The sequence below is a fragment of the Lissotriton vulgaris genome, chromosome 4_1 (genome assembly GCF_964263255.1).
Source record: "Lissotriton vulgaris chromosome 4_1, aLisVul1.2, whole genome shotgun sequence".
Classification (NCBI taxonomy): Eukaryota; Metazoa; Chordata; class Amphibia; order Caudata; family Salamandridae; genus Lissotriton; species Lissotriton vulgaris.
In genome coordinates this window covers 2,066,990,032-2,067,134,210 of record NC_141691.1, presented here as the reverse complement: position 1 = coordinate 2,067,134,210, position 144,179 = coordinate 2,066,990,032, and the positions used below count along the sequence as shown (strand labels likewise).

Sequence of the window (144,179 nt, the reverse complement as noted above, 5' to 3'; positions counted from 1 at the left end):
CATTAAAGGTTTAATAATTAATATAACTAAAATCAATTGTATGGCCCTGAACCCCCACAAATCCTATCATGGGTTGCCCAAGGCTTGGAGGCATACAGCTTGAGAGGGTCAGCGCCTTTAACTGTCTAGGCTTAATGCTGCAGATAATTTGTCATGGAAACCTCATATTAATAAGATGGTCCTGAAGCACAAACAGTTGGCTGGGGCTTTAGGGAGAGAGCATCGATCATCGTACACCAAACCTGTTGGGCCAGCCATGCAGGCTTATGATGCTAAAGTGATGAGCTCTACAATGTATGGTGCATAATTGTGGGGCTTGGAACACGTAGAGGAGCTCAGTAGCCTAGACTTAAAAATGTTAAGCCTAGGGATGCTACCCCCTTTTTTTTGTTTAAGAAATGTTTATTTAGATTTTCAAATACAAAACAAGGCCATCATAAAACGTATTTAACACAAGTAAAATAAGCAATCAGGCATATAACATAAAAGTGACTTGTAATTAGAAAGAAATAAAAGAGGAAAGACAGCAGGAAAGAAAAAGAGAAAGAAGGAAGAAAAGGAAAGGAAAGAAGGAGAAAGGACGATAAGAAATAAAGAATCAAAATGATGAAGGACAATATTATGGAAAAAGAGAGAAGAAGAGTTAACGTATAGGAGGATTGGAAGAAAGGTAAGTAGTAAAGGGAAGCCAAAGGAGATCAGATTTGATTTTTTGAGAAACAGAGGAAGAGAAAACAGTAGCGATCCTGTGTTCTTCACAAATAAAATTCCACCAAGTAAGTAACGATAATTTGGAGTTGTCTTTCCAGGATGATAAAATTACTTTAAAAGCTAAATCAATAAAAAGATCAAACAGTCTTGAAACAGAGGATACAATATCTACATCAGGTGATACAGATCCTAAAAAAACATGCAGTAGTGATACAGTAGTATTGAAGTGAAATATTGACATGCAAACATTTCAAACTGAAGTCCAAAAAGAGAAAACGGAAGAACACTCATACAGTTGATGTTTTAACGTGCCTGTTTCACTAGAACATGACCAACAAAGTGGAGAGGAAGTTGGTGAAAACTTACAAATACTAACAGGAGTAATAATAGCTCTATGATAAATAAAATACAAATATTGAGTTATACGTGCAGCAGCAGAAACTCTGAGCAACTTGGTCCACAGTTTCTCCCAGGTTATAACAGGGAGAGAGATGGATAAATCATTTTCCCATGCAATCTCAATAGTGGACTTAGGACGATCAACAACATTAGATAACAATAACTTATATACAAAAGCAGCTTTAGGTCTGTGGGTAGAAAATAATGGCTATAGAGGAGTAGAAGGGGTTAAAGATGGGGAGTCAGGTGGGAGTGAAAAAGTGACTAAATGAGATTGTATGGCATTAACAATTATATTCATTAATACAGGAGTCAGGTAATTGATAGAGTATTTGAAGTTCATGAAAAGGGATAAGAGAATATTTGTGGAGAAATTGATAAACAGAAGTGATATCCTTCTCCTTCCAATATTTGTAGTAAAAAGATTTGCCTTTGTATTTAAGAAATGTATTATACCATACAATAGAGGATAAAAAACATTGTAGAGGAGTCATATCCTTAGAAAATTTATTATAGGGTAAAGTTTGGGAGTATTTCAAAACAGAGTTTTTGGACAAAAAGGTGCAATTAGACATAAAAATAACGTGTTGAAAAGAATTTTTTTTTAATAATGAACGTTCAAAAAGAATCCATCTGGGGACAGGAATATCCAAAAAATCATAAGCTAATGAAAAAGACTGTTTAATCAAAAAAGCTGAGTGATAGGCTTTAAAGTGAGGAAAACGATCCCCACCTTCACTTTTAGGTCGAATAAGTTTGTTTAGAGCAATACGTGGGTGTTTATTATTCCACAAGAACTTTATACAAATAGAGTTTAATCGAGAGAAATACACATTAGGGATTTTAATAGGAAGCATAGACACTATGTACAACACATGAGGAGCAATCATCATTTTGATAGTATCCAATCTGCCCCACCATGAAAGATATAAGGGAGACTGTTGGACCTGGGAAACCAGTCCACATAGGGTAGCCTGGCACCGAGTAGGTAAGACTAAACTCAGAGGCAAATTGTGTTACACCCGCATCACACCTCGCTCAGTAACTTGGCGCCCATCCACAAAAAGAATGATACTACACCGGTTTAGAAAAATACGGTCTGTTTTATAAAATCTCTTTGTAGTTTCTCTTTGTCTCTCAGCAGGGTTTAGGTTACATTCACTAAATAGCTCTACATTTGATCAACAGCATATGCACATTTCCACATAGTATTAACTACACATTACCCCCTCACACAATTGTGGCTCAGCCTTATCTCCGGCCCCTTTTGTGAGCAGTTTACGTTTCACAGTTTTGGACAAGATTATTTGCACAGGTAGAACTTCTTACAGTTGGACACAGCTGTACTCCATTCTTGAAGACTTAATATTTCTACTGAACTGAGGGTATATGATAAGTAACAGTGCCCCTTATAGCCCACTAGGATCTTTAATCAACAATCGGTTATCACCGTAACGACCATCAGCATATTTTGATCACTTCTTTCAGTCATATAGATTGCTCGGGATTAACATCAGATTGACAGGTTGGCCCAGTGACTTCTCAGGCCCTGAATAACTCTACATTCAAGAAATACCCCCCTTTAGAAGTCGCTATTCCACCAACGACCTTAATTAAACAGGGTCAGCGCTGCGCTCAGGAAGCCTCGCTATACAGAGTTACTGTTCGTGGCGTAAATGCACAAATGGAAGTTGTCTCGAGTCTGTGCTTTACTTTCTAGAGCCACTGTTTACTGTCAGATCTTCCGTACGTTACTGGTCAGTTGAATAGTCCCGCTTTTCCCCTCCTGCCACCACTTCCTGAGGCAACTGCGAGGCCCTCTCAGCCCCTGGGGCCCCGCGCTTCACTTTACAGCCTTACCGGGATTAGACAGTTACGTCCCAGGCAGCTCACTCGGCCACGCTACCTCTTTCAGGCTTGCTGCAACTGCGCCGTGGCGTTTCCGACCCCAGCGCTGCACTTCACTCAGCAGTTGACTGGATCGGAACCCCACCGCGTCTCCCTCAGTGCTTCTATCGGCTCTGCTCTCACTCTCTCCTCAGTCGTCACGTGCAATCGTCCTTCTTCTCTGGCTTCCGCGGCTCGGCCCCCTTCCAGTCCCACTACTCTGCCGATGAAACCCAGGCCCTCCCCGCAGATTCTCCTCAGCAGGGGCCCGTATTCAAGGAGCGGCAGCTAGCGGTAGGAATCTTAGATGCCAGCCGCAACCGGGTAATGTTGTTATCACAGTCTCTTGGGTATAGAACCGCTCGGGGGTTGTAGCGGTGACACTTCAGACGTCCCCCTCTCACAAACTCACAGGAAGCGGTTCAGTTTGGATCACGATGATGGGGAAACCAGGTAGTCTCGACTCTGATAGGATCAGTTATTCTCCCTACAGTATTCCCAGGTTAGACTCTCACAGTTCTTCTCCTAAAACCTAGGACACCTTTCCCAGGGCACTGACAGAAAAGGAGAACTAAGGGCGATGAAACCAGGTCAAGGCTCAGTCGTTAGGTAAAGGGTCACATCAGCAGGAAGGGCAGCCGGCCTAAGGGTCGATCTATCCCCTCACAGTGCGCCTTCCTCCCTACACTATCGCTTCACTCCTCACCAGGTTCCCCTCTAGCTCACTGGTCATTCTACAAAATGGCCGCTCTAGTTCTGCCCTTTTATAGACTGGGACCTGGCTACTGGAATCAGCTGGAAGGTTCTAGAGCCTTCCCAGTGTAGTCCTATGGCACAGGTCCCTAAGGTAAAAAAATGTGGCAGTTACAAGCCACCATTTTGTGTGTCTATGTATACACCAAGTCAAGAGAGCACCTAGGCCTCAAAAAGGTATAGGGGTAAGGTAGCACCTAACCCCAAGGACAACACCAAAAAAATTCTAGTGGACATAAAAATGAAAACAGTTAGGAGGCAGAAAGAGGACAAAAATAAATAAATAATTAGGAGGGACCACCTTAAAGGGCTGACAGGTCTAACACACGTCCCCCCCAGCTGAAAGTGGGGAGAGCCTACCCAACCCCTTGGGAGTTCTCATCACTAAGGCGGAAATACCTAGAGAGTGTCTGCATTGGCGTGGTCCACTCCAGGCCGATGTTCCACCCGGAAGTCCATTCCCTGTAGGGAGATAGACCATCTCAACAGCTTGGGATTCTCCCCCTTCATTTGCATCAGCCAACGAAGAGGTCGGTGGCCGGTCTGCACTAGGAAGTGCTAGCCAAACAGGTATGGCCGCAGCTTCTTCAGAGCCCATACCACTGCAAAGGCTTCCCGCTCAATTGCACTCCACCTCTGTTCCCGGGGAAGCAGTCTCCTGGACAAGAAGACAACAGGTTGATCCAAACCCTCTTCATTGAGTTGCGATAACACTGCCCCAATGCCATGCTCTGATGCGTCCGTTTGGACAATGAATTCTTTAGAAAAATCAGGAGCTCTGATGACTGGAGCTGCACACATTGCTTGCTTCAAGGTGTCAAAGGCTTGCTGACAAGCCTCCGTCCAGACTACCCGTCGGGGTTGCTTCTTGGATGTGAGTTCCGTTAGAGGTGCCCCAATTGTGCCATACCCCTTTACAAAGCGACGGTAATAGCCTGTGAGGCCCAGGAAAGCTTGGACCTCAGTTTGGGTCTTGGGAGGCTCCCAGGCCATGATAGCCTCAATCTTTGCCTGGAGGGGCTGCACCGTTCCCCTGCCCACCAAGTGGCCTAGGTACACCACCGACCCCTGCCCGATCTGACATTTGCTGGCTTTGATTGCCAGGCCAGCCTGTTTTAGGGCTTGGAGAACAGCCTGTAGGTGACACAGGTGGTCCTCCCAGCTGCTGCTGAAGACGGCAATGTCACCTAGATAAGCAGCAGAGAAGGCCTCCATCCCGGAGAGGACCTTGTTCACCAGCCGCTGAAAAGTGGCAGGAGCGTTCTTGAGCCCAAAGGGCATCACACAGAACTGATAGTGGCCCTCAGGAGTGGAGGAGGCTGACCTTTCCCTTGCTCCATCTGTAAGGGAGATCTGCCAGTACCCTGAGGTGAGGTCAAAAGTACTCAAGTATTGGGCAGCTCCCAGCCGCTCAATGAGTTATTCCGCCCTGGGGATCGGATGAGCATCAGTTTTAGTCACTGAATTCAGTCCCCGGTAATCCACACAGAACCTGAGTTGTGCCCAGCGGGGCAGCTTTTGGTACCTGAACCACGGGACTGGACCAGGGGCTACTTGAAGGTTCAACTACTCCTAGCTTCAGCATCTTAGTGACTTCACTGTGGATGCTGGCCTTCACCTTATCTGACAGCCGGTAGGTCTTAGACTTCACAGGTGGGCTGTCTCCTGTGTCCACATCATGGGTACACAGGTGGGTCCTTCCCGGGATAAGGGAGAAAAGCGAGGGAAACTGCTCCAGGACTTAGCGGCAGTCCCTACGCTGTTCAGGAGTTAGGGATGGAGATAGAATCACTCCCTCCACTGACCCATCCTTTTCCTGAGATGAAAATAGATCAGGGAGAGGCTCACTTTCCTCTTCCTCTGCTCCATCAGTTACCATCATCAAGATGACCTCGGGCCTCTCATGGTGGGGTTTAAGGCGATTAGCATGGAGCACCTGATGGGGCTGCCGGGAAGTCTTAAGGTCCACTACGTAAGTGGCCTTGCCCTTCTTCTCAATCACCTCAAAGGGGCCTGTCCAGCGATCCTGGAGGGCACTCAACTCTCCAGGTTCCATCACCCACACTTTCTGGCCAGGCTCCAACTCCACAGGGTGAACATTGTGGTCATATCACTCTTTCATCACTGCCTGGCTGGCTTCCAAGTTGTTAGAAGCTTGCTTCCACAACTTAGCCATTTGGCTTCGGAAGGCCAGCATGTAGCTCACCACATCCTGGGGAAGCTTCCTGGGAGTCTTTTCCCATCCGTCTTTCACCAGGCTGAGAGGTCCACGAACAGGGTGCCCATACAGAAGTTCGAAGGGGCTGAAGCCCACTCCCTTTTGCGGCACTTCCCTGTATGAAAACAGCAGACAGGGTAGGAGGACGTCCCATTTCCTCCTCAGGCTCTCAGGCAGACTTCTGATCATGCCTTTCAAGGTTTTATTGAACCTTTCCACCAGACCATTGGTCTGTGGGTGATAAGGGGTAGAGAACCGGTAGGTAACCCCACACTCCTTCCACATAGCCTGCATGTAGGCTGACATGAAGTTGGTCCCCCTGTCGGACACAACTTCCTTGGGGAAACCCACTCGGGTAAAGATCCCCATCAGGGCCCTAGCCACTACAGGTGCAGTAACAGTCCTCAAAGGAATTGCCTCTGGGTACCGAGTGGCATGATCCACCAGAACCAGGATAAACCTGTGACCAGCTGAAGTTGGTGGATCCAATGGCCCCACAATGTCGAAGGCCCCCCTTTCAAAGGGGGTGTAACGACAGGTAGTGGTTCCAGGGGAGCTTTCAGCTTCACCCCTGTTTTCCCACTGGCTTGGCAAGACACACATGTCCGACAGTAAGTGTCGGACGCCACCCTCATCTGAGGCCAGTAGAAATGAGGAACAAGCCGAGCAAAGGTCTTGTCCTGACCCAAGTGTCCTGCCAAGGGTATTTCGTGAGCCAGTTCTAAAAGAAAGGCTCGTAACGTTGGGGAACAACCAAGGCCTTTGACAAACCTTGCACTGGAGCCTTGGGTTCACTGTAGAGGAGTCCATCCTCCCAGTAAATGTGGTAGTTCCCTGTACTGTTACCTGCTGCCTGGGCTGCGGCCTGACGCCAGAGACCCTCGAGGGTAAGGCACTCCTTCTGGCCCTGACAGAACTCTTCCCTGGTAGGCCCCCCTCCACATGCCACTCGGCAGGGATAGGCAGGTCCTCCAGGGAGACAACATCCCCCTCCGTGGACTCCGGGTCCACCACCACAGGTGGCCTATTCGTCTCACGGCATGGATGCCGAGGCAGGCTCCTCCTGTCCCCGGATTGTTCTCTTTTTGATAGCTGGCTGTGCCTTTGTTCCAGGCTCCTCCTCCGGGTAGTTGCGGACCTTGTACTGGCACAGGCCGAGTCAGATGTACCCAGCATCTCAGAATGAGTCCGGTATTCCACCTCCTTCCAAGCATTGTGCTCCATATCATTCCCCAACAGACAATCGACTGGCACGGCAGGGCTTACAGCAACTCGAAGTGGACCTGCAACCCCTTCCCACTCAAATGGAACCTAGGCCACCGGGTAGTGACCTATTCTGCCGTCAGCCATCATGGCGGGGTGGAGTACATTGGGGATCACCTGCTCTGGGGACACCAGATGACTCCTTACCATAGTCATACTGGCACCTGTGTCCCTCAGAGCTTCCCCTCTTTGGCCATTGATGGTGACCCATTGCCCATACTTGGTAGTATTTGGGGGCACCTGGGTCTTAGGAACCATCTCCCGATCTCCCAGGGACACTAAAGTGACTCCCGCCCACTCCCCTCCCTTATCTAAGGGCAACTCCTCCCGAGCACTACACTAGCTACTCCCGGGGCTTTTCCTCCAGTGGGAGGGGGTGGTTTCTTTGGGCACTTGGCGTCTCCTTTGTAGTGCCCAACTCCACCACATTCATAGCAGCGGACAACCCTTGGCTGCTGACTATGGTCAGGATGAGGGTTTTTTGGCGGGTTGGCCCTAGGAATGAATCCTGAACCCTTTCCCTGGAAACTGTTTTGGGGACCTCTTGAGAACTCCCTCTTTTTATCTCCCCCTCTTTCTTCTGGGGAGCGCCCTGACCAGTCCTTTGAGAATCCCCTCCAGTCCCCTTTGAGGACACCCGGGTACTAGCCCAGATGTCCGCCTCCTCAGCAAGCTTCCGGGGGCTGGTCAGCTTGCTGTCCACCAGGTGTTGTCGCAGCTCGGGAAAACATTTCTCGAGTAGGTGCTCCTTTAGGATTAAATCATACAGCCCCTCGAAGTCCCCCACCTCACTGCCTTGCACCCAACCCTCTAAGGCCTTTTTGGCATAATCTAGGAAATCCACCCAATTCTGTGTAGCCAGTTTGTGGCTGTTCCAGAATTTTTGTCGGTACTTCTCAGGAGTCAGCCCAAACTTTCTTATCAGCGCCACTTTCATGGTGGGGTAGTTAGTCTGCTCCTCCTGCTCTTGGGCCAAAAGTGCATCCCTTCCTGCGGGAGGCATGTATTTATACAGGCCACCCCCCAGTGTCTTTCCAATATCCCATGGGTTCTTAGCGAGACCTCATAGGCAGCCAATCATTTCGCAATATTGTCCCCTGCACTGTAGCTGGCGATTACGTTTTTTGGCAAATAGGGTCTGGGTTCCCTGGCTATCTCTTTGGGTTCGCTGCCACCAACAGGAGTACTAGGAGTCCCTATTTGCAGGACCTTGAGGTCTAACTCCCTGAGACTCAACTCATGAGCCAGCCTCTTTTCCTCCCTCTCCTTCTCCATCCTAGCTAAATCCCACTTCAACTGCCTTTCCTCTCTCCGGTCAGCTAGTTCGGCTTCGGTTAAGCTCCTCACAGAGACACTGCTGCCCTCCCTCGAAAGTGTCCTAGGACCTTGCAATAGGTTCCCCCTTTCGGTTTGGTACAGTTCATCCACTCCGATGACAGTGTCCCTATCCCCCTCTTCCTCCTCCTTCCCCTCCGGGTGAGCTGCCACCCATGCTCTCAAGCTGGTTTGGAGTTCCCCCTTTTTAGCACCACGCTTGAAAAACACCCCCTTACTTTGACAGAATTCCCTGAGTTGGGCCGCAGTGTAGGTCTCCAACCCTTCCAAATCGAATTCCATTTTGCCAACAGGGTCTCTGACAGTCACTAGGAAGAATTCACGAAAGAGCCTTATGTAAGGGCTACCTCCACCCACCACCAGGAAAGAATGTTGAAAAGCAAAACTTTTAATTAGGGAGTCCGCTAGGAGGAAACTCAAGGTGTAGGTCTGTGGAGCACACCAAACTACTGCTAAGTGGATGCAAGCATAAGCTCTAATCCCACCACTGGACACCAATTATGTTGGACCTGGGAAACCAGCCCACATAGGGTAGCCTGGCGCCGAGTAGGTAAGACTAAACTCAGAGGCAAATTGTGTTACACCTGCATCACACCTCGCTCAGTAACTTGGCGCCCATCCACAAAAAGAATAACACTACACCGGTTTAGAAAAATACGGTCTGTTTTATAAAATCTCTTTGTAGTTTCTCTTTGTCTCTCAGCAGGGTTTAGGTTACATTCACTAAATAGCTCTACATTTGATCAACAGCATATGCACATTTCCACATAGTATTAACTACACATTACTCCCTCACACAATTGTGGCTCAGCCTTATCTCCGGCCCCTTTTGTGAGCAGTTTACGTTTCTCAGTTTTGGACAAGATTATTTGCACAGGTAGAACTTCTTACAGTTGGACACAGCTGTACTTCATTCTTGAAGACTTAATATTTCTACTGAACTGAGGGTATATGATAAGTAACAGTGCCCTTTATAGCCCACTAGGATCTTTAATCAACAATCGGTTATCACAGTAACGACCATCAGCATATTTTGGCACTTCTTTCAGTCATATAGATTGCTCGGGATTAACATCAGATTGACAGGTTGGCCCAGTGACTTCTCAGGCCCTAAATAACTACATTCTACATTTGCCCCTAACCTGGCGATACTATATATGGATGACTATGAGAGCAACTTCATCTTCAGCGACACAAACCCATTCGGACACCACATGCTCATGTGGGTCCGCTATATAGATGATGTGCTGTGCATCTGGGATGGCACCAAAGAAGAACTCACATCATTCCATACTTGGCTGAATACACAAAGCACGGATATCCAATTCACTCTGGAAGCAAATAAAGAGAGGATCCCGTTTTTGGATATTACTATCTACGTCAATTCAGAGACTAAATTGTTAGAAACAACTTTATTTCAAAAACCATCTGAGCGGAATTCATTATTAGAATACAATAGCCACCACCCCAGGGGACTGCGTGACAACCTCCCCGTGGGCCAATTCTTCCGAATTCGCCGGAACTGTTCATGTAAAGAGAATTATATGGCAGAATCGCAGGACCTCTCTGAGCGATTAACAGCACGAGGTTATCCCACACGTTTAGTTAAACGTGCTCGCAAAAGAGCCTGGTACAGCCCTCGAGAGAATCTCTTGAATAGCGAAGAAAAAGAGGATTCATCCAGAGATCGTGTTATTTGTGTCACCACTTTTTCCACTCGCAGCAATGACATTAAGAAAATCATTAACCATCATTGGCGCTTAGTAGCAGATGATATTGGACAGAAGGCCTTACCATTGCATTCCTTTAAGAGAGCACGTAACATCAGAGATCAAGTGGTACAATCTTTCCTTCCGATACCTCGGAATCCGACTATCCAATCACTGTGGCATCTCCCTCCCATTGTAGGACACACAAGATGTGGTTCGTGCACAGCATGTGCCACTACAATTCAGACCAAAGATCTTACCTACAAAGGGAAAACCTATGCACTCAAATCCCACACAAATTGCAACTCTTCCAATGTAATTTATTGGATCAAATGTCCATGCAATTTGGCGTATGTAGGCCAAACCCAACAAAAGGTTAAAGCCCGCATCCTACAACATGGGAGTAGAATTAGATGTGGAGTACAGGGGCACCCTTAGTAGATCACTGCACACTGAAAGGCCACAGTCCAGACACTTTACAGTGGCTAGTACTGGAGAAAATAAATTTGGGACCCAGGGGTGGAGATATGGCACGAATTCTAACCCTTAGGGAATCTAAATGGATGACAACCTTGGACACTATTCATAATGGGCTGAATGAGGCAGAAAGCAGTCATGCTCAATTGGCTAGCTTCGGCCGTTGAAATGTTCAACATAGCGATCTTCACCCTCATGTTTGAGAGGTGCATCTGCTAAATAGTTCCTATCTTTGATCTACTGATGTATTTGATTTTCATATGTCTCTCATGAAATGTATAGTATAATGATCAGTTTAGGATGAGAGGTTACTTTTGCTGAAAATGGATTATGCTGTAACACGATTAATTTTGCTTTTGACCCTCCTGTGTGAGAGGTCCTCGGCAACTGATATCGTAAATATGCTGTTTTCATTCATTTGACTGATGAGGTAACCAATACAAGGTTGTAATGTGCAAATAGAGACTTTTTACTCCAGGCGTAGTATATGCGCAGAAATAGACTAGCGTTGTCAGAGCGCGTTGTTTGTTTACTTATGTGGACAACCCGGAAACGCTAATAGAGCTATTGTACAGTTGCCCCGAGCAACGACCCGGACGGGTTTTGAGTCCTCCTACTATTTTTATGATCAGCCTAAACGCCCACTTCGTGGTAGACGGCAGATACGAGGTGGCGGGACTCATACGTTTGGGACTATTCCTCCTAGCAGTGAGTAAGGAACGCTCGAGTTTCATGTATACTCTATGCATATTACTCAAGTAGCAGAGTACTAATTAGCTCTATTACCGCCCACAGGAGCGGAGACTCGGTGCAATCGTAACCGACGCACAGCTTTGATTTATTCTGACGGTACACCCGTTTACTTTTGGCGTCTACAGTGAAGCTCAGATTGAGTCGGAATTCACGCCGGCTTTAGGTAAGACCGGGTTCACGGTTACAGGTTGTGATTCTTCATTACACTCGCTCTAGATTACTGATAGCCGCATTTATTGTCCTCAGATACGACGTTTGGGAGCGCGTAATTAATTGACACGACCCCAGTTTTTCAGCAAGCAGGTACGTGGGCGGATAGTCCATCCGATAACAAACCGTAGGCTTTGTCATGTTTGAAGTCAAATTAATTCACGACGTGTATCTGTTTGACTTTTGCAGATTGCCTTAGAATTATACGACTGAAATGTAATGAATCACCATACTTTTCGTTGCTTTCTGTGGCAGGTAACCTTTTAAGCTTACTATACTAGAGCTTCAACTAATCTAGACGTTGCCATATTTCCTAAGATAAGATTTAGACACCAACTCATGTCCCTCTGGAGCACAAATAGGCTCATGCCCTAATTGTTTATTGGCCAACCTCATTTTCTAGTGCAATTCTAATAGTTATAACATGCTCATGTATATCAACCTGGTTAGTGACACCGATTTGGTTTCTTCTGGTTGAGTCAGGAGTTTTGTGTTTTTGTTTGTTGGTTTTTAATATGGATGAGTTAGGTACCATTCATTGGTCCTCAGCAATTTCTTTTTAGTACCAAATAAGTGCAAAAGACATGATTTCTTCTCTGATAAATGTGTAAATGAATTTAATAATTGCATTGCTTTAAGTAATTTTCCTTTAGCACCATGGTAACATTTCAACTGGTTTGTTTACCGCTCACTACGGTAACTTGACATTCACTGTCTTTTTCCTTATATTTATATTACACTGTTTACATCCTTACAGAAATTGTAGTGCACCCTGTATATATCCTGTCCTGATGAAGACCCCGATGTAAGGCAACAAACACGCCTACAACTGTAGCGTGGGGTCGAAACGTCGACGGCTACTTTTTTACTTTCTTCAGTTGACACCGCCCGCATTAATTTGGATATACCTGTGTCAATATAGACTATTTCGAGTATAATGGGATATGTGATGATCCCTCACTTTGGCTCAGGGATCTGAAGCCTCTGAAATATTACTGTATTTCGAATGAAATTAGATACTTAATAAGTGTCACGAATTCTACCCTTCACTTTCCTTTTCCTTCACAGCATCACGCTACCTCACTTCCTTTCTTTGGGGCACTGTCATTTACCAAGTATATTGGTTTACTCATTGTGATTAATTTACAGTGTGTTGACGTTTTTTACATTCTCTAAATATGTATACACCAAGTCAAGAGAGCACCTAGGCCTCAAAAAGGTATAGGGGTAAGGTAGCACCTAACCCCAAGGACAACACCAAAAAAATTCCAGTGGACATAAAAATGGAAAGAGTTAGGAGGCAGAAAGAGGACAAAAATAAATAAATAATTAGGAGGGACCACCCAAAGGGCTGACAGGTCTAACACGCGTCCCCCCCAGCTGAAAGTGGTGAGAGCTACCCAACCCTTTGGGAGTTCTCATCACTAAGGCGGAAATACCTAGAGAGACCGTCTGCATTGGCGTGGTCCACTCCAGGCCGATGTTCCACCCGGAAGTCCATTCCCTGTAGGGAGATAGACCATCTCAACAGCTTGGGATTCTTCCCCTTCATTTGCATCAGCCAACGAAGAGGTCGGTGGTCGGTCTGCACAAGGATGTGCGAGTTAAACAGGTATGGCAGCAGCTTCTTCAGAGCCCATACCACCGCAAAGGCTTCCCGCTCAATTGCACTCCACCTCTGTTCCCGGGGAAGCAGTCTCCTGGACAAGACGACAACAGGTTGATCCAAGCCCTCTTCATTGAGTTGCGATAACATTGCCTCAATGCCAAGCTCTGATGCGTCCGTTTGGACAATGAATTCTATAGAAAAATCAGGATCTCTGAGGACTGGAGCTGCACACATTGATTGCTTCAAGGTGTCAAAGGCTTGCTGACAAGCCTCCGTCCAGACTACCCGTCGGCGTTGCTTCTTGGATGTGAATTCAGTTAGAGGTGCCACAATTGTGCCATACCCCTTTACAAAGCAACGGTAATAGCCTGTGAGGCCCAGGAAAGCTCGGACCTCAGTTTGGGTCTTGGGAGGCTCCCAGGCCATGATAGCCTCAATCTTTGCCTGGAGGGGCTGCACCGTTCCCCTGCCCACCAAGTGGCCTAGGTATACCACCGACCCCTGCCCGATCTGACATTTGCTGGCTTTGATTGTCAGGCCAGCCTGTTTCAGGGCTTGGAGAACAGCCTGTAGGTGACACAGGTGGTGCTCCAAGCTGCTGCTGAAGACGGCAATGTCATCTAGATAAGCAGCGGAGAAGTCCTCCATCCCGGACCTTGTATACCAGCCACTGAAAAGTGGCAGGAGCGTTCTTGAGCCCAAAGGGCATCACACAGAACTGGTAGTGGCCCTCAGGCGTGGAGAAGGCTGACCTTTCCCTTGCTCCATCTAACCCCAAGGACAACACCAAAAAAATTCCAGTGGACATAAAAATGAAAAGAGTTAGGAGGCAGAAAGAGTACAAAAATAAATAAATAATTAGGAGGGACCACCCAAAGGGCTGACAGGTCTAACAGAGATCATATGAGGAGGAGCCATTGAAGTTTCTCAAGTAACGCGTTGAATGTGAATTTAATAGTATCAGTTAGGGTTGACGGGAACCAAATGCCAAGATATTTTATTTTAGAGGGACACCAAGCAAAATTAGTATCATTAAACATAAATTGATAACAGATAGAGTTTAAGGGTAAAACCTCTGTTTTGGATAAATTAAGCTTATAACCAGAAATAGAGAAATAAAGTCGAACTTCATTCATAAAATGTGGAAGGGACTCAACAGGATACATAAGCAGATATTTTAGTTTCCACAGAGGTAAGTTTAAAACCAGTGTTCTGAGAGTTAGTCCGAATACGCTCTAAGAATGGTTCATGACACAGGATAAATAATAAGGGGGAAAGAGGACATCCTTGTCGTGTACCTCTGGATAAAGAAAAAAACTTCGAAAAATGGTTATTGACAAAAATACTAGCTCGAGGACAAGAATACAAGATTTTAATAAAAGAAATAAAAGAGGGACCAAAACCAAACCATTGGAGAGTATGAAACATGAAGTGCCAATTAATACGGTCAAATGCTTTTTCAGCATCTAAAGAGAAGGCAGCAAGGGGATCTTTACATTTTTTGCCATGGGAAATAATATTAGTAAACATTCGAGCATTATCAGAGGCTAATCTACCTTTCACAAATCCAACTTGATCAGTTTTGATCAAAAGAGGAATGATGTTATCAAGGCGGGACGCAAGAATCTTAGCAAACATTTTACAGTCATAATTAATTAATGATATAGGACGATAATTTTCACAATAAGAATGATCTTTATCAGGTTTAGGAATTATAACTATTAAGGCATCCATAAAAGACCCAGAAGCTCGAGCATCAGCAATAAAGGAGTTAAAAAGCTGTAAGAGTTTGGGGGCAAAAATAGAGTTAAAGGTAGAACAAAATTCCCCAGGTAACCCATCAGGGACTGGTGCCTTCGATTTTTTCAAAGAGTGGATAGCATTGATTACTTCCTGGAGAGTAATATCTTTCTCTAAAGCGTCAAATTCATCAGGAAGAGATGGTGGGGAGGGGAGACCTGAGAAAAAGATGTTTAAATTTTGAGTAGAGGGGAATGTGTCATCAGAATAAAGAGATTGATAATATTCATGAAAGACTTCAGCAATGTCTTCATCTGATGAAACTAGCTTTTTAGTAGACTTGTTGAGAATAGGGCCAACAGTTTTACGTTCAGACTTAACTTTTAAGTAGTTTGCTAACATCTTACCCGCTTTATTTAGACCTCCATGATATTTAGACTTGATCTTAAGCAGAATATTACATGCTTCAGTTGTTGTTAATTTATTAAGTTCAGTTTTTGCTGCTATTAAATCATGAAGGGCATTAGGAGACCTAGAGGTAAAATAGACATTCTCTAATCTTTTAATTGCGCGTAGTTGATCCTCATATTTATTTCTTGTGGCCTTCTTTTTTGAAACGTAAGAAATAGTGAAGGCACGGAGAGCAGCTTTAAAAGCATCCCAGTTATTAGGAACAGAAGTATCTAACAGATTATTGAAAGTAAAGAATTCATTAATAAAAGTAGTGACTTCTTTAATAAAAGCTGAGTCAGATAGTAAAAAAGTATTACATTTCCATCTGCTAAATTTTGAGGAAGTAAGTGAAAGATCTAAAACAGCATAAACGGGTGCAAGGTCTGAAATGAAAATGGATCCGATTTCAGATTGTTGAATAGATGGAAGTAGGGATTTACTAACCAAAATATAATCAATCCTAGAACGAGTATGATGCATATTTGAGAAAAAAGTGTATTCAAGTAAATCAGAATTACAGGTTTTCCAAACATCGTATAAAGGACGAGAGGCAATGGCCGATTGAAAAGATTTATGGGATTTATCCGGTTGAACTTTGCATTTGGACAGTCTATCAGAAAAAGGGTCTAACCATTGGTTAAAGTCACCAGCAACAACAATATTAGGGCAGTCAAGTGAGAAGAGAAGAATTTTAATATCAATCCAAAATTTGGGATCTGGTTTAACAGGACCATAGATATTGAACAAAACTAATGTTTTATTTTGTACCACAATCTTAGCCATTACCCATCGACCATCATCATTGTTCTGAGTAGACACAATTTGAACTGATAAAGCTTTATGAAATAATATAGCAACACCCCCTTTCTTGTTAGATGCAGGAGAAAAACGACTTGGCCCACCCATTGTCTTTTCAATTTTAGCGACTCCACATCTGTACAATGAGTTCCTTGAAGAAAAGCAATTTGAGAATTAAGTTTAGATAAAAGAGACAGTACCTTTTGTCTTTTGATTGGATTTCCAAGACCACGGACGTTCCACGTAACAAAGTTACACATAATGGAAGGTTGGGAGGGTGGAAGACAAGTGGAGTAGATACACTTCAAGGACATGACTTTAAAAAAGAACACACCATACATAAAAATTACATAAAGACAATCCAACAGCAAAACCCACAGTATTAGTATACATTAACCCTAAAGCAATAACAAAGAGCGATGGAAAATTAACAAAAAGACGAGACAAAAAAGAGTATACAATCAAAAATAATGTAGAAGAAGGAAAAGGGAAAGAAAAAAGGGATAGAGCAAGAAGAGAAAGAGAAACAGACAGAACGAAGCACGAAATAAAATGAATAGGAGAACATGAAGAGAAGAAAAGGGAAAGAAAAAGAGAGAAAGGAAAAAGAATGAAATGAACAAACAGATCAGGGCAAAACACCCAGCCCTGTGGCGAGAAGAAAGAACCGTGAGGGGAGAGCATGGTAACGCAGAGCAAAGCGGATCTCATAAAGAAAAATAGAAAAGAGAAAGAGAACAAGAGCCTCAGTACAGAGGGAACCGAGTAAAAGATATATGAAAAAAAAAGGGAGGATAATAGGGAAGCGGAATGAGAAGAAATGACAGTAACACATATCAAAAACAGTAGAGAAAAGAGAAACATATAAATTGAAAAAGTTAAAGCTAATAAGTTAAGTTTAGGAAGATAGAAGGAAAGGAGCAAAGCAACAACACTCAAACATTAATGTCCATTCCAGCGGAAGAAAGGGAGCAAAGAAAATGCTTCAACTTTTCAGGATCATCGAAGGATTGTGAGCTCCCATTATGGGTAATCTTGCAGAGGCAAGGATGAAGTATTCCATATTGAATATTAAGGTGTCTCATCTGAGGTCGGAGAGCTAGAAATTCCTTTCGACGAGCGTTGGTTGCATTGGAGATATCTTGAGAAATGAAGATGTTATGCCCAGACCAAAGAAGACAACTTTTGAGTTTAACAGCCTTCAGGACAGTCATCAATTCAGTAAATTCCAAGAATAACATAATGATTCCACGAGGCCTCGCAGTATTAGAGGTAGGACGGCCTGGGCGATGTGCTCTTTGGATGTTAAGAGAAAGATTTGCAGATGGAAGAGACAGAAGCTCAGGAAGAAATTTTTGAAGAAAGAGTACCATGTCTGGACCTTCAACATTTTCCGGCAGACCATAAAGGCGTAGGTTGTTACGACGGTTACGATTTTCCAAATCCTCAGTGTGAATTTTCAATTCATAAATTTCCTGCTCCAACAATGGGACCTTCGCGGAGATATCCTGTATATCACTAACACGTTGTTCTAAATCCAGGACCTTACTTTCCATAACAATCCACCTCTCTTCAATTTGTCGCAGCTTTTCATTTGTTGCGGTCATAAAAGGCTGGAGACCACGTACTTCACCCAGGATAGAGTCCAGAACAAGATTAGGACAGGAATGAATAGAAGACGGTGAGTCATTTTTATGACGTTTTGGTTTCGTGCCCGTGATAGAGGATATTGCAGAATGTGAGTAGTGAGCCATAATAGCAGAAATGGCAAGAGAGCTCTGTGAAGGACACAGCAGGCTGATCCAACAAAATTGGAGTCGGAGATGAGTGCAAACCGAAAAAAGAACTCAAAGGATGCACACACAATATTCCTCAAGGAGATACAAAAAAAATCTGTGTGACATTTGAAAAAAATATGAAAAAGAATGTGAGCCTAGCGGCTATTGATAGCGGCCGCCCACCTCTTCATCAGGAGAGAAAATGCCAGGATTAGATGCCAGCAAAATTTCAAGTCCTTGCAAAACCAACTTGTTGCTTGAGAACAGTACTTCAAGTGATGTATTCCTTGAATTATGACAATACTCCTCAACGTTGGGGATATTAATGCAAACCAATGAGTAGAAATATCCCAGAGCGCCCCTGAATGGAAGACAGTAAATGAAGTGGCACTAGAAAAAAGCTCTCCAAAAATATAGCAGGATGAAAGAGCAATATCAAAAGTAAGACAGGAGCAGCAAGAGCAAACTAGCAGCCATGTATGTCTCCCTTGAAGGAAAAAATCGTCAAATGTCACCAATTTGAGGAGAAACAGTTCATTTTTGCTAAAAACAGCGCAGAAAACAAAAGAGGAGCAGGTCAAGATACATTAAAACAGGAGGTGCCTCAGAAGAATAGCAGTTGAAGTGAATTACCGAAGTATGAAGAAATCGCGGGTGCGGCGCTTGAAAATGGCGGCCACCCGCGACTTGTGAGGAGAAAGTAGCAAGGATAACAGCAACTCAGGCGTCCCATGCCGAAAAATTCTGCAACCAACACCAAAGCGTTCCGCACATCTTCCGACTGCAAAATCGGCTCCGTCAAGGAAGAAAGGCGACGCAGAAACGGCTCAAAATGGCAAATGAGTCCCGCCGATATGCGGAGCTCACCAGGGATCCGCCATTTTGCTACGGCGTCAAGCCACGCCCCCCCAGAGCACCCCCTTGTTCCGCTTATGCTAGACATCAGCAGACATTCTTCTGCCTCCAAAGCCAGATTGCGCCCCTTGCTGTTCTGGCTGAGGGTTAAGACGACCTCTGAACTTTTGCCATACGTACGTGCTTTGGAGGATGTAAAAAGTAGGGTAGCTGGCTGTGAGATGTTAAGAGCCTGCTTACAGCTATTGGGATGGGTAATATATGGAAGATCAATGATCCCACTTTGTTCCCCTGGAAATGTGATGTGAAGAATGCCTAGTCAGGGTGGGTAACTTAGAAGGAAATGAGTAGGGGGCCTTAGGGGAAGCTCACTGTAGACTTCATGGCCTGTAAACACGACCGTTCTCTGGAAGGATATCTGGATTTCATAGAACACCTGGGGATAAAAAATTGTACATTCAGTTCAGGTTTGGCAGAACGATCTTTCTCATAAATGGACCAGTAGGAATGGGGTTGCTCTCAGCGGTCCTGGGTGTAGACATCATCAGGACACCTTAGTCCACACAATGTTTGCCTGTCCATCGTATGTGACGCCGAGGAAGAATTGGCTTACTCCAATCTGCAAGCTACTGGGAGCTGACAAATACAGAGTTGCACTGAGGATCCAGATGTCAGATGCCAGTCCACTGTTTGCTTGTGCGGTGGCAAAATTCTGGGGCCACAAGTGGGGCATTAGAGGCAGGGTCCAGAACGTGGGGCATTAGAGGCAGGGTCCATAAGACGAACACTAAGTGAAGCTGCATCTCAATTTCTCAGGTTTTAGTCTTCGAAACTTTTAAAGAAGGCAACAATTGTGGTTTCATAAAATGTATTTTGTATCTTCTGTACTCAGACGTTTTTATTATGGGTTTATGAATGCTTTATTGCACCAGATGAATTCTATACACTGATCCACTTTAACCCGTTGCGTGCTCATGACGGCTCCACGCCGTCATGAGTTACGGACGGCATGTGCTCATGATGGAGTGGAGCCGTCATGCCGCTACCGCACCGCCTACGCGGGAGTAATTCCCCGCCTGTGCGCGCGAATTAGTGAGTGGGCGGGGTCAAGATGGCTCCACGCTGTCATGAGCACACGCCGCCCGTGACTCATGATGGCGAGGAGCCGTCATAAGTACGGGAGCGCCACGCCCACCCCCTAGCCCCTCCCGCGCCGCTCCATAATTCGCGGCGCAGGGAAGGGGTTAATACAGTTTTATTATTTCCATATTGTATCTATTATTCTTGCTTTTATAAAGTGAACTACCGGATCGTGCTGGAGATAAAAAGCAAATGCTAACAACCACTGACTGTATTTAAGTGTAAACAATTTTATTGCATGATTGTGCAGTCGACCCAGTGCGGGTTGTCATGTTTGAGACCGATTACTTGGCACGACTACACTGCCACTTAAATTCCAGTTTTTCCTTTTTCAGACGTTATGGTTGTGAATGAAGTATGTGTATGATAGTGGGAGCTTGTGTATGATTGAGTGTTTGATTCCAGGGGTTTATTTATTTAAAGTATTTCGTGTTATTTCTCTGTATTCATGGATTACTGTATTGGATTCTTTCTTCCTTTTTGTGAACTGTATATATCTTTATAAATTTGTATTTGTGATGAAATTACTCTCATAAAAATGAAAGTATAATGAAAATATAAAAGTATTTATAAAATGAAAATAATAAATAAAATAAATTTCTTATCTTTGAAGTATAATCAAAAAGTATGTTGTGTATCTGTCATCTTCTCTAAATTGAATATGTGATATACACCAGTGTTAAAAGATGATGGCCTATGTTGGAACACTTCTTTTCAGTGTTGATTGCGCAGTGTATTCAAGGCTACCAGCCAAATACCATTGTCATTCATTTTATTGGCTTTTAATAGGTTGTTGCACAAATGGTATGGATTTTTAGACTGTCAAGAGAGACTGTAGAAATGGCAGAACCTGAAATATTATTGTTGCACGTTTTCACGATTCTACCAGGCTTCTGATTAAGACTTGCTTTTTATTGCAATATTTTAATGCCATTGGCATATTGTAAGCAAACTGTTATGACTTGATGTCAAAATAAAGTATATGAATTGAATTTAAAATGCTTGCATGGGGGTTTTATTCAGCCAGGGAGCACCACTAATGATCCCCAGTGAGTTGAGGAGTTATGTAAATGCGTGACTAATGCATTTTAGTGCGGTGTTGTGGCCACCAGCATTAAAATGCGTTAGTCTAACTGTTGGTGCGTGGCACTTGGCAGGGCCATCTGCAGCCGCATTTGCCACATAAGCCGTCCTCTGCGGCATAATTTGCAGATTAAAAAAAAAATGTTTCTAGTTCAAACAAATCAAAATGAACTAAAAACGGGGCGATATATGTTCACACACATTAGAGAACCCTTCGCAAAGATTAACTAGTCACCTTTCACTTCTTCACTTGTCCCTTCTATAGCACCGAGTATTAACCTGCTGCCAGCTAGAGAATTGATCTGCCAAACCGTGGATGTTGGTGACTGTGCAGCACTGCTAATGTTGTATCTCAGTGTCACGTTCAACACTGGTCGAAAGACTTTGGAACTGCGGCGTTGGCATAAAGCCCTGATGTGGTTTGCCTCCTTCCTGCAGGAGCACACTTTCCAGGTGTCCCAGAAACCTTTTCAGTCAAAGGTGCTCCCTTTGCAACAAGGAGTGCAGCAGGGGTCCTCCCAGAGCCCAACTCTCTTTCATAGATATGCTATGGGTTTACCATAATCTCATATGCAAAAGACACTTAGCTCATCATCACTCTCTCACAGAACTCCATCCACATGGCATCCTCTCTATGCCTATGCCTTGCAGAGATCGCTACGTGGATGGACTCAAACTGTCTCGAGTTAAATGAAGGGAAGACCGAGGTACTGATCTTAGGCAAACAGCCTAATATCTTGCCTACTGCTTGGTGGCCCAATAACTTTGGTCCACTACCCTCTTCCCAAGCCTAAGGAAAATAATCTGGGCATTTGGTTTAATGAGAAAATTTATTTTGATAGCCAAATCACTGTACTTCTAGAGAATTGTTTTGGGTTGTTAAAGAACCTAAAAAAAAACTTTTGGTTCCTTCTAGAGTCTTCATAAACAAGCATTTGAAATGCAATAGGTCTCGCATTAGGAAAGTTTGAGCTTTTGGTATTGTAAATAACAATTTTTTTATTTATGTGTTGGTTTTGAAAATAGCGAAATTAATAGCTTTGTCATTTACAATGCCAATAGTTATAACTTTTGCAAATGTGACACCTATAGCATTTGTTATGCAATATGTGTTGTATTTACGTGACTTACATGTATTGATATTTCAAATAACAATGTCTAGTAATTTTTATTAAATAATTAATACTTAAATAAAAGTTATTGCAATTTATAATGGCAATAGCTTAAACCTTTGTAAATAACTTTTGTGAAGATTATGTTCAGTGTATTTTATTGTGACGAAAATCCAAGAACAGAAGTGAAATATTAACATCTTTTTGTGACATTTGTAATAAAGCTTAAAACATTGAGACAACATATTTGAACCAGTTGTTGTTGAATGGTTGCACAGATTGATGCTGTGGTGGCACTGAGTGATGTTGTGGTGGCAAACGAGTGATGCTGTGGCATTCAGTGATGCCGTTGTAGCGTATAGTGATGTTGTGGTGCCCCTGAGTGATGATGTGGTGGTGCTGAGTGATGCTGTATGCTATCCTATGTTTTGTTTTGTTATGCTATGCTATGTTTTGCTATCCTTTGCTTTGATTTGTTACGCTATGCTGTGTTTTGTTATGCTATGCTAATTTGTGTTATGCTATGCTATGTTTTGCTATGCTATGCTATGTGTTTTGTTATGCTATGCTATGTTTTGCTATGCTACAATATGTTTTGTTTTGTTATCCTATGCTTTGCTATGCTATGTTTTGTTAGGCTATGTTTTGTTGTGTTTTGTTATGCTATGTTTTGTTGTGTTTTGCTATGTTGTGTTATGCTATGCTTTGTTTTGTTATGTTTTTTAAAACATGTTTTTATTGACATTATGCAGTTACAGTGACATGGTGTAGTAAGGATCATTCTCACAAAATACATTTACTGGTATTGATCTCGATGTGCATCAGTATTCATGTAGTTACTATTTCAATATCTTGTTACTATGGAGGTCTTCTTATAAAGTAAAGCTGAATATTACTGGGGGGGTGAACTGGGGGGGGGTTGCTCATGAGATGTCGGGTACAGATAGCGGATGAGACCTGGAGGCGGCAAGTGCTCCGGAGTCGTTGCAGTGTAGCGAATTATCTAGGCTGAGGGGGGACCCATGATCGGTCTAGGTAAGTAGGAGTGATGCATACGTGAGGCGCCTTACCTGGCGCTGATGCCAGTTGGCTCTGAGGGAGCCCTACGGAAGGGAGCTGGCTATTGTATTTTTGGCTCGTCCATGTGCCTGTGTGGTGCATGGCGTGTGAGGGACATCCTCCGGGTCGTCTTGGGTCAGTGGTTGCTTAAATTGGTGTAGTAGGAGGGCCCAATCTATTGATATGGAATGTTTACGCATCCCCTTCGCCTCTTCCTCTCTCAATGTTTCTTCCTCCGCCGATGCCCATTTCTTCACTGCACCTACCCATGCGTCGATTGGGGGGCCTGTGGTGGATCGCCAATGCATGGCTATGTTTCGTTTTGCTAATAAGATGGCTAATGAGGCAAACCTGAGGGGTACTTTGTGTTGTTTCTTTCTCTGGAAAATGCCCAGAGCACAGGCGTCCCACGTGTCTAAGAACGAGAGCCCCGTGAGCTCCCTGAGTGACTCGTGTATATGTTGCCAGTATAAATGTAATGCAGGGCAGCTCCAGAACATGTGTTGAAAATCCGCTGCATGCATTTGACACCTGGGACAGGAGAACTGGGTCTCGGGATAAAAACGTTGGAGACGTGCTGGTGTCAGGTAGGCCCTGTGCAAGATATAGAATTGTATATTTTTAAAGCGTGCGTTGCGGGACACCTTCTTGGGATATTCGAGGGATTTTTCCCATTCCTTCTCGTGTAGGGAGCGTCTGAGTTCTTCTTCCCAGGTAGCCCTCAGAGTTTCTAGTGGAACGTTTCTGAGTTCCCTAATAGCTTTATAGAGCCATGTGACTAGGTGTCGACCCACTCCCATATGTCATTTCATTTCATAGACTTTTATTCGGTTACCACTTATTATTGCAACCATAAAAAGTACAATAACATTCAAAACAAACATTTGTAAAAACCTATTACAAACAAGTCAATCGTGTTATACACGAAAAAGTAAACACATTTACTTGTAAAACGTTAACTAAAATATAAATTACTCATAATTACGTCGATATTTGATACAAGATTTTAAAAAGTTAGCTATGTACTTCGCTATAAAACTTGACTCAAGGGATTGCAGGGACAAAAATGCTGGGCGACAGGATCTTAAACCCATTGATCGCAGTAAAGGCAGGATCCAGACATTCCTAGGAAAAGTATAATATTTACAAAAGAAAACAATATGTAATGTTGATTGAGGGGAAAGACCATCGCAGGGACAAGGAATAATTGTAGGAGACCAGTTTTGGGAATTTGGAAAGGTTACAAGCCGGAAAAAAGAATTAAAACGAAACCTTGTCAAAAGGTACTTTTCATAATTGTTCAGATGGAAGGTCAAATAAGGTTGAATACCCAGATAGTTCTGAACAGCAACGCTTTGAGGGTTTGCGGGTTTTACCAATTCCATCGAACATCGAAGAACTCTTAAGTGGCACAAGCACAGCTTTTTTAGTTCTTTCCTCAAGATGTCGCCTATACTGGGTGGATCCTGGAAAAAACTACTACGGCCCATGTCCCGACAAAAGTTCCTTATATATACAAGCCAGGGTATTTTTTCCCACTTATCAAGGTCTATACAATCCAAAATTAATGAACGCGTTAGGTGGCACTCCTCTTTAATCCATATGCGGTGACACAAGAGCATGGGTTGGCAGCGAATGGTGTCCATGATGTAGTCCATACCCAATTTGGCTAGCGAGGCATAGGTTGGGGCACTTTGTGGTAGGGCCAGCAAATACTTAACAAACCCATTCTCAACAGTTTGAAGTGGGTTTATTGGACCATAGCCCCAAACCCCTGCTCCGTACGTTGCCACGCTGTGACACTTTGCGTAATAAATAGTAAGAAGTTCAGGAGGAGCCGGTTTCCCCAGTTTCCTTGAAAAGGTGACCAGGGCTGCCGTTGCTCTCTGGAAGAGCAACTCTTTGCTTGTCACAGCCTGCCGCCAGCTCAATGAATCGTCCACCAAGATGCCCAAGTAAGGATAGACGTGGGTTCGTTCAAGCTTGGTTTTTTCAACAAAGATAGATTTAGGGCTCTTAATTTTTGGGCCGAGGTGCATTACAAATGTCTTTTTTATATTGACCTTAAGGCCTAATGATCCCATGTAGGAACAGTACTTGTTGAGCTGTACTTGCAGTTGGGTCAGCGTCCTAGCAAAGATGACAGAGTCGTCCGCATATAGCAGCGTTGGTATGGGGCGATGTTTCATTTGTGGAAGGTCCCATATGTAAGATGGTATGTATTACTGGATTTGTGGGATGTTCCCCTGTCGAAAAGTCATGATGCTGACGATAGTTTGCGAGGAGTTGGCGGTGGAGTAAGAATTGGCCCGCCGGGAGATCATGTTCCTCTATCAGTAGCTGGAAGGGTCTAAGCTGGCCATCTTCAAACAGGGACTCCGTCTCAGTGATGCCACAGTCTGTCCATGTGCGTAACATATTAGATGTGTAGTAGCCTTCCTGTATGGGCCACCCGGCCAGAGGGAGGAGGGGAGAGTATGGGGCCCTCCCTGACGACATGCGGTGTATTCTTTGCATGCATTTGCGCGCAACTGTTATATGTAGGGGATATGTGCGTCTAGGTTTGGTGCCCGGTAAGAGTAGTTAACGGATTTCCGGAATGGGTACCGGACCATTCACGGTGTGTGTCTCCCCCATGTGTCTGCCTGCTGTCCAGTAAGAGAGCCACTGTAATTGGGCGGCTAAAAAATAGGATTCAAATGAAGGGGCGGCGAGTCCCCCCTGTGTGGTAGGTAGTTGTAACTTTGCTAATGCTATTCTATGCTAGCCCTTCCCCCAAATCAGTGAGCCTGGGAGTGCGTCTAATTCTTGGAAAAAGGCTCTAGGCGGGATGATTGGTAGATTCGTGAAGTAGTATAGCAGCCTCGGAACTATTGTCATTTTGGTGATAGCCACTCGACCTATTGGGGCTAATGGGAGGATTTTCCAGAATCCCACTGAGGATCTGATGCCGGCTAGTGCCCTTCATAGATATCGGCCGGGGAGTGATATCGACGAACCCCAAGGTATCGGGGGGCCTCTGAGCTCCAGGTGAGGGTCTGATCTCCTAATCTGACGTCTTGGGGGGGGGAGGTGCGGATGCAGAGGGTACACTGTAGACTTCTCCCAGATGACTCGCAACCCGGAGACTCCCGCGAATTCTGCCAGTGTAGCCCAGATAGGTGTTAAATCAGCAGTGATGCCTTTGATATATATGAGGAGGTCATCAGCGTACATAGAAACATGCTTTGTTTTGTTATGTTACACTATGTTTTGTTATGTTATGGTATGCTATGTTTTGTTGTGTTTTGTTATGCTATGCTATGTTTTGTTATACTATACTATGTTTTGTTTTGCTATGCTTGGTTATGTTATGCTATGCTTTGTTTTCTTATGCTATGTTTTGTTATGCTATGCTAGGTTTTGTTGTGTTTTGTTATGCTATGCTATGCTTTGTTGTGTTTTGCTATGCTATGTTTTGTTTTGTTATGCTATGCTATGTTTTGCTATGCTATGCTTTCTTATGTGGAAAAGTAAATTTTGCCATGTTCTGTGTCCCTACGTGTTCCCCATCCTATGTTATATGTGCATGATCGATATGCATATGTATTCCCCTATGATCGATTAAAGATGCAATTATAGTTGTGTCCAACTCTAGTATGCCAGTTACCAGTTCTCGTGAAAGCTACGAGTATTAGGCCTATGTAAACCTATGTTGCCACGTTTCACAGTGTGCACGTTAATTCAGAATAAAGTCCCCATTTCTAGGCCTCAAAAGGGCCCGGACACCAGATTCAGCTCCAGTCTCCTGAACCCTCTCCGAGGAGCGATACAGCCCCCACCTGCATCCCTGACCCTTCACTTACTTCCTGCCTCACAGTACCCGGCTCGGCCTGGCTCTGCCTGCCTGTCTGCCAAGAGTATGTTATGCTTCTAGTTATCAGTCCGGCTCTCCTTCTCTGCATTCCTGAGCTACTGAATCACATCAATAGTTTCAGTCATAGTCTAGCCTCTCTGTCTCCATGTAAGAGAAATACTGTATTAATATTCATAGAATATTCCTCGCACACACAATACATGTAGAATAATGCATGCACCAGTCTTAGAGTCTGTTAGCCTTTACCCTGATAACTTTTGGATTCTATCAACATGTTCTCTAAACACCAGATACCAGATAGGCTTTAGGTACATGTCGCTCTGACACTCCAGACTTTAGTCTCCTCTTCTAGTGCAGAAGTCATAGCCCCCAGTTCTCTCTAGTAACACGTCATTGCCCGTTTGCGCGCACCACTAGGTTAGAGGTCCCGGCTCCTCAGGTAGCCCCCTCCATGTTTCCGCCCCATTCATGACACTTCTGTTACGTTCACATCACATGTCTATGTATACGCCTCTTGTTACACCTACTTCCTGCCTTATCTTTCGCGACTGCTACGAACCCCGCCCACTGCTACGCCTACTGTATTGAATGTAATACAATTGTTTTAGTATATATATATGTTATGCACTGCTATTAAAGCGAGCGCTCATCCCATTCCTGCCCCCTGGCAGCTGCCGTGCCATCCTATTCCCGTGCAGGTTGTCCTGTTCCTGTCCCTTATGCTTTATTAAAACCTGCAAAACTCAAGATACCTCGAATCCTGACTCTTATTTATTGAGCTACCTGTTTATTGATTATTCTGAAAAATAGAACCGGTATTTAATTATTTATTTACCACATAATGGCGCCCGAATAGGGACTTGCCCTTTCCCCACGCGCCGGCGAAGCCATGCAAGCCCCCTGACCCTCTGCAGCCGTGACGGAACCATCCTGCGCACCGGCAGATATTTCTGCTTCAAGTATCCCTCAGGCCCACGGAGGAGACGGAGGTTGCGGTCCAGCATCCAGACGAGGCGGTGGAGGAACGCGGCGAGTCCCGACCAGAGCCCAAGCCGAGAGTTCAAGGTCCGAGGTATCCGGAGGCACACCCGTAACTGAAGTCCGAAGTTCGTAGTCCGTCGTCGTAGCAGTCCAGTCCAGTCCGAGGCCTTCCGTTCTTGCTGCCCGGTGAGTACCGTTGCTGGGGTAGTATCTAGACAGGGTCAATTAATTTGTCTCTGGTCCGTGGGTTTGGGTACGCAAATCCAACACGAAGTGTCCACCTAGGTGGATGCGGGTCCTGACGTGTCTCTTTATGGGACCGGTATGTTTCGTACTGTTTCAGCAGTGCATCTAGTAATTCTAGTAAGTTCCGTTCTCGAGAAATTCATGTGTTTCTGTTCTCAGTATTCCAGGTAATATTCTGTCCGAACTGTTATTTTAATGTCATTCAATGTGTTTTCAATGTCGTGGTATGAATGATTTGTTTTTTCAGTCATTATTGTGTTTATCGTATATTGTATTGTGTCTAGATTCCGGACTAAATCATGCCTCTGTTCTCTAAGTTACGTCAGTTAAAAACTAGAAAAGGGCTGCTCGAGGAAGCAGTCCCTGTCCCGCCTAGGGACAGTCCAGGTCATTTTATGTATCATAAGCATGGCTTAAGTGCCATAATATATCTAGATTTATGGTCTGATTATACCAGACATCTCGAAGAGAAATATAGATGGCCTGTATCAGGCACATGGGATGCCCAGTGCATCATGCGAGTAGAAGAAGCATTATGGAAAAAGAAAGCCAGACAGTCACAGAAAGATGCCATCGAGTTATGGCGCAAAGAATCTCATAAAAGAACCGAAAAAGAATTCAGAAAAGCAGAATTAAGTAGAGAATCCTCAGAAAGAGCCCAAGAAAGGGAATTAATCGAAATAGGTGAACGAGTTAAAACAGAACAGTCAGACAGACAGAGGAATGCCCTTAATAAGGGTATGTATCCTCTCCTTGCCGAAGGCTTGCCAAAGGCAACCCCGGAGGCATCCAGTAATTTTCCGCCATCACTAGTTCCGACTAAGCTACGTCATAAACCGACCGCAGCTGATATTTTTCTCTCGTCCTATCTGGACGACACGGTCCCAGAATATGCAAATCCTGTTCTGCCTGCTCCTGTAAATAATGTAATTCCTGTTCCTCCAGCCGTCGGGGCACCTGTTACAGCACCTGTTACGGTACCCCCGGTCCAGCCCACAGTACAAGTACCCGCTACATCAGTCACTCTCCCAGCCCGTACAGTACACACCGACGATTCCAGTCTAGGAGCCGCGGGGGGAGATTCTCCTCGTACCCCGCCTCAACACAGACGTATGACGCTACATGAGCTAGCGTTACAGCGTACACCCAAATTTCAGTCAGTTGCAGATATCAAGCGAGCACTTACCGAATGCCGTTATGATCCAGTCCCAGGCGATGATGATATGGTCTTGTATTCATTGCGTGTAAGAAGGGTGACCGAGTATTTGGACACCCTGCCGAATATGAAAGGTTATTTAGACAGAATATATCATTTCATCCGTACAGGAGGAGATCCAGAAAGTATTGGCGACACCATGGTCCAAAGAAAAGTCGAGATTCAGCTCATGATTTTAAAGTTTCTAATTAACTGTTTAATAAGAGAACAAGATTATCCAGGAAAAGATCCAGAAGAAATGAAAGTTCTTTTTTTTTTTTTTTTTTTGTCCTCATACATGCCACCAGATAATGTCAACTCTAGGTAGGCGCTCTCCTGGCCACAGGCATAAACCAGCTGTTCCGGCCCTGGGGTCTATGGATAGCCGATGGAGGTCACCAAGAGGTAGGTTGTTTCCTAAGCCAACTCCCATTCACGATGTAGCTTGCCACTTTGGGAGAATAGGACCACTAACCTCTGGCATAATCATTGGACTCATTGGATGTTATCGTTCAGTCCATGCATTCAGAGCACACCAGATCTCATTGGCGCTTTCTCCACCACACAACATATCTAAACGACTGACCGCCATGATGTTTCTAAGGCAGTCTACGAATCTAGGAGGGTTAATAGACTTCCACTCCCTACAGATTTCTCTCCTGGCAATAACGATAACATAAAAAATAAACTGCGACACACAATTTCGAGTATTATAATCATTAGGGAGACCAAACACAATCAATCTGGGGCTGGGAACAATTGGGGATGATACCACTTCTTCTATGAATTCACACACCTCACTCCAATAACCCTTGATAGACGGACAATCGAAAAACATATGTCTATCATCCGCCGCTGGAGACTTACATCTTGGGCAAAAATATACTTCTGCTGACAGCTTAGCTAGTTTTGCTGGAGTCCAATAGACCCTATGCAATGTGAATAGGTGGTTTCTTCTAAGATTGGAAGGTTTTATAATTTTTTGGGAGAGTGTAAAAGAATCTATCCAGACCTTCAAGACCTCCCCAGCATCAGGGTCTAAAAGGTCATTCCATAGCTTAACAATTTCAGATTCTAGATTTTCTTTAACCCCCACAAATTTATTATACCAATGCGCAACCTCACCTTTCCATCCCCTGTCCCTATTAATTAATTCCAATGAGAGTATTTCCTTATTATAGGCCCAACACTGCCTCGCCCACCACGAGGACAATTGATAAAATTTGAACCTAGTAATAGTACCCTCCGTTAGGTTCGAGAGGGATTCCCAACTTAATAAAGCCGAATTGATACACAGGTCCCCCCAGTTTGTGATACCTGCCGCCTTCAAAGGTAGCGCCAATCGGTCCAAAAGGCATTCTGGTGTGCCTGGGGAGTCCCAGATTGGGGCTAGGGAATGGTAATAAGGTATATTAAACATTCGACGTAATGTTTGCGAGTTGTTGAGTGCAGTTTTTAGGAGCTTCAGTCGAACCTTTTTAAAAAACTTGTGATCCCCGAATTTGTAAAGAAAAAAGTCTAGGGCATGTGGGAGATCAGAAAGCATAGCCTGAAAGAGTTTACCCTGAGAGGAAGAATCAAGTTTATTTGCTAAAAGTCTGAAGTTCTTAAACTGAAAAGCATAACAATAAAGAAGCAAATCAGGAAGAGCCAGCCCACCTAACTTCAACCCTCTTCTCAATTTCCTCCAGGCGATCCTTGGAGATTTAGTTGCCCAAATGAAGGAACCAATTCTTCCTTGGAGATTAGCAATATCTGTTTTTTTGAAATTGAGGGGGATGGAATTAAATAGGAAGGTGATTTTCGGCAAGATGATCATTTTGACCAGATTGACTCTACCATAGATATTAAGCGGCAGGGTATTCCATCTGGTCAATAGTTTCCTCACTTCCTTTACTACAGTCTCCCAACTTACTTTCGTGACATTATCCAAATTATGGGTAACATAAATTCCTAGGTACCTGATTTTTTGTTTAGCTTCAGGTATCTGTACTGTATTGTTCCAGCTCATAATGTCTGTTTTATCTTTATGTATTTTATATCCAGACACAGTACCAAAATCCTCCGCTAACTCAAACAGCCTAGGGATAGCCTCAACCGGATTGGACGTATATAGGAGGAGATCGTCAGCATATAGTGCTGTCTTAAGCGTCAAATCCCCTATTTTAAAAGGTAGAATTACTGGATCTGATCTTAAGGAACACACAAAGGGCTCAATATATATATCAAAAAGGAGGGGAGACAGGGGACAACCCTGTCTTGTTCCTCTTGAGATGTTAAACCAGTCTGTAAGGCAACCGTTGACCAAGATTTTGGCCCGGGGATTCCTATATAATGTTACAATGCCCTCGATAAATACATTCGGGAACCCAAACTTCGCCATGGTTTTCCACAAAAATGACCAGTTCACCTGATCGAAGGCTTTTGCTGCATCGATCGCAACGATAGCAAGTGGCAGCCCCCTGTCTGTTGCTATATCTATTGCTCCTAGAACTTGGAACGTGAGTTCATTAAGTTGACGGCCAGGTATGAACCCCCTCTGATCCGAATTGATAATAGATTTAATTATTTTTGCCAACCTAGATGCGAGTATTCCGGAATATATTTTCTGGTCACAGTTAAGCAAGGAAATTGGCCTGTACGATTCTATTTTTTTGGGATCTTTGTTAGGTTTCACTATCAAGGTAATCGTAGCCTCAGACCAGGATGGTGGTGCTTGATCTCCCTGCAGGAAGATGTTATTAAACAGAGTTAATAGGGGTGTTAAGACTTCCTCCACATTATCTTTATACACCTCGGATGGCAGACCATCCGGACCAGAGGCCTTATTCCTAAACATCTTTTTTATCTGGGCCCGTATTTCTCCTTCAGTAATCCCTGTACCTAGGAAAGCTATGTCACTTTCACTCAGCTGGGGTAGCTCTCTCTGATCCCACCACTTTTCAAGCTCCTCTAGTCCACAGTTATTTTCTTCGTGGTAGAGCTCCTCCATGAATCTTCTTGCCTCTATCCTGATTTCTACATCCTTTGTTAGGAGCATCCCAGAGTCTTTCTGAATAAGCAAACTTATGTTATTCCTACTTCTCTCGGTCCTCGCCTTCCAGGCCAGGAGTGAGCCACACTTTTCTCCATATTCAAAATTGTGAAGCTTGCTAACTTCCCACTTATCTTTGTTTACCTTATCAGCTCTAGCCTTAAAATCTATCTGTAGCTGTAACAGCTCTTTTTCAAGTATGGGAATCCTGTCTCTTTCTTCCAAGACGGCTAACTGCAACTGTAATTCCTTCTTTTTGATTAAGTCGAGGACCTTAGTATTCTCTATTTTCTCCAGTTTTCTTTTTAATGCCATATGTGAACCAAGGATACCCCTAAGATAGGATTTCAAAGTGTCCCAGACTATTTGCTCTGAGGCAGTCCCAACGTTAACTGAAATAAATTCTAAAAGACTAGCTCTGATTTTGGTTTTAATCTCGTCATCGAGAAGAATAGTTCTATCCAGAGTCCACCTGAACTCCGAGGAGCTAAGCTTGAAGTTGATATTTAACTCCACAGCAAAGTGATCGGACAATCCTGTGGGAATGTGTGAGACTGAAGTAATGTCAGGCACAAAAACACGATCTAGGAGAAAGAAATCTATTCTGGAGTACTGTTTATACTTCTTACTGTAGAAGGAGTACTCTCTGAGGTTGCCATGTTTCACTCTCCATACATCAATTAACGAGAAATCTTTCATGATATTTTTAAGAGCTAGGAGGGATTTATTTGGGGGATTATATTTAGCGTTTGAAGTACGGTCCAGCTGTGTGTCTAATAGAAGATTAAAGTCCCCTCCTAAGATGACTGGAGCTGAATGTAGAATAATATGTTCCTCTAACTTCTGAAGATAATCTGGGCTGTCCTCATTGGGACCGTAGTACACAGCACACTGAAAAGTAAAACTTCCGATAGAGAGGACTGCCACCAGCCATCGACCCGATCGATCGGTTTCCCAGTTCTGAACCTTAATCCCCCTGTTCGCACGCACAACTAAAGCTACTCCTCTAGTAGAACCCCTCTGTTTAGAGCAGAGACCTTCCTGTACCCAACTAAGTTTTCCAAATATTTGAGCACAAATCTCCGCCTCAAGATGAGTTTCTTGCAAAAGGTATATATACGCCTCGGTATTTTTTAGAAACTCACATATTCTTTGTTGTTTCCTCAAACTTCTTATACCATTCAAATTCCAGGAAAGGAACTTATTGTTGGAGACTGTATTAGGAATCATCAGAGACCAGACCTGCAGCTAATAGAAATTTCTGTTTAAGCTCTGTGTTGCAAAATAGCAATTTATGGCATATGAGGACATTTTTATATGATTTTTTCCCCTCTCCCCTAACCCCCCCCTGACCCTCCCCCCGAGGAACCCTCCCCTTATACCTGGCGTAATCACGCCTTAAGGAGCTCTACACCCTTGAAACACCATCAGTGTCTGAAAAATAAATAGTTTTTCCCATTTACTCGGTGCTACATCTGACCCTTGTCTATGTGTAATTTATTTTTATTCTTTGTATATATATAAAAAAAATTCATTTTATCACACATTTTTATTATTTTTTATTTTTTTATTTTTTTACGCAAAGTCAGTCGCATCCTATTATATAAACACAAAGAAAGAGTAAAATTTACCTCTTGAGTGTTCCTTACAGAATCAAGCCTAGAAAGTAAAGTGAGTATATGGCCTACGTATGGATATTAACTTACATTTGACTTCTTATTAAGTCTTCCCAAATTAAATTAAATCATATGAGCCTAAAAGGGTTATAAGGAATATGAATCTTTCTCATTTACCCTCATGCCAGAGGACTGGAATTTACTATTATCTCTATTTTCTCATTTTTTGAAGCAGTTCATCTACCTCCTCTGGATGGTTACAATTGAACATCTTATTGTTCCACATAATCTTGAGTAAGGCGGGAAACTTCATTTGGACCTGGGCACCTAATGCTCGAAGCTCTGGCATCCTTGAACCCAACTCCCACTGCCTGTGGGCTGCCTTCCCCCCTATATCAGATCTAATTTGGTAAGGGTTTGCACGATAATGGAGGGAAGAACGTGCAAGACATCTAGTCAGGATTAACTCCTTAACACTATATGTCTGGAAGTAAACTAAGATTTTCCTTGGAGCTTTACGGTCTGCATGCAGTCTAAAGGGATCTCTGTGTACACGCTGGATCTCAGCCTCTAGATCGATATCTAACCGGTCCTTCAGTATGTTCTCTCGCAATAATCTGCATACAAATCCCTTGATATCTTCTACCTCTTCACCTTCTGGTATCTTAAGAATTCTTAGATTGTTCCGACGACTCGCAATTTCCAGTCTCTCCAAGTCCATAGTGAGGGTTCGATTTTGAGCTTTGATAGCGTCAATGTCTCTGGAATTCCCTGATGATGCTTCTGACAGTGAGTTAACTTTACTCTCCAACACACATGTTCGAGTTGCCAGCCCCTCCAGTTTGGCCTCCAGAGCGTCAAATCTATCATGCAACCCTTTCTGATTGCTCTCTGAGATTTCAAATTTCCCAAGCAGGTCTCCTCTTAAAGTCTGGAATAAAAGACCCAATCTATCGACTTCGATCTCTGCCTCAGCTGGTTCAACTGACGAACTACCAGTCTGCTGCACAGTGACTTGTTTATCGGAGGTTGGAAGGGAGAGGGTTTGCGACTGGAAGGCAGTGTTACCTGTCTGTGAGCAGAGAAGGATACTGTGGGACTCTATCCCAGACGGAACCCGAGCTAAGGGTATCTCAGAGGTTAAGCTCTCCATAGCTGTAGCAGTGGCAGTGGCAGTAGCAGTAGTCAGGATAGGAGAACTCTGAGCTGTTAAAGGTAGTGAAAGGCTGGAACAGAAACCGGGGGTAGGGTTATATACTGTATTAGGATGTATTAGATGAGTTGGAGCCTCTGACTCCCCCCCGTTAGAAAGCTCAAGTACTGTGTACCTGTTACTCAAAGGTACCGATGGAAAAGAGATCACATTATCTTCGGAGGAGTGAGCCCCTACCCCCACTTCCCCTTCCACTTCAGCATCAACTTCAGCTAGTACCTCTCCTCCTGTTCTCGTATCCGCTGCGCTAGTAACCTCTACGTCTAGCGCTCCCAATTTAGCCCCCGCAGTCTCTTTAACTTTTTTATCTTTAACTTTTACAGCCTGCTCCATTATTTTAAAATAACTTTTGAGCGAGGGGGTGCCCTTATGAGCCTGGGACTGCCTCACAGCCTTTGTGACTACCACCTTCCTTGTATCTCCCTTTCTCTTCTGTTTAAAGGGGGACCGGGGTGTTGGACCTCCTTTCTCGGGAAGCTCTGTTGGGTTCCAGACCGCCTGCCTAGACCTGAGCTGATATCTATTCCAGGTCGGAGGCTCTGTGTTTTTGGAGACACAGTGAAACCCCACTGTACTAAATGTGACCTCCTCACTTGGTTTTGCTCTTGTGGCAACTTCCTCAAGGACAGCGCTGTCAGGGCTGGGGGGGACTGATCTGACTCAGTTAGCACTGCCGTCGAGACTGCTGCCTCCATACAGGACCTCCCCGTCAATACCTCCTTACCGCCAGTCTTCACCGACTTGCTCTGTAAGAGGCTCCAACATACCGAAGAAATGAAAGTTCTGACCAGGTGGAGTGACCATATAGCCGAGGGAAGACACAAGACACAGAACAGTATAGAGAGTATGTACAAGAAAATCCGTAAGGAAATAATAAAGTTACACGAGAAACGAGAAGCAACACAAGCAACCGAGAAAGAAAATGACTCTTCTACTGAAGAGGTAGACGACGAGAATCCTTCCAGAATAGCGTATGTAGGTAGAACTAGACTTTCCGACCGACATTCACGTCTAGACTACAAGAAAACTGTTCCTTCTCTAGTACCAGAACAGTGTTCTCTAGAGCAAGTATTCCAAGCTACCGATAAAATTCTGAAATCACGAATAGGTTATAGTGAACTTAGTACTACGCATGAACAAGAAATAGCCCGATCAGCAGTCCGATGGACTACTGATTCTACCACTTTTCCAGACGAAATAGTGGCACAATCGTTTCTGAAACTGCCCCCAGCCGAGCAGCGACTGGTGGGTATGTATATGATCCAGCACCTCATCACGCTGTATGAGGGTCAACATTCTGATCCAGGTCCATTACATGATGTATTAAACAAGTTACTACAGTATAGATGGAAAGGTCTAGGTACCGATTTAATTAGTGTCATTCTAGAACAGCGCCACAAATACCGAACGTTTCTGAATCCGCATTTTGTTCATGTCTCACCCCCCGAAAGTAAACCATTCTACATAGAAAGACAGCATCCGTTACGAGAAGTCCACCCAGTTAGAGGAACGGGTGGTGATCTAGAACGAGTATTTGTTTACACCCCGATTACCAAGATGGAACTCTTAGAGATGAAGAAGTTAATTCCCTGTCACGACAAAGATCCAGCAGGGTTCCACGTGAATTAAAAGACATGCTCCGTATGGGAGAATACACGTATCCAGATATCATTAAAATGTTAAAGGTCCTGTTGCCTGCGGGCATATATGAAAAACTCAAAGAAAAAGAATGGGAGGTGGGAAAGAAAAAGATAGATTGGACAGCTCTAGAAGCTGAAGATAACACACGTGTACCAGGTACCGGTCTAGGAGATAAAGCTAAAGAATTACCTGAGTTATTGATACAAGTTTTGCCAAGATTACTAGCCACGAAAAAGGAAGACTGGGATGCCATCTCAGCCTGTAAACAGAAACCAGACGAAGATACTAGTGATTTTTATTCTAGATTCGAGAAATGTTTTATTATTAACAGTGGTTTGAAAACGAGTAGCGAGTCATACCCTCATCTTTTTGTTACTAAATTAGTCGAGAATTCAAGCCCACAAGTTAAAAATCGAGTTTTGAAAGTCGAAAGTACCTGGCAAGCTAATACTCCGTCACAAATGCTTCAGATGCTCCAGTATCACCAGAATAGAATCAGGGAAGAGCAAGAACACGAAAGGAGACGTATGAAAGACACGAAAATGAAAGTATTAGTTGCACAATCTGTTCCTCAAGACAGTCAGAAGAGGGGTACGAATCAAGCCAGTCATCCTGCAGTTCCTGTTAAAGGGACCTGCAATTATTGTAAACAGCCAGGTCATTTTATAAACGAGTGTGCAGTTCTGAAACACAACATAGCTACTGGTAAGACTAAAGAAAGACCACGTCCGCCTAGACAAGAACAAGTTACACAGACTTCCCAGTTACCACAGAATGCACAACAGACAGTTACAGTACCGCAGCCTATAGCTGCAACACAGCATGTTACACAGCAGATGTACCAGTACGCACAGTCCGAGTATCCAGAGTACCAGCAGTATTCATGAAACAGCCTAGAGAGGGAGGTAGGCTTGCCTCTCATTGAGATACCTGTAGATCAAGAGGGTCCCTATGTTCACAGTCAAGTATTAGGGAAAGACAGAAAGTTTCTGATTGATACAGGGGCAAGTAGGACTACTATCAGTCATGACGAGGTTCCAGGGGCTCCGCTCTCAGGCTCAAGAAATGTTTCCCTTGGATTTTCAGGAAAGCCAATTGTTAACGAGATTTCGAAACCAGTTACTCTAGAAGTTGGTCCATTGTCCCGAACTACTGATTTGTTACTTACAAAGTCATGTCCAGAAAACTTGTTGGGCATCAAGACATTAAAAGAATTAGGTGCAGTAATTTGCTGCTCCCCAGAAGGAGTACGATTGTTTTTACGTGACTTTAAAGGTCACTATGTATTACGTGATTTTGATCCAAGATTACTGAATGTCCCGCAGCATCTATGGGCACAAGGTCCAACTGATGTTGGTTGTATGCACATCACACCCCACCGTGTGACTCTGAAACCAGGTATAGTTTTGCCACGAATCAGACAGTACAAATTGCCACCTGAGGCTGTAGCAGCCTTATCCAAAATTATTGACGAGCTCATTGTTCAAGGAGTGGTTGTAGAAACTGACTCCAATGTATGTAATTCTCCTATCATTCCAGTCATGAAACGTACTGATCCAAATGCACCTCCAGTATATCGATTAGTGATTGACCTTCGAGAACTTAATAAATGTATCATTCCCCAGTACCCAGTTGTTCCAGATATTTCTTCCCTATTGACAGCCATTGATTCTGAAGCTACGTTCTTCACTGTTATCGACCTCAAGAATGCATTTTTCAGTGTCCCAATTCATCCAGACAGCCAGTTCCTTTTCGGATTCTGTTTAAATGGAAGGAGCTATAAATTCACACGAGCTCCTCAAGGCTTCACAGAAAGTCCTAGCATTTACAGTCAAGCACTTAAGAGACAACTAGACAATATTCACATGCCAACTGACACTGCCCTGCTCCAGTATGTCGATGATTTACTGATCACAGCCCGTTCTGAACGTGACTGCGAACGTGCGTCACTTACAGTTCTGTATTTCCTAGCCGAGATGGGGCACAAGGTGTCCCCTTCGAAGCTCCAATTCTGTGTCCAGCAAGTGGTCTACTTAGGACACTTACTGTCCAAGAGGGGTAGGCAGTTGACACCTGACCGTATCCAGTTAATAGCGAGTCTTCCTCAGCCCAAGACCCAGAAGGAGGTACGAGCTTTTATCGGCCTCACTTCCTATTGCAGACAATGGATTCCTCAGTATGCATTTCTAGCCAAGCCACTGATACAGTTAACGACACAGGAGGCAGCCGTATCGACTGTCCTCCCTTGGACATCCGAACATACACTTGCTTTTAATGAGTTAAAGAAAGCCTTATGCCAAGCACCTGTTCTAGCTACACCGAACTACAGTAAGCCTTTTACACTTTTTGTCACAGAACGTGATGGTACTGCATTATCTGTTCTCACACAAGACCAAGCAGGACAATACAAGCCTTGTGCTTATTTTTCTAGCACATTAGATCCAGTAGCCCAGGCTCTGCCTGCGTGCCTCAAGTCAGTTGCAGCCACAGCACTAGCTATCAGACAAAGTGATTCCATAGTATTAGGACATTCCTTGACAGTACAAGTTCCACACTCCGTGGAAGTTCTTTTAAACCGAACACAGACTCAGCACTTGACAATTGCACGTTTAACAGGTTATGAATTGACACTGTTCCAGCCACACATAGAAATCAGACGCTGCAAAGTTTTAAATCCTGCTACACTGTTACCGTCAGTTACTTCAAATCCTGCCACACATGACTGCGTGGAAGTAGTTAACATCATGACAAAGCCCAGACAAGACTTGACAGATATTGCATTACCTGATCCCGACCTGACACTTTATGTGGATGGTTCATGTATGAGAACAAGTACAGGAGAACTAGTAGCCGCGTATGCAGTGACTACTGAAACCGAAGTTATAGAGACACACCGTATTGACACCCTGTCCGCTCAAGCAGCAGAGCTAGTCGCTCTGACCCAAGCCTGCATACGTGCCAAGAACCTGAAAGTTAACATTTACACAGATTCACGTTATGCATTCGGAGTCGTACACGACTTTGGAGTGCTCTGGCAAGAAAGAGGTTTTATGACTTCTCATGGAACCAAGATTCAGCATGGTCTCCTCATTCAAGCTCTGTTAGATGCAATACATTTACCGACAGCTATCGCTATCATGAAGTGCAAGGCACATACGAAAGTCACTGACATTATTTCCCAAGGTAATGATCTAGCAGACCGAACAGCCAAGCTCACAGCTCAGACCCCAGACATTCCAGTTAACATGACACAGACACACACTCCAGAACAGACTACTTGTATGACAGTTAAGGACCCTACTCAAGATGTCATAGATATCCAGTCACATGCTACTCCCGATGAAATCAAGAAATGGTCCGAACAAGGAGGGGTCCAGACAGATCAAGGATGGTTGACGAAGGGAAAAGCCACATAGTTTCTCCCCGACTCAATGGTTCAAGTCATTATTAATACCGCACATAGTCCTGCACATTTAGGAGAAAAAGCTATGTTAGACAGTATCCAGAACATTTGGTTCAACAAGCATTTACGAGCTGCAGCCAAGCAGAAAGTCCGTACCTGCATGATATGTTGCCAGTTCAATCCAGGTAAAAGTGTCCCGATGGAACAAGGGGGATTCCAACCTCCTGACCACCCTTTTGAAGTCCTCCAGATGGATTATATTCAGATGGAGCGATGTCGAGGTTTCAAGTATGTCCTCGTAGTTGTATGCGCCTTGTCCAGGTGGACAGAGGCATATCCAGTTCCAGATTACACAGCCGCGACCACTGCCAAGCAGTTGGTTCGTGAATTCTTTCCCCGCTATGGACTCCCTAGGGTCGTGTATTCAGATAACGGCCAGCAATTCTCATCTGAACTTATGAAACATGTGTCCCTTCTGTTAGGGTACCAGTGGAAGTTCCATTGTGTACGCCATCCTGAAGCAGCCGGTCTCGTAGAGAGACATAACCAGACATTAAAAATCCGCATTGCCAAAGTTTGTAAAGAGAAAGGTGTAGACTGGCTCGTAGCCCTGCCAGTTGCTCTATTTTATATGCGTATGGTTGCACATTCCAGATCAGGTCTGTCCCCGTATGAGGTCGTATTCGGCCGCCCCCCAAACATGTGGGGTACACCTAGACCCCGAAGTATTACAGATGTTTCCAGTAATATGCTGACAGATTACCTAGCTTCCTTGATGTCTGCCCTACACTCTTGTCGTTCACAGGTTGCCGCCGCATTTCCAGACAATACCGAGGTGAAACCGCATGAAATCGTTCCAGGAAACCTTGTACTTGTCCGGAACTTTGATCGTTCAAGTCCGCTGGAGCCCCGTTGGAAGGAGCCTCGTCTAGTCTTACTTACCACAAGGACCGCGGCCAAGTTGGAGGGCCGCAAAGGATGGGTCCATCTGTCCCACATCAAGAAATTCCATGGATTGTGTGAAAGAACATTTGCAAAGGACATTTCTAAGGACTGCCTGAAAATTTACTCTGAACTCAAGCCTCCCTTGTTAGAGGAAACTCCGCAGCAGGAGTATAAAAAGAAACTCAGGTCTAGTAAAATAAGTCAGCCAGTTTAATTGTCTAAGTCCCTCTCGGGTGAAACGGTTAGACAGGTTTCTGACATGTATGAGATAGACCCCCACAGTGAGAGAGTTAGTCAAAACTCTAAAAGATGTATTGTTATTCTATGTTTTCTTATGTTTTTGAGTCTTATGGTTTCCTGCACAAGTTATGCTTTCCATTTATGTTTTTCAATTTCTCATGTAAATAAGTTTTCTAATGCTACAATAGAGCACACATTTAGTGATCTGCCTCCTCACGAGCTATCCTATCGTCTTGCTATGCGCAATAACACGTTTATCCGTATGTTACACTACTCACACCAGACCAGCAATGCCACTAATTGTTGGGTGTGTGGTCGACTCCCCCCTTTCCAGACACCGAAGGGAGTTCTGCCACTCTTTCCTTATCCGTTTTCACATAATGGTTCGTGTGGAGCATGGTCCACGTTAACGTCATCCTCAACTGATATGTCTCTTTTGAATAATACATGTTTCCCAGACATGCAAGGTCTCACCCATAGAACAGGGTTAGATCTAGAAAATGAAGTATATGATTTAGGTAATTATTCTTCGAATTTCATGGTCCTGAATGTTCAGTCCGATACTACTCCAGATTTGCCTGCTATTTCAGTACTACCGGTCAAAGGCGAATTATGTGTTAGAAAGAATGGTTCCGCATATGTAGGACATAGTGATTGTACTACTATTATCAAGTATAGTGACAGTGGGAAATCTATTTTCAAAGCCTCACGTCATTCTTATTTTGTTTGTGGTCAGACCGCATATGTTCGTCTGCCCCTCGATTGGGATGGAACATGTTATATTGCCTTCCTACTGCCACCAGTTTTTCTAGCCCCATCTGATTATCATAGAAACACACATCTAGTACACCTTAGACATAGAAGGGAGATCGAGTCCCCAATTGTCGATCAAACTGAAACTACTCTAGAACAGTATCAAGACTTCAATAAAGGTTTCTTCTTCTTTATAGGCCCTGTCCAGAATAGTAAGTTAATCTGTAGGTTAACCAGAACCCTTGAAGCAGTAGTGAATGAGACTACTTCTGCTCTAGGTAACTTAACCGAAGAGCAATCTGCTATGCGTTTTGTTGTGCTCCAAAATCGTCTCGTTCTTGACGTCATACTGGCCGATAGAGGAGGAGCATGTAGAGTCATCGGATCTAGTTGCTGCATTTTCATTCCTAATAACGCGCCGTCTGTTTATTCAGCTATAACCAGACTTCATAAAATTGCCCATCAGTTACACCAGAATCCAGGCACCTGGACATGGTCCGGTTGGCTCTGGAGTATAATTTCTGCCTGGGGATGGAAAGTATTGTCATTCCTAGGTATAGCAGTAATGATCATTTTCAGTTGCTGCCTCTGTTTACAATGTGGCCCTGCGATTTGCGGCATTTGTGCTACATCCTGTATTCCTAGTCCTAAGTCCCGTTCCCAGACAATTCGAGACGAGCAAATGGTGCTGTATGAAATGATAGATGGTATCATGAATATTGATGTTTCCTGATGGAAACTTAGGGCACAAGGAGGGAATGTGGAAAAGTAAATTTTGCCATGTTCTGTGTCCCTACGTGTTCCCCATCCTATGTTATATGTGCATGATCGATATGCATATGTATTCCCCTATGATCGATTAAAGATGCAATTATAGTTGTGTCCAACTCTAGTATGCCAGTTACCAGTTCTCGTGAAAGCTACGAGTATTAGGCCTATGTAAACCTATGTTGCCACGTTTCACAGTGTGCACGTTAATTCAGAATAAAGTCCCCATTTCTAGGCCTCAAAAGGGCCCGGACACCAGATTCAGCTCTAGTCTCCTGAACCCTCTCCGAGGAGCGATACAGCCCCCACCTGCATCCCTGACCCTTCACTTACTTCCTGCCTCACAGTACCCGGCTCGGCCTGGCTCTGCCTGCCTGTCTGCCAAGAGTATGTTATGCTTCTAGTTATCAGTCCGGCTCTCCTTCTCTGCATTCCTGAGCTACTGAATCACATCAATAGTTTCAGTCATAGTCTAGCCTCTCTGTCTCCATGTAAGAGAAATACTGTATTAATATTCATAGAATATTCCTCGCACACACAATACATGTAGAATAATGCATGCACCAGTCTTAGAGTCTGTTAGCCTTTACCCTGATAACTTTTGGATTCTATCAACATGTTCTCTAAACACCAGATACCAGATAGGCTTTAGGTACATGTCGCTCTGACACTCCAGACTTTAGTCTCCTCTTCTAGTGCAGAAGTCATAGCCCCCAGTTCTCTCTAGTAACACGTCATTGCCCGTTTGCGCGCACCACTAGGTTAGAGGTCCCGGCTCCTCAGGTAGCCCCCTCCATGTTTCCGCCCCATTCATGACACTTCTGTTACGTTCACATCACATGTCTATGTATACGCCTTTTGTTACACCTACTTTCTGCCTTATCTTTCGCGACTGCTACGAACCCCGCCCACTGCTACGCCTACTGTATTGAATGTAATACAATTGTTTTAGTATATATATGTTATGCACTGTTATTAAAGCGAGCGCTCATCCCATTCCTGCCCCCTGGCAGCTGCCGTGCCATCCTATTCCCGTGCAGGTTGTCCTGTTCCTGTCCCTTATGCTTTATTAAAACCTGCAAAACTCAAGATACCTCGAATCCTGACTCTTATTTATTGAGCTACCTGTTTATTGATTATTCTGAAAAATAGAACCGGTATTTAATTATTTATTTACCACACTATGTTATGCGTTGCTTTGTTATGCTATGCTATGTTTTGTGATGCTATGCTATGTTTTGTTATGCTATGCTATGCTATGCTTTGTTATGCTATGCTATGCTTTGTTTTGCTATGCTATGCTTTGTTATGCTATGCTATGTTATGCTATGTTTTGTTGTGCTATGCTATGTTTTGTTGTGTTTTGTTATGCTATGTTTTTTGTGTTTTGTTATGCTATGCTATGTTCTGTTATGCTATGCTATGTTGTGTTTTGCTATGCTATGTTTTGTTATTCTGGTGTGTGGTTGTGTGTGTGTGTGGTTGTGTGTGTGTGTGTGTGTGTGGGTGTGTGTGTGTGGTTGTGTGTTTGTGGTTGTGTGTGTGGGGTTGTGTGTGTGGGGGGGTTGTGTGTGTGGGGTTGTGTGTGTTGGGTGTTGTGTGTGGGGGGTTGTGTGGGAGGGTGTGTGTGGTTGTGTGTGTGGTGTGTGTGTGTGGGTGTGGGGTGTGTGTGGGTGTGTGTGTTTGTGTGTGGGGGGTTGTGTGTGTGTGGGGTCGTGTGCGTGTGTGGTTGTGTGTGTGGTTGTGGTTGTGTGTGTGGTTGTGGTTGTGTGTGTGGGGTTGTGTGTGTGGGTGTTTGTAGGTATGTGAGTGTGGTTGTGTGTGTGTGTGTGAGGTTGTGTGTGTGGGGTTGTGTGTGTTGGATGTTGTGTGTGGGGGGCTGTGTGGGAGGGTGTGTGTGGTTGTGTGTGTGGTGTGTGTGTGTGTGGGTGTGGGGTGTGTGTGTGGGTGTGGGTGTGTGTGTGGGTTTGTGTGTGGGGGTGTGTGTGTGTGTGGGGTTGTGTGCGTGTGTGGTTGTGTGTGTGGTTGTGGTTGTGCGTGTTGTGTTTGTGTGTGTTTGTGTGTGGTTGTGTGAGTGTGGTTGTGTGTGTGGTTGTGTGTGTTTATGTGTATGGTTGTGTGTGTGTGGTTGTGAGTGGTTGTGTGTGTGTTTGTGTGGGTGGGTGTGTGTGTATGGTTGTGTGTGTGGTTGTGTGTGTGTGGTTGTGTGTATTTATGTGTGTGTGGTTGTGTGTGTGGTTGTGTCTGTGGTTGTGTGTATTTATGTGTGTGTGTGGTTGTGTGTGTGTGGTTGTGGGTGTGATTGTGTGTGTGTGGTTGTGTGTGTGTGTTTGTGGTTGTTTGTGTGTGGTTGTGTGTGTGGTTGTGTGTGTGTGGTTGTGTGTGTGTGGTTGTGTGTGTGGTTATGGAAAGGAGTCAAACACACACTTAACTCAGGCCGAGACCTAAAAATGAAGGAATGAAAGTAGGTTTGTAACCCTCTTGTTTTCTTTTTACTCCTGAAACTGCACCATGACGCCGAGTGAAGGCGTCCCAAATACAAGGACTGGAGTAAAAAAAAACTGTAAAAGATTGGGGTCCGACAGCTGCTCTGCCTGTGATTAATGGCCATGATTCTCGATACATCCTTTGCTTTCTTTCCTAATCTGTTTCTGGTGTGATACATTTACTGAATTACTAATGAAGGTGAAGATGGGGTTTAGCTTCAGATATCCAATAGTATTGCAGACTTGGTACATATTATGTAGCAATTCCAGAAGAGCTGTAGTTGGAGCCTTTATCAGGGCCCGTGAGATTATTCTAACGCTGAATACTTATATGTAGTTGGTGGCAATATTTTCCATTTTTTGTCATGCACTATTCTTTTGTGAATTACCGCCAATAAAGACCAGTATAATTTCTTCGAGGCCATCACGAGAGATGAAGATCCATGTAAAGTCCGCCATGAGAGTTAGCTTTGACTGAAATAAAGACCCTCCTCTTTGGTGGCACCTCCATGCCCGCAGCTGCAAGAAACTTATTTACATACCTGAGACCTAAGATGGATGCCAGAACATTGTTGAAATATGCATGAGAGCCCAGGGTTGTGCCTCGTACACGCAAGTGAAGGAAGCAGAGCATATTCATAAGGCCTGTCCATTAAGAGATGCTTTCTTCGAGTTCCTCATCTGATGTAATGACAAATCAGTCTCCGGCTGTGGAGCTATCATTTACAGCACTGCAACCAACTCTGCCAGCAGAGGGAAAGGACTCGTGGCAGAGAAAGCCGCCGTGCACGTGGCGGCAATTAGTCAGCGTGCTTTGTAACTTTAAAGCATAAAATATCTGGACAGTGCTGCCGTAGCTAATTCCCCGCTGCACAGTCAGCAGGAACAAAACCAGAGCGTTTCCACAGGGTGAGTGGTGACGCCGCAAGTGCTAGATTACAGTGTTTCATAAATAAGTGATAAAGTACTGCTAAGCCTGCATTTAAACAGACATTAAATGTAGGAATAAAAACGTTTAGCTCACTAATTCTCAAATGGCTACCGCCTCGGGAAACATGCAAAGTAAGTAATTGCGATCGAGAAAAAAAAACAAGAGAGAATAAAATGTGAGGAAGGAGTTAAAAAATATGACAAGGGAGTGTAGAGAAATGAAGAAGACCGAGGGTGAACAAGAGGGGCACTATGACAGAAGAGAGAAGAAAGGATAAGACGTGAAGACGAAAAAGGAGATGAAAGCGAAAGGGAAGAAAGAGGAGCTGTGGACGGTGGGAGAAATAAAAGCCATAAGGAGAAACAAGTAGAAGTTGGGGGACTCGAGCTGGAATTAGAGAAAGAACTAGTCTAGAATGGAGACAGCGGAAGAACGGCACAAGGGAGGAAAATAGAGGCATGGGGGTAGAAACGAGCAGAGATCGGTGAAATGAAGTCGTACAGAAGAGAGCGTGTGTGGTTGGGTTTTACAGCGAAAGTAAGACAAGCTCTCGGCATTTCATGGCGGGGGGGGGGAGCGGGGAAGCGGATTCCTTTGAAGTCCGATGCGGGGGCGGGGGAGCGGATTCCTTTGAAGTCTGATGCCAAGGCTCACAGGCTGCCAAATGGTGTGCGATGTGCACGCGCCCGGCTCGCATGCACTGTAGGCCATCTGCCTTTTGATGCCTTTTTCAGAGCCCTTACTTTAATCTCGCCAAGCATCCTTAACAGGATGGCTTAGGCGACACCTAAAAACAGTAGTCCAGGACCCGATTATGTCCAGGCTGGACTACTGTAGACTCCACCGGGTGCAGAATGCTGCGGCACGCCACTTGTTGACTCTCTCAAAGCGTGCCTCTAACGCGGCCACGCTGACTAAGCTGCACTGGCTCACTGAAGCAGAGATCCTCCTTCAAAGCCTTTTGTTAATGCTGTAAGGCATTGGCCAACAATGGGCCATGGTTTCTCCAATCTTTTATCAAACCCCGCATACCATCTAGGAACTTAAGATCCGCAGGTGCCATGTTTGGTAGCATTCCAAAGTGAAGAGAGCTCGTATTAATGGCAGCTCTGTAAGTTATCTGGCGCCAAAACATTGGAACTCTCTCCTCCTTTTAGTCCGTCAGACTCAATCTTTTGGAAAAACCTAAAAACGTGGTTATTTAGAGCTGTTTGACTTTGTGGAATTTGCTGCGATCTTGGTTTGTAGAGTCTAAACCTCAGTGCTGGGATACTTCATTCCAATTAGCTACGCGCCGTACAAGATCCATTATTATTATTTTACTTACTTATGTATGTATTTGGTTGTTAAACTGGAAGTAATGAGGTGAAATCTTTGGCCAGACAGTATTACCATGTGTAAAAATGATAAAATAGTGAAGTATTGCTGTAAGAAATTTGCTGCATTATGCCTCACAATTTGCCTTTTCTTACCACATAATTTACTCAACACTGCAACATAATTTGGTTCTCCCCTGCTGCATGATTCCAGTGGCCCTGATTATAGGTGACCTCTCAGTGACTACCAAGCTGAATCAGAGAGCGACTTCAGACTGCCTCGGCAGAGGGGCCATTGGGCTGCAAGCAGTGCTGATTGTAGACTGGGGCGCCGGGGCAGTGTTTGTCTTTGTACGGTAGTGTTCCAGTGCAGCAGTCAGTGTCAATGCTTACAATTCTAATCACATTTTTGGTTCTGCTATACCTGTTGTGCAACCTTATTCCAGTCCACAGCATTAAAAAGGAACTCTTACTTCACTGGCGTTCCATTCTCTCGAGCCTCTCATTGGCCACTCTTAATCCTCATACACATCCCATTCCCGGTGTGCCATGATTCCGCCCCTTTTGCACCCTCTTTGCAAACCTCTCTCTTGTACACTGCCTGTTGCTACATTCCCGCTTTATAAAAGTCACACATATTTAATTGGATTGAAGTTGGAAATACTCTTTAAGAAAAACCATGTTTTATGGCCGGCGTGACAATTTTGAGCACATTTAGAATAAACAAGACTGTGATCAACTCTAGTGGTCCAGACAATGCATTTGTTTGTAAAAACCCCCATGCAGCCTCATCTCCTTTAATACTCTTACCCATGATTTATAGTGACATACAATTCTTATGGCAACAGCTATACGTCAACAACTTATTTTTTAAAAAAGTGGATGGTATTCTAGGAAGCTACATTTGGGGTTACAAGAAAAATTGTAGAGCTCTGTCTCTTCTCAAATTAACAGCTACTAAAGGTGGCCTCGACTTCCCCGACTTTAAATTCTATTTTTACACTTCTTTCCTGGGTCAGATACGCAGCCTTTTTTCTTCTAACTATCCATATTTCTATCACCAATTTATGTTAGGCGCAAATTCTGTACAATTTCTAGCTAGAAGCAACGACCCGAACTACTTTAGAGTGAAGTTTAAGACCGCAAAAGATGTAGTACACATATGGCATACTATTATGGCTATTAATAAAACTACGTTTTATCACCCAAAGCTAAGCATATGGTACAATCCGGGTTTACCTGAGATTTTTAGCGATCCGATAGTTAGATTATGGGCTAATCACGGTATAAATTACCTTTCCGATTTATACGGATATTCAGGTTTTTTAACATTTGATACCTTAAGAACACTTTATAAATTACCTGTAAATGCTCATTTCAAATACACACAGATACGAGATTTCTTCATGAACAGATTGAAACTAAGGGAAACTTTAGACTCAGAAATATGGATTTGCATCTACGGAGAAACAAAAAGCAAGCTAATTAGCTTGGGGTACAAATGTCTTATTCTATCGAAACCTGATGACTGCGTTAAAATCGCACAGAAGTGGACTACTACTCTAGGATTGCCCATTTCCTCAAATAATATTTCAACTTTGTTACATAACAGTAACTCTTTAACTAACTCTTCTAGCTTAAAACTCCAATCTTATAAGACCATATGCCAGCTATATTACACGCCACTTCACTTTTTTAAGTGGTCAGGGAACAATGCATTACCCGAACGTATAAAATGCCCTAAATGCGATCTACTAGCAGCAGATATAGTACACATAATTTTTACATGCCCTGCTTTACAAACATTTTGGAATGAAATAGAGAAAGTGCTGAAACAGCATAAATTGTTTTTTGGTAAAATCTCCGCCGAGATGATACTTCTGGGAATACAACCAAACACTGCTACTTATAAGGACTTAATGTTTATCTTAATTTCCTGTGCAAGATTGATAATTGCCAGGGCTTGGATCTCTGATAAATCACCAGTGGTAACCGAATGGTGGCTACTGGTAAATGAGATATATGCTATGGAACTTTCAACTGCCAAAATTCGAGGGATTGGCTCTCTGAAGAAAGTTGATAAAATTTGGGGTAACTTGTTCCCTACTCACGATCAGTGAATAGTTCCTGATTTCTTTCTTATTTGATTAATTTTTCAAGGAATTTATGTACTTCAATTTTCCTCTTTATTTTACTATTGTTGTAAAAATGTTTTATTTCTGAAATGTAAGTTTGTGTTGTCAATAAAAAAGTTATAAAAAAAGAGAGGAACGTTTATCAGTATCCTGATACCTCTCAGGTTTTTTAATGATATCACGATTCCTACAGTTATACCTCCTTTCGGAGGGCTCCTGTTGAGGAGACCCAGCCCTTGAGTGTGATATATTCTCTCTATTTCTTTTGTTTTTTATTATCCAATTTCTTTTTTGAAGAATCAGGTGCTTGTTTGGTGTTATCTTTTTCAGGACCACCCATGGGTTGAGGTTTTGTTGCTCTAGCTCCCAAATGATATCTACCTAATTTGGCATATGTATCTTCGATAATTTTAGGTAATTCACACTCTTGTTGTACAGGAGTGAAATCACCCAGGCGTTGGCGTATCACCACCACTGCTGCTTCCCCTTTTATGTTTGCCAACATAATTGTGGAAACCTGGGCAAAATTTCCTAACAAAGTTCAGAGCAGGTTCTGCTCCATACTTATTCTGTATCTGTCTCAATATGTCTGTAATGATGGCTATTGAAGGGATACCATGCGTTATGGTATAGATGGCAGCAAAAACTGTAACCCAAGATGTACAGTCCACTAGTGGAGGAGCTATCCCCAATGGCAGGCAGATTGTTAAAATTCAGTGTTTTTCTTGAGGGCTTGTGTGCAAGAACACTGCCTTTAACTGTGTAATTTTTTGAGCTATCCAGAATGACATCTGCTTGTGTTTAGTGGGCATTCTACCCATAACTGCGTTTAGTGTTTGTGGGGTAATTCTATTGCAGTGTTGTGTATTTGTCCTGCTGGTGTAACCCTTTTCGGTTGAAGTGTCAGTGTTCTCATAACAAACTGTGTCAAATTTCTGTAAAGTTGTATTACGTCTTTGTGTAGCAGATGCAAGTCTGCTACTGACATTGTGTCAACGTCCGGATGCATCGTGTAAGCCGCTAGGGCCGGTCAAGTTGCTCCATCTCTGCTGAGTGGACTTAGTCTTACTTTATCTGTTGTGTGTGGGAGGACACTTTTAAACCAGTTAATATGCTCCTAGTAACTGCAAATCACGACGTCTCAAAGCAGACAGAAATCCCAAGCTGAGGTCGTGGTTTCAATAGTCTTTTATTCAATCATATAGGACACGCCCCGACGCCGACACATATTTCGTCTTATGCTGTTACAATAACAGCACACTTCCTCAGGGCAATGTATTCAGTTTAAAAATGACCAAGGTATAAATACGTCCAGGTCAGGATTTTCTTAGAGCATTTGTGCGTATTCGTATGTTCCTTCTTCCTTATTGCTAGTCAGATAGCGGTTGCGCTTACTCTGCGAACCAGATACGAAGGGATAACACAACAAACAAGACTCTAATAAATCACCATCACACTATCTGACGATAGTGATAAGGAACAAGGAACATAAGAATATGCACGAATATGCTAAAAAAATCTAGCATAAGACGAAACACGTGTTCACGAAGGGGCGTGTCTTAAATGATTGAATAAAAGACTACTGAAACCATGACCTCAGCTTGGGATTTCTGTGTGCTTGGAGACTTCGGATTTGCATATTCTGAGTTCTGTACAACTGAGAAGGAATGGATTGCTCCTTCTCCTCCTGAAGCACTAGAAGATACATGGTTTGTGAATGGACAATCATTTTTAATTCCTATAAAACTAGTGTGGTAGTGTGCGCCTGTCGAACCTAGCCATTGCCTTCATTCTTTTGCTCCTAGTAACTCTGCGAAATTTCAATGTCCGCATACGGACAATATTTTTCTGGTATTTCATCCGGAATGTAAGAATGAAATGTTTTTATGCGTGGGTCTGCAGGAGCAAATCTGACCCATGAACAGATTACCTCTGTCCTGAATGACTCGTGTCCCTCAGTCACGAATGTTACAGTCCCACCTAATGCCGAGACTCCAAACTCTGCTAGTTTTGAGCAAAGTGCATTTTTGACATTTTCTCAAATGCTTATCTCACCGTCCTCATCCCCTGCTGCATTCGCATGTGATGCTAGTGCAGCTTCATCTTGGACAGACACTGTTGAAAATAGTTTCAAGGAAAAGGAGATAAGGTTTTATGCACAGTGTAAGGTACAACAATTCTTCAAGCTTGAATAAACCTACAAAAACAACAGTTGATGGACAGAATGCAGAACGATGTCATACATTCACCCCAGTACGGAGATCTGGGCCTAAATCCATCGTTTTTTTGCTCACCATGCCATTCCAGTTTGAACCCAGCCATATGCAAACCAGATCAGTTGACTAGGGGTGAGTGTTTGCTTTGCTCAAGCGCTCTGTCCACCATCCCCTTGGTATCGCTTTGTTCGCCCTAAGTTGGCAGGGTATGCCCAGACGTGGGTCCCTTGCTCACTTTGCCACTGGATTCAAGCTAGCCTGGCTGATGACGGCTGATTAGCCAGAAACAAGTCCCAGGATGCTTGTTTCCGGTCCAGTAAAGACGGCTGATTAGCCAGAAACAGGTCCCAGGATGCTTGTTTCCAGTCCAGTAAAGACAAAGCTTGGCAGTTCGGGCTGGGTCATACTGATTTGCATATGGCCATGTCTGGACTGGGGTGGTGGAGTGAGCTAAAGAATGATGATGGATTATACCTAGATCGGTTGACAGGGGGTGAGTGTTTGCTTTGCTCAAGCGCTCCGTCCATCATTCCCTTAGGTATTGCGTTGAATAAACCTACAGCCAATACATAGGATATGCCTACTAAGCTGTGGTGGATTTCTCCCTTCCCACTCCAGACTCCAGGCTATATGTGAGTAGGGGTCTACTGAGAAAGCACAACAAAACTACTCAGATTTGACTGTTAAATAAGAACCAAACCAACGTCGGCTGCGTCATGTCGTGTAGTGCCTATAAATCTATATAGGATCTGTGCGTTTAGACAACATTAACTGTGGGATAGGTGTCCAGACTGATTTCAGACACCCCCACCGGATGTGTTTGCCTGTATACCAGCTAGCTCACAGTGCCACCATCAACTCCTCTTACCAAGGAGAAATTGGTTTCGGGAAACTATCGAACAAGACAACCCTGACCCCTTAGGGATCATGGAAACAGTACAGTACTTTTTGCTCAGTCACTTGTGCTCACTGTGTTTCAGAGAGATAAACAGAATAAAAGATGGGGACGTTGTCAATAAATTTATTGCGCCAACGTCATTCTAGTTTAAAATATGTGTGCTGTAACAACCATAAGACAGAAACAGATATAAACGATGTTAAGCACCAAAGATTTCTACCCTAGTGCTAAAACAATAGATATACACAGATATATAGATATATGACAGTAAAAATATGTACTCCTACTGTGCAAACCCGAACTAGATGTACCTAAATGTACCTAGCATATTTGTACGTGTATAGCCAAGAATCCCCCTAGGAAAGAACCTACCAGATTACCTGGTGTGAGAGAATGAAGGACCCCATCTTGGTCTCTAACAGACAACCCGCAAGGGATGTCAGACCACTGCATGTTGGAGTGTCTGCGTGCAGGAACATCAGCGCATCGCATTAGTGTGTCAACATGGAAGTCTTTCTCCTCTGCCCACCTCAGCAAAGATAGGGTGCTTATATACCCAAAAGGTACCCTCAGGCATTCTACCTTGCTGTGTCATGTCGGCCGAGGATGACGAAAGGTATGACCCTTATATATAGTTATTATGCAGAAAATTCAGAAGATGGTAGTCCCGCTGTGATTCTGAGAATAATCATGCATAATAAATGAGACTAGTTTTCAGAGAAAACCACACAACATTTATGCAGCACCTAACTGGGTAAAAGGTCAGCACAATGCCTGTTATGTAGTAGAAAGGCACAGTAAATGTAGGTGAAAGGTTAGGTCGCTACCCAAGCCTGTATTGGGGGACACCACAAATCATAACACATCTGCATGTGGGAATCTAACCCACAAATAGAATACCTCTGTTCTAAATGCCTCGTATGCTCAATCAGGAAGGTAACACCGCCACCTGCTGAGGAGAGGGCATGTTGTATTAATTTCAAGGTAACTGCATGTCTGCAATTTTCTAGAATGTGAAAGAACCCCATCCCCCGTATTCGGGCTGCCTGTATCAGCGTCCCCGTGGTTAGATATTATAGGAGGAAAAGGTAAAGAAAAAGAGAATGGTTTGCACAATGTAGGGCACAATAATCCTTCAAGCTTGATTGACCCTACAGCCATAGAATGTACCTACTCAGCTGAGGCTGGTTTTCCCTTCCCACACCATACGTCTCTGGTTAAATGCGAGTACGAATCTCTGAGAAAAGCACGACTGAACTACTCAGATTTGACCGTTAAATAAGAACCAAAACCAATGTTGACGGCGCCATGTCATGTAGTTCCTAAGAATACTTAGGATCTGTGCATTTGTTGGGCAACATAAACTAAGGGCTTGATGTCAAGATTGATTCCGGACACCACGCAGGAAATGTCATCCTATAGTCCTGCTCGCTCACAGTACCACTATAAGGCCCCCCTAGTCCTCACCAGGAATAGTTTCTGGTAACCATTGAACGTGACAACCCTGACCCCTCAGGGCTTGAGGAAAGAGTACCACGTTTTTTGCTCAGTCACTCGTGTTCACTTATGCTCAGAGAGATACACAGAATAAACAATGAAGCATGTTCAATAAGGATTTATTGAATCAGCATTGTTCTAGTGTCAGACATGTGTGCTGCTGCAATCGTTAGACAGAAGCAAATGTATAAGATTACAAGCATCAAAAGAGTAAATAGTAGGTAGATTTCTACCAAGGCGCTAAAGCAATGAATATATGCAGGCATATAAAACACTGTAATCTCTGCGTACTCCTCCGAATGCCGCCCCTTTCTGAATGTACCTAAATGTATGTAGATGTGAAAGCATGTATGTGGGTGTAAAAGCCAAGAACCCCCTAGGAAGAATCCAACCCTATTACCAGAGGGGAGAGAATGTCTTGGTCTTGAGTAGGACAACCCGCAAGGGATGTCAGACCGCTGTGTGTTGATGATTCCGCTTGCAGGACATCGTGTCTGCATTGAAGTGTCTCCTTTGTATGCTCAGTCATGATGTGCCCCTTTTAAATCCAAAAGGTGCCCACAGATGTTCTACCACGATTGATGTGCAGGGGATAAAGATATGGTACAGAGAATCCTCATGCATAACAAATGAGGGAAGTTTTCAGGGAAAACCACACAACATTTGTTCAACTCATAACTAGGTAAAAGGTCAGCGCCAAAACCGTTATATAGAGAAAGGTAGGATGAATGTGGGTGAAAGGTCACCTTACTACTTAGGTCTAACTTATAAAGTATAACAATGTGGGCCCCGTGGGGAGGTCTGGCCGAAGAGTTCTGTATGGTCTGGAGTCTTCTGAGGAGCTGGGTGGTGATTCTGTTTAGAAAGCGTAGCCATAGTTGAGGCGGCTGATGACGAGAACCTGCATGATGGGTTTTTTGGTGTTGATTGGGATCCTGATTCTGTTGAACATGCAAAGGGTGTGGAAGCAGGAGATGTCGTCTGTCTTGACTTGTCATTTCATATTCTGTTGACGGTCAAGGAAGATGCTGAAGTTTCGTGCATGTTCTGTCGATGTGGGTGTAGACCCAAGTTCTTCTGACCACCAGCTGTTCATCCCCAAAATCAGTACTTCTGTTTTGCTGAAGTTTGGCTTGAGGTAGTTGTCTCTTATCCAGTTGGCCGTGTTCATGGCGTTGCGGAAGTTGGTTTTGGCATTGGCGGGGTCCTTGGTGAGTGAGGATAAATTGAGTGTTGTCTGCATAGGAGATAATGTTGAGTCCATGGGATCTACCGACGTCTGTGAGGGGGGTCATGTAGATGTTCAACAGGGTGGGGCTGAGCGATGACACTTGTGGTACGCTGCATTTACTGTCCTTGGGTGCGCAGTTGAATGGGAGCAGTCGGATGCTCTTTGTGTGTCCTGTAAGGAAGGAAGAAATCCACTTGAAGGCATTTTGCTGTATGCCGATGTTGTAGAGTTTGTCGATGAGTGTGTGGTCAATGCAACCACCAGGCACCCATAGCTTTTCTTGGATGAAATTATACTCAGAACGCATAATGACTTGCTCTTGTATCAGCTGATCATGCAAATTTACAACAGGATTTGGCTAACTTCAATAAAGCTAATGCATGGACATCTATTGACCGCTTTTTCTTCCTGTTTCCATGTAAAACCATACTCCTATTGATGTCCATGCAGACAGTAGGATAATAATATGAATCAAAATTTTCTAAAGCATTTGCATACAGATCCACCCCCTCCGCAGTCCTTATTTTCTTTGCCATTTGATTATATTGCCTGACCCTTTCGGGTCCCAATGACTGCAATAAAATGCCTTTCTTTTTGTTGGAAGTTAAAGTATTGTTTTCTATTGTTTCCATATAATTAACAAAGTACTCCTTCCACTCACGCCACTTCATGGCAGGTACCACTGGAACTTCAAAAAAGGAATAGGCGGCATCAAAATGTAACCCTTTGATTGACAGATTTTAACAGTTAATAATCTCCACCCACAGTACAGAAGGATTTGCTTGGAGCATTTTCCCAAAATCAGTCTCCAATATGTTCTTTTCAGGCTTCACAATCACCAGGAATAAACAACTTCCCATCCATTGAATATTACTCCAAGAAATTCCTCCCAAAACTGTAGTACCTTAATTCCACAGACTGACTCCCCCCTGCTATACAAAGATGTACTTGACACTTGTCCTTTGGCATAACCAGTCTGAAGAAAGAGAATTCACCGCACGTTATACTTGTAACCCATATCACATTCCACCATGTAATTTGGCCAAGATTAGGTAATCACCACAAGTAAAATGACGGCACGTTTTGTACGCAGTGTGACCCTTGCGTGCTTTGCTGTGTTCCCCACTATGCACGGTCAGCGGTCTAGATGTTTACTGCAGGTGGTACTTTTTTTTTTTTACACGTCACTGACACACACACTCAAGTAACTATCGAAATGACCCACAGTGGTGCATGCCTGTTAACATATGGATTCCTGTGGGGTTGAGTTACTCGTTTCTACTTTGTGGAATCCAAGAGTCACGGATAGAAGTAAGCCGAAGACTCTTTTTATTTAAACCCCACAAACAACCAATGTTACCCTCCATCTCCTGCAACCATCCTGCTTCCTCCCCCCATAAATTCGTAATTCTAATTTCCATTGCATCATAGGACGCAATGACATGGAATGCAACCTAGAATCAACTGTACAGTCTGTCTGCTGCTATGTCATTCTTGCTAATTTTTGAACTCAGAAGCCATCATGCCTGAATCATTGCTGTCAACCTCCTGCTTCACTATCCCATGTCCCCTTGTAGTAGGTTGTTAGGGTACCATTTTTCCCACAAATGCAATTGGTTTACTTCCTTTCACGCAGCTGTGGTTTTGCCTTAGGCCCTTCTCCCCATACGATCCTGGGATTGCGACCCAATTTCAGTTTGTGGTCAAATCAGCGGGCCTCACTTCCCATCTGTAGGCAGGACTCCTGCCACCCTCTTTACCTCCATAGTGGTGGCTTTCTATCACAACTCGCAAATGCCCATTGCACCATTCTACTTTCCCCCACCATGTCCCCTTCCCCTTGAGGTTTTGCTACATAACTTAGCTGTTGCTCTACTAGCCTCACTTCCTCTATGTGTACTCATTGCTCTGGTTGTTTTTTCTGCCACTTCAAATGGGGAAACAACCTCTACAACGCAACTTTTACAACGCACTACCATTACAACGAAACTTTTACAACGCAACATCCATTACAACACATGCCATTACAACGCATGACACTACAACGCACACCACTACAACACATGTCTTTACAACACAGTCATTACAACGCATACCATTACAACGCATAACATTACCATCCAACACTTACCCTACTGTTGCACCCCCTGGAGTTAGAATAGTAATTTTTACCCCTACACTATCCAACACTTACCCTACTGTTGCACCCCCTGGAGTTAGAATAGTAATTTTTACCCCTACACTATCCAACACTTACCCTACTGTTGCACCCCCTGGAGTTAGAATAGTAAATTTTACCCCTACACTATCCAACACTTACCCTACTGTTGCACCCCTTGGAGTTAGAATAGTAATTTTTACCCCTACACTATCCAACACTTACCCTACTGCTGCACCCCCTGGAGTTAGAATAGTAATTTTTACCCCTACACTATCCAACACTTACCCTACTGTTGCACCCCCTGGAGTTAGAATAGTAATTTTTACCCCTACACTATCCAACACTTACCCTACTGTTGTACCCCCTGGAGTTAGAATAGTAAATTTTACCCCTACACTATCCAATACTTACCTAAACATGCAATGTAATGTTATGCGTTGTAATGGTATGCGTTGTAAAGGTATTATGTGTTGTAATGGAATGCGTTGTAAATGGAGTTTTTAATTTTCATTGTAATGGCATGCATTGTAATGGCATGCGTTGTAATGGATGTTGCGTTGTAAAAAATGTGTTGTAAAGGTATGTGTTGTAAAAGTGTGCGTCGTAGTGACATACATCCCTTCAAATGCCATCCAGGCTGTACCAGTCCATATTGATGCTACACAGGGAGATTTGTTACATATGCACCTCTGATTCTATACATAGTACTGACTCATAGACAGGCCAGTGGCTTGTTTAGTTGCCACTGGTGCTGTACTAGCTGGTTCTTGTCTGTCCGATCATTGTAGTCCTCAGATGAGTGATTCTGTGCTGGTGACCTTCACTTGTGTGTTTAAGTTTGAACTTGGCTGCCCACCAACCTGGACATGGGCCTCTCCACCTGAGAGCAAGTGAGGGTTCTACAATGAATCCCTCAAGTAGAGTTAACATCAACAATTCTCAGGCCAAAACAACATGGGATCTAGTGCACGTAGGAGCAGGGGCACGCTGTGCTCTCACCGGCAAAGTAAACATCCTGCCTTAGGTTTGCTTGACCACCACAAAGTCTACTACGTGGTTGGCATGGGGCCAGCTTGTTTGAGTGGGCCTCTGGAAAACACCAGAAGGTGCAAGAGATCCGCATCTGTTGATCCCGGCGTTTACTATTTGTTTATGCTTTAGTGACACTGGACCCATGTGTCTCGGTGAACCCAGTACTGGCAACTGCTCAATTAAAAAAAAAAAAAATCCATGGTGTGGAAATTATTAATTAGAAAGTATCAGTGGCTGACACCTAGCCACTGTGATAAAACTCACAAAATGTATGTCTGGTAAATCCATAAAGGAAAGAGAATTAAGGATGACATGTATGTTTATGAGGGTGGTATGCGTTTATTTCTAGAAGAAGAGAGCTTCTAAAAGACAAGAACCCTCACTCACCCGAGGGTGACATTGTTTATTATTGAGTTTCTTTCTCACATCTGGACCGCAAGGTCCCTGGTGTGGGCTACAACTTCCCGATGGGGAGGAGCGGAGGTGTTTTGAAGAATGATGTTAAAGGTAAGTGAGGGGCAGAGTGCAAAGAAAACAAGATGGATAAAACTATCTCAAGAGGACTGAACAGACTAAATTGGATGGTCCTTGGGATGGGACTAAAAATATGGGAGGACTAGGTGATTTTAACCCCTTCGGTGCTGGTGACGGAACCGCTCCGTCACCAGCGTCGGTTGAGCTGTGCTGGTGACGGAGCGGTTCCGTCATGGCCCGCCCAGCTCGATAGAACGCTCATGCGCGGCACGAATTCCGCGCCTGCGCTGAGCGTTCTATTGAGCGGGGCGGGCCGTGACGGAACCGCTCCGTCACGAGCACAGCTCAACCGAGGCTCGTGACGGAGCGACTCCGTCACGAGCATGCGGCCGCCGCGCGGCCGCGAAAATTCGTTAGCACTGCGGCGGAATAGCCGCCGCAGTGAAGTGGTTAACAAATGTAACCCCTACAGATGGTCAACATGTTTCTGCCCTTTGTTGACCCCAAGAAGGGTTCTGGGCATTTTGCAGGGCCTAGTTTATTTGTCACTGTGCTTCTAACTTAACCCCCTGTCCCCATTGGGAAGGTCATACCTCGGTCTTACACTGTGTGGTCTGCTGCATTCCCGATTATGTCTACATACTAGACCTGGGGATTGCTCTGAAAACAAGAGTGGAAGCCCTTGCTCTGGCCATCTTACACCGGTATTGATAGCCACCCTCCACTCCGTTGAGCAGTTGCGGAACATTTCTTGTCACCCCCCCCAGCACATTGAAATTATTAAAATAAGGGGAAAAAAAGATAGCTACACATATTTTTGCCATTTTGTCACCCTCCTTATTGTCATTTTGTCACCCCCCTCAGTGATGACCCACTGCACCACCTACCTACGCCACTGCTGTTGAGCACTAGAGGCGGTCTGGGGTCCGTTTTACGGACAACGGACCACGTTGTTATGAGCTTTTCTTGGAATTTCGACCCATGTACATAAATCATCATTGACCTCTCAATCCGAGTCATTTGTGTAGCATCTCTCTGTTAATCATTTTTATTACATCGGTTTTTATTGATTTTCCGTTATTTCAAAAATAAATCTTACATACAAAGCATTATACAGATTCAGTTTTATCTATGCAACTGATCGAACAACAGCAGGTGCCTTGTGTGGAAAGATTAACAGGTATCGCATATTTCGCTTATTCTCTTCGGTATGATAGACATTGGTATATAGTTACTGTTCGTGAGAGAAATTCATATATTATCATAGCCTTTTATATTTCCTATTGCTTCAGCGACCTGTACCTATTATTGCTATAGTTGGGTATAACATCGTAGCACCTTATTTAGGGAGGCGGACAATAACGTAGTAGGGACAACATAAATCATAACAGGTGTTATATAACAGAGCCCTAGCTTTCTTCCCAACCCCCCGACCCAGTAGCCCTCTGATATTAGTGTGTGTGTGTGAGGATCACCTTGATATTTGTTTATTTAGTAAACTTGCCTGGGGTGTGTATGCATGAAGTACCCACTGTTCTGGTACTGCCTGCCATATCAGAGTCTGTCCTTCAGCTCATGTATGTCTCCCTGATCTCTAGAAACAAAAAAGGAGTACCACCAACGTGGAATCACTGATTCCTAATGGGGTGTGTGGTTGTACAAAAGTGAGAAATTCTTCTTTTGTTGGTCAATGAAATCTGAGTTGATGATGAAACCATCTTACTTAGCTTTGACATCGAAAGCTTATACACCAGTATACCACAGGATGCCACCATCAATGTACTCAAAACAACCCTCGAAGGGAACACCTGTGAACATCAGACACCAAAATCATTTATCCTCCAATGTGCCACCCTTGCATTAAAAAGGAACTATTTTGAGTACGAAGGTTCACTGTTCCTCCAAACCGGAGGCACCTCCATGGGCAGTGTTTTTGCCCCAAGTGTGGCTGGACTATACGTCCATGATTTTGAAGAGAAATTCATCCTGGCGGAGACGAACCCTTTCTTTGACTACATCAAGTTTTGGCGACGATACATTGATGAAGTCCTAGCTATCTGGCAAGGACCAGAAGAAACACTCAAAGAGTTTATCACATGGATTAACACCTGTGACCCACATCTGAGATTTACCCACTGTTATGACAAACAAAAAATGGTCTTCTTGGACATAGAAATCTCAAAGGTGGAAAATGGGTTGACATCTAAAACCTTTATCAAACCGACTGCCAAGAACAACCTCCTTAGATATGAAAGCTTCCATCCTCGCCCACTCAGAGAAAACCTGCCTTATGGGCAATATCTAAGGTTACGGAGAAACTGTAGCAAACTTTCGGACTATAAAACCCAAGCACAGGATACACACACTACTCTGCGTATCACAATATTCACACCAGAATAGACTACTGGATGTCCACGCTCCCTCTCCTGGTGACCGTGAAAGGTTGTAGAGTGCTCCCACGCACACTGTCGGACCACTCCCCTATATTGTTGGTACTTACCTCCCCTAGGCTGAGGATCCCCCCATTCACATGGCGATTCCCACCATACTCACTACTGGATGAGACTTTCAGGGGCGAACTAGGCGAGGAGATTGACATGTTCTTCGCAACTAATATTGGCTCCGTGGACAGTTTCGGGACGGTGTGGGAGACCTTTAAGGTCTACATCAGGGGGGTTGCCATGGCTAAACATTCCAGCGTCCTGAAGGCCATCAGACAAAGACTGACTCACCTTGAGGGGCAAATAGCAGAGCAGGAAAGGCAAAACGTAGCGGGCATGACCCCTACAGATGACGGTACCCTCCAGGAGCTCCTGAAAGAGTTCCATGAGGAGGCAGACAGGGAGGTCCGTCACCTGGGCAAATATGCTACGGCGCGCATATATGGGGAAGGGGAGCGACCTGGCTCAATCCTTGCCAAGATAATGAAAGGCGCCAGGAGAAGGCAGGGAGTCACAGAACTGCGTTCGGAAGGGGGGGGGGGGTTGCTAACAGAGGAGGGGGACATTCTTACCGAATTCAGGAACTTTTACGCGGAACTGTACACTACCAAGATCTCCGGGGTGGAGGACCAAATTGATGACTATTTAAGCTATATCAACATGCCGTTCCTTGAGAACTGGCAGAGGGACTTCCTGATGTCCCCCATACTGCAGGAGGAGATCTCAGACGCGTTGGATGGCATGAGGTCTGAGAGTGCCCCCGGGGCGTACGGCTTAACTGTAACCTTTTACAAGGCGTACAAGGATAAGCTTGTACCGCACCTCTCGACCCTCTTTGACGAAATTTGCGAGGAAGGTGCCATGTCGCCCTCTATGAGAGAGGCAATCATTGTGACAATATTGAAACCAGGTAAGCCCCATGAACTTGCAGGCTCGTACCGCCCGCTGTCCCTTCTAAACGTGGATGCTAAGCTCTACGCTGGGGTACTGGCGGCCAGGCTGGCGCTTGTGGCCCCTGGGTTGGTTGCCCCCGAACAGGCAGGCTTTATACCGGCACGCAACCTCACATACAATATCCGTACGGTGATGGGGACCATACAGCATACGAGACAGGACGCCAGAGCCATCGCAGTCTTTTTGGACATGGAAAAAGCGTTCGACTCTGTGGAGTGGCCGTTCATGCGCAGAGTCCTTAAGAAATTGGGCTTGGGGGACCTCTTCCTCCAACTCTTGGGTGCACTCTATTACAGGCCCACGGCGCGAGTCCGGCTGGGCGATGCAGTCTCGGACCCGTTTGTCATCAGCAGGGGCACGAGACAGGGGTGCCCCCTCTCGCCGCTACTCTATGCATTGGTGGCGGAACCATTGGCCTGCGCAATTAGAGAGTATCACTCCTATGAAGCCATCAATTACCCCACCTACAAGATTGGAATATCCACGTACGCTGATGACACCTTGCTGTACATCAGGGACCCGGCAAATAATCTCTCCTCGGTCCTGAGGGAAGTGGTCCGCTTCGGAGCACTCTCGGGGCTGAAAGTCAACTGGCCCAAATCAGTGGCGTTCCCACTGACCCCCGTCACTGAACCCTTCGAGATGGAATATCCACTCCAATGGTCCACAGAACCGATTCGTTACCTGGGCATAATGCTCCACACGGACCCCGAAATTATGATTAGAGAAAACTATGGAGTTGCCTATAACAAACTAGCAGACGATGTTGAGCTCTGGATTAAGCTCCCACTATCACTGATGGGACGCATTGCCATAATGAAAATGGTAGTTCTTCCGAGGTTTCTGTTCCTCTTTACTAACAGTCCGATTGTACTATCTAGGGCCTTCTTCGCCACGCTTGATAAACTTCTCATACGATTGGCCTGGGCCGGAAAACAACCTAGAGTGAAGTGGGAGGTCCTTAAGCTTCCGTATGAAAAAGGGGGACTGGCTGCGCCCGATATGGAATGCTATTATAGAATCGCGCAGGCCTCCCACCTCCACACTTGGATTCATGGGAGCCAGGACATCCCGCATGTGATTCTGGAGAGGCTGTTTGCGGACCCGATCCCACTCCCAGCGACTATCTGTGGCCCAAGGGACCGCAGAGTGGGGACCTTAGACTCCCTCCTGGCCACTAACCATGCTTGGCACTCTATACTACAGAGGCAGGACAAAGAGCTGATGTACACACCGAATATGCCGATACATTGGGCACTGTGGCTCCCCACATTGGTGGAAACAGGAGTCTGCAAGGCCCTCCGAGAACTAGGCGCCCACTCTTTGGGGGACCTGTTCGAGCATGGGAAAGTCAAAACGTGGGAGCGGCTGACTCGGGGGGGGGGGAAAGGCCCTCGTTGCTCCAGCGTTTCCAGTACCATAGGGTACGGAGTGCATTTCTTGAGCTGCTAGGTCCTGATCTGGAGGAACCCCCGGGGGTTCCGGAACTAACATATGTTATAGCCACTGAGGCACCGCAAAAGCTAATATCTAAGCTCTACAAGATAGGCCACGAACATACTGCGCTCCAATACACGAGGGCGCGATTGGCCTGGCAGACCGACTTGAATGCCCAGATAGACGACAGCATGTGGGCATACTGCTGCGCGGCCTCCAGAAGAATCTCACTGAACAGACGACATCGCTTGGTCCACTTTAAGTTCTTGCAACGTGTTTATCACACGCCGGAGAGGCTGCACAGGTATGGGCTTCGCAACACACCGAACTGTGAGAGATGCCATGCCCCAGTTGCGGATTTCTTGCATATGGCCTGGACGTGTCCGGGGGTGCAGCGATTCTGGTGCAAGGTGTTTGCTGAACTGAGCGTTATAGTGGAGATGGAGTTGGCAATGGACCCGGCCCTGGCCCTGCTAGGATTTGCGAGAAAAGTTCCTATACCGGTGAGAAAAATGGTAAGCATGGGCATGCTCCTCGCCAAACGAGTAGTGGCAATGTGCTGGATGAGGGGCCCATTACCGACGCTGAAACGTTGGTCCAACGACATGCTGTTCTGCAATACACAAGCGGAGCTCTATAGTGAGCTGCTCCCACCCCGGAGTCGGCCTAGGAACTTCTGGGGACAGTATCAGACCTACTTAACCTCCAGGGACGAGGAAGACGAACCCACTGCAAGGGAGGGGGAGGGACACCCGGAGCCGCCTGAGCTGGGCACATAGGCCGTGCAGGGGGATGCGGCGAGGTCAAGGCACACCCCGGACACAGTCACTAGTGGAAGCAGCCAGGGTAGCGACTACTCTGCCGCGCGACACTGAATCGGAGGGTCAAAGTATGCTTGAGGGCGAGGATATATGAGGTGTTCCCTGGGGCTATCGGACGGGTCATGCAGCACAGGCCGCATTACACTCATTGTTTACACACCATCACACGCAAGGAGCAGCAGCTGGGGAGTTGGGGGGGCGGGATGAATGTTTTGGGGGAGGGCGGGGCGGGAGAAAATGTTAAAATGTACTGATTTGTATGCGCAAGCACAGAGCGAAGATACGCCTGCCAACAGAGTCATTTTGCTTGGGATGTTCCTTCTCTGGTCGGGTATATGCTTTCTGTGCTCCTTGGCCTCCTTATTTTTGGTATAGTTAACACCCATGACAGTTTGAAGTAATGCCGGCCCGAGATGGGTTGTAGGCGAGCGGTTCAGTATGTATTGCATTTTGCTGTTTTGACAAATAAAATAATTTTTAAAAAACCCAAGCACAGGATCTAACCAGCAAACTCAAACAACGTGGGTACCCTTCTAAGATCATTGAGAAATGCCAAAAGAGAGCCAGGAATCAACCTAGAGATGTGCTCCTAGAGACAGAATGGTTCACAATGACCAAGTGCCACTCACCTGTGTTACCACGTACAACACCATATCAAACCAAGTGAGTAAAAGCATCAATAAACATTGGTCAATACTGAATACAGGCATGCTACAATGGGAAAAACCACTCTTTTCCTACAAAAAGGCACCCAGTCTAAAAAAACAGCCTAGTCAACACCAGACCAAAAGTGAAACCAACTAATCTGAACCCAAGTACCTCCCACCAGTTACAGGACACTTTAAATGCGGAGACTGCAATGTGTGTCACCTCACAGAGAACACGAAGATTCTGAATTTGGAGGAAGGAAAAGTCTGGGAACAACGAACACATACGAACTGCAACAGTGCCAATGTTGTATACCTGATCAAGTGTGCATGCGGAAAATCCTACGTGGGCATGACCACACGCAAAGTCAAGCAACGCATCTGTGAGCACCGCAGCACCATACGCTGCAAGAAGAATGCGACAAAACTGACGGACCATTTTCTAGAAGCACACCATACACGAATGATATGAGATGGACCATCATTGAACAAATCCCATCTGGACCCAATACACAACAGCTCTTATATGAAAAAGAGCAACGCTGGGTCTATAGATTGTTGACCCACAAAACAGGCCTCAATGACAATATCCCGTGGGCATCAATACTAAAATAAACCAGACCTATCTTGTATTCCCCACATCATCAGAACCGCCTCTTTGTTAATAGCGCCATACGATGGGCCCAACCCACAGGGCAACCCACCCTATAACCCAATACCCTGGCAATGAACGACACTGACTTCAACCATGCCATTGACAGTCAGGCCACGGTTGTATTGACATATCCGGGCGTTCAGTATTAACACCCAATTGAGCCAGCCCCATTACGGGTCCCCACCTCCCTACTAATAGCGCCAAACCATATGATCACCTGGTGAACCTACTCTGAAACTTACCAGTACTGCACTTAATCACTCCACCATCACCCATCAGCACAAAAAGGTCACTATGGCCCATGTACAATCTAAGATTAATACATTCATTTTACCAACTAATATTCATAACTTCAACAATGCCGATATACAATGGGGATATTTTCAATGTAGTATCCAGATATCGGCACCCTAACCGAGGATCGAACACCTTCAAAGGCAGCCAGTTTTGAACCTTCGCAGCCTCCGTACTCGAAGCTGCCTCCCAGGCGCCCATAGTAACGCCCCACGTGACCAGCACGTAGCCCCGCCCTACGCGGAAGCCCTTCGTGTATATTTTAGTTCCCGAGCTCCCGGTCACAGTGTTGCAGGGCGGCGGACGGAAGTAGGTTAACGGCCACACACCTCGCATCTTAACTGTAAGTTAAAACCCTGTCAGACGAGCCCGCAGATCTTCAAGGGGCACCGCTTTTCAACCACCTCGGTAACGTGCTTTTCAGACACGGCTCAGAGCTTTTTGCCGGTCTCCCTCAAAACGCTATTCACGAAACTATTTACCGATCTTTCATTTCAGAATACGTTTTGTAAAGAGGATAACCTTTCCCTGCCCTATGATGTCTATCAATACCCTATTGAGAGTAAGCCTCATATTATCAACTGTATGTATGTCCTACATGTATTAATGTGAGTGAGTCTGTTTTACGTTGGGTATGTGAAGTATGGCAGCACATGCACTATCTACAAAATATGACCTCGCCCGCACAATTTGAATGCGAGATATCATCACGCCACTTAAAATGATGAGATGAGCGTGAGTTGCTTAGATATATAGTTACCACGCAGCGCGTATAATTGTAAAGCTTGAAAGTTGTGGTTAATATCCTTCGCCTATTTACGGCCAGGCACTTCCACATCCTCTCACTGAGAAAAGGCACAATCAGAAACTCTCTATGCCCGGACTTTTGCGACGCCAAGCAAGTATATTTTTTCTAATGGGAGTGACAGCATGCAGACACGATTTTGAGGCACTGCACAATGTAACAGGCTTGTAGAAGTTTATATTCTGACATTTGTCTTCACCTTCTTTTACAGGTATTTTGATCTTTTCAGGCTTACCCAATGTGGTCCAAGCCCATACCACAGGCACACTTTTGCCCTTTTGTGGTCCCAGAGAGTAGGACTGGGTGCGTCTTTTAGGGGACGCAGACCATCCACTCCCAGGGTTTTTTTTTTTGGTCCTGAAGAAAACCTGGTTAATTTATACCTTCAAGGTTGAAACATGTAGACCAGACACACATAGAGATACATGGGCTCATAATTACCCTCACTTTATCTCGCCATTGATTTTAACATTGTCCAGTTGCTTGCAAATAAAATTCTTATTTTTCCCAAGTTAAACCAGGACAATTTTTAACACACTTATTATTTTTCATGCACCTTCACTCACAACCTGCTCCACTGTAAACAGGTGTTGTAGCACACCCTGATGACGCTAGGTCATTAGGGTGGACCCCGATGATGAAGCATGTCACCACTAGGTGGTGAGTGAGGGTTTTTTTAACAAAAGGAGAATTTCTCACTTTTGTACAACCACACACCCCATTAGGAATCGGTGATTCCACGTTGGTGGTACTCCTTTTTTGTTTCTAGCGATATACCCAGGGGTACAGGAGTACTCCCCGTTCACCTTTGTGAACAGAAATCCTTGCTCTCTCTAGTGTTTTTTCGTGTCTCCCTGATCTGCCATCAGAGTCTGTCTTCCAGCTCATGTATGTCTCCCTGATCTGCCATATCAGAGTCTGCATTCCAGCTCATGTATGTCTCCCTGATCTGCCATATCAGAGTCTGTTTTCCAGCTCATGTATGTCTCACTGATCTGCCATATCAGAGTCTGTCTTCCAGCTCATGTATGTCTCCCTGATCTGCCATATCAAGCGGTGTGAATCCTCTCTGGTGGGGCTGTGCATTTGCATTAGCTCAGTCAGCATCGCATCCCAATTTGATGCTATTGGGATTTTACGTATTCTAATGGTGTCTTCTCTATAGAGCGCAACGCTTTCTGCTTTTGCCCATGCAAGCATAGAGTGTTGCCATGCTAGTGCCTAGGGGGGTTACTGCTCTTTCCACTTCCTGGTAATTAGCCTCTTGGCCACTATCATTCCTAGATCCAGGAATCTAGAGGGTACTTTGGTGCTCCGGCGTCTTTGATATCTACGTAAGATATAAGTGTACCATTCCAAAGTGATTCTACGTTCCGTACAATTAGCCAGCATGTTCGCTACTTCTGTTCAATACGCTTGTAGACAGGGTCATCCCCAGAGCATATGTAGTAGGTCTGCGTCTGTAAGGGCCCAGCGCAGACAAGCTGCATCTGTGCAATGGAACTATTGGTTAACTTTGGCAGGCGTAAGGTATGCCCTTTGTGTAATGTAGTACCTTATCTGGCAGAATCGTGTATTTCTAGCACTGAGGTCCACTCTCTATCTGTGAGTGGGTAGCCCATATCCTGCTCCCAGTTATTTCAAAGTGAAGCCAAATCGACTGCGGTTTGTTGCCTCAGTGAGGCTGCGAACCACCGCGTGAAATGTCTGTATTGTCCCATGACATGTATGTTTTGCATGGTGAGGTGGGCTTACAGCTTTTTGTACAGGAGGCCAGTGCACATCTAGTTGTAGTATGCAGAGCAAATTCTGCGTATCTGAAATGATTAAATATTGGGAAAAACACGATGCAGACAGACGGGTAATATATAAGAACACTCCAAGTATCACATGTTCTCTATATTTAATGTTGATCGATTACCTAGCCAACAGGCTGGAAAACCCAACACTTCTTCGGGGCTTATATGCAAGATAGCGGAGTGGTGATCGATCTCTTCACCGGTTGTACTTCCGTCCCGGCTGGTCTGGGAAAGGTTCTTCAGAGAAGTGGTATATATCTGGATGAATGGAACAGTTTTCAGGTCCGGTAGGGTGTCACCCTAAATGGTAGCCGTGAGTTTTGCAGCGTACAAGTTGATGGGAGCCGGGTATGGCTCAGTTAAGGGTGCATGGTCCTCTACGGAGTCTGCAAGGAGGCAGCGAGTACGCTGCTGAATCCGTGGACCTACGGCGGAAACCGGTTATCGTCACAGGTCCACAGATTCAGCAGCTGTGTATTATGCTATTTACTGAAGTTCTATTGATTAAGTATTGTGTGCTTTATGTTCTAATCTTGTAGAGAGTGTTTAGTAATAAATACACATTTTTTTATATAACACTTTTGTGGTTCTCCTATCATTTGATCACTCAGGAGGTTCTGCTCTGGTAAAACAAGCTGCTTTACATTCCTTCAAGACTTAGCTTGAAGGCTGCTCTCCATAGCTACCACAAAGATAGCTTTCTGTAAATGTTATCTTTGACCTAAAGTGTCGTTTGGACTGGTGCAAGGTGCCGGCTTATATACCAGACCAACTTCTCACATTCATGACTTTACACTGACGGAGCGGATACTACAGAAAGCTGGCTGCCAGACTATCTCCCCTCCTCCCTGGCCTAATAGATCCACACCAGACGGGATTCATCCCTGGCTGCCAATGCGCTGATAACACGAAGAGATTACTCCATATCACAGATAAAGCACAAAGGTTTGAGACAGGGCACGTGCTACTATGGATCAACACTGGGAAAGCGTTCAATAGGGTCTATTGGTCCTATCTAAAAGCAACACTGGGACATTTTGGGATCCCCAACAGATTCATTTGATGGGTCTTTGAAGTCTATACCAATCCTATAGCTTCAGTTAGAGTGAATGGATATACCTCCTCTCCATCCCAATACAGAGAGGGACTAGACAGGGTTGTCCCCTTTCCCCTCTCCTTTTCGCCCAATATAAGGAGCCTATGGCTCAAAGAGTGCGCAATAATGCTCAAATTACTGGGTTAAGTTTCAAGCGAGACAGGCACACCCTACGTTTGTATGCAGATGATGTCATAGCGTCTCTGGAGGTCCCGGTGGTATTACTCACAGCCTTTTTAGCTGAGTTGAAGGAATTTTCTCAAGCTGCAGGGTTAAGAATTGATATTCAGAAACTGCAGGCTCTTAGCCTACCCATTAAAGCATCCACGCCAGCAGACCTACAAGCAGCATACCCTATCCAATTGGCACCAGACGCAATTCCCTACCTGGGGATACAATCAGCCGGTTCCCCGAAATAAACAGTATCACTGAATTACATAGCCCTGAAGAAAATACGAACCTCTTTTAGCCGTTGGAAATCATATACCCTATCCTGGCTGGGCTGAATAGCAGTAATCAAGAGGACAATCTTATTCCAATTTATTTTCCAGACCATGCCGTTAGATCCCCTCCGGCTACCATACTTACATTACAATGTGAATTAGAGCACTTTATTTGGGCCGACAAGAAAATCTGCCTACACCGAGATTTGTTATACCCCCCTAGGGGAGGGGGCCTCGGGATTCTGAATCTACAAAACTAATATTGGGCAGTGCAGATCAGGCCCTTGGTGGATGGTCCCCGTATGAATCTGAAAAGCACTGGCTGTTCATGGATAGGGCCCTGACCAAAACATCCTTGTGGAAGATCCCCTTCCTCACGAAACGGAACTGTCCCAGGAATCTCTACCTTTCATTGGTCACGCAGACAGCTCTGGGGGCTTGGGATAAAGTGGCTGAGAGAAAGATGTTAACGACGTTCCCAACTCCTCTGTCACCCATAGCAGAATATTTAGATTTTACTCATGGGTTACATATCAAAACTTTCCACTGGTGGACACGAGAGGGTAGTCGATCCATTGGGCACTTCTTTGATGAATCTGGTCCCCTGACATTCAAGGACTTTGGTCAACGGGTAGACCCGCATAGAAACCGAGAGATTTAGGTATCAACAAATTAGGCATTGGGTGATGCAACCAAAGATACATCCTCAAGCACAATGCCATCTGACGTCATTTGAGAAGTGGCTTCTGTCCAAGTCATCTGATTCTCGCCTTATCACAGAACTATATAACCACTTAAGGCCCCCTCTCCCAACCATCATATCCCCTGGCCAGAGGCAATGGGAAACTGAACTGGGTACGGAACTCACATTGCACGAGTGGGAAAACATACTCTAGAACTAGGCACACAGCTAGAAATATAGCAGGTATAGAAAGAGCCACAAAAATAACTACCTATTGGTACCTCACACCAATCAGATTACATTGTGGAAACCCTGCACGGGTCCCTTTATGTTGGAGGGGGTGTGGGGCTCAGGGAACCTTTGCTCATTTCCTGTGGGACTGCCCAAAATTATCTGAATATTGGACGCAGGTCCTGAACGATATAGAAAAGCGCTTTCCCACTTTCCGAGCTATGTTCGGCTGGGCATTCCTAATGATCTTATGTTTCTGCTTAAATCTTAGAAAGCCAGACAGATAGGCCTTGCCCTAGGTGCGGCTCTACAGAATATTTTGGCATTGTGGGGTACAGATAGACTTCCAAACCATACAGGCCGGCTGCATCGCATATGGCCTATCACAGGAATGGAACGGATAGCCCAGTCTTTGGATAACAAGGGGGACTTATTTTTCCAAACTTTGGAAGCCATTTATAGAGATGCTCTCAACTGAATTAAAGGAACTCACATGCCCCACGTATTTACGAATACTAAGACTTAGGAAACCAATGCAGGTGGAATATTATAGTGCAATGGTGAACTTTATGAGAAAGGGCCGGTGCTGGGAGTGAAGGGGGTTGTTGGGGTGGACTCTTCAAAAGGGGTGGGCGGGTGAGGGGTACAGTTAATAAACAGTTTTTTGTTTTCATAGTTCATTTATGTACCTAACATAAAATTCAATTACAAGTTTATAAACCTAACGCTATTATAGGAGTTCCCACATTAGGGATTTCATGTTGTGTTAAATGTGCATAGACTGCTGGTCAGAACTTCTTTGTAAAAGCAGTAGGGTGCGCCACAATTAGCTAGAAATAGATTCAAAGTGGAACACAAACTGGGTTGTAACCTTTTAATAGTCAAGCTTGAAAAACCAACATAACTAGTTGTTCCCTAAAATCTGTGTAGGATTAATCCCTAACACCACAGATGACTCCGGTAGAAGGTGCAAGGGTATTGTGGATAAGCACAAGAACGACTCAAAGTTCCCACAAATAAATACCTGACCAAACCTTTGGCGGCGCTATGTTGCATGGATACTGCTCAGGAACAGAACTATGCTTGGAACCACAGAATATCATCATGTAGGGACCGAGTCACCATACCACCTCAGTATCTATGAGCCTGAGCGCGACTACCTCAGTATCTATGAGCCTGAGGCCGACTACCTACAGTTCCTTACTTGCCCCCCCCCCCCCCTACCCAGAGAAATGAATGAGTCGGCATCCCAGAACACAACACTCTTGACCCTCTCATGGATTGCGATAACAGGACCAACCCTTTCGCTCTCAGCTTCATACTGGTCAACAATAAGATAAACAAGAGACACAAAGGAAGTTTACAATATTTATAAAAACTATTGTGCTCCAAGATGTAGTATGTGCACCACAATTAGACAACAAATGCATACCAAAATAGCATTAGTGTGGTTAACAAACCATATACCATAAAAAGCCCTGTCATGTTATAAGACTGCTTAGCCTAATACCCCCCCCTTTCTACTGAAGCGAAATGATTATATATTATAGATCTCTGAGATTTGTGGTGGACCCCGTACCATAGCATACATAGGTGGATGTTTTACATCTCAGCTGATGCATCACTCTTGCTTTAGGACCTTGACTCAGTGTGGGTTTTTTTCATAACTCCTGATATCAGTCAGGGATGTGGAATTCCTATAGCCCGACACGCATGACATATTGTTTAGGGTTAAGGGCAACAAGTTTTCTTGTGTATTTTGTCCTTGGGACAAGTAGGCCCAATCCCCTGGATCAGGAACCCTTTGGCTGCCAGTTTACAGTACCACATTATGTATGAGGGAAAGACATTGCCTGCAGTTAAGGTAATATTTGTGTCCATGTTGTATTGCTGTTCACACTTGTATTTATGGTTCATTAATGCGAATCATTTATTATTAAGGTGAGCGCTCTAAGTAAATGTTGTAAGATCAGACTGCACTACTGACAGTGGTTCCTGTATAAAAAGGTGTACACACATTACATTGTTTAGCAATATGAGGCTATGTATAATGCTCTCTGATTAGATGCAAATATTTGAAGAAGCTGGAAAGCAAGATTGATGATGCTGCTGCTTTGGTTTCCATATAAAATGTTCACAAAAAATGCAAAAACATTTGCTAAACCACTGTAAAATTGTAGCTACCATTTCTTTGCAGCAACATTTAGTAAAATGTTGATGTGGGCCAGTATTTCCCAAAAATATTCATAATGGAAAGTCAATGTAACCTGTTTCAATAAGATTATGGGAAATGTAAAAATAAACAAGCATTTTTAAGCCTTTTGGTTTTGTCAATGCGTGACTTCGCATGGTTTTTGTACAACATTCCTGGTGTGGGAGCTGCTGGGCCTTCTCCATTATTACAAACATTGGCAAAAGCAAAAAGGGTTTTGGTCTCTTAAAGTACACACTGCAACAGTAGTTCCTGGCACTGAACAAAATGACTGTCTATTTGCTCCTTGTGAAAGAGCAGAATGATGTCACTCAGTGAAGCTAGCCGATAGAAAGAAAAAGACAGAACTGTAATAAACATAAAAGGTCTTTCATGCTTAACGCCAGACCTAATTTGGGCCCCAATTATGAAATAAAGTCTCAAAAGTGCACCCATGTCTTTGCATTAAGTGTAGATATACGACTTTCATGAATTCTCAAGACTTTACAGAAGTAAGCCAAGAAATAGTACATCTAGAAAATATTTGTCAAATGAATTTTAGCATGAGCAAATATACAGGTGTAGATTTGCAAGTTCACTTTCTTCCCAACCCGGGAAGCAGTTTTCTGTCTGCCATTGTCAGGAGTAAATTTTCAACCTTTCTCAGTATGGGAACAGATTAGAGAAGAGTTGGCGAAAATCCTTAATGCATGCAAATTAGTAGGGTTACAGAGACTCAAAAGGGCGTCCAACCCTATTGCTTACCATTACCATCAGCCCCTGTATGAAGATCTGTGGAAACATGGCAACATATGGGAATTGCTAGTATTCAAACCCTACTATGGAAGGAGCCCAGGCATAATCAAAGAGGCTATTTCAGAGCTCTTATATAATGAGATTGCTTTCATAATTTGTGGCCATATTACGTGGTATAAAAGGGATAAATGATTTTGTTACAGGACAAGTAGATTTATGAAGCAACCTGCCCCATGGACAAGTAGATATTTCATTAAATTCCACACCCCTGTCAGTTATATGACAAGATATGTGTGCTTACAAACAGTAGCTGCATTCTCTTGATAGGTCTACATGCTAGTGACTGACCCGAGAGAATAACAAAGGGCACTGTTTGACCATTTTGTGTGTTAAGACTAAATCCCAGGAAAATGAAATACGAAAACATGTGCAGGTTCTGTGTGAAAATACAATGTGGCACAAAGGCAAGCGTGTTATGTAGCAACGTGTGCAAAATTAAACCACCCTTTAACGTGTACAGTTAGGATAACATATTTGACACAAATTGGACCAATTTGTGTAAAATTTGAAATTAAGGACAGTTTCTGTCCTGGGAGATTTAGGAGATTTTGAATCTCCGGTCTGTGGCACCTATAGGACTATACAAGGCAGCACTAAGGATAGGTGCAATTGTGCTTAAACCCCATTCCCCGGTTGCGTTGTTTCTAGATTAGGATAACATAGTTAAAATGACGATGGGCAATGCAGAAAACGCACGACCTTGGTTTTCCCTGTCACACTAATCTTCTCGCTCACACCCCTACTGGCTATCCTGCCAGAAGATAACACCTCTTACCCTGGGCAGGACGTTTACTCCTCTTCCTGAAAGTTGTTCACACCTCTTCCCAAGAGGGCAGCAGCCCGTCTCAAGGACAACAGTTGTGTGCAACCAAAGACGGTTACTGGAATATTTTTGGGCAACTAAGTGACAACTTTCTTGAAATTGACATTTATAAAATAGTTAAATTGCACTCAACGTTGGAATCCAGCTGGATTTAATACAACTATTCTTTTGAAACCTTAAAGCTTTATCTTTAGTAGCTCCATTTGGAAGTTAGCCATACTAAGTTGTCAGTGTGTAACCCTTTACTAACCAATGGGGGTACTAGTCTTAACACAGTGAAAAGGACAATGCAGGGTTTTTGCTGTCAGGACATGCAACACAACCGATATCCTCCTCTTCAACATAATGCACCCTGCCTTTGAGGCTCTTTAGACCTACCTTAGACGGGACTCACAAATATTAACAAGGAAGGTTTGGGCTTTGCCACAGGTTGAAATCGAATTAGCAGTTTTAAAGCTGCTCTGCCAGCCTGCAATAACAGTGCTGTTCGCTGTTTATACCCTTTTGGTATCTAAAACTCCTATGGGTCTCCAGAAGCTCCTGGACAAATTTAAGGCTTTCTGTGATGTGAGGGGCTTGGTTATTAAAACCCTCAAAACCGAGTTGATGATAATGAACCCTTGTAAATGCTTTAATCGGAACCTGGTCCTATATAATGTCCCTTTGGAGAGGGTTAGCTCCTTTGAATATTTGGGCATAGTGGTCTCCGATAACATGACCTGGAATAATCAGTTGAACAAGGCGTCCCTAAAATTCTCTCAGCTTGCAGGGGCATTGCGGTGCGAGATTTGCTTATCATATACGAAGCCCATAGCCCCCACCTCTTAAACTCTATAGCGCAAAGGTTGTGAGTAGTGTACTTTATGGGGCAGAACTGTGGGGTCTCAATCAATCAGGGCATTTTAGAGCGCGTTACTCACCCGTGAGGGTCTCAAGGCGCTGAAAAGTGGGGGTGTAGGGTGCTGCTACTGCTCGAATAGCCAGGCCTTGAGGTGTTTCCTTAAGGTGAGATGGTCCTGGGTCAGTCGTAGGTGTGCTGGGAGGGAGTTCCATGTTTTGCTGCCAGGTAGGAGAACGATCTTCCTCCGGTGGTAGTTCTACAAATCCATGGGGCGAGGGCGAGGCTGGTGGAGTGGAGCTGGCGTGTGGGGGTGTAGAACGAGAGGCGGCTGTTGAGGTATTTGGGGCCCATGCCGGGGAGCGCTTTCTGTGCGTGGGTGAGGAGCCTGAACGTGATCCTCTTGCTGACGGGGATCCAGTGCAGGTTTCTCAGGTTGGCAGATATGTGGCTGTGGCAAGGGATGTCGAGGATGAGTCATGCGGAGGCGTTCTGTATACGTTGAAGTTGTGTCTGCAGTTTGGCAGTGGTTCCTGCGTAAAGGGCGTTTCCGTAGTCCAGTCGGCTGGTGACGAGGGCCTGGGCGACGGTCTTCCTGGTTTCGGTGGGGATCCACCTGAAGATTTTTCGGAGCATGCGCAGGGTGTTGAAGGAAGAGGACGAGAAGGCGTTGACTTGCTTGGTCATCGTGAGCGAGGAGTCCAGGATGAATCCCAGGTTGTGTGCGTGGTTGGATGGTATCGGCGCTTAGCCCAGCGCTGTGGGCCACCAGGAGTCGTCCCAGGCGGATGGGGATTGTCCGCGGATGAGGACCTCCGTCTTGTCTGAGTTCAGCTTCAGGCTTGTCTGAGTTCAGCTTCAGGCGACTGAGCTTCTTCCATTCTGCGACGTCTTTCATTCCTTACTGTAGGTTGGTTTTGGCGGTGGCTGGGTCTTTGGTGAGGGAGAGTATCAGGTGGGTGTCGTCGGCGTAGGAGATGATGTGTTTGCGTGCGATGGCGGCGAGGGCTCATGTAGATATTGAAGAGGGTTGGGCTGAGCGAGTAGCCTTGGGGTACGCCACAGATTATCTCAGTGGCTGCTGAGCGAAAGGGAGGGAGGTGGACTCTCTGGGTTCTGTCGGAGAGTAACGAGAAGATCCAGTCTAGGGCCTTTCGTTGGATCCCAGTGTTGAAGAGGCGGGTTATTAGGGTGCGATGGCGTACGGTATTGAAGGCTGCCGAGAGGTCTAGGAGGATGAGAGCGGTTGTTTCTCCGTTGTCCATCAGGGTCCTGATGTCATCGGTGGCTGCGATGAGGGCGGTCTCGGTGCTGTGGTTGGCTCAAAATCTGGACTGGGATGGGTCGAGCGAGTTGTTTGCCTCGAGGAAAGCAGTCAGCTGTTTGTTGACGGTCTTCTCAATGACTTTAGCCGGGAAGGGAAGGGAAGGAGAGAGATGGAGCGGAAGTTCTTGAGGTCTTTGGGGTCCGCTGTGGGTTTTTTCAGAAGGGCGTTAATTTCTGCATGTTTCCAGCTCTCAGGGAAGGTGGCGGATGTGAGGGAGTTGTTTATGACGTTCCGGAGATGGGGTGCGATGGAGTCGGATTTGTTGAAGATATGATGGGGGCATGGGTCAGAGGGTCGTTGTTGCTGGCGCTGGGGTTGGAGAGCTCTTTGACGATGCTGAAAAGTTCCTTGCTGTTGCGGGTGTTGCTGTCTAGCTGCTCTTTGAATGATGACCTTTTGGTTGAGCGGATCAGCGGGTGGTGTTCGCGGGTGGCGATCTTGAGGGCTGCCATGTTTTTTGTCCATTTGTGGCGCCAGGTTTTTGAGGGCTCGGCAGGATTTCTTTGAGGGCGTCTGTGAACCATGAGGTTTTCCTGTTGCCGGTCTTGCCTGTAGGGTACTTCAGGGGGGGCGAGGTCGTAGGTGCAGTTGGTGATCCACTGTGCGAGGTTGTGGGTTGCGTCGTTGGTGTCAGTGGTGTCGGCTGGCGGGTTCTGGCTCAGCGATGAGAGGAGCTGGTCTGTGGTGATTTTGCTCCAGCATCTGCGGGGGATCTGTTGCGTGCGGTGGTGGGATGTATTCTTTTTGTAGGTGAAGTGGCTGCATCTGTGGTCGGTCCAGTGTAGTCCGGTGGAGTGGCTGAAGAACACGTGGTTGCTGGCGGAGAAGATGGGGTCGAGCGTGTGGCCCGCGAGGTGAGTGGGGGTGTTCACCAGTTGCTTGAGTCCGAGGTTGTCGAGCAGGGTGGTGGTGGTGTTGTTGTTGTTGTTGTTGTCGCTGATTTTCTCCAGGTGGAAGTTCAGGTCCCCTAGGAGGATGTATTCTGATGAGGCTAGGGCGTGCGGGCTGATAATGTCGGTGATGGTTTTGCTGAATTGTGTGCGCGGGCCCGGAGGTCTGTAGATGAGCGTTCCTCTAAGGGTGGTCTTGGGGTCGGTGTGAATCTGGAAGTGAAGGTGTTTGGCGGCGGAGAGTGTGTCTTCGGTGTTGGTCGTGATGTGGATGGTGTTCCTGTGGACGATGGCGATCCCTCCTCCGGTTCGGTTGACGCAGTCCTTCCGGGAGATCTTGTAGCCGTCCGGGATGGCTATGGCGATGTCGGTGGCTGAGGAGGCGTTCATCCAGGTTTCCGTGAGGAAGGCGACGTCTGGTGCTGTTGTGTCGAGGAGGTCCCAGAGTTCGATGGCGTGCTTGTGGACGGAGCGTGTGTTGAAGAGGATGCACTTGAGGTGGTTGTTGTTAGGTCCGGTGGGTGGTCTGCAGGTTCGGAGGCAGGTGTATTTGCAGGTTAGGCAGGTGAAGGGTCCGTGGTTTCGCTTCGGGGTGGCTCGGTAGCATGCGGGTGTTCGTCCGGTGTTGAGGGTGGCGGAGTCTTTTCTCAGCCGAGTGCCCTGGCTCCGGCGGGGGCCAGGGGTTCTGGCGCTGGGCGCGGTCCGGGCGCAGACGGGCTTGCCGCTGCGCAGCATCCATATGAGGGACAGAGGGAGAAGCAGCTGGGAGGCGGGAGCGGGGCGGTGAATGGGGACAGCGGGGGCGGGGCCACAGGGACGCAGCGGCGGGAGGAGTGGCACAGAAAGAAAAACGGGAGACGGGGAGGGGACACAGAAGGCAAATTGGGCGAAAGGGGGCACAAAGGGGACAACAGTAAAAAGGTGGTACAAATAAGTGCAACAGCTAACAGAAATGCTAAAAAGGCAACTAAAATGCAAAAACGAGCAAAAGGACACAGCAGGCAGATCGTGTGAAAGGGCACCACAGTTGGGAGAGTGGTACCAAAAAACAGATGGCAACAGGCAACAAGGCAGTGATAGAAGCAGGGGACCAAGATCAGAGGAGGCAAGGGGACGGCAGAGGACTCACGATACAACAGCTGCAGGGGCAGGCGGCAGTAACAGCCGGTCAGCGGCACGAGGAGGACCACGTGGCGGCCAGGGCGACCTACCTGTGGACAGGGTCAAGGGTCGCTGGTGGAAGCAAGAAAATAACAGTTGAAAACAACTTTCTTAGGAGTCTTGCAGCCATGCCCCAAAGCACCCTCCTCCTTCTTTTGAAACTGGACCTGGGAGTTAGGTCCATACATGACCAAGCGAGTCTGCGACCCTTGCTTTTTTGGTATAGGTTGGTCACTACCTGGCCCCTTATGTTGCTGCTTTTAACGAAGTGTCCGCCCAAGACAGGAACAAAAACATTGGGTGGATAAAATATGTTAACTTTGTTGGGGCAGCAATTGGCTTCCCTAAAGAGCCTGCTAGCCCTCTACCACGGTACTCAAAGGACCAGCTAAAGCGTCAATATTGGCTATGGGTAGAACAGACCACCTATTCGAGGATTCATCATGGTTGTTTAACTGATGTTTTCTTAGACATAAAATCCTCAAAATACCTTGAGAAATATTTTGATATCCTCAAAGTGCCTGGGTTTGGCTGCTTACCCATCAATGCCTTTACCAACCTTTGGCTAAACAACATCAGCCAGCCCAAGGGATTCCCATACGATCCCGACCAAAAAAAACTGTGGGCCATGTTTTCTTTGCATGTCCAGCATACGGCAGACCAAGAAGGAATTGGTTGGTCCCACTATGCAGACAGTTAGGGACCCATAGCCATATTGACGCACTACGGATTTTACGATCGGATACAAGACCATCCTTAGTTGTGCCATTGCAAAATTCCTTTGCCGGTTCTGGGCCATTAGGCGAAGGCTCCTGTCCACTTTTCCTTGTGCCAGGGACTAGCTGTAGTAAAAACCTTACGAATCGAGGGTGCTTTAATCCCCAGGATCCTGTTTTTAACTTCCTTCTAAAAGTTATCAAAATCTTTTTAAATTGGACATTGTTAGTCATTATTGCACTCGCACTTCATTCCTGTTTTATCCTTTTTACTTGATTTTTAAATGAGTACACATAGAAATGTTGCATCTTAGCGATTTCCTTGGTGTTTACAATTCTCAGTACGTGATACTTGTCCATTTGAACCTGGTGTATTATATATCTAATTTTACTTGGGTTAACTGTATCATGGGCTCCACTGCCAAGGAAGAATATGTGTGTATCTTATGGTTTTACAACCTAAAAAGATGACAGTGTGGGAGAGATGTTACACCTCGTCACACTCGTGGTGGCACAATAAATGTTGCAATCCACGAGGGACACTTAATGTATAGACCTCGCGTACATTGGTTGTCATACATTAAGGACCAATTTATACCAATTGGATATAAGCCAATCAAACATACACTTTTAAGGGTCAGAGTACATGCACCATGGCCTCGAATGCAGGGTCCATAGGCACTACACAGAGTCATTACACAGGACTAAACCCAGCAACAGTAGGACAAAAATTATTCAGGGGAGCCTGCAAAAAGTGTCTCTCTCACACTTAACTACATAATAAAGCATTGCTTTTGTTCTTTTACTACAAATAACCAAACAGTATATTGTTCCATCAACTCATGAAATAATAAGGTCTTTAAAAAGAAAAACAATGATAACAAACAGCATATTACATGTTAGGGATCTCCATATGCCATGATGTTTTTTCATGAGAATTAGTCATGTCAGTCACATTGCATTGAGGCTATAACATGGCATTTTGTCACAATAAGACATTTTTGAATCCTGCTTTGTTGTTGCAAATAACGTTTTATTGCATATTTATTTTCACAGGTGTGTGTCTTCATGTGTGCATATGAATTTATGATACAAGTAGTATTTTTAAAAAGGACATACAGTTGTCATTGCGATGCAATCTTAGAAAGTGAATGAATGGGGTGATACAGACTTTAAAAAAAAAAAACTCTTGATCCGACACCATGGCGATGATGATCTTTACCTTTATAATTTCAACAATTCCGCACACATTTATATTTACCAGTCTCAAACCCCTGTGCAGGGCAATACAGCAATGTTTATAATATAAAGAAATTGTCAAATAATAGAATACGTAAGGCAAAAGAGGACTGATTGTATTTTTGAATTTGTCTTCTGGATTCACTTTTGTATCCATTCTCTCCCAAATGCTGGTATATTTTATGTCCCCTGGCTTCACTAGTACTCCACATTCTAGGCTATGAGTTTTCTACAATGAACAGATTCTCTGCTTATTTTTCAATATCTGCATTCTTATGAAGCTTTCCTCATGTTTGTCACAATGAATTGCCTTTATTGGGGGTATCTGAGTGAAGTTTTTCCTAGATTCGAAACAAAGAAAAGGTTTCTCTCATTATGGATTGTCTCACAGTGATTTCTTATCAGTAACACTTTCCTACATTCTGTGCATGGATACGGTATCTCACTAGTGTGGGTTATTCGATGACTTATGAGGGCTTTCTTCCTAGTGAAGCCTTTCCCACATTCAGTACAACAATGCGGTTTCTCAACAGTATGGATTCTCTGATGCCTCAACAGCATATTCTTCTGCATAAAGCTTTTCCTGCATTCTGTACACTGATAGGGTTTCTCCCCAGTGTGTATTCTGTGAGGTTTCAACAAATTGCTTTTTATAGTAAAGCTTTACCCGCATTCTGTACATGGATATGGTTTCTCACCAGTATGTATTGTCTGATGCGTCAAACTGCTTTTCGCAGTAAAGCAGTTCCCGCATTTTGTACACTGAAAGGGTTGCTCACCAATATGGATTCTATGATGATGATTCAACAGCGTACTCTTCCGATTAAAGCTTTTCCCACATTCTGTGCACTGAAAGGGTTTCTCACCAGTATGGATTCTCAGATGCCGCAACAGCGTACCCTTCACAGTAAAGCTTTTAACGCATTCTGTACACTGATAGGGTTTCTCACCAGTGTGGATTCTATGATGATTCAACAGCAAACCCTTCCGAATAAAGCTTTTCCCGCATTCTGTGCACTGAAAGGGTTTCTCACCAGTATGTATTTTCTGATGCTTCAACAGTGAGCTCTTCGGAATGAACCTTTCCCCACATTTAGTACACAAATAGGGTTTCTCACCAGCATGGATTCTCTGATGCTGAAGCAGAGCATTCTTCTGATTAAAGCTTTTCCCGCATTCTGTACACTGATATGGTTTCTCACCAGTATGTATTTTCTGATGACTCAACAATGTGCTCTTGTTAGTAAAGCTTTTCCCGCATTCTGTACACTGATATGGTTTCTCACCAGTGTGGATTCGCTGATGTTTCAACAGTGTGCTCTTTTCAATAAAGCTTTTCCCGCATTCTGTACACTGATATGGTTTCTCGCCAGTATGGATTCTCTGATGTTTCAACAGCGTGCCTTTCAACGCAAAGCTTTTCCTGCATTCTGTACACTGATAGGGTTTCTCACCAGTGTGGATTCTCTGATGTTTCAACAGTGTGTCTTTCAACGTAAAGCTTTTCTCGCATTCTGTACACTGATAGGATTTCTCACCAGTGTGGATTCTCTGATGCATTAACAAATTGCTTTTCTGAATAAAGCTTATCCCGCATTCTGTGCAATGATGGGGTTTCTCACCAGTGTGGATTCTCTGATGATTCAACAGTGTGGTCTTTTCAATAAAGCATTTCCCGCATTCTGTACACTGATAGGGTTTCTCACCAGTATGAGTTCTCTTATGGTTCAATAGCTTACTCTTGTCACTAAAGCTTTTCCTGCATTCTGTACACTGATATGGTTTCTCACCAGTATGGATTCTCTGATGCTTCAACAGCTTACTCTTCAGATTAAAGCTTTTCCCGCATTCTGTACACTGATATGGTTTCTCGCCAGTGTGGATTCTCTGATGATTCAACAGTGTGCCTTTCGAAGTAAAGCTTTTCACGCATTCTGTACACTGATAGGGTTTCTCACCAGTGTGGATTCTCTGATGTACTAACAAACTGCTTTTCCGAATAAAGCTTTTCCCGCATTCTGTACACTGATAGGGTTTCTCACCAGTATGAGTTCTCTTATGGTTCAATAGCTTACTCTTGTCACTAAAGCTTTTCCTGCATTCTGTACACTGATATGGTTTCTCACCAGTATGGATTCTCTGATGCTTCAACAGCTTACTCTTCAGATTAAAGCTTTTCCCGCATTCTGTACACTGATAGGGTCTCTCACCAGTGAGGATTCTCTGATGCCTCAACATTGTGCTCTTCTCAGTAAAGCTTTTCCCGATTTCTGTACACCAAAAGGTTCTCACCAGTGTGGATTTGTTGATGCGACAACAAATTGCTTCTCACAGTAAAACTTTTCTGACATTCTATGCACTGATGGGGTTTCTCAACAGTATTGATTCTCTGATGGCTCAACAGCGTACTCTTCACATTAAAGCTTTTCCCGCTTTCTGTTCACGGATAGGGTTTCTCCCCATTATGAAGTCTGATGCACCAACAGTGTGCTCTTTGCAGCGAAGCAATTCTCACATTATAGCCGGAATGGGTTGGCCGATGCATCTACAGTGTTCGGTTCCCACTGAAGCATTGCCTACAGTGTGGCGCCGCGGCCAGGGCGACTGACGCTGGAATCTGGGGACCACGGTTCGATCCCCGGCTCCGGCGGCAGGTTAGCCCAGCACCATGTGACTCTGGGCAATAGCTCGCTTAATCTTCCCGACGGCCCCCAGCGCCTAGAGACCCTTACGGGTGATTGTGCGCTTTACAAATGTGGACTTTACTTTTACTTTTACATTCTGTACAGCGATAGGGCTTCTAACCAGTACGGGTACTGTGATGAATGTACTGTATGATACTCCAAGATTTTCGCACATTCGGTACACTGAAAGGGTTCCTCACTAGTAAACTTTATCTTATGCTTCACCAGTTTGCCGTTATAAGTTAATCTTTTTCCACTTTCTGTACAGTCACATGGTTTCTAACAAGTATGGACTATATGACAACAATGATTTCTTCTCAGGGAAGTTTTTCCCACATGCATTACACTGAAAGGGTTTTTCACCAGCCCAGATTATCTGTTGCTTTACCAGTGCACCATTCTCAGTGAAGCTAATCCCACATTCGACAAGTCTAGCGTTCATCACCTTTATGGACTCTCTGGTCTCAACAGCTTCTTTGGTTCACTGGAGCTTTTCCCACATTCCGTACACTGGTACGACCTATCCTCAGAAAGAACTATTTGATGCATGTGCAGCGAAGAACCATCATTGCAGGTTTACCCACATTCCACTTACAGCGTAAATTTCTCACCAGTAAGCATTCTATGATATTCCAACAGAAATGTTCTGGGGTCATGCTTTTCTCACACTCCTTACACTGGTATGACCTATCCTCAGGATATTCAGATTAACTGCTCTAATTACACATTAGAATTACATTTGTGGGAGTCCGAGTGAAGCAAAGGTTTTCACACTTGGTATACTCAAAGAGATGATCTCTGGTGTGCATATTTTAAAACGGTCCATAAAGTTGAGCTTTGCATGAGTTTTTTTCACACACAAGGTCTGTGTTTCTCTCTTGAACACACACACACATATACATATATATATATACATATACATATACATATACATATACATATACATATCTCGTAAGGTGTGTATCCAGGTCCAACCTAGAGCAGAGGATTTTGTCAAACTTTACACACTGATACGCTTCATCATCTGGCGCTGGGGTGCTGCATGTCTCTTTTTCAGGTTCTTTGATTCTGTGAATAAGAAACAAATTGGTGAGGATGGGAATGAAATCAAAGGGACTATAAAAGACAGAGAAGCTGGATGAGGAAGCAGTGATTTTGAAGAGAAGGGCAGAGGAGAAAAGCACAGGGGTCGCACTTGAGATATTAAGGTTTATTGTCGTAGTTAGAGCATAAACGTAAAGTACATTTATCTGAATGCATCTGGTGAACTAGTTGATCCAGTTGGTGCCTCTGTCAATCAGATCAGAACTGATGAGACTGTTCAGTTTTGAAAAATAAACCTTAACATGTCATTTAACTGGTTGCTAGCCCAGCTGCAGCACTAATACACCAAAGATTGATCAGTAACTTCTAGGACTAGTAGTGTGTGTGAACCGTCCCTCCACTGACTCAAGACTCCAAATACCATATCCCTGGAAGCACCACTGGAACCGCTTTCGGATCTTAGTGACTTTGTGAAGTAAACTTACACAATTCAAGTAATAGTGGATTACTTCTCTGAACAAACTAGCAGTATTTCAGATCCAAGGAGTTGTTTCAAACCATTGCAGGCACACAATGTCCTAAGGCAAGTTAGTTTTCTCCATAAAACAGAGATGTGAGGGCATGTCATGCCATTTCAAAAATTCATATAGAAATTTTGCAATAAAACCTTTCTCCTCTTGTCTCTCAATGACTAACTGGGTAAGGAAGTATAAAACAACCAACAGAGAACAAACAGACAACTGGTCTCTGGAGGAATATATATTCCATATTTACTAACCAACTACTAGTAAACACACATCAGTGAATCATAAATCACGCAAGCATACATGGGGAGTACAAAGCCAAGAATTATTTATGATCCCAACACAGGCAGCCCTACCTCGCAGAGGATTCAAGACAGGCAAGGCCTGGTACTGTGAGGAAGGTTAGACAACATCCTTCTCTCGCCAGAAAATAATCCAGGACCATGAGAGCCTTTCCAGCCTTGCAAAGTAGGTTATACCCCTTAGGAAGCCAAATGACACCCATCAGCAATCATTTCCTGTTGGTGTACCCCCACCATCAGACCGTGCTGTTCCAAGGGAATAGGAGCTGGGGTAAGAGGCATGATAAAGGTTTGGGGATCTGGGAGGGTGACACCCACCTCTGCCAGGAACCACTGACCATGCTCACCACAGAATTGACTGCTGAGCAAAGAGTCACCTCCCTACGACCGAGCATGACGGGGAGTGGCGGACCACCTCCCTCCTGCCTGGTCTAAATGTTGTTAACTTAGTAGAGTGGGGATTTTCGAAGTGCAAAATAGAGACCTGGTCCTAGACTAACCCCAGACAACATTTCATTGATATGTTTCCTGCACAACCATTTTGCCACAAAGTCCCTCACTCTTTATGCACACATTTTCAACACACCAATAATTCTTTCCAAGCTCTCTATGTTGTTGAGCTCAGAACTACAACCATGTAGGGTCCGACATGATATGTGCCCTGAGCTGCATGGGTGGGTATAGAAATCATCGCCCTCCTCAGCACACCAAGAAACACAATGTGTCCGGTAATCAGCCCTGGCAGAGAGGTAGAGCGCAGCCAGGATAACGTCTGCCACTTTATCTGCAAATCAAGAATGCTTGCATATCCTTGCTCAGTCTTGAACCATTAAGGGGCAGAAATGTTTTTTCAGGTTGTATTTCTTTAACCCACACCAGGCCTATTCTGAAGTTGACATTTTAAGATTCAATACAATTTAAAGTAAACACTACATGTACAAGTGATTTCAAAGGTACCTTACAGTGTGAGATGATTAGAAAAAGAACACTGAATGCATACAGTGATTACACAGGTACAATACAGGATGAAGTACACTGTATGCACTTGTCTGTGACCAATTCATATGTTTGTATGAGGGAGACTTACAGCAGTCCCAATCGGGGTCCTCACCCCATTCTAGTGATGCCTCATCTTTAGCCACAGTAATATCCAACCACAATCATACGTGGGGTTGGTGCCCCATCCCTCAGTGATGCCCCAGCTCTCTCATGACCTATGGAAATATGCCAAAGTCATCCTTCTTTTGAAACCACCCTCAAATGATGCAGCTCGGCCAGGAAACTATAAACCAATTTCTCTCCTGGCATTTCGGTTGTTCAGTGCTCTTCTGATGCTACAGGGAGCTCAGAGGAGCGCTGGGGCTTCAGGGAGCTCAGAGGAGCATTTAGGCTGGCAGGAGCTCAGCCTGGCCCGCTCACTCTACGTGAGCTTCTCACAGGTGCTGCACTGAGGCAGATTTAAAAGCTTCCATCAGACAAGGCTGGAGTGGAGAACCACGCATCAAGCAGCCGAGACACACGACACACGTTAGCAGGCAGAAGAATACCTTAGAAGTTGCTACCCTCCCCTGCTCCTCAAACTATGTTCACAGCTCACATTCTGCAGCGCCCAGCTCCCACACCTGCCTATGATGAAAGATGGAGTTCATGGGGGCCAAGAGGTGGTAGATAGAGCTCGGGATGGCCATCACTTGACCTCCTTTGCTACTCCAGCCCAGTTTCCAAGTAGCAGGCAACAGACGTGCATCCACAGCCATCTAGTGCAGGCCTTCCAAATCCTTGTTTTACTACCACCCATTGAATGTTTTCTGTAAAGAGTACCTTCCATAAAGGAAAGTTGGCTCAGTAAAGATTTCAAACCGCTGAGCCAGAAAAAACATTTAAATAGATAAAATGTAATTTTTTTGCACATTGTCATTACGATTCAAAAAGTGTTTTTGGGTTAAATTGTTAAAAATGACTGATTTTTTTACATACCAATGTCTATGAAATATATTACATTAGTGCACACTGCTTTTGTTTGGCTTGGCAGTGATGACATTGTAAACTTTTCATCCAAATTGTTGTTTACATGTGGAATGGAAATGTGTGCCCTGTGCAGACTCCAGCAGTCTGAAATACTCTATATTGAGACACAGCTGATATATTTTTGGTTGAAACTCTAAGCCTCTGTGCTGCTCTGAGCCCTCTGCAGTCCCAGTGCTCCCCTGAGCTCCCTGCAGCCTCATTGCACCATTGAGCCCCCTGAAGCTTCTGTACCTCTGAGCCTTTGCAGCCTTGGTGCATCCCTGAGCCACAGTAATCCTCTCAGCCCACTGCACCATCTGTACGTCTGAGCACTGCAGCCTCAGTGCTCCCCAAAGCTCCCTCCAGCCCGTGCTCCTCTGAGATCCATGCTGCCTCAGTGGTCCACTTAACCCCTGTAACCTCATTGGTTCTGTGAGATCCCAGCAACCTCTGTGCCCCTCTGAGCTTCCCACAGCCTCAGTACTCATCTGATCTCCCTGCAGACTCACTGCTCCTCTAAGCCCTCTGCAGCCTTGGTGCTCCTCTGAGCCCACTGCCCACTGCAGCCCCGGCGCTCCTCTGAGCCCACTGCAGCCCCGGCGCTCCTCTGAGCCCACCCTAGCCTCGGCGCTCCTCTGAACTCCCCCTAGCCTCAGTACTCCTCTGAACTCCCCCTAGCCTCAGTACTCCTCTGAACTCCGCCTAGCCTCAGTGCCCCTCTGAGGGCTCAGAGGAGCACTGATGCTGCAGGGGCTCAGAGGTGCACTGATGCTGCAGGGGCTCAGAGGTGCACTGATGCTGCAGGGGCTCAGAGGAGCGCTGAGGCTGCAGAGAGTAGCTCAGAGGAGCGCTGAGGCTGCAGAGAGTAGCTCAGAGGAGTGCTGAGGCTGCAGAGACCTCAGAGGAGAACTGAGGCAGCAAGAGCTCAGTTGAACACTGAGGCAGTGGTGGTACAGACCAAAGTAGCTGCAGGAGCTCAGAGGAGCAATGAAGCTGCAGAGGGCTAAGAGGAGATTTAGGGCTGCTGGGGCTTAGAGGATCACTATGGCTGCAAGGGCTCAGAAAAGCACTGGGGCAGTAGGGGCCTCAGAGGAGCACTAAGGATGCTGGGAGGTCAGAGGACCACTGGGGCAGTAGGGGCCTCAGAGGAGCACTAAGGCAGCTGGGAGGTCAGAGGACCACTGGGGCAGTAGGGGCCTCAGAGAAGCACTAAGGCAGCTGGGAGGTCAGAGGACCACGGAGGCTGCAGGAGCACAGAGGAACACTGGCCCGACAGGGGGGGGGGGGGGTCAGAAGAGTACAGATGCTGAAGGGGCTACAGGCTGCTTAGTGGAGTACTTAGGCTACAGGGAGCTCAGAGTGACACTGAGGCTGTAGGGGCCTCAGAGTGACACTGAGGCTGTAGGGGCCTCAGAGTGACACTGAGGCTGTAGGGGCCTCAGAGTGACACTGAGGCTGTAGGGGCCTCAGAGTGACACAGGCTGTAGGGGCCTCAGAGTGACACAGGCTGTAGGGGCCTCAGAGTGACACTGAGGCTGTAGGGGCCTCAGAGGAGACCTAGGGCTGTAGGAGGCTCTGCGGAGCACCGATCCGGCTGCAGGGGGGCTCGGCGGAGCACCGATCCGGCTGCAGGGGGGCTCGGCGGAGCTCCGATCCGGCTGCAGGGGGGCTCGGCGGAGCTCCGATCCGGCTGCAGGGGGGCTCGGCGGAGCTCCGATCCGGCTGCAGGGGGGCTCGGCGGAGCACCGATCCGGCTGCAGGGGGGCTCGGCGGAGCTCCGATCCGGCTGCAGGGGGGCTCGGCGGAGCACCGATCCGGCTGCAGGGGGGCTCGGCGGAGCACCGATCCGGCTGCAGGGGGGCTCGGCGGAGCACCGATCCGGCTGCAGGGGGGCTCGGCGGAGCACAGATCCGGCTGCAGGGGGGCTCGGCGGAGCACCGATCCGGCTGCAGGGGGGCTCGACGGAGCACCAATCCGGCTGCAGGGGGGCTCGGCGGAGCACCAATCCGGCTGCAGGGGGGCTCGGAGGAGCACCGATCCGGCTGCAGGGGGGCTCGGAGGAGCACCGATCCGGCTGCAGGGGGGCTCGGAGGAGCACCGATCCGGCTGCAGGGGGCTCGGAGGAGCTCTGGGGCCGCAGGGGGCTCGGAGGAGCTCTGGGGCCGCAGGGGGCTCGGAGGAGCTCTGGGGCCGCAGGGGGCTCGGAGGAGCTCTGGGGCCGCAGGGGGCTCGGAGGAGCTCTGGGGCCGCAGGGGGCTCGGAGGAGCTCTGGGGCCGCAGGGGGCTCGGAGGAGCTCTGGGGCCGCAGGGGGCTCGGAGGAGCTCTGGGGCCGCAGGGCGTTGCAGGGAGATCAGATGAGCATTGAGGCTGCAGAGGGCTCAGAGGAGTAGAGACTGCAGGAACCTGAGGAGAGCAGGGAGGTTGCAGGGAGCTCAGAGGAGCACAAGGCTGCAGGGAGCTCAGAGGAGCACTGAGGCAACAACGGGCTCAGATAAGCACAGAGGCTGCGGAAGGCTCAAAGTAACTAGAGGCTGTAGGGGCCCAGAGGGGCCCCTAGGCTACAGGGAGCTCACAGGCTGGGGCTCAGATGAGCCTCAAGGCTGCAGGGAGCTCAGAAGCGCACAAAGGTTTTAGTGAGCTCAGAAGCGCACAAAGGTTTTAGTGAGCTCAGAAGCGCACAAAGGTTTTAGTGAGCTCAGAAGCGCACAAAGGTTTTAGTGAGCTCAGAAGCGCACAAAGGTTTTAGTGAGCTCAAAAGAGCCCCAAAGGTGTTGAGAGGAGCCCCATGGCTGCAAGGAGCTTAATGGAGCCCCAAGGCTACTGTGAGCTCAGAGGAGCCCCGAGGCTACTGTGAACTCAGAGGAGCCCCAAGGCTTCAGGGAACTCAGAGGAGCCCCAAGGCTTCAGGGAACTCAGAGGAGCCCCAAGGCTTCAGGGAACTCAGAGGAGCCCCAAGGCTGCAGGGAACTCAGAGGAGCCCCAAGGCTGCAGGGAACTCAGAGGAGCCCCAAGGCTGCAGGGAACTCAGAGGAGCCCCAAGGCTGCAGGGAACTCAGAGGAGCTCCCAGGCTGCATGTAGATTTAAAAGAGCCCCATGAAATAGCGAGGGGTCCCACTTACTCAAAGGACAGGGCACTGTTTAGACTGAAAAGTCAAAAATAAAATTCCCGTTGGGCTTGTAGATGCAAATTCAATCACACTCTTCACCGTCACTAAATCTCATTACATACCTCTTTGACCCGCGATAGCATGAAGGTTAAGGTTAATACCACACCTGTGTATTTTTATAGAAAAATGATTTCCCTTTATTATTTTATTTACATGTATCCAATCTCATTTCTAAATCAATAATTTAAAAAGCTAAACAATACAATGTCTCAATCCTATCCTACATAAAAATATTAAAATTCCAACAAACTTATTTTTCAAGAAGGACCGAATGAACATTGCAATTCATAAAACTACAAAAACACAAACATAGACAGGGAAAATACAACAGATAGTCACATGTCTTTTAAAAGTAACCAAACATTTTTAGATCATTGATTGTATCAGAGTATCATGAAACAGTAGTATTGGCTGTGTTCCACAATTTCTTCCAGGTTTGGTTTTAGTTATGCATCAACGTGTTTCGGTGGGCACCCCATATTTATGTCCACCTTCTTCGGGATAAATTAATGTTTCCCAAAGTCTAGTTAAAAATGAAATGGCCAAATTCCTCTATTCACAAGAACAAAGTTGTATTGTTATTCTATTCTTAATGTGGTTCGTGGTTTGCAGCTCAATCTATCAGGGTTTCTATTAATTTCCCAGATGCATAACTATCATCACTCATCCGTACTCGACTACCACCATTCATACCAGATAAAATCTTTGTGTCCAACGTTTTAGTTTACACCTTACATCATTCATAATGAGTATATATATTTTTTTTTTTCATAGGAGTAATACTTCGGGAACCCACTAATACTGGGGCTCTCTCCCAGGTAATATTGTACCTTATATGCCCGCTCACTGGTATTTTTTACTTGAAGAATATATATATATATATATATATATATTCACTGAAAAAAACATAGGTTATAGACCATATATAGTTAGGGATTAGCATTTAAAAAACCTTATTTTACTCACACAAAACCATTGAAATTCCATATATAGTTAGTTGCACTAACTATATATCGCGCACCGGCAATCCACTGCTGATGATGTCACATATTACATCATTCATGACATGGTCAGTGACATCACTGATGACATCACTGATGACATCTCAAATGACATCACTGATGACATCATCCAGTGACTGTGTTTCTGTAAAGTTTAAATATGTTTTACATATTGAAGAATGAGTAGATGTAGAAGTGTCTGGATGAAGGATTTAGTAGGTGCGTGACTGACTGTATGAGTGAGTGATTAAATGTGTCTCACTCAGTGCATGGGTTAGTGACTAAACTGTCTTAATTTGTGCATCATTATGTCTGTTGTTCTGTAAACTGCTGCATGTGTTGGTCAGTAGCTATATGAGTAACTATATGGGTTATTGATTGATTGCCCAAGTATTTGTATGGGAGACTGAGTGTGTGTGTGGCTGGCTGGGAGGTATGTGACTCTGTGCAAATCAATGTGTACTTGTATCAATGATTGTATAAGAGAGTAAGTATGTGTTAGTATATGTTTCAAAATGTAAGGTGCTCTATGTTTAACTGTATAGATTAGAAAATGGAAGTGTGATTGATTATTTACAGGACTGACTAGGTGTGTGAGTAACTCCATGGATGAGTGACAGAGTGTGAGAGTCTGTATAGGTGTATGAGTGCATATGATAGTGTTGTAAAGATGAGTGATTGTATGTATGAATGATTGTATGGGTAAATGAGTGAATGTGTGTGTAAACATAGGAATCACTGAGTGCGTATGTAGTAACTAGTATTGGTGTGTCAATGGTTTCAAAAATTATACTCTGTATTGAACACTGGGTGTAACAGTGGTTATATTAAAGTGTGAGTAGATGCATTATATTGTCACATGAATGATATCATCAGTGATGTGGTCATTGATGTCATTAGTGATGTCATCAGTGATGTCATTTGAGAAGTCATCAGTGATGTCATCAGTGATGTCATTTGAGATGTCATCAGTGATGTCATCAGTGATGTCACTGACCATGTCATGAATGATGTAATATGTGACATCATCAGCAGTGGATTGCGGGTGCGCGATATATAGTTAGTGCAACTAACTATATATGGAATTTCAATGGTTTTGTGTGATTAAAATAAGGTTTTTTAAATGCTAATCCCTAACTATATATGGTCTATAACCTATGGTTTTTTCAGTGAATTTCAATGGTTTTTTAATAGCAAATATCATAAGCTGTCGAATGTCAAGTACGTGGTAAGTAAAAACATTTTCGTGTTTATGCACACTGATCTGCTTTGAATGCTGCCCCTCCCCTCCCCCTCATTTCTATTAGGAGTACTCTCTCTTTGCAGATAGTGAAGGGTAGTTAACGCAGGCCTTTGCCCCCGTTGTAATCCGTCGTGCCTGCTTCTCTCTCCATTTGATTGATTGTTATCCAAGCATTTACTGTTTTAGAATTGGTTCTCTTTGGTTCATTCTCTATTTACAAACAAGCACAGAGTCGCAATACTCTGTTTAGTCTTTGCAGATAGCGAAAAATCATGTAAAAAAACAAAAGGAATCGAGCAAAATCAGTAGGCCACTAATGGGATCTCTTTTTGACCTCGCTAAAATAGAAACATTAGGAACAACCCCTCATGACAAACACAAAACTATTGAGATGAACTGAACTCCACACCATGATGGCTGCAATACAGCTCGGCTCCGCCACCCACCCCGCCCAAAATATCGATAAACTCTATGCAAATATTACAAATATATACAACACACCAGCAAAGTAACAGGGTAAAACATTTTATTAAACAACTATTTACATAACTATTTTCTACTTTTTGTTGCCCGATCCGGCTAGCTCAATCGATCGAGCATGAAACTCATGCACTCTGATGGTTCAAAGTTTTGAGGAGTGCTTGTAACACTGTCTGAAGCCTATTTGCACTTGCTTCAGCTTCACTATTCTCAAAGTAAAGTGGGGGCTGTTTGAGGACGTGACTGCATTTGTGAACAATGTAATGCGGTGCCACCCTGACCCGCTTGACGGAGGCCCCCGAGGGACAGTGTGATGGCGCGGACTCGGAGGGGGCGCTTGGCTCCGGCTCCCTCCCCAAGTCGTGTTCTCCTGGTGTAGCCTGAGATCGCCCCCGACATAGGTGGCCGGCTCCCGGGATCAAGCGGAACTTTTTGCCTTTTGGTAACTCTTCCATTCTTGACCTTGTCCCACAATCCGTTTCACCTAAAGACACGCTGTAGTGGGGCGCCCCTTTACCATTTCAGTTGCCATTCCGCCCGCTTTTGCTACACTGTGCCTCTTCCGCTATTCAGCTGTTTACCGCCCGCTCTTTCGACTACAGCGTCTCGCTCACCATGTAGTTGAGTTGCTCCCGCTCTTGCGCTGCAGCGATAGCCGGCTGTCACAGTACTCTCAAAATGGCGGCCGGCTCTTCAGATTTGGGCGTGGTCCACTAAAATTGCCCTGCGACACCTTGGAACTCGGACGCTTGTCTGCTAGAGATTGGGCTCCATTCTCGAAAGCGTCCCCTCAGCCTTGAAGATTCTACAAAAGTCTTGGGGGCCCCCGACTCCCGCAGGCTTCTGGTGGGGAGCGGCTAGCATTATTGCTCGTCGAATGGCCACGACGGAGCTACGAAATGGTGGTGCTCTCATGCTAACGCCAGCTTCAGTCTGAAACATCCAGAAACACTGTAGACTACCAATTCGATCAGTTCCGGTAGCGCCCCAACGTGACCCGGTAGAGAAGAACTAGCCCTCCCCTCTTTGACTGATGGTTCTTGTTGCCTGTCCCTTCTGTTGTCATTTAACAGAACTATTTAGCCTGCTGAAAGGGGTTGTGTTCCGACCGCTGGTTGGTGGAGACATTTTGACTATATTCTGGACCTGCGTTGTCGCGTAATGCGTCATATGACGCGCCGCGTTAGCGCATCCGGAAGTGATCCGGGGTGCGACGCGCAGCGCGTAACGTAAGCATAACAGGTCATGTGACTTGTTAATAAAACTTTTCATTGGTTCATTTTACTTTTCTTATTCTAATGATGAAAGGCTTGGTCATATGACCTAAAAATTACGCTTTTTATTACTTTCGAACATTATTTTTTCTTAAATATATGTTATAATGTTCCAGGCTAATGTACTTTCCCGGAAAATTTACAACTGTCCTGCAAGTAAAATATATTCCTTTTTCGAGAAAAAGGGCGTTTCTTCGTCCCATGACGGAGCCGTTGAGCAAAAGAGGGTCGGCCTGCTGTCTTAGTCGCCGATACGCCTGAATATGAGATTCTTATCGATCACTTTATGTTGCAGGAGTAGAAAACACAACAGCCCTTGACCATTTATCTTTACTGCGTTCCTGCGTATTATACCTTTTACCCTTCATGTAATTGGTCTGCTTTATTTCACTTGCCTTTTACTGATTCTAAAACAGTGACTATTATTAAAAACTTTACCAATGTATATACTACTACCATGTTTTCTTTTAAAAACCTTTATTGTGAAAATGTCATTATACAAATACGGGCCTATAACCACGTGGGCCGGCCACGGAGCAAACTGTGATCGTATATGATGAGTAGACTTTTACACTGTAGAGGAACGTAACGGGCGGGCCATTAGGTTGCAAGTACTAAAGTGTCTAACAGTTGCAGAATCGGTGGACGTACATTTTATAATTAAAATACGACAGGGCCAGTTACAATAAAATTATCTAGATATACATTTGCAGGCAAGTACCATGGGTGACGTTAATTCGAACTTTCAATAGTACAGTAATCAATAACACATCAGAACTTAATATCAATAGGGATATCGAAATATTCAATCTATTCTCGTCCCCGCCCGCCATGTGCTTCAAAACTGCATACGTATCTCGTGATATCAAGGTTGTGCAACCAGTACACAACAAGGAGTTACGAGTCCCATTTATTCCGGCGCCATTTTGGGCGAGGACGGGCAGGTCCAGGATATAGTCAAAATGTCTCTACCAACCATCGACTATGATGATGTTCATATGCTGTATTTATTAGAGTAACACTCATCTGTCCACATGAAATTAATTTGCCACAATCTAAACATGTCATTTTAATCTTTCCAAAGTTCTTCTAAATATTTGGGACCGTTTCCCTTGCCTCTGATGCTGTCAGTGCCACTTCTTTGATGAATGTACTGGCAGGTCGGGGGTTCTCCTCCAAATCTCTCTTTTATGCAGCACTATAATTAATCGGTGCCACCTCTCCATATGACGATGCATGGTATAGTTACCATAACTATATTTTTTTTCGGTTCCTCTGGAGAGTACATCGTGGCAGATGAAGCGTGTAACGTACCGGGCATTTACCTTTTTTTGCATGTAGCATCAAGAGCGGCCGAAACTCAGCTGAATGGCAACTGAAACGGTAAAGGGGCGCCCCACTACAGCAGACGAGCCTCCACCTAGGAAGGCCCGTTCACGCCGCCTCCCCCACCCCTCCCTTCGGGCACCTCACGCCGTTATTCGGAGCAGGATTGTAGGATGGCCACACCAGTACGGCAACTTGCTAGACACCACCTCGGTGCCTACCGAATCTCAGCGCCTTGTGGTGTCTTCTATTCAGAAAACATTGTTGTGCTGCCTTCGACCTATTCGCCGTAAGTGCGCACGCAACTCAGCTGCATAGCTTTCTAGACACCACCTCGGTGCTAACCGAATCTCAGCGCCTTGTGGTGTCTTCTATTCAGAAAATATTGTTGCGCTGCCTTTGGCCCCATTCGCACATCGGTCCGCTACCGACGCCATCTCACAGGCCAACGGGGCGCCCCACGCCGACTTTCAGCATTGTAGGATGGCCACACCAGTGCGACAACTTGCTGGACACCACCTCGGTGCCATCCGGATCTTGGCGCGTTGTGCTGCCTTCGGCCTATTCGCACATCGGTCCGCTACTGACGCCGCCTCACGTGCCAACGGATTTTCTACGCTTTTTATACCCTATGCCGCATAACAGGTCATGTGACTTGTTTATAAAACTTTTCATTGGTTCATTTTACTTTTGGTTTCCTAATGATGGAAGGCTTGATCATATGACCTAAAAATAACACTTTTCATTGGATGAAAACTATTTTTTTTCCCAAACGATGAAAGCCCCACCTTGTTTCTGGATGTTTCAGACTGAAGCTGGCGTCAGCATGAAAGCACCACCATCTCGTGGCTCCGTCGTGGTCATTCCGCGAGCAATCATGGCAGCCGCTCCCCACCGGAAGCCTGCAGGAGTCGGGGGCCCCCAAGACTTTTGTAGAATCCTCAAGGCGGAGGGGACGCTTTTGAGAATGGGGTCCAAGACCTAGCAGACAAGCGTCCGATTTCCAAGGTGTCCCAGGGCCATTTCAGTGGACCAGGCCCAAAAAGGAAAGAGCCTGCCGCCATTTTGAGAGTCCTGTGACAGCCGCCTATCACTGCACCGCAAGAGTGGGCGCAACTCAGCTGAATTGCGGATTTTGACACAGTGGACCAAAAGCGGACGGAATGGCAACTGAAACGGTAAAGGGGCGCCCCACTACAGCAGACGAGGCTCCACCTGGGGAGGCCCGTTCACCGGGCCTCTCCCCCCCCCCCCCCGGGGCACCCCACGCCGTTATTCGGAGGGCGGCAACTTACTGGACATCACCTTGGTGCCATCCACATTTCAGCGCGTTCTGCTGCCTTGGAACTATTTGCACAACAGACCGCTACTGACGACCCACCCCCCAGGACGCCCCACGCCGGATACCCAAATCAGTGCGGCACCCAGGCAACATCACCTGGGTGCCGTCCAGAAATCTGGACGTTGTGTTGCCTTGGGACTATTCGCACAACCGACCGCTACTGACCATTGTTCCTTCTTTTTCCCTAAAAATGTTTAAATGTTTTTACTGTTTTTGTTTTGTTGTATATATTTATAAGTTATTAAAGTTTTATAATCCTACTACTTTGTTGGAGTGCTATATATTTTTAATGTGACACATAATTGTAAAAACTTTGATGTACAAAGAGTCAACCCTGGAATCTTCCGCTTCAGGCTCGGTCCCCTCCCCAATCACAATACAGGATGGTTTTCAGATAGAAGGAACGCGTGTGGTGTGACGGATCTCATCGGGTGTGGGCCTTGATCTACTATAACTCCTTTGAAGAGGGGTGATTCTTTACAGCTGGGGCCATAAACTACATCTGCAAGGCTAGCTGATAGCCTGGGACCGGCCTGGACAATCGGACACAGAGGAAGAGGAGTGTCAGAGGGTGCGGTAGTGAATAGGGCGAAAGGGAGGTGTCGGGCGGGCACAGGGTGTGATTCTCAGGGAAGAGCAGCGCAGATGGGGGGAGGTTTATTGCCCATGCATAAGACAGAGAGTGGGGGTGACCAGTGCCTGGGGGAGATGCTTGCGAGGGTGGGGAGCCATGCTAAGGATCGACAGCGTGCAGAGAGTGGGTCTGGTCAACTCATCTAAAATGGCTGCCGTGCACGACAAAAGTGTGGCATTTGAAAAAAGGCAAGATGGCGCAGACAATGTTTTTCAACACTTCCTGATTTCCTTCGAATCGAACGTTAACAGACGTTGGGGCATATTACCAAAGTTAAGCGATATTTATCCCTAACGATGCTTAGCAACAAATTTTTTACCGCTAAGCATCGTCAGAAATTATCGCAGATAAACCTTGCTATTATCAAGGTTTATCGCAAATGCGATAAAAAACGGCCGCAATGCATTAATATCGCTGAAAAGTCAGCGATATTCATGCATTACCGAGCTAATGCTCTTAGCCATGTTATCCACCTCCCATTGGATAACATGGCTAAGAACTGCTCAGGGCAGGTGTTACTTTTTGGAGATATTCGCGCTTAGTGCGAATATCTCCAAAAGCTGGTAATAGGAGATAGCGATGTTAGCGACTGTTTCCAGTCGCTAACATCTTGGCATGCCGACTTTGCATGTCATTAGTGATAAATATCACTGACATGCAAAGTGGGGCCCAAGATGGTCGCTATCTCCTACTAGCGGTCGCTAACTGGTGTTAGCGACAGCTAGGTAATACGGAGATAATTTTATCTCCGCTTTCTTGGCTTTTAAAGCCAAAAAAGCGGAGATAAACCCCCTTGATAATATGCCCAGTTATCTCTCCCACACTACCGGTCCCCCTGGGCTTAAACGCCGAGATGGTAGGGACTGCATCCCGTGAAGATAGGCCGAGACGTCACTCAGCAGAAAAAAAAGTAACAAAAAAAGTCTATAAACATACAATAAGTTAAGTCAATCATTCTTCATTCCTTGTAGTACGCTCCCCAGTCCGCTTCCCGTTACGCTAACCGGGCGCACCCCACCAAAAAAACGTTTTTTTTTTTTTTTTTGCCCCGCGAGCCCTTTTAAAGCCTCCACATCAAACCTAGGGGGTCAGGGAGGATCTACTATGCCCCCTTATGGTCATTTGCCCCTTCGCTTTGGCCTCCTCTTGTCTCTCGATCCTACCGAGAGACAAGATGGCGGCCGCTACGGACTGTTTGGAATGTTTACAGACGCCGGAGAACCAATCAGCTTCGCTTCACAAAGCTCCGTAACGCGAAAAGTACGCGAAGTGGAGCGCTGCCCGGAGCGCTGTTACAGATATATATCTTTTTTTGAACGTTAATTTCTCAAAATCCACTGGAGCACATATATTGAGACCTAGCAAAGGCACATCGGGCTACCAGTCCCTACAATTTTGCCAAGTTTCGTGCAAATCCATTCAGCCGTTCGATTATTATTATTTTTATTTTTTTTGCCCCGCGGGCCCTTTTAAAACCTCCACATCAAACCTAGGGGGTCAGGGAGGATCTACTATGCCCCCTTATGGTCATTTTCCCCTTCGCTTTGGCCTCCTCTTGTCTCTCGATCCTACCGAGAGACAAGATGGCGGCCGCTACGGACTGTTTGGAATGTTTACAGACGCCGGAGAACCAATCAGCTTCGCTTCACAAAGCTCCATAACGCGAATAGTACGCGAACTGGAGCGCTGCCCGGTCCGCTGTTACAGATATATATCTTTTTTTGAACGTTAATTTCTCAAAATCCACTGGAGCACATATATTGAGACCTAGCAAAGGCACATCGGGCTACCAGTCCCTACAATTTTTCCAAGTTTCGTGCAAATCCATTCAGCCGTTCGGGCTAAAAGTGAGGCCAACCGCCCTATGGAAAACTCAATGTTAAAAACACGTTTGGGACCCCCCTTTTTTCTCGGCCCCCCCTTGACGAAACCCCCCCAAATTTTCAGGGGCTGCTCAGAAACAACATGTTCCATTTTCCTGAAAATTTCAGCCAATTCCGTCCACAAACGCCAAAGTTATTAGACATAGAATTTTCAAAAATCCCATAGAGAAAAAATCCTAACTATATATACCTACTGACGACCGCCAGTAGGTAATATATAAGAAATATTCAGATTTCACCCTTCTCCAAAAGTGTGCAATTTCGCCACACGTTCCTTATATGTAGCCTCAAGTAAATAGTCTCACCTCGAGCTCAGGACATCTAGAATAGAGGAAGATTTTAACTAATACATTTCTATAGTCTTTATATTATGTTCCCCTATTTACCCCAATTATTCCCATACCTTATAGGTACCCGCAGTGTGGTGACCAAGAGTATACTTTTCTTAAACACTCTAATTCAAATGGAATTAGTTTAGGAAGATTCAGTACTATATTATGTTTCAATCTTGTCTGGTGGTCAGGTTTTTTTCTTTGGTCAGTATTGCAAACCTAAAGAAACCAAGTGAACATATACAAATCCTTTCTTCATGGTTCCAATAACTAATTTAATCTCCGTTTACATTATAAAACTCTATATAGTTTGTTTGTACCTTACAGAAAGATTCTTGTCCTCCACACTCTAATTCATATAAACACTTTGATTGGGTCTAATCTTATATTCTTTCTCAATCTTGTCTGAATGTCAACTTAATTCTTTAATCAATATTAGAATCCTACAAAGATTAAGGGAACCTATGTTAACTCTTTCTACAATGGATTTAATAGCAAATAGAGTCTTAGTTTATACCTACTATTTCACGAATGTGGCAGCTGTCCTCCTTTCCTCGATCGGGTCTAAAACAGAACCTACGTAATATAAAGAAGGTATTTCCTACCTCTCCCTTATAGTAAAATATTGTATATGTTTAAAAAGATTTTGTATTTATTTAACCTCCCTCTCGTAACTAACTGACTTATTTAAGCCCCTAGGTCTCCATTCCTACCTCACGCTTCTTGGGACATGTGGTTCGTCCTCCTTCACTTTCGTTTTGCAATCTCTGCCGCCATTTTCTTCGATGTTAAATGTGTTTCTTTGTCGCGGCAAAGGTTATGGACACGTCACTAGTTTCCTCTCATAGTTAGTATCGCCATCCTAAGGTGGTTAAATTAGTAACACATGAGTATCCAACAATGCTTATATTTAGTGTTTAAAACACTGTATGTCAGTGTTGAGGAGAAATGTATTATGGAACAACATTGTAATTCACATATATAACCCCAAAGTTTGTTAAACCGGTTTTATATCTTCCCCCTAACTTCTATGTTTATTTTTAATGTGTTTCTTCTAATAGAATTATAATAAAACCGCAAGTCCACTCTCTATACTCATTGTGACATAAAGATATACCTATGATTCATGCAGAAACATTGATCGTATTCTCCACACACACCACAAGTACGACACATGGCACACTGGCCGCACCCTAATTAGTCAAAGAACAGGATCTGGAGCATATAGTCTTTCATAGGTTTATTGCAGAAAGAAACACAAATAGTATCAGATTTCATAGGTATTCTATCACCTTCAAATCCTTTTCTACGTGGGTTTACAGCATGCTGGACCCTTTGTACTCTTTTGAACAATTTAAAATCGCCATTAAAAAAATACATTTGGCGGCCAGGCAAGATGGCTGGGTGGAGGTGAACCACTCCAGCTCAGGTGCCACGAAGCTGTTTCAGGCAACAATTGATGACACACGTAGTGACCAGCAGCCAGATCCCAAACCGGATGACTTATAGAACTGGCAGGGATCGATGAAAACATCCGCAACGATCCGGCAGAGTGGGCTGACGGCTGAGCACGGCCCGAGACTCCAGAGGGTTGTGTGATGGCGGCTCTCACGTTCGAGAGCACCCGAGCGTAGACTAGGAATCAACCTCTGGGCAGGCTGAATTGCCGGAGGCCAGACATCACCGAGAAACATCCTACCTAGAGCCCCTAGTACCTGCACAGGGGGCCATGAGGCTCAGGACCAAAGGAAGGACCCAGAAAAATGCAGCGTGGCACGGGGCGCCCCAGCTGTAGGAACCAGCACCGGAAAGGCCCCTTGATCGGCTCATCGGATCAGCAGTAGTGAGTAAAGGCCAGAGGTTTGTCGTACCAGGCCGAGGGTCACCTGGGAATGCGACGAGAGAGTCGTTCAAGGCCCCGAGATAGTGCACACTCGAGGCGCCGGTCGCGCCTGACCCCAAGATTGCGGCTGCAGAGGGGAGCCGAGCGAGGCGAGAGAGCCCTGAAGGGTGAAGCTGCTGAAAGTAAAGACAGCACTGGGACGAGACAACAAGGAGAAGTAAAGTTGCGGGGGCATACACTTTTGAGAATGAGGGACCAGCACCGGGTCGCTGCATGCCTGACCCCAAGTTGGAGGATAGGGGCAATTGAAACCAGACTACACATGCAGCAGAGTTCTTAGTCCACCTAGACACAACAGGAGATTTCTGAATATTGGGGGTCAGGGCTCCACTGCCCACGATCAAGAAGCAGGGGGCCGCACCTATACCACCTAAAAAGTCCAAAAGTAAGGTCAAACATTTCTTCACCCCGGCGGAGAATACCAGGGGGACGACTGTTCCATCATGGCACTTACGAAGGACGACCTTGTGGCTTTCCTGAGGGAATTCAAATCCGAGCTGCACACAGAACTGAAAATGCTCATAAAGGCCTCAATGGAACAACTTAAAGCCGACCTCACTGAGTATTTCATCCCTTCAACAAGAAGTTGACTCCATCGGCACAAGAGTACTGGAGGTGGAGGCCCAAACACAGGATCTTGCTAGGAGAACCACGGACATGCACATGAGAGTTCAGGACTTGAAGACCCAGCTACAACAGACACTGATGAAAAACGAGGATTCGGAAAACAGGTCACGGAAGGACAATATACGAATCAGGGACCCGGAGGAAGAAGCAGAAGGTCCGGACATGGAGACGTTCGTCAAGGGTCTTTTCGCGGAAATAGTGAGCCCACATCCAATAAAAATAGAGAGCGCATTTTGTGAGCACACCCGCGGCAGGAGAAAGACAGACCAGAGATGTTCTGGTCAAGCCACACTCCTTTAAAGTTAAGGAAGCAATACTGCAAGCAGCCAGGAAGAAAGGCACGATCGCCTTTCAAGGCTTTAGCTACATGCTGTATCAGAACCTCACGCACTCCACTCTAAGACAGCAACTCTTCTGGCTTTTGACAACAAAATTAATAGCAGACATCAGATACCGATGAACCTGTCCGTTTGGTCAAGACTACAAACCCAATAATAAGTCGCAAGATGTCACGGATCTGGAGAGGAGCCTGGAACTACTGGGGCTCCTTCCAGCAGAAGATTCAGAGCCTCAACCAACCTCAAAAGACGGAGGGACCTTGCACACGTCGGCTTCCTAGTGGCGAACAATCCCAGGGGGAGACAGACCAAGATGTAAAATGGATTTGACATTCATTAAAGGCACCACGGTTACCTCGGAATATCTCAGAGATTTACTAAGAGAAACCGAAATGGACAAAACCAACAGGTCGAGACATCTGCGAACCGAGATACAGGGAGGGCAGCACCTCCTAAGGATCTCAGACAGATAAAGACAACACATGGACACACTACATTTGTAACAGAGCAGAGATAGCCGAGGTGGTGGGCCTAGACAATGGCGCCCACCAACGTGCCTAGCATCACGAAGGACGGTATCGATGGGGGGTCATCAGGTCTATCGGCAAAGGTTTTGTTGGGTTTTGCAGTTCCACAGTTGGGAGGGGGGGGGTGTTATGGGGAAAGGTGGTGGCCATATAAAGGTGTTCAGTCTACATCACAATGCCTCAACAGGGAGCACCTGGACAAAGGCACAACGGGGGAGGCCGTAGGGAGCAACGAGGAGGGAATTGCTGCATGCATTAGAATTAGAGGGGGACGGGAGGAAAAGGGGACGACTCACCATAACGTTTAGTATAGCCTCCTGGAATGTTATGGGGCTGAACTCCCCGCTCAAGCTTCAAAAAGTCTGGAAATACTTAATAGATCACCAACACGATATAGTGGCTCTTAATTTCTATCAATCCAAGAAAGGAGACTTTGGGCTTTTTTAAGGTCCAGCATACATGCCCAGACAATAGCAGTATGAACAAGCATTTGCAATGCAATAGGTATCGCATTAGGAAAGTTTGAGCTATTGGTATTGTAAATGACAAAGTGGTACAAAAGGGGGTGGTGGTGGACGGAGCATCTGAAGCAATCAAAGACTCGCACCCAGTCAACAGATCTGGGTTTAATCCAGCACCGTTCTTTAGCCCGCTCTGCCACCCCAGTTCAGACATGGCCATATGCAAATCAGTCTGACCCTGTGCCTCATGGTAACAGTCCAGCCCGAACTGCCAAGCCATGCCTTCCCTGGACCGGAAACAAGCTTCCGAGGACCGGTTTCTAGCATTTCAGCTGTCTTCAGCCCGGCATGCTTGACTGGGGGTGAGTGTCTGTATTGTCAACTCTCGGTCCATCATCACCTTTGGTTTTTCTTTATTCGCCCTAAGTTGGCAGGGTATGCTCAGACGCGAGTCCCTTGCTCACTTTGCCACTGGAGTCAAGCAAGCCCGGCTAAAGACGGCTGTAATGCCAGAAACCGGTCCTGGGAAGCTTGATTCCGGTCCAGGGAAGACATGGCTTGGCAGTTCCGGCTGGACTGTTCCCATGAGGCACAGGGTCAGACTGAGTTACATATGGCCATGTCTGAACTGGGGTGGCGGAGTGAGCTAAAGAACGGTGATGGATTAAACCCAGATCAGTTGACTATGGGTGAGTGTTTGTACTGTCATTGCTCCGTCCATCATCACCTTTGGTTTTTATTGTAAATGACAAACATTTTATTTATGTGTTGGTTTTGAAAATAGTGAAATTAATAGCTTTGTCATTTACAATGCCAATAGTTATAACAACTTTTGCAAATGTGACACCTATAGCATTTGTAATGCAATATGTGTTGTATTTACGTGACTAAGATGTATTGATATTACAAATAATAATGGCTTTTAATTTTTTTAAATACTTAAATAAAAGTTATTGTAATTTATAATGGCAATAGCTTAAACTTTTGTAAAAAACTTGTGAAGATTATGTTCAGTGTATTTTGTGATTAAAATCCAAGAACAGAAGTGAAATATTAACATCTTTGTGACATTTGTAATAAAGCTTGAAACATTGAGAGAACATATTTGAACCAGTTGTTGTTGAATGGTTGCGACAATTGATGCTGTGGCGTTCAGTGATGTTGTGGTTGCGATAGATAGAGGGCGATCGATAGAGGGCAATCGATAGAAAGAGTAATTATGTGGCACTGAGTGGTATTTGGAGTGTATGTTGCGTTGAGCGCAGTGTAAATATGTAGCATATAATTATGTGGCACTGAGTGGTATTTGGAGTGTATGTTGCGTTGAGCGCAGTGTAATTATGTAGCATATAATTATGTGGCACTGAGGGGTATTATGAGGAGTGTATGTTGTATTCAGTAGAGTGTAATTGTGTGGAGTGTAATTATGCAAGTATAGAGTTAAAAATGTATTTCTTCAATTCAAAAATATGTGTCAAGGCATAATTCAAAAAGATAATTAAATTGAAACATGTTCTCCTCATGAGACAAAACAAACATTGATTACTGAAATACAGTTAACAAAACACAATATACACATATGTTCTACAGGCATAAAATACAGACAGATGTTTTCTGATAAACACAGATATCAAAGGACAATCATGGCAATGATAAACAAACAGTGGCTGTGAGATGGCTCTTCGACATGAGTGTTGGCACACTATGTGCCTTCATCAGGAAAGCCACAAAATTTCCTAAAAACAATTTAAAAGCCAAATAAAATACACTGAGATTCAGGATAAACAATTAGAGATGATCAACTACATACCTTTACCAAAAGAGAAACATATATTTAAATTATACAGCACAAGAATCAGGATGTAAGATGGGAGTAAAAGAAAAGAAAAAGAAGTAGTGCTAATACCGTCACCCCAAGATCAGAGACCATATATAAGAAGTGGTAATAGGATAATAGACATACTTGGTTCAGCTCTCCTATAGATGGAAAAAGGAGAGATGATGTTCAGGAGTGCACCTACAAGTACCGTGCAGATAATGGCTTTAACTATACTCAAGTGGTTTGTGAATAGCTATGCCAATATACATGCTTACTGCGCAATAGTCATGAGCCAATCCGAATAGAAAATGATAAGTCAACCAAAACCAAAAGGATTCACACCAGAGTTTATGAATAAAACATAAGTTATTTAATAAATGGATAACATAAGGTAGGGCATACTCCTTGTCATATTCATTGATGGAAGTAATTACCCTCTCCGAGGAATACAGATATGTGTGCCTCAAAGGAAGTCTTGTCAACGTGAGCAGGTTTATACGCAAGTTGATCTGATAAATAAAGACGAAAAAAGCTACAGAAATGAGAATAATAGAAAATTGCCTGAATTGGATATGGTTACCTATAGTGACTATGTGAAAACGTGTATATACCTGATAACAAGTAGAGCATGTCGGACCTGACAAAATGGCAATTTTATTGTAGTTGGCTTCCAACCTGATTAAAACGATCTGAGTGGCGACTACCTGATTCTATGTCCAGGATGTTGCGCTCTGCTCTAAGTGGTCCACATGTTTCATGCCTTGCTGTCAGTCTGATCATGCGGCAATTCCTCAGGACCAAATCATATATCTTAAATCTACACACCGTGGTATGTGGGTTAGCTAACCTAGAATGATCACAGAAAATATCTAAAGGGAAAGGTTTACCTAAAGATGTGATGGACCATCTATAAAGAACACATAACATGATTAAGCCTTTATCATAGTGACTCTTCCTGTTAGGAACAACTCTCTCTCAATTGCATTGTTGTGACCCATCATGTGCAAACAGTGAGTGCAAGGTACAGTCATAATAGTGATGACGTCTGAATTAAAATTGGTGCGGGTGTTAAAAATCAAGTAAAGTTTACTGCATCAAAAAGTAGCTTTGATGCATTAGGTGTCTCCATGCTCACCTGAAGGCTGAAGTAGCCTGGCTCCATCAGTTTCAAACAGCTTCAAGACACATGAATTTAGTGTCCTGAGGAAAGAGATATTAAGAGTCGGAATTTGGAGCAGGAATAGCTAATGGTTATTACGGGCAGGTGTCAAGTATCAAGCTGCCAGCCGCTAGTGGATGGTGGCCAGGGCCTCTACCCGGCACTGCATGCGTAAGGGACACAGATTACGTTAACGCGGCGAACCCAATAATAGAACAGGGCTTCGTCCTTCACTCAGAACCCAACGCACCATATCGAGATGATCGGTACGACCAGAGGAAACGCCAGGCTCTAGGATGATGACTACTAAACAATAACAGACTGTTACTGTCCATCGGTTTCTTGTACAAGGTGGTGCTGAGTTGCCCATCTGAAATCCTGATATTCAGGTCCAAGATTGAAACCTCGGTTTCAGATATGGTGCTTGTGAAATGTAAATATAGATCACGGCTATTGATCCATTAACAGAATAGATCGCAGGTAGATCTTTCCAGAATATTAAAATATCATCGATAAATCTTTTCTAAAGTCTAAAATTATTGATGTAAGGGTTGGTAGGTTGAAAGATGACATTGTCCTCGAAGGCCGCCATGTACAGACATGCTACACTGGGCGCAAATGTGCTGCCCATAGACGAGCCCTGGGATTGGTGGTAAAGTTGCCCTCTGAATTCCCCCCAAAAGAATCTGAGGGCCAACATCGCACATTCCATTGGAGTGGAGAGGAGAAGTGTGGCTCATTGGTTAGAGGAGGCAGACCTGGAAGCAGAGGTCAGCCCGAGACCAGGGTTCAATTCCCGGCTCGGCGGGGTCTTGAGTCCTAAAATGTCCATGGACTCGACAATTCTTGCTCTGGTGCCTACTCGATTCACGGGTTCACACTCTGACTCTGGGCAATAGCTTGCCTAATCTCCACAACGGCCCCTCGCGGCGGGATGCCTGGCTTTCACCTTGTGGATACCCTGCCGGGGTATCTCACAGGGGAATACCAGGACGGGTTCCCTAAGCAAGCGCTTAGAAACCGCTTGGTGATTTGCGCTATATAAATTCCTGTACATTTACATTATAAAGGAAATTGGTGTTGGGGAAACTCAATCAACTGTTAAGTAGTTCCTCAATGACAGACAGGGTAGCACGTTGTGGAATATTCTTATACAGATCCTCCACATCCAGAGTGACCAAGAGGCAGATCTCTTCTAGGCTCTGTACGTCTTCTATCAAATGCAGGACATCAGTGGTGTCGCGTAGAAAGGAGAATGTGTCTCTCATAAGTGGCTGAAAAAAGTGATCACAAAATTTAGATAGTGGTTCCAGGAGCGAGCCAATGCCCGAGACAATTGGTCAACCTGGGACTGGTATTGTTCCCTTGTGAATTTTGTGCAGGATGTAGAAGTATAGGACCTTGGGCTCTTTCATGATAAGAAAGTCTGCTTATTTTCTACTGATCCATCCTTCTGTCTCTGCTGAAAAGATCATTGCTGAGATCTGGGTGGCCAGACGTGATGTGGGGTTCTCTACAATGGTAGTGTAGTATCTCTCATTATTCAATTGTCGTAGACACTGAATGTCATAATCTGAGGTGGCCATGATCACTGTTGCCTCTCCCTTATCAGCTTATTTTATTGTTATGTTTGTATTGTCAGCCAGGGATCTGACCGCCTCCACCTCTACTGCTGAAAGGTTGAGGAATTGGGGTAGGGATGCTAGTGTTTTCCAAGTCCCTGAGCACAGCTTGCTCAAAAGTGAGCATCTCATTAGGTATCATACTGTTTGGTGTGTATGTGGAAGGATTGTATAGTCCTGTATCCTCCAATGTGGCAGATCATGAAAAAAATGCTTTGAAACTTATTTTGCGGAAGTAGTTCATGATCTCGCAATGATTTCAAAACTTGTCAACCCTTGGAGTAGGGACAAAGCCTAGACCTTTTTGTAGCACCCTTCTTTCGGGGTCAGTCAATGTCCTAGAGGACAAGTTGACAACTAATTTCTCTTGAACCTGGTTTTGCTCTGAGTTTCCACCAAGTGTGGTTGTTGTTTCTGCCACTGCACCTGTTTTTGTGCCCCTCTTCTTCGCCCTATTCCTCTGCCACAGCCTCTGACTAAAAAAGGAGGGTTTGTTCCATGGAAGAATTGTGGTTGGCCTTGAGGGTACACTGGAAATTGCCAATATGGTGGTGCCTGATAGGGAGGCATATTGTAGTTAGGGTATGCAGGATAATAACCCGTCTTGGGTTGTTGTTACCCCAACTCCCGATGCTTGAATCACTATTGGAGGAGAAGAACCCTCTTCTATTAGTGTCTGAGCCATTACCTGAAGAATAGCTGTTTTTAGCTGTAACGTGCTCTGCTTTAAGTTATGGAGAAACCTTTTCTTTGTTGAATTTTGGGATGTCCTTCTGCAGTTCCATTGCTATTTATTTCAGAAGCTTTGTTTTCTACACTTTCATTGTTTATTTCCGCTGGTTTAGATTTAAATGCGGTAATTTGGATAGTGGTTCTCAGAGCACCATCTGCGATCTGAATTCTCACCAGAAGAGCATCAGCTAATCGCTTGGCAGTGTTAATAATCAGAATGAACCAGTCCCTAGTGCATTTCCATGCTACTAGGGACCACTCCTTTTTTAATACCGCATCTTCCAGGAATAGTCTGGGGAAGTTACTCACAATCAGACCATTAGGGGCAATATTAGCCCTGAAATACTCTGTCATCATTGCGCCATGCAAGGTTATTTTAAGTCACTCCCTTTTCATTTAAGTGAGCGATGTCCAATCTTCCGATCGAAGCTACTTTTTAATGCAGTAAACTTTACTTGATTTTAACACCCGCAGCAATTTTAATTCACAGATGTCATCACTATTATGACGGTACCTCACACTCACTGTTTGCACAAGATGGGTCACAGCAATGTAATTGAGAGAGAGTTGTTCCTAACAGAAAAAGTCACTATGATAAATGCTTAATCATGTTGTGTTCTTAATAGGTCGTCCATCACATCTTTAGGTAATACTTTCCCTTTAAATATTTTTCATGGTAATTCTAGGTTAGTTAACCCACATACCACAGTGTGTAGATTTAGGATATACGATTTGTTCCTGAAGCATTGCCGCTTGATCAGACCGACAGCAAGGAACATGTTGACCACTAAGAGCAGAGCGCAACATCCTGAACATAGAATCAGGTAGTCGCCACTCTGATTGTTTTAATCAGGTTGGAAGCCAGCCACAATAAAATTTCCATTTTGGACTTCCTTACCCGTTTTAAATCCAACACATTCACCCCATCTACACCCTTCTTTTAGGCCCCTTATACCCACAGTACATAACGGCAAGGAAAAAAGATCTCCGCCAAAGAGCCCCTCATTAGGTGCCCGTCAGGTATTGCAGCGCCGACCTGACGAGGAGCAAGCCCAATGATGAAGCGTGACACCCAGCTGGCTGGGTGTGTGAGGGCCCTAATTCCAAAAGGAGTGAATTCCCTTTCACTTCTTTCACTATAGGACTGCCTATTACTCCTGAGGTTACACTCTCCCTCCCCATTTTACATTCACCCGCTGAGGAACTGCATACACTTTTTGATACTGCTATTGTCTGGGCTAGACCTTAAAAAAGCCCATAGTCCCCTTTCTTGGATTGACTGGTTTCACGGGTAACCCCCGTGGGACTACTCGAGGTTACCAGGGACACAAATAGCCTCTCTGGTCCAATTTTACTTTGACTGTGAGCCTGCATTCCCACAAAGGGTGCCTTTCACCATTATGGAGGACAATCAGGAACTCAGTTTTGGTGACGATATAGTAGCTGAGATATTGAAGACACCCTCCATCTTGGGGTCAGACGGGAGTTCGGCCTCAGGTACCCAAATCGGAAGTTTGGACATCGCTCACTGCAATCAAAAGGGAGTGGCTTAAAATAACCTTGCATGACGCGATGATGACAGTATTGAAGGGCTGATATAGCCCCTAATGGTCTAATTGGGAGTAACTTTCCCAGACAATTCCTGGATGATGCAGTATTAAAAAAAAAAAGAAAAAAAGAGTGATCTCTAGTGGCATGGAAATGTACTAGGGACTGGCTCATAACATTCTGATTATTAATACTGCCAAGCGATTAGCGGATACCATTCCGTTGAGAATTCAGATTGCAGAAGGTGCTATGAGAACCACTATCCATATTACCGCATTTAAATCTAAACTAGAGGAAATCAACAATGAAATCGCAGAAAACAAAGTTTGATGAAACAAAAAGTAACAAAACTACAGAATGACATCCAACAATTACACAAATAGGTTCATCCAACTGTTATATTCTTCATTCTTTGTATTTCCCTTATAAATGTGTTTCCCTTTTATGCATATTGTATTCCTTTAATTATGGCACATGCCTTACAGTTGTGTATGACATCACTCAGAACTGTATTATCCATTCTGGTTGTGAACCTGGCTGTAAGAAGTACTGTGCTCCAGAAGATTAAAACTTCTCCTATTTATCTTGGATTTATCTTCTTCATTGGAACTTAATATTGGCGACGAGGAGAACTTGGTACCTGCTACTATTGGGAGCACAGGAGCGGTACAATTCTTAATACCAACCTTAAAGCAGACTACGATACAGCTAAAAACAGCTATTCTTCAGATGAAGACTCAGACACTAATAGAAGAAGGTCCTCCTCCTCCAATAGTGATTTATGCACTGGGAGTTGGGTTAACAACAACCCAAGACAGGCTAATTGTTAGAAATGGAATTCCCACCTGGCTGAGGGTCACACGTCCAGTAGGAACCCCACTCCCACGTACATGAAGGGAGGGGCCCTTCCCCAAATGACGCCTGCTCCTCTTGGTAGGATGGTAGCTAGGGCGGGCAGGCAGGCTTATTCCCTAGTTAGCGTGCCAAGCAATTCGGACTACACGCGGTAGTAGAAGAGACCCACTGCAAAATAGACATGACAGTTCTAGTAAAAATATAGACTTCTTTATATAACTTTCTCGTTAGGTGAATATCCGTACAGTACCTCAAGACGAGGCCGTGGTTCTATTATCAAAGTTTGTGGCGCACCCGTGGTGCGGCCCGGAGTATGCTTCGTACTCGCGGTTCTGTCCTCAAAGTTCGTGGCGCATCAGCAGTGCGGGCCGGAGTACACTGGGTACTCGGGGTTGAGTTCTCACAGTTCGTGGCTCCCTCAGCAGTGTGGGCAGGAGTGCAGAACGCACTCTACGTTGCTGCTGGTTAGTACAGGTGGAAGACAGGCGTGAGCCGCGACAGCGTCAGCAGGGCTCAGGTGATGGTGAAAGCTTGGAGCAGTACAGCGTCAGCAGGGCTCAGGTGATGGCGAACGCTTGGAGCCGCGTCAGCAGGGCTCGGGTGATGGTGATGGTGAGGGCGATCGATAGGATAGAGTGAGGGCGATCGATAGGATAGAGTGAGGGCGATCGATAGAGCGAGGGCGACAGATAGAGCGAGGGCGACAGATAGAGCGAGGGCGACAGATAGAGCGAGGGCGACAGATAGAGCGAGGGCGACAGATAGAGCGAGGGCGACAGATAGAGCGAGGGCGACAGATAGAGCGAGGGCGACAGATAGAGCGAGGGCGACAGATAGAGCGAGGGCGACAGATAGGATAGCTAGAGTGAGGGCGACAGATAGGATAGCTAGAGTGAGGGCGATAGATAGGATAGATAGAGTGAGGGCGATAGATAGGATAGAGTGAGGGCGATAGATAGGATAGAGTGAGGGCGATAGATAGGATAGAGCGAGGGCGACAGATAGAGCGAGGGCGACAGATAGGATAGGATAGAGTGAGGGCGACAGATAGGATAGGATAGAGTGAGGGCGACAGATAGGATAGCTAGAGTGAGGGCGATAGATAGGATAGAGTGAGGGCGATAGATAGGATAGAGTGAGGGCGATAGATAGGATAGAGTGAGGGCGATAGATAGGATAGAGTGAGGGCGATAGATAGGATAGAGTGAGGGCGATAGATAGGATAGAGTGAGGGCGATAGATAGGATAGAGTGAGGGCGATAGAGAGGATAGAGTGAGGGCGATAGATAGGATAGAGTGAGGGCGATAGATAGGATAGAGCGAGGGCGACAGATAGAGCGAGGGCGACAGATAGGATAGGATAGAGTGAGGGCGACAGATAGGATAGGATAGAGTGAGGGCGACAGATAGGATAGCTAGAGTGAGGGCGATAGATAGGATAGAGTGAGGGCGATAGATAGGATAGAGTGAGGGCGATAGATAGGATAGAGTGAGGGCGATAGATAGGATAGAGTGAGGGCGATAGATAGGATAGAGTGAGGGCGATAGATAGGATAGAGTGAGGGCGATAGATAGGATAGAGTGAGGGCGATAGAGAGGATAGAGTGAGGGCGATAGATAGGATAGAGTGAGGGCGATAGAGAGAGATAGATGGGGGTGGGGGTGTGTGGGGGGGGTGTTTGTGTGGGGGGGTTGGGGTGTTTGTGGGGGGGTGGGTTGTTTTGGGGGGTGTTGTGTGTGGGGGGTGTTGTGTGTGGGGGGTGTGGGGGGGGTTGTGTGTGGGGGGTGTGGGGGGGGTTGTGTGTGTGGGGGGTGTGGGGGGGGTTGTGTGTGTGGGGGGGTTGTGTGTGTGGTGTGTGTGGGGGGGTTGTGTGTGTGGGGGGTTGTGTGTGTGGGGGGGTTGTGTGTGTGGGGGGGGTTGTGTGTGTGGGGGGGGTTGTGTGTGTGGGGGGGTTGTGTGTGGGGGGGTTGTGTGTGGGGGGGTTGTGTGTGGGGGGGGTTGTGTGTGGGGGGGGTTGTGTGTGGGGGGGTTGTGTGTGTGGGGGGGGTTGTGTGTGTGGTGTGTGTGGGGGGGGTTGTGTGTGTGGTGTGTGTGGGGGGGGTTGTGTGTGTGGGGGGGTTGTGTGTGTGGGGGGGGTTGTGTGTGTGGGGGGGGGTTGTGTGTGTGGGGGGGGTTGTGTGTGTGGGGGGGGTTGTGTGTGTGGGGGGGTTGTGTGTGTGGGGGGGTTGTGTGTGTGGGGGGGGTTGTGTGTGTGGGGGGGTTGTGTGTGTGGGGGGGTTGTGTGTGGGGGGGGGTTGTGTGTGGGGGGGGTTGTGTGTGGGGGGGTTGTGTGTGTGGGGGGGGTTGTGTGTGGGGGGGTTGTGTGTGTGTGGGGGGGTTGTGTGTGTGGGGGGGGTTGTGTGTGGGGGGGGTTGTGTGTGGGGGGGTTGTGTGTGGGGGGGTTGTGTGTGGGGGGGTTGTGTGTGTGGGGGGGGTTGTGTGTGTGGGGGGGTTGTGTGTGTGGGGGGGTTGTGTGTGTGGGGGGTTGTGTGTGTGGGGGGGTTGTGTGTGTGGGGGGGTTGTGTGTGTGGGGGGGTTGTGTGTGTGGGGGGTTGTGTGTGTGCAATAAAGAACTAAAAACACAGAAGGAAGACAAGCAGCAGCAAGCTTAAAAGCAGCTTTATGACAGCAATCGGCTTTACAAACCGAGTAGCATGTGTGATTTAAAAGAAAAAGAAATTGTGCAGCATGCGGAGCGCTTTTACCTGCTTCGCTTTTTGTTTAAGTATGCAGCTTGGGAGGAAGCGCTATAGAGCCGACTTCCAAAATAGATGTTCATCCAGAAAGTGGGCAGAATGAAGCAAAACCTCTCCCTTTCCGCTCAAACAGCTCCACTAGAGCTGCGGAAGACCGAAGGGTAGGTAAGGAGCAGTAAATATAAAAAAATTAAACCCCTTCCCTTCAACATAATGCCCAGATGGCTATAAGCGCCGAGAAGCATCAGCAAACTTACAAGACCATATGTAATGTAACTGGTCCTTATGTAAAGTGCTCCGGTACCTATGGGTAAATAAAGTCGCATTAAAATAAATAAAATAAAAAATTATACCTAGATGGCTAAGTGCCGAGAAGGAGCAGCAAGCTTACAAGAGCATTTGTGATGTAACTGCTCCTTTTGTAAAGCGCTCTGACACCTTCGGGAAAAGTTCGCACTATAAAAAGTCGCATTAAAATAAATAAAACAATCCCCAGATGGCTATAAGTGCAGAGAAGCAGCAGTGAGCTTACACCAGCAACAAGATTTAGAAACAGAGCAGCATGTGTGCTTTAAAAGTAAAAAAGTGGTGCAGCGTGCGGAGCGCTTTTATCTGCTTTGCTTGTTGTTTAAGTATGCAGCTTAGGAGGAAGCGCTATAGTGCTGACTTCCAAAATAGATGTTCATTCAGAAAGTGGGGCAGAATAAAGCAAAACCTCTCCCTTTCCGCTCAAACAGCTCCACTAGAGCTGCAGAAGACCGAAGGGTAGGTACGGAGCAGTAAATATAAAAAAAATGAAACCCCTTCCCATCAACATATTGCCCAGATGGCTATACGTGCCGAGAAGCAGCAGCGAGCTTACAAGAGCAACAGAAGCTGTTGTTGCCTCGAGCAGCAGGGTGCTGGTTCAGTGGCGCATGTGCAGAGTGCGAACACTATCACAGAGCCTCACAGTCCGTGTCTGCCGTCCACCAGAGCCGCCCGCCGACCGCTGCTTCACAGAAACCCCCGACAGCAACGGTGAGCACCGGCGGCTTACAGGTACAGGCGCAGGCAGCGCTCCTCGCAGAAAACGCCGGCCGAAAACGGCGGGAACGGCCCGAGGGAGGCGGGAGCCTTGGCGAGTAGCAAGCTGCCCCGGAGCAGTTTCGGCAGCTTATTGAGGGCTATAAAATAGCGGAATCATCGGGAACGGCCCGACGGAGACGGGAGTCATAGCGAGCCATCCCGTGGGTCGTACTGTGAGTCGGGGCCCCCGGCAAAACACCTGACAACAACTTCCAGTAGAACTGGTTGCCCGCATCCAGCCAGACAGTCAGCGGAGGAGGAGCTGCAATCTGCACCCTGGGGAATAGGTGAACAGGTGCCAGCAAGGTAAGAGGCGGTGGCTGGAGGGAAAGAAGAAAAGCAAGCGCGGCAGCCGTTAGAGGCGGCCGCAAAGTAAGAGCCGGGGGTGGACCCAGGGAGGCTGGTTGACTAGGTCCTCCCAGCCTGCAGTCTCCCCGTGTGCTCCGCTTGCTTCCTCGTTGCTTGCCACGCGCAGTTTGCTGCCACCATCTGGCATTCGCCATTCTCTGACACCCTTATCACAAGCGACATAAAATAAAAAAATAAAAAACAGAAGCAAAACAGTCAATATATCAGACAAACCAACAACAACGCTACTCACCACAACTCACTACGAAGCAGTATGAGGTCGGGGAAACTACGAGGCGAAGACGCCAGAGCAGCTATACCACAAGGGAAGACAAAGAAGGTCAAGGGGGTCCCCCCATGTATGACCGATGAGGTGGAAGTCGAAGGGACAGTCGTGGGTAGGGGCAAGAGTCCCACAAAGTTAACCCAGGAAGATCTAGGCTGTAGCATAACAGCTCCCGCTACTGACTCTGCAGGCCTCGCAACCCCCCCCCCCCCCCAAGGCACGTCACATCAATTTGTCAATCCTGGTTCACTAAGCTCGGACGAGGGAGCCAATAGGATCAACAAGGATAGTACAACCAGCAGCCCTGTAGAGAAGAATGAGGGAAATAATTTGATAGACGTAACACCACTCCCTGCACATAGCGAACAGGCCCCGCATTTAAAAGCAAGCAAAGGGCATTGATCACAGACTTCCTCAAAGTTTGTCAAAGACTTTCCACGGGGAGCGGAAACGGGAAGGTACCCCTACCACATGACTACGGCTCCAAATGTAAAAGCATACAATACAACGCTCACATGGAGGGCATAAATAAGGAAGCCCCACGGTCTGCATCACCACCATACCAGCCAAGGTGTTACAGTGAATCCTGCAAAGCCCATACCACAAAGTCAAGAAGGATTTCCGGGTGTAAGGGGTCCGGCCCTCTCTGGTCAAACGTTTTAAAGACCCAACAAACAGCTAAAGACTCAAAGCAAGCTAAGGGGGACTCACCCTTTCAATCACCACAAATGACCCACATTCCACCGGCGCGTGCCCTAGTACACTGGGCCCCGGACGCAACTGAGGACTCGGTTTTTCTAGAGCAGAGTGTACATATAATTCAGAATACGCCCCCGACTACAATAGAGGAATCAACTCCGCAGTCTCAGGCGCAACCCTGCATTGCAAAACCGGGCCCAACGCCACAGGCAAACTCTCACAGTCCAACGTCCAGACAGCTCACGCCGGGTTTGGGAAAAAAGTACTGCTCTCTTTCCACCGGACAAGCTAATGAAGACACCGACGCTATCAATGATAGTCTGCCATCGAAGCCACAGGAACTAAATTTAACAGCAATTGTGACTGTAAAACTCGAACGAAGTACACGCGAGCTATCAGCTCAATACAATCAAGGTCCTGGGAAGGAAGAGAGTACCGACAAAAGGCCAGGGAACGACCAACTGCGTGAGCATTTTATCCAACTAGACCCCTTTGTCTACTCTGCTATATCACCCATCCCCATCCCCAGACACCCTCGGGGGGAATCGCCAGATATCAGTCAAACGGTTTCCATTTGGCCGCAATTATTAAAGACAATGGAAACCATAGGAGCCGCCATGTCCTATCACGCGGACAAACTGGATACCCAAGTCGACCTGCTCAACCTCCTGGAGTTCCACGTCCAGGGGATTGAAGCAAACCTACAAGACTTAACACCTTCAATGCTACAGTGTATTTTATTCCTACGCTGAAGATCCTAATTTCCCATTGTTCATGACAAGGCCAGCTCGTCATAAGCACAGCTCCAGTGGACCTGCATGACGAGCTGACCTTGTCATTAGCATCCAAGAGGTTAAATACCATGATAACTAAGGTTCAACTAAATAAGGATCAGACTTTCTACACTTGCCATTGCTCCAACATAATAGATAAACTGGCCACAGTACCCAGTCTGATGACCCAGATACTGGTGGCTGTTAAGGATTCGTCAAAAGAGTCCCCAATGGAAACAACCACAACAACAAGTGAATCAACCGGCATACTAAAGAGGGCCCTGGCCGGCTGACAAGGCCGTCCATTGCTAGCAGGGGCGAAGAGAGCCTGGAATCTCAAGACCACCTACACTCCCCCCCAGTAAAGGGAAACAGGTAGCCAGCAAGCCCAGACAAACACAACTCGGTTAACCGCATAGAGGCAGCTGAGTTAATTCAGGGGCCAATTCCCAACATCACGCCAACCGCTAATCACACCAAACAGGCTCCAACGCTCACAAAGAGAGAACGGAAGCGACTAAGAAAAGCCAGAAATGCAAAAGCACAAAACCGATGGGTTCCACAAACCTCTTCGGAAAAATCCATCAACAACTCTGAGATCAAGGAATCCAAACAGCACCCCGAGAGCGTCTTACCACAAACTAGAACAACGCCAGAGCAAGGGTCCACGCCGATGGTTCACCTACCCACCAAGGCACCCCCAATTTTAATTTCAAAAGGAGCGATAGGTGATACAACTACAAACCAGAACACATTAAAAGTGTTCAGTAATTTTTAAACCCGCGGGACAGAAACCAGATTGCAAGGTACCACTTCAAGACCCGGGAAAAAACAAACATTAATCAAAGGAAAGAATCGAGCGATAAGTACTCACCCAGCCAAGCCCCAGGCATCAAAAGTCAAGCCAACGTAGTTAATGCCGCAATGATCAAGGAAATCAATTTACGAGACACACAGGGCGGAGAACCTCATGTATCATCAGCTCCGGTCTCCAACGGACAAGATCTTGCCAACAGCGTACAGATGGCAAACTCACACACATTAGAGCTAGAGGGGGTCCAGGTAGGACCAGCCCCTCCACCTAATGAAGAGAGCAGACGACCAAAAATCCCAAATCGGCCCACGTCAAGCAACAAAATAGAGTTTACTCCACAATATTGTTCAAGAGGGTCCTACGACATCCTGAACAGAGGGGCCATTTTAAGACTTCTAGAAGAACTACCAGGTCTGCGACACCTAAAATCGAGCGACCTCGAATTAATAGAGTTCAAACCAAACCCTCTTCAATCAGGCTCCGACTCGACGATTACAACGTGGACCAACCATACCATCACAGACCTAATCCTATCTCATAGGGAGGCTTTCACCGCATGGGGCATTGAATTAAAAAAAAGTGGAGCCCGCACGATATCCCAGCCCGCTGCGGAAACAAAACCCTAAAATAAGCCTTTTAAAAAATGCCAAAGGGACAGATTTAAGAAGCCGTATCGAAGTGGAAGAGCAGCGACTAAGGCAAATCACAATCACTTTCGCTCACCAAGAGGCAGATATGCCCGAAAGGCCCCAACACGCTACTCGGGCACAATCCCACAGGAATGCAGCTTGAACTGACAGCAGACCAACGATGGGGGAAAAGCAGGGCTGCACGATCTGCTCATGGAACATCAATGGTTTAAATGCAAAGCTGGAGGAAGACGACTTTATTGAGTTCATAACCCAATTCAAAATACTTTTGTTCCAAGAAACATGGCAGATCAAAAATTCGCCTCTAGTGGGATACAAAGAATTCTTTGTTCCAGCCCAGAAGGATGGACGCTCCGGCAGGGCCAAAAGGGGCCTATCCGTTTTCACATCAACTGAGTATACCTGGACACCAACAAGCATCGACTTAGACTCTACATGGATGCAATGTATCAAAGTGGAAATTTCCCCAAACCTGGGTCTATTGATCGTGAATCTCTACATGCACCCCGGCGGAAAACATAAAGAGAAAAGGATAAAACTAGTCACCACAATCAAGTCACTGAAATCAATCTACCCAAGTGAAAACAGGATTATAACGGGAGATTTTAATCTGAACCTAATTTGGGGTCAGGAGGGAACCCTCCCCATTCACATCGAGCCACGGCAGGGCAATCAATGCAGACAAAATGCATTGGGAAGGAAATGCGCCTCAGAACTGGAAGCTCTTCATCTGCACACCCTAAATGGGAGAGGCCATCTGGACAGACCAGCCGCTCTAACGAGGGCCTCCAAGAACTCAGGCTCTACCTTAGATTATACCCTGGCTGACCCCGACCTACTTTTATCACATTAGTGACTTCCAGATTCAGGAACGCGGAGAAAGCGATCATTTTCCACAGACCCTTATCCTGACCATCCAACCTACAAAGTCGGAGAAGGCTGTGCCTCTGTCCTTGAACACAAAATCTTCAACCTAAAACGGCTAAACTGGAACGAAGGAAATCTCTCTATCCTAATGGCGTCATGCCACGTATTGCTCCAACTATCTGAAACATCGAGAGACATGGTTAAAACTTGGGAAAACTTCGTAATGGAGATCAACAAGAAACACCATTCCAACAACAGAGGACGCAAACCCATAAGAAAAAGAGGTGGGGAATGGTACACACCGAAACTGCGCCAGCTAAAAAGGCAATTAAACGCATTCCTTAGGGCCGAACGCAAAAAAGACCCTCAGCTATTACAACCTACGCTGAACACAATCTAATCACAAAAAAAAAAAAAAAAAAGAGAAGAACTAAAAAGAGAGACCAATCTGGCCAAGCGAATGTATAAGGAAAAATTAGCGTGCTCCATACTCCACGCAAGCAAATTACAGAATTCAAAAGATTTTTGGGCAAAAATAAATTATGCTAAATGGCAAACTTCGCCAGTTTAACTCAGACATGACGGACCAGCTCTGGAGTAGTCACATTGACTTATATAATTCCTCGCACAATTCACTCATGGATAATAACGCCGAGCGTCCTGAGGAGCTTCCTCGCTCCAGCCTGAGCACAAAGCTAGTTCCAAAAATCATTGGGAATTCACCGCCATCAAAGAATACGGGAGACATGGAATCATTTTCATTAAAGCAGGTCTCAAACACCATAAAATCATTGAGAGCAGATGGAGCGCCCGGACCAAACGGGCTTCCCAATGCCTTATTTAGGAAAGATCCAACGTTTTGGGCCAGCCAACTAACTCCTTTATTTGGTCACAGCCTAAAGACCGGGAACATTCCCGAATCATGGAGAGGCAGCATTCTTCATCCAATCTACAAATCCGGGTCCCGCGCAGACCCTAACAACTATAGGCTGATAGCCTTAATAGATGTGGAGGGCAAGATCTATGCTTCCAACTTGTTGGAAGAACTGGAATCCTGGGTGAGCAGCACAGGGATAATTCCTCGGACACAAACAGGCTTTCGGCCAGGACTGGGCACCTTGACCAACTTATCCGCGTTATGTTATGTTATGTTACTTTAATTCTTTTATAGCGCACGGCAACTCCAGAGGAGCATCCCGGCGCTTTGGCAAAGAAAGGAACAGCATAAAAAGCAACCACACAACAGAAAAGAGAAGGAATAAAGGGACTATTACCTAAAAAGCCATGTCTTCAGGTCCTTTCTAAAAGTAAGAAGACAAGGGGCCGATCTCAGGGACAATGGTAATTCGTTCCATGCCTTGGGTGTCAGATAGCGGAAAGATCGACCCCCCAGACGAGCACGGCGAATTACAGGGACAGACAACAGAGACAAACCCGATGACCTGAGAGTCCTGCTTGGCACATACCGAGAGAAACGTTTCCCAAGATATTTGGGGCCAATACCATGAAGGGCCTTAAAGGCCACCGTCAGGCATTTAAAAAGGACTCGCTTGGAGATAGGGAGCCAGTGAAGGGTGTTCAGTAAAGCCGTGGCACCAGCTCTCCTCGGGAGTCCAAAGATGGCACGGGCTGCCGAATTTTGGACCACTTGCAAACGGGTCATGAGATATTCCTTGTTAACAAAGCAATCCACAACACCACCCCGCTGTATACTTGTTTCCTAGACCTAAAAGCGGCCTTTGACAAAGTGCCCAGATCAAATCTTTGGGCTAAAATGAAAGCCTGGGGCATGCCGCCAAAGTTGTTGGGAGCAATAATTGAGCTTTATTCAGACACTTGGGTCTGAATGTGAAAAAAGGAGATGGTCGACGCCTGACAAAGAAATTCCACACAACCAACGGTTTAAAGCAAGGCTGCGTACTGGCACCCAGCCTCTTTAACATCTATACCGCGGACCTAGAAAGTGACCTATGTACCATTCAGGGGGATCCACCAAAATTGGACCACTCACCTATAATAAGTCTTCAATATGCAGACGACATTGTGCTCCTCTCAAAAACCCCCATCGGTCTACAACGCTTGATCTCCAAACTGTCGCAGTACCTCTCGAACGCACAATTGATTATAAACCTAAAAAAAACAAACATCCTATGCTTCGGCGGCTCAAGAAAGAAAAAACAAAATTTTGTTTGGAAGATACATTCTACGTCTCTAACCCAGGTAGATCAATATAAATACCTGGGAATCTTATTGGACCACCGATTAAAGTTTAAACAGCACCTGGAACAGGGGAAATCCAAAGCCAAGCAGCTTCAATTTGCTTTTAAAACTGTCCAAAAGCAATTAAACGGACATTCCACTGGCCACATTCTTAAAATTGCAGCCGCTAAATTTCTGCCATCACTAACATATGGCTCTGAATTACTGGTAACCCGGGACTTCGCAGTGTTAAATCTCGCCCAATCCAGGCTGTTCAAAAACCTTTTCTCAATCCCGCGTCACATCTCTCAAGCCCAAATTCGTTTGGAGTTCGGTCTTACCAACCAGCTCCCGGCAAGACAAGGAGCACTCGTCAAATATTATTGGCGCATGAGGGATGCAGCAGACGAATCCCTGGCGCACCTTTGCTGGTCAGAAGTTGAAAAACAGACCGGGCTTCCAGACTCAACATATAAGACCTTGAGGCAAGCTCTCGAAGCATTAAAACTGGAAGAATCCTGGCTTTCGCCCATGACTTATTCTGCCTTCAAGCTGATAACCAAGAAAGCAGTCAGACAAGCATCATTACTCATGGATAAAGCAGCAAAGGCTGGCAAAAACCATGCCTGGATCGTTTTGCCGTCCTATACCCACTTAAAACCTCAGGAATATTTGAAAGAATGCTTTAGGGACCACTACAAAAGGAAACTAAGCCTGTTAAGGCTGGGCTGCTTTTTGTCCAAAGATCTCACTCCAAGATGGCTACGGCTGTGGGCAACTCCCGACTGCCGCCTCTGTGGCAACGGCGCAGAGTCTTTACTGCACCTTATATGCATATGCCCGGCACTTCAGAATCTTAGAAAAACGCTTCTTCAATCACTTCTAAGAGAAGCCCAGGTGAGAACTTGTAGGGCGGCGGTGATAAGATGCCTAAGCGGAACTTGGATAGAACTCTCATGTAAAACCATAGCATTTTTGAATCTCGCTGCCGTAGAGCTGGAAAACAGGGCAGCAACCAAAGAGGTCTCCGGACAATAGGCCAGGCTTTGGCCGGCCACGGACTCTTCCACTCTTTTCCCCTCCTCTCCAAATGGTCACCTTTTTGTATTAAGAGTTAAGAATTAACGTGCCCCCTGTTTGAACTTCCATTACTCCCCCATACCTTTTCACTTCTCCCCCCTCTTATTATGAGTTAAAAATAATGTGCATCCAGAACGAACTCACAAGATTCCTTTTATTCTTTTTCCTTTTAGACCTTTCCCCGCTAATTTTGCATATTTTATGAGATCAGTTTTTAAGTTGATTTAAAGTGAATTTTGTGTTGTTTTTATGATTAAAATGTTGCTTGCATGGTGGTAAGTCCACCTTTTTATGATTTTTTAAAAAATCAAATAAAGTATTATTATCAATGTCACAAAGACTTTCGTGATGACGGCAGGTACAGGGAGGAAACACCCCAAAGATTTAATCCTTAAAAAACAGAAAATAGAGTTTACATCTGAATACTGCTATCTGGGCATTATAATAGATAAAAAATTGACTTGGAAAGCGGCAATAGAAGCAAGGAAACACTGCTTAAAGAGAGCCATAGCAGCCCTGGTGTCCTTCTCGCAAAAATTGGGAAAACGACCACCCCTGGAATTACTAGCAATATATAGAGCCAAATGCCAGTCAACAGCTCTATATGGGGCTGGCGTATGGGGACACATGGATGTCTCAACCCTACAGATTGCAGAGAATGCTTTTTTGAGGTTTCTCTTGATGGCCCCAAAGCGATCCTCAACGTATGCATGCCATGTTGAACTAGGCGTTCCATACATTGACGATCTGGCAAGAATACAACCTCTACTTCTATGGCGCCGTATTTGGACCTCGGAAAAGAACGCTCTCACTAAGTTGATAGTGGCAGATGCTATGACACTAGACCACGCTCTAAAAATAAAATGGCTAGCCTACATTAAGAACTTTTTAATTGACCTAGGGTTAGAGAAATACTACCTCACTCCTGAAAAGATCTGCGAACTCTCGAAAAAGGAGTTAAAAGTTCTGGCCCTGGGACATTTGGACAATTTAAGGCTTCTCTCTGAAGCAGGCAAACCATCTGTTCAACATGTTATAATGGTACAATCCACCTTTTCCATTCAGCCCTATCTAAATCTTGAAATCAGTATTTTTGATCGTTATCTTCTGACAAGATTTAGATTAAACCAATTTCATAGATTAACAGCATTCCCACTAACGAATGCATGGGATCCAAATCTACCCCCCTGTCCTTGTGACGGAAAGTCCGCGCAATCCACTCTACATGTAGTTATGTTCTGCAAATTCTACAATGAACATCGAAAACTGTGGCTATTATCCCTGTTAAAATCTTGGGGTTTTAGACAATGTCGTCCTGCCATGCTCTGTCTACAGCTCCTAGACACAGAAACCACCGGTTATCACGTACTAAACTTTTTGAAATGCATATTTAGACACAGGAAAAATTTGTAAAGTCATTTCCATTCGATTAGTGCACTCTAAATGAACTGTGAGTAATTGCCCTCCGATTAGTGCACTTCAAATGAACTGTGATAATGATTTATTTGTATGTGAAATTGTATTGTATTACATAATTTTATGATTACAAATTTTTAAAGGAAGAAATTATTATGTATTAATACTGCTTTCATGGATTTCTAATTTCTGAAATTCCGAATAAAGAAATTTATTTATTATCATCATACAAGAGCAACAAGGATTTAGAAACAGAGCAGCAGGTCTGCTTTAAAAGTTAAAAAGTGGTGCAGCGTGCGGAACGCTTTTTTTATCTGCTTTGCTTGTTGTTTAAGTATGCAGCTTGGGAGGAAGCGCTATAGCGCTGACTTCCGAAATAGATGTTCATCCAGAAAGTGGGGCAGAATAAAGCAAAACCTCTCCCTTTCCGCTCAAACAGCTCCACTAGAGCTGCGGAAGACCGAAGGGTAGGTACGGAGCAGTAAATATAAAACTAGAGAGAAGGGGGGTGTGTGATAAGCGTGAGGCGACAGCCTGGCGGCCGTCAAAGTGAAAGCCGTGGGCAGCAAATAAATTAGGGGAGGAGAAATGTCTGAGGCACAGCGCACGCTGGGGGATGCCTGTGGGAGGGGGGCTGGTTGCTTTGATGTGCACACGCTTTTTAGGTCAATGCGCTTGCGCATTGAGCCTTGCATTTCACGGGCACAGCATCAAATCGCCCGATGGTTAAACTCTGGTTAAGCCCCAATATCTCTCGCAAGCGCATTGACAGGCTCGACCTAAAAAGGAAGCCAGAGCCAACCTTCTTGGTTTTCCGTTTATGTGTCTATATCACAAAGAAAGCAAAGACCATACACAAGTATAAGAAGAAAGGTCTCCATATTCCTAGTAAATCACTACCTCATATTAGTATATCGGTAAGGCTCCCGGTTTTATGGTATTTTTTTTTTTAGCATTTCCATCTGTATTTATCCATATTTATTTTATGTTTTGGGACAAATAAAGTTGTAAAACTGTACATTTCCATATTTTTATAATGGATGGACTAGCACTTATACTTTGATGTCTGTCTGTTTTAGCTATTTAAGATGCCAAGTATTATATAACAAAACATCCACTGGTAAATATTAGCATCATATCACAAATGTATACTGACACATGGAATTATTTAATGAAATTACATCCTGTTTTTTAAATTGCCCATGCTGTCCATCTGCTCAGCTGATGGCCTGTAATTCATGAGAGTCACTTAAAAGAAACCCAATTGTCTGTATTCATCCACTTTTAAAAATAAATACTGACAGAAAACACATTGTTTTCTGTCTGTATTTATCTGTAAAAACGGAAAAACAGGAGCCTTATATATCAGTAAATTGCCAAACATCAACCTACTTGAAGTGTGGTGATATTTCCATCCCACACTGTGCTGAGGCGTGGGGAAGGTAGTACAAGGGCATTGTCCAAATAAGAAATCTTTTTCTTCAGTACTGTATTAAGTCACTGCAAAAACAAATCAGACATAAACCGTCTGAGAAGTTGTCTATATCAACTCAACACTTAAAAATATTCGACCCCAGTTGGATGCTAGCACTTCAGTTTTTTTATCTCCCTGATTCTCCGAGTTCTAGCCTGTGTGTTACAGACATCCTATATGGGGATTATGGAGTAGACAAGCTACAATTATACATATTCTGAATGGCGTCAATAAATGCCTTCCTAAGGACACTCAGTACAAAACACCCGCTAGACATACCTCGCCATTCTCGCTCACATACAGATCTCAGTAACCTCCCCTTCTTACCGTTAGAGTATAACAGCCAAACGTCCTCAGCCGCCATTCCGTCTCCTCGAGTACGAGAAAGAGTGACCTGTATCCGGTGCTCTCAAGCTTCCGTAACGGGTCACGTGACCCTCATCAAGACACTCTATAGTTTGCCGTATCTGTTCGCGCCATCGTGAAACATGTAAACATCAATCCCATGATTCACAAAAGACTATTAGTAACCAATACTACAGATCTTGTAACACTCCTTCAATACCGCCGATATTTATCTACTTTATTTAACTGTTTTTCTCCATATTTATATATTCAGAACGCATCACCCCATAAAATTGCCATTTATGACCAATATTATACCGGCTTGCACTGTAACCACTAGCAACTGCTCCCGAGTCCTACCTTGCTAGGACGAGTGGGAATGGTTCACAGGAGGTACCGTGATTTCCTATTCCCTGCACCTCATCGATCATGCAGCTGTAAACACTCGTGAACACGGTCGCCATCTTTGAATGTGGTAATAATGTGTTGTCACCAAACTTTACTGCACTGAATATATGTAACATAATATCTTGATGCGTGTCCATTTGTTACGCCAATTACATCTCCAAGACTAGTTCTGTTTGCAAGGCTATACCAATCGACCTTACTGCACAGAATATACGTAACATAATATCTTGATGCGTGTTCATTTGGTACGCCAATTATGTCTCCAAGACTAGTTCGATCTAAAAGGTTGCACCTTTCGATTGAAGCTTTGTAATCGTGTTATCTTTCTTAACACCTAGAAAATCTGCATGTGAGTAATATCCAACATAATATGCAGTTAAGTTTGATTACACCAAAAGGATTTTTATAAAAAAAGTCTATATTTTCGAGAAAATAGTGTACTTATGACCTCCATGCCTCTTGTTTAGTTGACATGGGTGCAAGTTGATGGTCAAGGGAACAAGTATGTGATGTAGAGGAGAGGTATGGTGCAGCGCCAGGGCAGCTAACTTAGGAGCACAGGGCTCACGGTTGGATCCCCGGCTCAGGTGGCAGCTCAGTTAGCACCATGTGACTCTGGGCAATAGATCACTTAATTTCCACAACGGCCCACAGCGCCTTGAGACCCATAAGGGTGAGTAGTTCGCGCTTTACAAATACGGATTTATTTATTTATTATGTGGTGAATTTTCCACTTTTGAATAAAAGAACCCCCTTCCCTTAAATTGAACATAATTGTTCAGTATCAGTGACTAATGTAGTGTTTTATAAAATTCATATTGGTACTGTGGAGTGGAGTGGTGTGGCTCACTGGTTAGAGGCGGGAGACCCGGCAGCAGAAGTCGGGCCGGGACCAGGGTTTGATTCCCGACGCGGTAGGGTCAGGGCCGGACTGGGAACCAAAACCGGCCCTGGCAAAGTGCTCTGCTGGCCCCCCCTCGGGGGGCCGAACGCTTTGCCAGGGCCGCTTTTCGGCCGATTTTGTTACAGGGCCGATTTTGCAGCTATGCTGCAAAAACGGCTCTGTAACAAAAACGGCCCCCACCCTTGCGGCCGACCGGGGGATGGCCCGGTGCACACAACGGCCAGTCCGGGCCTGGGTAGGGTCGTGGACCAGGGTCAGCGGACTCGATAATTCTTCCCTCGGTGCCTACTCTAACCAGGGGTCTGTTGTACTCAAAAGGAAGATGGATACTTCAAGTAAGATGGATTAAGTTACTTTATTTATGTTAGATAGTTAAGATATAAAGTTAACCCCATCAGGAGCAGCTGTCCTGCTGCTCAGCCCTCACTCAACTGACATTCATAACATACTAACATTCCACTCATCCAACATTCTACAACACATGCATTCTAGCTGAGCAGCAGGGAGACTCAAGATACAACATATCTCCCTTCGTTATAGGGGAAAGAATTGCATAGTAAACAAATAAGATAATGACCACATGTTAAGTACACGCAGTCACAAACTTAAAACAATGCACAAATAAAACATATGCAAATATGCAACACCATTCTACCAATGAACTTACAAAGAAGATACATCCTGAATCGCTATACCACGATTCACCAAAAATCAAAAGAAAACAACCCGAGGCACTATGTGACGCCTCATCTCACACACCACAGTCTGAGCAGAACGTCACGAAAAATCCCTGAAATAAAGCGCTATCCATCATCATACACCATCAATCCGAAATGCCACACATCAAACCAGTTGGCCAGACCAGAACAACATGCAGCACTCACACGAACAAACCATAGCACGAAATAACAGGAATCAACGTGTACACTACAGACAAATGAACAAGCCCTTACAAAACTCATTCACACACTAGGGTCCCACTCGGCAACTCTGGGCATTAGCTTGCCTAATCTCCACAACGGCCCCATCAATGCCGGGGATGCCTGGCTCCACCTTGGGGATTCCCAGCAGGGACCATCCCACAGGGAAAGCCAGGACGGGTTCCCCAGCGGTATACAGCGCCAGGACGCCGACTGGCAACAGTGTGCTTTACAAGTATACACATTACATTACATTACATTACTGTTACCAAAGTACAGTTACCGTATTATTGTAATTTTTTTATCAAAATTGTATTGGTATTGTCACCAAGATACAGTTTTTAGGTCTCGCGCCTAGCGATACACTGTGCAGCAGTGTTCGCGCAGCGAGAGTCCTTTTGACCGGGTTTTGAAAATGGACCTGTAAAATGCACTCGCTCATGCGTGTGATTTTACAATTGCGGCCTGCTGTTGGCCTTCCCTGCTTGTTGTTTTGTAAAATAGACAGCAATAGGCCAGAGGCGGGCGCATAGCTCCGCCCCTGGCCTATTGGTGTCTATTACATGTATTTCCTGCCATATGGTTTCAATTATCGTGCCAGACATGGGCGCGATAATTGAAAGCATATGGTCGCGCGTGCACCACTCTGTTTTTTTGCCTGCCCAGACAGCCGCAGCTTCAGTGCCTTATGGTACCCCCAGGGCAGAAGCTTCTCCCGTCGCGCCCTCCTGTTCAGCCTGCTCGTTCTCGGACTGGAAACTTGTATTTTTTTTTCGCCTCCTTTGTGCTCTCTCTTCGCCCCCCCGGTTCTGGTGCTGAGACCGGGGCCCGGCACCCGGCGCATCGGTTCGGGCCCAAGGATCTCGGTTTGGAGCCCGGGTGTGGACCCCCCTCTAGCACTGCGGACCCCCGGATCTTTGCGCACCCTTGGATCATTCCGGGAGACCAGTGGATTACCCGGATCGGGCCTCGGATTTACCTTGGAGTCTGATCATGCAGGCCGGTGGGCTCGGCGGGCCTTGATGGGGCTGCGGTGGCCCTAGCGGGGGATGGAGACCCGGCATGTGCCGGTGAGTGTCGGCCCCCCTGCCCGGAGCCTCCATTATCATCATTAACCTTTATCTGAACAAAGACCCCCCACCAAGGGTCCCACCCCCTCCTCCCTCCTCTCACTGCTTGCATGGAGGCTCTGCCCCCCTTAACCCCTCCGCCAGCATCACTCCCACTCATGGTGTCTTCCATGGAGGTATGTCCTATTTACCCATGAAGCCCTCGCCCCATTACCGCGAGTGGACCCCATAAAGAAGCCAGGATCGCGCATCAGCTTCTAGACTCCCCCCCCCACACACCCCCACCATACATCACAGCCGCCGGAGCTGAGCTCATACTATGGGTTGAAATGTCCTGATTTTTTACACCTCGAATGTAACCCCGTGATTGCAGCGCCCAAAAATCCTAAGCATGAGGGTGTCTGGGCACCCTGGCTCGCCTCCTATTAGCAGAGATGAAAGGGGAGTCCTGGTGTCTGTGGTTTGGAGGGGGGCAGCCTGTGTGTTGTGAGGGGGAGTGGGTCTTGCAGTGGGGTAATTGGAACAGAGGCAGCTGGGCCCGTGGGAGTAGAAATGTCTCCAGCAGCTGGAAATGATTACATGCAGAGTGCCTTTAAGGGGGAGCTCCTGGGGTCGAGGAGCCGCATGCCTTGTTTAGGGTGGTCGTCTCGCTCCATTTACTAATTAACGCTGTTTTCCCCGGACTGGGCTTTCCTGTGATTCCCTGATGCATTCTGGGTGTTTAGGGTTGGTGTTAATTCCACAAATTTTTCAACATCAATACTTCACGTAGCAATGAACTGCAGGTAAAAGGACCGCACCGGACACACGGGGTCTGTGAGGCACAGGGAGGGAGTTAGGTGTTCACCCAAGGTGAGGGAGGGGCTGTGATGCTACCAGGTCGGCGTAAGGTGGGTTAGTTATCTGCAGATCACCCCCACCCAACTGCACTGCAGCACTGTACACCCCACACCCTTCCGCTATGCACCCCATGCCTGTGCAGCCCACCCTGCCGCCATGGACCGACCATCATTAGACCACATCTGCCATCATCAGCACCTCTCATACACTTCATCCGTCTTCGTGGACCACTCGCCGTCACCTGCTCCACTACTACAACCCCCATCACACGTCTACCACTGTGGAGCCCTCATAATACGTCTGTCACACAATGGGACACTCTACACACACCTCTACCACCGTGGACCTCTTGTGAAACATCTCTACCACTAAAGACCCCGCATCACACACCTTTACCACTGTGAACCCCTCAACATACATCTCTACCTCTAAGGAACCCTGTGTCACACATCTACCACCATTCACCCTATATCACATACCTTTACGTTCACGGACCCATGTCACGCATCTCTACCACAATGCACCCCATGTGACACATATTGACCACTATGTGCCCCCTAGGGCATATGTACCGCCATGCACCTCTCTTTATACATCCTGTGGACATACATCACCACAGCGGACTGCTCTTTATACAACTACTCCACCAGTCAGACACATTCTGTCTCCCACCTTGGGACTCTCGTCGTACATGTTATCAACTACTATAAACCATACATATTGTGTAGTACCATGGAGCTTTGTCCATGCCTCTTATGGACCTCTTCAAGCCCTCATCACACATTTTGTCTACCACCATCAACCCCATATCACACACCTCTTCCAACCATTCTAAACCCCTCCCCACACATCAGTTCGACAAGTGACCCATCAGTGTGCATCCCTTCCACCACGCACCCCTCACCGAACAGCTACTCTACTACCATTGACCTTTTGTCATACATGTACCCTACTACCCTGGAATTTTAGTCTTACATCAATTCTACCACCATTGAACCCTCTCCATTGCTACCATGCAACCCGTATTATAAAGTGTGTAACTCCCCGTTATTAGCCACTATTCTTGACTCCACCAACGCAACCCCAACCAGGAAGTCCCACTCCTTCCCTTTACCAATCTTTAACTATTGATTCCACATTGGAACTCCTCCAAGCCTACCTCTTCCTCTCCCACCACACTCTTCCGTGGCCAGGCACATATATCTCTAACATCATGAACATACGTGCTATAATGCCTCCTCCGCTGACATGCATGCGTCCACACGCACTCTCTGCCGTTATGGACTCCTTATCCTTGGGTCCTCTCCCTCCACCATCATTCGCTTTATACTTTTGTTTTAGACCTCATGCTTGGTAAGCGTACACTAAATACATGAAAATAGACTACAAATAAAATCCCTTGATTGACCACACAACAATACACCGATCTCTGTCACCGTGGACATCTCCCGCTACTGTTTCCATCAAACTCTAGATCTTCATCCAACCCTTTGTGCACCAGACATCACATAGTTCCACCATGGTGCCCTTGCTGCCTTGTATTACCCTTTTGTTACTGTAAACGTTTCAGCCACACACCCTCTCTAGTACCAAAGACCGGTGAATGATGCACATGAAGGGTTTCCGGTGGCTGAATCTCTTTAAGTGGGCTTCTCTTTGGGTGAATGATGCCCATGCAGGTTTTCATATGTCTAGATCTCATTAAGTTAGCTTCTCTTTGCGTGAATGCTGCACATGCAGGTTTTCCTGTGGCTTAATCTCATTAGGTGGGCTTCTCTTTGGGTGAATGCTGCACATGCAGGTTTTCATGTGTCTGGATCTCATTAAGTGAGCTTCTCTTTGGGTGAATGCTGCACATGCAGGTTTTCATATGTCTGGATCTCATTAAGTGAGCTTCTCTTTGGGTGAATGCTGCCCATGCAGGTTTTCATATGTCCGGATCTCATTAAGTGAGCTTCTCTTTGGGTGAATGCTGCACATGCAGGTTTTCCTGTGGCTTAATCTCATTTAGTGGGCTTCTCTTTGGGTGACTGCTACACATGCAGGTGTTCATGTGGGTGAAGAATATTAAGAGAGCTGCTCTTGTAGGTTAACCAAAGGAAGCTGTTTTTTTGTTTGCCAAGCCTCATTAAATGGACTGTTATTGTGGATGCACGTTAATGATTCAGGTTTTTCTTTGAGTGAAGTTCATTTAGTGATGTTTTCTGGTTGACCTGTATTGGTGCATTGTTTTCATCTGGGAAAGCGCACTAAGGGGTCAGTTCTTTCGGTTGAACCCTATTGATGCAGGTTTTCCCAAGGACATGACCCATTAAGTGAGATGTTCTTGTAAAGTGCAAGTTACAAATGCAGAATTAACTCACGAAAAGCTGATTTAGAGAAGCATTCTTTTGGCTCTATCATATTGGTGGCATTTATATTATGGGTAAAGCTCATTAACACGGCTATTATTTTGGTTCAGCTATATTGATGCAGGTTTTCTGAAGAATAAAACTTTAAAAAATCTTTTTGTGTGTGAACCCCACTGATGCTGTTTTTGTACTGGCCAAGGTCATTAAGAGAACTGCTCTTCTGGTTGAAACATATTGATGCAGGTTTTCTTAAGGATAAAACATTAAAAGCGAGATATTTTTGTGGGTGAACCCCACTGATGCTTTTTTAGGTCGAGCTTGGGCAGCGCATGCGCTGTGAGGCATGCTGTGTTCAGGTAGGGACTTAAAGATCTGCCCACTTTCTGCCTACATTTTTCATTGGCTTGTGTCATTGCCCACTGTAAACTGAGGCTGTTCATTGGTCAATAGACTTAGTAGTCCCTCCTTAGTACCACCTTGTCTCATTTTGTAACCTCCCATGGCGACATCCCCTTTTACGGCTGTTGTTACTCAGTAGGCTTTAATTACAGCCTTCGAGCACTGTTTTTTCGAATAGCTTTGTCCTGCTTGCTGTTGCAGGAAGGACACACTCCTAACACTTTTTTAATTTTTATAGCACAAACGCATTTGCAATGCAATAGGTCTCACATTTGCAAGAGTTTAAGCAGTTGGCATTGTAAATGACAATGCCTTGTATTTATCTGTTTTACAATTCTGTATCTAAAAAGGTAATTTTTTCCTTACTGTATTCGTGGGTGAATCTGATATTAAAAACATTGCTAATCAGATGTTCAACAAACTCTACTAGTTTTCCAGTGTCTCTTGTTCAGACCATCAGGCAGTCGTCGATATACCGCCCCCAAAACAAAATGGAATCATTCCACTTCATGCCCCTGGCACTCCAGTTCCACATCTCCTCCAGCCAACCCATGAAAAGGTTGGCATACAAGGGAGAAAACCTGGAGCCCATGGCCACTCCCCGTTTTTGTCGGAACCATTTGTCTTTGAATACAAAAATATCTAAAATCAGTTTTATCACATTGATTACATCTCAGTGTGTTCCCACGCATTCGCTGACCGAATGCTTAGCATCTTTCTGATGCTAAGTCCACACTCTCTTTTAATGTTTGAATATAAAGCTGTTATGTCCAGAATGACTAAAATCAGTAGTCGTCCCACATGAGATCAGACAGTGTTTCTAGAACATGCTTAGTGTCTCGTATAAATGACGGTAGATTGCTCACCATGGGTTTAAAAAAAATATCTACGTATTCAGACAGTATTTCCGTGGGACCCTCATTGCCCGATATTATGAGCCTCCCTGGTGGAAAAAGGAGTTTTCTGAGGAGCGTGTAAATGCAGGGGTACCTAAGTCTGTCTACCCTTAAGTAACACATCTCTTCCTCATCTAATAGGCCCATTGTTAGTCTTGAAATTCCCATCCCTGAAATGCACGTAGTCCATGTTGTTACATGTTTTATTAGGTTAGCAGTGCGTGGCTAAATAGATATCATTTGAATTCACGTTGTGCAACTCACTGAGTTATCCCCGTAATGTGCAGGCCCCTATGTGCAAATACGACTCCATTTTGTTTTTCATAATTCTCGTTCGACTGCTTGGACTCGGCCAGAGGTAGGCCTCAAAATGTTCACGTTGCTTGCCTCTGCAGAATACTGCATTTCATTATTATTTTTCGTCTTCCCTCCCAAGGCTGTTTTCTAATGTACTAATGAATAAGCCATTCTGTATGCCATGCTTATCTGAGTGTGTAGTTTCTGCTCCCACGTTAGGAGATGCTGAGACCCAGCTCTATGGCCTTGAGGCCCTGATAGCGATTACATATCAGGTGAGGTGTTAGCTCATCCCACTGTACCCACATTGTTCCATGTTCAGCCTGAGCTGGTAGTTTTCCACTGTGGGCGTGGTTGGGGGTTCTTGGATGGATAAATATGTATTACTGACCGTTGGGGAGTCAGTCGCTCTGCGAACACCTCAGGGTGCGGGTCAGACTGGGCTTTCTCTGCAGAGATATACTAACAAAGTAAGTTTGCATTCTCCACTGTCTGACCGACTCTTCTCTTGGAAAGGCATAGCACGTGGTTATGTATATAACCCGCGGGGCCCTAGAGGGCCCCGTCCTATAGTTGGCGCTTCGAACACGGACTCCACCATTGGGTGTCTGTGTATCCACCGGTCTCCAGGCGTGAGTGGGACGGGGTTGCGTCTGGTCGATCAGGGTACCCTGCACGATAGAGCTTTACACTCGCAGCTGCCCACTTGTCTGATCGGGAGGCTCCTCGTCTAGTGGACACCCTGGCTGGGGTCCTGAGAAGGCGAAACCCTGGATTTGACTGCTTGATCCGGAGAGTCGGCAGTGAAGAATAACTTGACTTAACCCGAGTGCACCAGGTGAGTGATTGGACTCTTGGGAAAATGGCGCAATTCTTGAACAGGCTACGGGAAGGCATTGATATCAAGACACCTCAAGCCCTGATACTTTTAGACCTATCCGCCGCTTTTGACACGGTGGATCATTCCATTCTTCTCTACCGTGTCAGGGCGGCGGGCATTGAGGGCTTGGCCTTCTCGTGGCTTGAGTCATTCTTAGCCGGGAGAACCCAGGCGGTTCATCTTACCGGTTTCTCCGCGGCCTCCCGTAGGGTTGAGTGTGGGGTCCCCCAGGGCTCGTCACTTTCCCCCCTTTTATTTAATTTATACATCTTTCCCCTCATTTTTATGTTACAGCAGCTGGAGGTCACGGTGTTCAATTACGCCGATGACCTCCAACTAATTTTTAACCTCTCCCACTCCCCCTCATCTGCCCAGAACGTCCAGTCAGTGATGAGATCCATCCAGGACTGGATGAACTGCAATCACCTCAAACTCAATCCAGACAAAACCGAGCTGGTCTTGACTGGAGGTGGTTGCAGTCCATGGTCCCCTTCCTTCTGGCCCCCCTCACTTGGTGTCCCTCCTTCTCCTGTGCCTAAAGTCAAAACCCTTGGGATTTTCCTGGACTCACAACTCTCTATTCATTCACACGTTAGCTCAGTCGTCTCCTCTTGTTTTTTTTCTTTGAGAACAATTAGGAAGGTTTCTCGTTTCTTTTCTCTCCCCGCCTTAAAAATCATTGTGCTAGCCTTGGTATTGTCCCGTATTGATTACGGCAACGTAATTTACAACGGGGCTCCCGCTTACGCGATCCACCGCTTGCAGCTGGTAATGAACCAGGCTGCGCGCCTGATTCATGGCCTTCCCAAATACCACCGGGCCAGCCCACTATTAAAGGCTCTACACTGGCTGCCGGTGCGGGAGCGTGCCCTCTTCAAGCTCGGCTGCCTCACTTTCCAGGCAAGAGCAGGGACTGCCCCTAAATTTCTTTGTTCCGCTGTCATCCCTTATCTCCCCTGCAGAGAGCTCCGCTCTTCCCACGCGGCCCTCTTAGCCATCCCTCGATTCAAGAAACTGAGGGCTGGCGGCGCGAGGTTCGCTGTCCTGGCCCCTACTTTCTGGAACTCCCTTCCCGTTGCCCTCCGTACTGCGCCCTCCTATACCCAGTTCCGGAAGGATCTTAAAACTTTTCTTTTCATTAAAGCCTATTCTGTTTAATCCCCTCCTACTGCTGACATCCTCCGTTATCGCAATAGCGCCATGAAACCGCTAGGTAGAAGTGCGCTGTATAAATGTTTTTAAATTCAAAAATTCAAATTCAAAATTCAAATTGAACGGCACTGGCCTGCGGGCGGTCTCCTGGTACAGTCTCTGACTGTGTGGCGCGGTGGAGAAGCAGACCAGGACAAGTGGGTAGTTTTGAGTGATTCGGGTTTATTAACAGTTTGCTAAACACAAAGGTTTCTGCGAGTTGTAGTCCTATCCCCTTTCCTGTTTTCTCCAGGGTGGGTGGATTCAGGACGTCAGCTTTACTCCAATGTAACCGGATGGCTTGGTTCTCAGCAACTCGCCGGTGGACAGGACCGTGGGGAGAAAAGAAATAAAGGAAACCGTAAGGAAGGTGGTTTTCCTTCTACGGAACGCCGCTGGAAGCAAAGGGGTGCAGGGAGTTTTGTCACCACTACTGTCACCAGTGTTTTCCATGCACATGAGGCGGTCTGAATAGGAGCCCAGTTACTGAGTCAGTGTTTCTCTCCTGTTACATACACCCCCTCCCTTTGTGCCCTCAGTTATGCGCCCCGAGGCAAAACCAAAGTGTCCCCATAACTTGTGTAGCCACGACCCTCCTGGGCCGTGGCGGGAGTCTCTGTGTTGCCAGGTAGGGTTCCTCCCTTAGTCGATTCTGGGTTGGGACGCTCTTCTCCGGGTGATTGGTCCTCCACGTCCTCCGGATGATTTCCCAAGTTCTTCCAGGGATGCACGACAAAGGTTTCCACCAGCGTATCCTCCTGCCTCGCTGTGTCAACCGTCCCAAACGAACGACCTTCACCTTCGGCGTCTTCCGTCTTGAACCCGCCAAAGTCATGTGATTCACTCACATGACTCGGAAAGGCCATGGGCTTAACCCCTTCCATGCTGCTGCGATTCTGCTCCTGTGCTGAAGATTTCAGCACGGGTGCAGTCATGACGGCCCCCAGCCGTCATCAGCACAGGAGCACTGTAGTGCATGACGGCTGGCGGCCGTCATCAGCATGCAAGGGGTTAAAGGAACAGTAGTCCGCTGAAATGGTCTGCAAATATAGAAGAGGAGATGGAGAAAGATAAGGGGGAAAGTGTTCCGTTGGGGCGTTCATGGAATGCTCGTCCTCACACACCCCTACTCCAGTCTGTACCCGATCGGGGAACATAGGAATACGGGAAAGGAAGTCAGCGTTCCCATTGTCCGTACCTTTTCGATGGATTACCTCAAAAGAGAAAGGGTGTAGGGAAAGGAACCACTGTAAAATCCTTGGATTGTTCCCTTTGTTGTGGCTCATCCAAAGTAATGGGGCATGATCGGTATACAGGAGGAAGTGGACACCCTCCAGATAGTACCTGAGTTTGTCCACCGCAACTTAATCGACAGGCACTCCTTCTCGATTATGGGATACTGTTGCTCACGTGGAAAAAGCTTACGGGTAATGAAAAGGATGGAATGCTCAGTGCCTTCTGGTAAGGTTTGGAACAACACCGCCCCTAACCCATGTTCGGATGCGTCTGTGTGTAATAGGAAGGGCTTTGAAAAATCGAGAGAACATAGAACACGGGCAGTAGTAATAACTGTTTTTAACCCCTTCTACGCTGATGACGAGCTGGGCTCGTCATGAGGTAGCCTCCTGCTACGCTGATGACGAGCCCAGCTCGTCACGTAACATGCGCTTTCGCATAACTCAGCGTACGAGCGGAATTCCGCCCGCACGCATGCGGTTAAGTTTATGAAGGCCTTCCTTACACTTGGACTGGGTTCTTGAAGATCCTTGGTCTTAACATTCTTCTGAAGCAAGTCAGTAAGAGGCGTAGCTAGCTCCGAATACTGGGGTATGGACCTTCTGTAATAACCAAGAAGCCCCAAGAACTCCCTGACTTCTTTTTCTGTGGATGGAAAAGGGGCTTCTACTATAGCTTTAACTTTTTTGGACAGGTTCAATGACTCCGTTGCCCAAGAGGTACCCTAAGTATTTTACTTTTTAAAATCCTACCCTTGATTTTTTTGCATTGATATGTAAGCCGGCGGCTTGAAGGGACATTAGGACCTGGGTACAGTGATAGAGATGGGTTTCCCAATCAGGGCTAAAAAGGACTATGTCGTCAAGGTATGCCGACGAATAGGCTTGATGTTGTCGCAATACCTTGTTCATGAGTCGCTGGAACGTGGCAGGCGCTCCATGCACCCAAAAGGGCAAAACAGTGAATTCATACACGCCTGTAGGTGTAGAAAAGGCGGTTTTCTCCTGGTCTTCTGGTTTGAGGGGCACCTGCCAATATCCCTTGGTCAGATCAAGAGTAGTGATGAATTGGGCCTCGCCTAGTTTTCTATGAGCTCATTGACTCTGGGAATGGGATAAGAGTGGCACTTAGAGATGGAGTTGACGACGCGGAAGTCTATGCAAAAACGGACTAACCGGTTTTGGCACCAGTACAATAAGGGAGGACCAGTCATTCTTGGATGGTTTTATAACGCCAAGGTCTAGCATGCTTTTCACTTCCTGGTCTATCGCTTGCCTTCTGGCAGCTGGTATACGGTAGGGTTTTTGGTTCACTATCGTCCCTGGTTGGGTCTCGATAGCGCGTTCCGCAAGCGTGGTTATTATTATTATTATTATTATATTAAATTTTATACAGCGCACAGCTACCCGGAGGTTTCCTGGCGCTAACCAGAGAAGAGAGGACAGTTAATTGCGAAAAAAAGGTCTCTAAAGAATCTAGAGGGTCTAAAGGTTGAATAACCAGGTCTTAAGGTCTCTACGGAACCTAAGATAGCAGGATTCTTCCTGGTATGTCAGAAAAGAGATGTTCGAAGGGAATTAAAGTGTCTTGGAGGGTTCTCCCCTGGTCTTTGGTTAGTTCTGGGTCAATAACCAACTGTCTCGCTCTGGGATAGCCCTTCAATTTTATGTACGTCCCGGGGAGGGCGGCCTAGCCACTTTTTTTAGGAGGTTTATGTGGTAAAGTTGTTTTTTTCTTGGGCTGACCTGAATCCTATAGGAGGTTAACCCAACCTTTTCTACGATTTTGTATAGCCCTTGCCAATCTGCTCTTGTTTTTGCTATGGCGGAAGGAAGAAGGACTAAAACCCAATCCCCTACATTGAGATGTCGCCACTTCTTCCCTTTATTGTATAGCAGCTGCTGTTTTACTTGGGCTTTCTCCAGATTAGAATCGGCAAATTCCCTTAGTTTATGTAGTTTAGAGCAAAGACCCTGCGTGTAATCGAGAAAGGACTTTGTCTCCTCCTCTTTTTCTTGCTCCCAGACCTCCTTGGTGATTTCTAAAAGGCTCCGCAGTTCTCTACCATATAGGAGTTGGAACGGGGAGCATCCTAAGCTGGTTTGTACTTGGCTTCTTACTACATACAAGGCTAAGGGAAGTAACATGTCCCACTCCTTACCTTCAACTGTTAGGAGCTTCTTCAACGTCAATTTTAAGGTGGCGTTGTAATACTCACAGAGACCATCCGTCTGAGGATGGTAGACAGACGTTTTAATGTGTGAGATATCTAGGGATTTGCAGATTTGTGCCATTAATTTTGAAACAAAGGGAGTCCCCTGATCAGTGAGTATCTCACTAGGCAACCCAACCCGGGAGAACAGCTCAAGCAGCTTCTCAGAGATGTTTCGGGTTGTCGGGGTTCGTAAAGGGAAGGCTTCTGGATACCTTGTGGCGTAATCAACCACGACCAAAGCATAAATATGGCCTTTCTTGGTGCGTGGAGGAGGCCCAATGAGATCCATACCAATCCTTCAAACGGGTTCCCCACAACCGGGAGAGGCTGTAATGGAACTGCTAGGGGTTTATAGGGATTTTTTCTTTGGCAGACCTCGCATTCTTGACAGATTCGAGTGACATGAGAAAAGATTCCAGGCCAGTACAAATGATGCAACAACATGTGGATGGTCTTTTGGGCCCGCCTATGTCCGGCCAACAAATGCGAGTGCACAAAGAAAAGAACCTGCTCTCGGAATGCTTGTGGTACTACCAGTTGAGGGGCATCCCCTTGCTTCCCAACCCTGTACAGTAGTTCATTTTTTACGTGGAAGTATGGGTAAGTAATGGGCGTCGGCTGGGGTGTTTGCTGGGCCTGGTCCCATGCTGGTTGGAGTGCTGGGTCATTTTTCTGCGCATATCTAAAACGTTGTCCACTAGCCAGGGAGCTTGGGTCAGGAGGGTAGGTTGTGTGGATACTGAGGGGCTGGCGCCCTGAAGCTTATCTTTGAGCATGAGTAGAAAGGAGGGATTATCCTGTCCTATAATCATCTGTTCGGGTAAAGCAGGAACAACCCCAAGCCCAACATCTAAAATTTGTCCACCCGTAAGTGTAAGGAGGATTTGTATCAAAGGATACACTTTGATGTCCCCATGCACACACCGTATATGGACTGTCTCTTTGGTTAAACCACGGAGAGGGGCTAGTATTGACTGGAGGACCACAGATTGTTGGCATTCTGAGTCGAGTAGTGCTTTCACCCGCACCGCCTGTACTGGTACACTTACGTGGAAACTGGGTCCCATTTCCGCAGAGGACAGAATGGAACCGGATATACATCCAATGTCCATGGGCTCCTCCTGAGGTTTCTTCCTGAGACAGTTCCTTACAATATGCTCCCACTCGCCACACTCGAAACATTGTGGGTTACGAAGAGGAGGTGATTCTAGGCGAAATTGTTTAGGCTTTACTACTTCTAAGGGGGGGCTTCACTGGCTTTTTGTCTTGCTTCCCTGGGGGTCCCATCTGCTTTGAGGTCTTCTCTATGTCCCCTGGTAAGGCCCTAGGTTGAGCCCTATAAAACGTAGTGGCCATTTCTACTGCTTGTTCGGGGCTTAGGTGGTGATGTTGTTTAAGCCACCGTTGGATAGGGTAGGGAAGGGCCTCGAGAAACTGTTCCAAATATATCATTGCCATGATCTTGTCTTTGGAGTTGGTCTGTGGTCTTAGCCACTTGTCCGCGACGGCTTTTAACTTAAAGTACAGGGTCTTAGGATTGTCCGAGGCGGTGCCCCTCTCTTTTCTGAATTTCATCCTATATGCCTCTGCATCCATACCCATGTGGTCTAAGATCAGTTCCTTTATCTCTTGGTATGGGGTGTTGCCGTTAGGGTTGGCCACCTGGTAAGTGGCTTGGGCTTCTCCGGTAAGGAGGGGGGTAGGAAAACAGGCCATTTAGCTTCGGGCAACCCAGAGGCCCTTGCCGCTCTTTCAAAATTAAGGAGAAACGCATCGAGGTCCTCTCCTGTAACGTATTTTTGTAGGGAGACATTAGGGCCGGTTCCTGCGCGTATTTGCAGCTGAGTCAGTCAGTCAGTCAGTCAAAATTTCTTTATTCGATTAATTAAAATCATAAAAGAACGAGCAATACACGGTAACATTTCATTATGACACATAGTAATACATCTCAAAAAGTTTTCAAAAATGTATAACAATTTTTAAATTTTTTTTTAAAAAACCCTAAAAACACATTATACACGAATAAAATTGTACATAATCTTAAAAATATAAAATCATAAAATAAAGAGGTTAATAATTTTTCAGGGACAGAGTGCCTAGTGCTAAGACGATACTTATTTATACGTGCACCAGCGACCAAAAAACTAGCAACATGAAATGCCACTTTTAAATTAGGTAAGAGTTGCAGGAATAGCATAGCTGGTTTTACCTGTGTAAAACCCATATTGCACAATATTGGCAGCAAGAATTTTTTTCTACTCTCTTTGTAATGGCCACAGAACAGGATAAAGTGCGTTGTGTCTTGAACAGAAAAATGGTTGCAATCACAAAGATCAGCGTTTTCAGGTCTAGTCCATTTTTTAAAATTGCCCAGAATAAAAGGAATTAAATCAAGACGGAACCTTGTTAGGAGAAAACGATGGTATGGTTTGTGTACAGAAAAAAGATATGGTTCCATACCTAAAACAGATGTTATCGTACAATGTTTCCTAACCGTTTGTTTGTTCAACTCTGTGGCTTCCCTCTCCAAGACATAGCGATCAGTCAAAAGATTTTTGACTGTCTTTACGTCTACAAAGTTTATCAAATGTGGGGAGGAAAAAAGCTCGGAACGGCCAACTAGAGTTAACTGCGTCTTGACATATTTTAGCCAGGGGATGTTATGTACATTGTCCAAGGCTAAACAATCTTTAAGAATATGATGGTTTAAAGTAAGCTCCTGATTGAGCTTACACACTTTCAACCAACCAATAACTGGGGCTGCCTTCAAGATATCGGTGATGTAGCCCAGACCTAGCTCTGTATGTGTTATGTATGTAGAAGTTGACTGGGGGACAGAAAGCAGGGTTCTCAGAAATTTATTTTCTACTTTCTGAATTTTGTCATACTCATGATTAGTGTACCCCCAGATAACAGAGCCGTATTGAGCAACCGATAAGCATTTGGATTTATAGACCTTTATAATGCTTTCCATGGGGCGTGCACCAAGCTTTTTAGCAAAAACGAGCAGCCCAGCAGCCGCTCTTGCTACTGCGCTGCTTTTGGCCATAAGCTGGGGGCCCCAC

General features: G+C 45.5%; 1 protein-coding gene and 2 pseudogenes across 4 annotated transcripts; 2 read left to right on the top strand and 1 right to left on the bottom strand.

Annotated features, from left to right (window-relative positions):
• The first annotated feature begins 36,740 nt into the window (after positions 1–36,740).
• LOC147725012 (uncharacterized) lies at positions 36,741–38,011 on the top strand (annotated as a pseudogene).
• Positions 38,012–39,868: 1,857 nt separating this feature from the next.
• Positions 39,869–62,010, top strand: LOC147725011 (uncharacterized; annotated as a pseudogene).
• Positions 62,011–81,689: 19,679 nt separating this feature from the next.
• On the bottom strand, positions 81,690–127,560 carry LOC147725010 (uncharacterized). Of its 4 annotated transcripts, XM_086966475.1 has the most exons (4): positions 127,490–127,556; positions 127,081–127,188; positions 101,875–102,023; positions 81,690–85,668 (listed from the first exon to the last, which is right to left on the bottom strand). In XM_086966475.1, exon 4 carries the CDS (start codon positions 84,152–84,154, stop codon positions 82,580–82,582), a length of 1,575 nt encoding a protein of 524 aa, XP_086822601.1. In that variant the 5' UTR covers positions 84,155–85,668; positions 101,875–102,023; positions 127,081–127,188; positions 127,490–127,556; the 3' UTR covers positions 81,690–82,579. The 4 variants fall into 4 exon arrangements, 3 of the variants coding, with proteins under 3 accessions (XP_086822601.1, XP_086822602.1, XP_086822604.1); XM_086966476.1 differs by lacking the exon at positions 127,081–127,188 and having other exon boundaries at positions 127,490–127,557; XR_015309950.1 differs by lacking the exon at positions 101,875–102,023 and having other exon boundaries at positions 85,539–85,668; positions 127,490–127,558.
• Between the last annotated feature and the right edge of the window lie 16,619 nt (positions 127,561–144,179).

Excerpts from the sequence above, each read along its gene's own strand:
- LOC147725010 (XM_086966478.1), bottom strand. The coding sequence starts at position 84,154 with ATGTTGAGGCATCAGAGAATCCTCACTGGTGAGAGACCCTATCAGTGT.